The sequence below is a fragment of the Candoia aspera genome, chromosome 2 (genome assembly GCF_035149785.1).
Source record: "Candoia aspera isolate rCanAsp1 chromosome 2, rCanAsp1.hap2, whole genome shotgun sequence".
Lineage (NCBI taxonomy): Eukaryota > Metazoa > Chordata > Lepidosauria > Squamata > Boidae > Candoia > Candoia aspera.
The window spans coordinates 77322804-77466982 of NC_086154.1; the positions used below are offsets into that span (position 1 = coordinate 77322804).

Below are 144179 nucleotides of genomic sequence, written 5' to 3' on the forward strand. Positions count from 1 at the left end.
CAGGGGAAGGAGGCAAGCTGTGGGTTGACTTTCAGTTCCACGGTCACACCAGGGTTTTGTTTCCCAACATCAGCATGTTTGTTTCATCAGGGCATCTCTGTTGCTTATTTGTCTGTGAAATAGTCGGTGATGAATATGTTGGGTGCCCAAAGTGAATTTGTTATTTCCCAGGTTCCATAAAGAAATGCTTCAACACACCTAAAACCAAAAACCTCTTAAAACTCACTGTCAAATACTTCTTGAGTCTTTTTAACACTATTGCAATCTTGCCTTCCATCTTTCCCCTTTTTCAATCTACCCTGAATAATTTAGGAACTCTCCTAAGAGAGCACTGGTGGGTTTAGAACAGTCCCAGAATACCAGGAATTGAAGTCCACACTTCTTAAAGTTGCCACGGTTGAGAAACTCTGGTTTAGTAGCTGAAAAAGTGCCCTGATGATTCCACATATGACATCTAGTGGTGACAATGGAAACCTACAAGCTGTTGGTTAAGAAAGGAATAGAGGACAAGATAAAAGAAAATATTTCCTTAATGAGGTATAGTAAACTTTCAGTCCGGCTCATATATCCCCTATGAAACGGAATCCATTGAAGGCATCCTGTTTAATCATATCTTCTGTTTGGAATTACTGTATAAAACAGTCTTTCCCTATGATATAATGGCAACATTATGGCAGCATTTCGAAAAGTGTAATGCTTGCCATACAATTTGCTTTTTTTTTCTACAGCAACAACTCTACTTGATAGAAAGGAACCTGAATATATTTTCAAACACAATTTCAATAAAATTCTGATAGATGAGATGCCAAATTCTGATGGATGAGATGTTAGATTCACATTTAACAGTTTCCAAATAAACAGGTTACTAATTCTCCCACCTGGTTTCTACCCCTCCCTGACTTCCCCTGATTAAACAGAATTACAGTGGAATGCGTGATGAGGCAATTCCTCCATTAGGACTTTTTCACACCAGGAAACAACGGTAGCCAGAGAGACTGTAGAAGGAGAGTTAAATGTAGACAATAATACAAGAACATTAAAATAAATTCAAAACACCAAAAGAAATTCCCAAGACATTAAAATACCTCCTGAAAATAAAATAGAAATATTTTATTTTAACCCTAAGAAATTGGAAGATAGATGACAGATTTTGGCCTAATCTTAAACCAGCTACAAAAATGAATGAATGAATGAATGAATGTAAAATTTCAAGGCCGCCTGACTCCTGGATGACTATCAATTGTTTATAATTAAAAACAAACCTATCAAAGAATACACTGACCAGAAAAGCGAAACAACGGTCAAAAATCTACCAGAACCAAATGAAACCAAACCAGGGGCTACACAATCACTCTGTCCCCCAGGCCTGGGGGAAACACTAGGTCTTAATGAGAGAGGAGTGGCAGCCACAGAAATTTCTGTGGGGAGATCATTCCAGAGGGCAGGAACTACAACAGAGTAGGTGACTTCCTGGGTCCTGCAACATGACATTGACAGGTCCTGTTTACATTTAATTAATTAATTAATTTAAAAATGGGGCATATTACACTTAATGTTACCTCTGTATCAATTAGTCCAAATGTAAAGGTGTGTGTTTTGGTAGGCACAGTGAAATATGCATGTGGTTGAAGGATAGCCATCAAATAAGGTCTCCATTTCTGTAACTTCACTGATTTACAGTCTGTTTCCTCTAAATTAAATTGTCTTTTCTAAAGCGCTAATAGGTCATATTCAATGTCTTCTAGGGCAAAATTGCAAGAAACATCGATATGAAGTAGAAGACTTGTACGACTTGTAACAGAATTTTGATGCCATATTATTTTGCTAATATTACCCTAGAATAATTCAGGACAAAAGCTTTATTAGGGAGTGTGTGATCCTTCAAGATTACCATTTCTAAACATTTCAGCCACAAGTTTACATGTTTGTCAACTGTTTTTCTGAAATTCATTCAACAGGTCATCTGCTATGATTAACCACTTTTTAAATCCCTCAGTTTCACAGTTTATCATGTGACAAAGGCTTTTACTATTAAAGAAGAAAAAGATCAAATATTCCATGAGTTTCAAAAACAGAACAAAATAGCTCTTTAAAACAATGGCTATGATAATTTTCTGCACAGAAAAACTGTTAACTGTTAATAAAAATGCATTAATCTCATAGACTTTTTTATTTTTGTACATGTACATCAACATTCTGAAATTATTTTATACACAACATTATGATTTGGTTATTACAAAACCTCTCGTGGAAAAAATGAGTTGAAATGTTACTTGGATTTTGTTTTAAACACTAAGAATCGCTAGATCTTTCTATAATGCAAAATGTTACATATTGATACCTTTAGTAGAAGTTTAGAGAATTGTTCAAGCATGGTTTCTCATTTAACAGCAACTTTGCAGTGATTCAGTAAGGGAAATTACCAAGATGTTAATTTTAAGAAGCTCATCAGGGGACACAGACTCTCCCCCTTTATTCTGAACTCTTAATTCTCAGATCTATACTTGACTATATATGTTGACTATGGTGAAAAAAGACTCTTTCTGTGAAATACTATTGGATAAGTTAATGCTTACTTTTACAAACTTCCAATTTAAACTGCTGTGCCTTTCACGGTTACTGATGGAAAACAAACCAAGTTGGATGACCTTTTAAGAAAGGTTTTTGCTCAACATAAAAACTTCTTCCTAATTATGCCAGCAGATCACTATTGAAAATATTACACTAAGGGCAAACACTTAATTTTTCCTATATAGAGGGAAAAATTATTTAACCTATAAACCAGGATACCAGAATTATAGCTTCAAGTCTGTTCTGAATCAAGTACATTTTCAACCAAGTGAAGAAAATGCACCTCTCTCTGGTCTAGAATGTGATTTCTGTTCAAATCAACAGGACAGACTTGTCAAATAAAATACTGCTCACTGAATACATGTACAGATCGACTCCGTTGGCAATATACGGCTTCCTTCCTATTAGAAAGTTACTGGCAAAAAATGGCTGAAAAGGGGCAGAGTTTTTGACATCATCCCTAACTGAACACACCTATGCATGTCAGGGGTAGATACAGCATAATGTAGCAGTATTTCATCCTATATTGTCTTTGTGTTATATTAAAGAAAATCAGGGATAAAACATTTCCTGGTCTGTGAAACTTGAACTACAGAAGCTAATTTATCTGCTGTTCCATGAATATGCCAAGCACATAGAAAAATGATATGACTGAAGAAGAGAACATATCTTTTTTTTCCTGCCAGGAATGCTACTTATCAGTTTAAAGATTTTTTTTCCAAGACAAAAACACAACAGCAAACTTCCACCTGCCAACTTCAAGCAGTACAACCCTGGAAACACTTCCTTACTTTATTGTGTCAATCCTAACTGATCCTGACATCTACAGCAGATGCTTGCTAACAAAAACTGGAAGTAGAGGTATACATATAAACAGATTAGCCATCCATCAAGCTTTTCCAGTGATTTTTTAAAATCCACTTTTAGTACTTCTTTGAAGCCTACATTAACATTAGCCCTGCTCCTGCAGAATACTGATCTATGAGATGAAAGAGAACTGAGTTATGAAAGAAACATGTATCTCTATTCTTAAAAATAATGTAATGTAATGTGGATACTACCTACTTTCTAGCAAGGGTAGAAAGATATAAATTCTTCCATTCTTAGAATTTAACAAATCCAGTACTGTTATTCTGGACAGTTGTAAAGTTTTGTAATACTGTAAGATCACTCTCCTAATATGTTTACCAAACAGGTATTTGGTATATTGCAGGTAAGATGGGAAAAATAAAATTGCTGTTGTACTATTTAGGTGGATGTTGTTATCCACAGTGTTGCATATCCACAGTTAGTAAATATGTATAAGACTTTGATATCCATAGTAAACAGTTGCATGTATCCATGGGTTCTGGGGCACTTTTGTGTATTTTATGCATGTGCAAAATAGCAGATTGGCTTTTGCCCATCTGTAAAATACATTGTTTTTATTATCTGAAATCTTGTTTTCTGCAGCTGTTTGGCTGGAATGGTACCGCCATGAACAAGGAGAGCTATGGTTCATGAACTACAACCATTTTCAGTTGCCTTGGTGGTAACCACTATGGTTGTTACTTGCATTGTTCATTCCTAATTAGAATTTATATGAATTCTAAATCATTCAATACTTTTTTTTTACATTAATCACTAGGAACAATTTTTCAACTTGCTAAAAAGAAATGATGGTCATTTTTATATCACTAGCCTGTTGTAGCACATATTCGTACATTTGCTCAGTTCTAACAGTGTTACTGCTGCTTTTTACAAGTTTGTACATTACCATCAGCTTTCATTAAAGGAAGAGGAAAAACAAACTTGAATTTAAAATTCTGGACACCCAAGAAGGCCAACTGTATCAGAAATGTTAGCACTCTGGTACTTTGCGCTAGATGAAGTGCTTGACAATTAAAGACATAATTTTAAATTATTATAATTAATTGGAGAATCATCTATACCCTTATTAGTTAAGACACATACTTTCAATCCATATACTTCAGTACATTCTATATTCCATTTCTGAAGTGGCATGGTATCGTCACTACATACATATGTACAGAAGAAAATAATTCAGTATTACATCTCGTATTCAGAATTCCTTATCTGCATAGAAGTCAACATCCTGTACAGCCAGGTCTGACCATTACAGACCTATGGCTTGGACAGGTTACCACGTTGGCATCATATCAGGGAACCACATTCTTCCAAGATGTTTGGAGACTTCAGAATGAATTTGATCCAGGTTATAGTCACTATCTGGAATAAGCACTTCCTCCATAATGGACAGTTGTGTGAGTCTGCCCCCACACATCTTTACAAACTCAATGAAGCCTCGACAGGTAACTTCGCATTCACCAAGTCCCATGGCAGTCAAATTCTTACAACGTTCAGCAATGCGAATGAGCTCGTCATCCAAAGGTTGAAGACCATTAGCACAGACAACCAATTCAATAAGCCTTGGGCAGTTCAATCCAATACGGCCAAGCATTGCTTTACTTACGGCACGGCCAAAGTAAAGGTGAGTCACAGGAGTTTCCTCCCTGAAGAATGCATCAAACTCTTCCTCATATAGGAAGAAGTACATCACAATATTGACTTTAGGGGAGTGCTTGATGAGTGCATCCCAACTTTGCTTTTTGATGGTGTGAAACTCAGTCTGTCCAGGGTTCTCACTTACAACATCTATACGGAGATGTTCCAGATTAACATGCTTCTCACTCGAAAGAGCCAGCAACAATTCATCACTCAGTAGGTAGTAATTAAGAGCTAACTCCCTAAGGCCGTGACACTGGTCAGCAACACAGAGAATTCCTAAAAAAGGCAGAAAATTCAATATAAGTATATAAAATATATTTAAATTGATCTTTTTATGCTAAAGGGCTCATATGCCCAAAGTTGCAAATATTTTAATGTACTCTGAATGGGAAAAATCATGAAAGTGACGGGGGAAAGTTCTACATTACTTTCTCTGTTTGTTCAGAAAACACACATCTGCAAATTTCTTTGAAGAAACAGTATCAATATCTCAATAGGTTTATCATTTAACGCTTTGGTTCTCTGCAGTGACAAGTGCTAAACAAAAAAACTGATATAAATCATTCAGAAAAATGTCTTTAAAATTAATGACATTTCTTTCCAGTTTTCAGTCCAAAACCATGCATAACAGATACAACTGCAAAGATTTAATCATTCACAGAAAGAATCAAGAAGACAAAACTGCAACATAAGGAGGGTTTTTGGTTCCATTGCTTATGCAGTTTTAATTCTACATAGTTAAATCCACCGAGAAATATTATTTTGTAATGCACTGAGATATTTTTGTAAAATCTTTTGACAATCATTATTTTATAATTTGGCCTACCTAATTTGGTCTTAAAATGAATTAAATGCCTCTTTAACTAGGAATTTGTGCAAAATCGGCTCACCTAGTGAGCAAAACTCTTCCCTCAACCATCTTCTCATCTGAAGAACATGCAAGTGGAAAGAGTAACTCGCGAGATATACCATGTTTGTTTTCTTCTTTTAAAAAGAGAATGACATGCGTTGCAAGTACAGACTGGTGACCGCCTGGAAGAAAAGGTGATGGGGTAGAGATAAATCCTGCTCAGGGAAGACGAGGAATTCCTGGAGATCCTGGAAGTACTCATAGAGGAAGAAGAACAAGAAGACAGAAAGCCAGGAGGGGACAGAGATGAAAGAACTAGGCTTGCCTAGAAGAGCTCTCTTATTGGGGAGCAGAGCGGGTGGGGAAGAAGCTTCAGAATAGATTCCAGAGCCTCTCCACTTATGGTGCTTCTGGATCCCTCAGCAAAGAACAGCTGGGCATAGCGCTGAGGAAGAGAACTATACAGCTTCTGAAAAGGACAAGATTCCTGTCTTGGCTCTGAAGAGGATGAAGTGACGGTTGGTGAAGATTGGAGATTGGAGGCTTCCTACTGAAACACACTGAAGTAGTGACCTGTCAGCTTATCAAGAGAAGTGTCCTGCTTTCCTGGGTTTCACATTTGGAATATGATTGAAAAGTTCCCAAGACTATCCCTATCTACTGATCCACATGGGAACAAATGACACAACTTGACACAGTTCTAAAGGTACTGTGAATTACTGTGCAATAAAACAAAGAAGCTGCAGGCACCATCAGTATTTTTTTCACTGTTTCCCGTTGAATGACATGGCCTTAGAAGAAAAAAAGTCTACAAGCAGCAAATAATTGGTTAAACAGGTTGTGTCAACAGAAACAGTTTGGACTCTTTGAGATATATGGAGAACAAACTAAAAGAACTAGAGCTCTTAACGTAGAAAAGCAAATACAATTTAGTAAGCATCATGTAAACCTGGTAGAAAGAAACTACCAGAGGAATGCATAGGGGAATGCACAGACTGAGGAGTGTAACTTATTAAAAAATTATAGGCCAGATCAAAGGAAAGGAGGGATGGTAATACATATGAAAGAAGTTCATATTCATACTGAATCCAGGAACGTGAACACAAGGATCCAGTCAAAAGCAATTAGATAAGAATAAAAGGAAGGTGCAATTACAATCATATTCTTGTGATGTGCTACACATGGCCATATCAGGCAGAAGATCCTGGATCAAATTACAAAGACATATGGAGGAGAGACCTAGTAATAATAGAAGACTTCAATTACTTGGACATCAGTTGGAAAACCAAATCAGCCAAGTCTGCCACTGTTGACTGTTTTTCCAAAAGGTTGAAGAAAAAAAAAGAGTGGCTGTTGCTCCTAGATATGATTTTAACCAACAGGGAAGAATGGCTGAAGAGGTATATAGAACGGGAACTCTGGGAGGATGTGACATGACATCTTGGGTTTCAAGATACTAGTCATATGCACATACTATATTTCAGGAGATGTCAACAAACTTAGAGAAGTACTAGGTGGGACCCCATGGACAGACATCCTCAGATTTAGGAGTGCAGAAGAGTCAGTAATGTCTCCAGAATAAGACCAACTACATACCATTCCAATTATAAGAAAGATGGGAGAATTTAAGAAACCATTATGGTACAGGGGTTTGGACGAGATGACTTCCAAAGTCCTTCAAACCTTACAATTTATGGTTCTATGAAACTCAGAGCACTCAATACAGGTTAGCATTGCCCTGCCTATGAGATACCAAACTATAATCTAATAAAGCTGCTTCTTCAGTTAAAAGATGTAGCTTCTGTTGCTATATTCAAAAGGCTATTCAAGGATAACTAGCACAAAGTTTACATTGCGGTTAAAGATGAACCCAAGAGCTGCAGTGACAAGGATAAAAAATGGCATGAAAAAAATTCTATATAGCTAGGTAATTTTGAAACCAAATGTAAGAAAAGACAATAAAAATAGTTCAATGCTTTGCTTCAGTGTTGCATTTTTGTTTACTTGGGTCTATTACTTACCAGCAGGTGACACATGAGGGCAACTGTTCATTTTAAGCAATTTTAGAGTATCACTATTGTTAGCAACAAGGACCTTCAAGGATGGATCATCTACTGGTGTGTCTTCAATCTTAATGGAAGATAATGACTTGGAATTGATGAACACTACTGTCAGTGCTGATACAAAATGAGCCTATCCAAACAAATTAGAAAGGAAACATTTCATATACATTTCCCATACAGTTAAAAATTCATTGCACATTTTTTTCTTAAAACAAGGTGTAACACTGTCGGTTCATATTTCTAAGAAGCTGTTTAAGAGTAACTTAACTGTAGAAGGGCTAATCATTTAGAAATCAAGTATTTAATGAGTCATTACCATGAAATGTATATTAAATTGAAGGTTTAGAGCCATTAATACTGAAAAGTAGACCTATAACAATCAATGAATCTTCCTTATTTATGAGTACACCAGGATCGAACCCAATAAAGAAGCTTTTTAAGTTTATAATTAGATACTGAGTTCATACTGAAGTACTCAGCAAGTGTTCAACTTCAAAAACTGTAGTGGTAATATAATTTTGCCAATATGACAAAGTCATAATACATAGGTTATAACCAATTATGTCATTTAGATGAAAGAAAAACATTCAGCAATAGATTTCTCCTCACTCCTTCTGGTGAGCTGAATACCTACCACAGTAGATTTGAGAGGCACACAGAAAATAAATTATGGGGAGAGAATTACTGTGAAGTAATTACAATTACTTTATGAAATAAGAGATTTGAAATAATTGTAGTGAAGTACTGTTTGAGTGGAAGTTCACTTGAATTATGTTGAATTATGTAGTCCATTGACATGAGAATGTTTAAAATCCACTCTTCATATAGATCTTGTTTATTATCAGAAATATTGACATATGTTCTTCATCCAGTCTTCCCTAACCAATTCCTTCCAACAAACCATCTTGAATGCTTATTTATGTAATTTAGTAGAAATATGCAGTACGTTGTAAACATCCTTGCAGATAAATGGATCAGCAAATGGCTAAGATTTTCAGAAATAGCTGGACTAGTAATACATCACCTGAATATTCCAACCCTTACAAAATTGTTTTATGATCTAGGATAAATACCACGACAGATATTTAAAAGAACATGGATCTGGAGGATTCTATTTCAGCAACCTCATCTGGTCCTTAACGTATTTTCAGACTTAATATTTTCTATTTTTGCCTGTATACTGTACATCAAGTGACCATCAAAGTACTAATGTACTATTCGCTATCAATTAAATATTTAAGAAAATTCCTGCAGTCTTTCTGGTCACTACGGTTGTTTTCTCATGTTAGCACTTGTCATGATCTAATGTTTTCATAGCAGGATCTGCTTATTTAAATTATAGGGTGGTACCCAACGGTGCTGCTTCACTTGTACAGCAACATTTGATTCAGTGGATGGAAAAGGATGGGAAACAAATTCATCAATTACTTCTTCATGCTACAGCTACTTCTTCACTTTGTTCCAGAGGATTGATAGATCTTCTAGAAATGACAAGGAACTGCAGCAGAAAGGGGACTGGAAAAAAAAAGTCATTTTTCTCTCCATTTGTAAAGGTTCTTGCTGTACCAAGACTTTGTTCTGAAAGCAAAACTGATCAATGAATTATTTCAAAAGATAGTATACTGGGGAAAAAATCTATAGAACGTATTCCCCAATGCAGGGTTTCTCAAGCAGGGTTCTATGGAACCCTAGGGTTCTGCGAGAGATCACCACAGGTCCCCTGGGAGATCACGATTTATTTAAAAAAATATTTCAAATTCAGGCAACTTCACATTAAAGAGGTAAGTTTCACTCTTTATTTTCAGTTTAAGAACACTGTTAATGCATATATACAGGCCTCCACATGAAACAAATGTAATAATTTTGTAACTTCTGACCTATATTCGAGCCTAAATGTACAGGGGTTCCCTGAGGCCTGAAAAATATTTCAAGGGTTCCTCCAGGGTCAAAAGATTGAGAAAGGCTGCCCTAATGTATAATGACAGCTATATAAAAGTTGTATTTATCAGTTTTCCAAGTTTATAACTTTGCAAGCAATACCTTAGAAACGTCCATGAAACTTGGCTTTGCTGTTGAAATTAAGCCAAGTGTCTTGATAGAACAATTCACCAGTTGAGAAAGAATGTCACATGCTGCTTCTGCAGACTCAGTACTACTGTCAACCTAAAGAACAGTATTTCACTAAGTTATATACATACACACATACATATATATATATATATATACATACACACACACACACACACACACACACATATATAATGTAAGTCAGAATAAGGTATCTTGTGCTGCCATTCCTTTTATACTTCTTTGCTAGTTTTAAAGCATATTGGAACCCTTTGATTCTCAGCACTACTAAGCACTGCTGATGCATTTCATCAACCACTCATCCTATCACCTACAGTTCTTGAACAGAAAGGTGCACAAATATATGTAGAAGCTGATACAGAACTTCAGACAACCACACATACATTGAATACAGGTAGTTCTTGCTTAGACCACAATTGGGACCGGCAACTGTGTTGCTAAGCGAAACATCATGTGACCATGGTGGACTTACAACATCACTTCCCATAAGGTCATTAAGTGAGTCACTGCAGGTCGTTAAGTGAGACACATGACTGCAACTTGCAATTTTATTGCTGGCTTCTACATTGACTCTGCTTGTCAGAAGCCGGGTGTAAAGCATGCAAATAGTGATCATGTGACTGTGGGATGCTGCGACAGTTGTAAATGAGCGAAGCGCCTGAATCTCGATCATGTGACCACAGGGATGCTGCAATGATTGTAAATGCAAGGACTGGTTGTAAATATACTTTTTCAGTACTGTCATAACTTCGGTCACTAAATAGGGCAGTCATTAAGCAAGGTCTACCTGTACATTTAAAAATATAAATAACCACAAAGAGCCACTGTGCACTTGCTGGGATGTACCTGACATACTCTTCAAGCTATGAAGATTGATTCAGTTTTAATAGAAAGTACACTAAGACTTCAATTAAGAGGCTTGCTATGACATTATCAAAGACAGTCCTTTACTTGTTTATTCCCACAAATTTCTAAAGTTAGTTATGATGAAAAATGATGACTGGTCCATATTTCAATCTGCCTCTCCTTGGTCTGTATATAAACACGTCTGTTCCCTTGTGCTGAATGATTACTGTCTACTGACAGCAGCTCCTCCGACATCATCTGCTCTGAAGGACTGGGGGACATTCTCAATCATATCAGGGCTGCAAGGGAGAAGAGTATAATGACTGAGCTGGAGTCCCCGATTCTAGTTTAACACTTCTAATTTTCATTTCTTCAATACTTCAAGCAGGCAGCATATAAAAGAAGCTTTCCCACACAGGAAACACAGAAAATGCAACCCAAAGTGCATAAAATATAACAAAATTCAGAGTTATTAAAACATCCTTTACCTTGAAGCTTACATACTGCAAATGATCAGCATGTCTCTTGATAATCTGCTGGATCAGATCAGGGTGAGTAGACTTCAGATAAGAAGTAGCAGGCTGATTAAGCTCAAATTCAAACTTTCTCCAAAGATCAGGGATATGAAATACTTCATTCCATCTCCGACAAACTGAAGATGCCCGAGCACGATCGACAAGAGGCAGACACTGAAAGATTTGCAAAACTATATGGATTGGCAGGTTTCCCCAGTCAATCAAGTTGTAAGAATGAGATTCATCAAACACTGAGTCACAAAAACCAGTTTTCTGCTTTTTTCTTCTTTCTAGTGTTTGAAGAATGGGATTTTCGTATTTAACTGTCTCCTTGATCCTCTTCATGCCGATAACCAAATAAAATCACGTAAAATACTGTTGAGATGTATGGAAGTGACAAAGCTTTCTGTAAGTTTTCAAGTACAGTCGATCTCTAGAAAAATAGGGACAGAATGAAAGGACTTTCAGAATGCCAAATCAGACAAGAGAAAATATATCTTCGTTTAATGAAAAAATATTAATGAAATCCTTATCTATAGAAAGATTAGGCAGTACCTGAGGGGTAGATGGCTGCCATACAGCCCCCCCCCCAGCTTTACACTGGTCAGTAGGAAGTCATCTTGGGACATCTCAGAAAGGTGTGGCTGAACTTCAAGATCAAACCCCCAATCCCAGGTTTTAACAGTGAAGTGGTAACTACAGGCCTTTGGAAAGCTAATTATTTATCTATTAAATTTATATAGCTGCCTATCTCATATATGTGACTCTTTGTTCCAAGTCCCACCATTATGTTCAATGCAAGCCTTGAAAAATGCCAATTTCAGGATTTTTTTCAGGGCTTTGAAGGTAGAGATGATGGTAGTTTGTCTAGCAGTGATCTCCTGATTTGTTCTTCCTCAAAATTCCCCTATATTTCTTTTTTTTTTAAGTATTAATGTTGGACTAAAAATGGTAGTGAGGCTTCCTGCTCTCATTCCTGTTTTGGAGGGGGGGGGAGAAAAAAATCAACACCGATAACATTCAGTTATTTTGTCATTGAATTTTGGCAGTGCAATATCAGAAATCTCAGAGATCTAGGGAGCCACAAACAGGGTACTGGGTAGCTGCAAGTTAAGCTGCTGGATCTATAACATAACAAATTCTTAAGTTATTTTCCACTTGGGGCTTCTTCATAGGAAATTAATTTGCCACTGGCTGTTATGGATAAACTCTACAATTTCCCCCCCCCCCCCCAAAAGGAGTATGTATAATGCTCTATATGCTGTTCTCCTCCTTCCTGAAGGGACACTGGAGGGCGTGAGAGAGAAGTCAAACCTTAGACCCCTTTGAGGGGTGCCCTGGGCCCTACACTCTCCCCATTCCTATTCAGGTACATGAAATCACTTGGTGAGATCTCCAGTGGCACAGGGTCAGGTTTCATCAGTATGCTGATAATACCCAACTGTACATCATGATCTTTGACCAGATATGTGACGCTGCTGAAGTGCTTTCAGGTGCCTGGAAGGGGAGGAATAAGTTGAGACCCAATCCCAGCAAGATGGGAGTCACTGTGGGTTTGAAAGCTGTCTGCTTCCTGGGAGATTCCATCATTCATTTTGAATGGAGTTGTACTTCCCTCAGCAGATTTGGTTCACAGTTTGGAAGTCCTTTTAGACTCACAGCTCCTGCTTGTTAAGCAGGTGGCAGCCATGACTAAGAGGGCCTTTGCTCAGCTTCATCTAGTGAGCTTTTTCTGGAATGGTAGCCAGTATTCATTGTCACTCATGCCTTAGCCAGTTCTTAATTGGACCACTGTAGTGCACTGTATCTGGAGCTACCACTGAAGAACATTTGGAGGCTGCAATTGCTCTAGAATGCAGTGGCTTGGGTAGTGATGGGTGTTCCTTGAGGAACCCATGTTGCCAGTTGGCCTTCAAGTACACTTTAAGGTGCTAGTTGTCATCTTTAAAGGCATTCATAGTTCAGGGCTAGGTATCTTCAGGATCACTTTCTCCCTGCAATATCTACCTGCCTGATAAGATCTATCAGGGCAGGCTCCTTACATGTCCCCCAGTTAGGGACTGTCATCTTTTAGGGCCATGTAAGTCACTGCTCCCCTTCTCCAAAACAGCATTCTGCACATTGTGTGATTGGCCCCTTCCCTTTAAGAAGTTGGTTGTTCTATCAAGTCTGGGGGTCAGGAGCCTGGCAGTCAGGAGGTGAGCCCGTACATTAGTTATGTCAATTTGTAACTGATGAGTCTGTTTTTATCCAGGCTATTTTATGTACATTTATTTTTGTTTTCCTGTTTTTTTATGCTTCTATATTTTTCTTTTAACACTGTTAGTTGCCCGGAGTCATGAACTTGAGATGGGCTACCATATAAATTGAAATAATCAATCAATAAAGTCAAGGAGAGTGGATTGTTCCTTTGGCCTCTTGATTGGGAGATGAAGTCTTTCTTTACAATTGTTAAAATTTTTACTCATTACTCCTGATCCATAAGAATATTTCTAGTTGCTATTTTACATGATTGTATGTTTTTAATTGTTCCACACTGAGTAGTGTCAGAGTCAGCAGACTAGAGCAGCCTATAAACCGACATACATACATTCATACTGAAGCTCAGAGAAACTGCAGAAAATAAGTTTAAAAGACATACAGTACCACAGAAAACCCATAAATAAATCTAGAAGATTATTTCTTTTCACACTTTTTCTCTAATTGGCAACAATCTGAAAATGTGGCCATAAAGGTGCAGCTACTGATACTGGATGGATAAATAATGTGAAAAGGTTATTAGATCCCATCAAGTAAATATATAAATATATTTGAAGGATGCTTAATTTTATACAGCCATGGAATAGGGATAAAACACATGCCTTGCACATACAAGATCCTAGATTTAAATTCCAAAGAACATTTAGATGGCAACAGTGCAAAGATTCTACTAGAGACCTATGAACCTAGATATAGATACTAAAAGGAAGAGATGCCAATTGAAAAAGGTAGCACTGGGTTGGTTGAAAAGACTATTATGTAAATTTGTTTATTCAGGCATCTGTATCCTCTTCTCCCCTCCATAACTGAAGTATACAAAGCTGCTAATAATAAAGGCATCCACTTTTCATAGTATTTTAAGTTAATTATATTTCTTTAGTTTGATGAACATTCAAGCATTAGGCTTCAGTGATGATTAATTTGTTAGACTGACTAAGTAAGAATGTCTAACTAAAAACTGCCCAATTAATTGCATACTAAATTGCAGCTAGCAAGTATAATCTTCAAAAAGGCATTCTCACTTTCTTTGATGGGAAGTTTTTAATCAAATAAAAATTAGGATTAATGGTTTCAAATTTATTTAATAAAGTCACCATCTTATCAAATATACTAGACTTCACTATCAGTTTAGTCAGTTAATGATTAGTTAGCTTTGAAACTTAAACCCCCTGAATAAAACACCAAGAAAGAAGTGACTAAGACTGTATCTATTACATTACAACTCCGTATAATGTGTACCCATACTAAAACAGAGAATGGAAAAGTTGCACCTGAATAAATAACCATATCTGCATTTCTTTGCCTTTGAAATATACAGAGAACTTTTCTATACAGCACAGGTTTTAAAATTAATTCTATACACATTGTATTTCAGGTTACAAATTGGTGTTACACATAACACCACCAACAGTATAATTCCATGCACAAGTGAAGTACCCTTTCATAATAGTGCATTTAATTAACATCCAAATCCTAGATGATCACAGATGGGACCATTCTGTCTACATAATCCATAGACGCATTATTTTTACAAATAATTTGCATACATACTTAAAAGTCACATTTGGCAACATGTCACATATGTCAAAGTTAAAAATTAAGTTTTTGCCTTTTTATCACTGTAAATAAAAAAAGCTGAATGGATTACTTTTCTAGTCATCAGACCTAACCCAGCCAAGATTTAAACCTTTTTCTTTAGTTTACCAACATGTAACCCCTTCTTGCATCTAGGTACAGAAAATGCAAAATGCAATTGATGGTATTATAGGAATTATTGAAAAGAAGAATTTATCTCTGGGACACTGAGTTATCTTCAGGCTAAGCTTAAGTACGTTAAGATAGTTCTAATGCTATGACTGAAGTTCATTTTTTCTCAAAAACTGGACAAGGGCAGATGTAAACCTAATTGTTTGATGTCAGATCCATTAAATTTGTCTCATTGAGGTTACTAGTGAAAAATATTAAAAAATAAGAACTACAAAGGAACAGAACAAATGCTTAACCCGGGCAGTGAAACGGCATCCCCCCTACTCATAGCCCCGCCAAATGTAGACCAAAAATAATAGACTAGTCATCCTTGACAGCCTTATCTTCTACAAAGGATAAGGACCTCCACGAAGACAAGTTCAGGGACGTAAGGCACCTGACACTCAATCTAAGTAATATATTGCAGTAGATTACGCTCAAGTACTCCTAGGCACAAATGTATTAGCTCCTTAATAGAGCTGCAATTTCTACTTCTGAAATCAGTGTGCCAGTTAGAAGATTACTAGTTGTAGTTTTGTAAATCCCTGTTTTGGTGAAAAACCTTAAATAGATTAATCTTGCATATAGAATACAGCAAAGTATGCAAAGTAATTTGGATGGGTTATAGAAACAGTCTTTTCTCTCTTAAAGTCTTTTTTGGAGAAAAAAATGGCTTAAATTTCACCAGAAATAGAGCTCAACAGTGCTTTAATGTCAGATCAAGAGGGTCAGTAATCCTTTTGAAAACTTGGGGCATTGTAGCCATATCCTTCTGAAATATCCCCCCCCCCCATCATGGTATTTTCTAGAGGCAAGATGGACTGGAATCCCAAGGTTCAGACTATTCTGAGAAGCAGTTACCTTCAGTCAAGGGGATCCCAGAGAAGAAAAAAAGAGACAACATTGCTGAAGATATCTCTCTCTACTGCTATCATCACTGCTGTATATGTTCTGGAGTCAGAAGAATTCAGTCACCAGGGATGTTACTCCAGCAAGACTTGCATACACTAAGTTCACTTAAAAATATTTTGAAGAAAATATTAATTTGAGATGTGTGTGTATATATATATACACACACACACAGTATATATATATATACACATTAATATTAATACATGAATTAGAATTACTCGTAAATAAGTCACAGAATGTAATTAGATATACTGTAGTAAAGAATTAGTATGAAAGCTTATACTAGTTTATATGGACATACGAAAACTTACCAATAAGAGGACACACTGTTAAGTACAAGAAATTATAACACTCATGTTATTATTTATTTAAAATACATACAGGCAACCATCTGGCAGAGGATATACAAGGATCACAATAAGGAGACCTTTGAGGTGGGTTGAGGTTCAAGCTTCTCATTCTTCTCAGACATCCTTACCAGTATGCACGTCTGTACATGCATTTGTAAAAGAAAATGGGTCTGATGTGTGAATCAGTCCAGTATAGCTTTCAGCCCTGCCCTGAAAGGGCTCTGCTAAGAGTCAACATACTCCTGTCTTAAAACAAGCAATCAGGCAAAATACAAAAGACCACACCAACAATGTTTTATCTTCTCATCCTTTGATTAAAATCTGAATGTATTAATGAGCTATTTAGATATTGAACAGAAAATCAAGCCTGAATAAACCTTTCTGCTATTTCTCAAAGTTTTAAAACTGAACATAATAGATTAAATAAAGATTGAGTGGGAAGCTTACACAGACCCATTGAAAGAGAGGGGATTTAGTCATGGTTAATTTGAATCTCACTGATTTCAGGTGAACTGCTCTAAGCATGACTAAGTCTGGATCCAACTCTATATTGCTTACTATTAGAACTACTAAAGATTTCAATACCATACCCTTCTGAATCCAGGCTACAGAACCCCAAAGTCATGTTTGCTTTTTCTAGTCGGCAAATAATCTAATTGGAAGAAGAATTATGTGGCCTTAAGTTCCACTTTTTAGAAAGTGCTCAGCAGAAATTCTGTACTCATGGATGCTGTTTTTACCAATGGGTTGGCCATACAGTACTGCATTCCCAATAGTGGCATTTGCTCCCAAAGTCTCCACTATGATTCCTATCATAAAGCCCTCCGGAACATGATGTTACGTACATGGTCCACTCCAGCACTGAGGATATTAATAAGTCCACTATTACTTCTGTTAATGCACGCTACTGTTAATGTTAATGCTTTAAGATATTATACATATTGTACTTATATTTCAGAGATAATATGTATTATAATTTGACATAAAATACTGGTTAGGGCATGCAATATAGAAAACAGTTATATTTCCTTTCAGCCAATTTAAGCATAAAGCAGAATATTGTACGGACTACTGTACCTATCAGTCATAAAACTGTAGCTGGTATCTTATTCAGAATAAACAGAAACAAATATATCATATATAACAAAATATGTCCAAATAGACTTAAGTATGATAAATTAACTACAGCCTAATGGCTAGTTGCACAAGTCATCTGGTCTTGAATTAGAGGTGCACATGCACACATACCTCCAGAAAATGTGGAAATTCCTGTTTAACACAAGCACCTTTCTGGTGTCTGAACATCCATCCCATTGCTGAATCTTTCTGTCTGTATGAAAGGCTTTCTTAAATGGATTGCAGGGAGGGATCCCAGTAGAATGATTGACCTGTGAAGTCATCCACCAAAGAAAAACTGACCTGCCAAGTCTAGGAAATCCATGGAAGGGACTAAGTTAGGTTTTGGAACTAATGCTTGGTTAAGCAAATTATCCCATGGTTTGAATGCAAAAATATCCCAAACTGATTAATCCTGTGAAACATCAGCAGGTAGCTAATTAATGAGGAAATGCAAAGATATCATGGAGCTAAATTTCTGCCACGAAGTCTGTACTTTTAATTATTTAATTGTGGTTCAGCAGATTGCCTGCATCCACACAAATGTTACCTACCACACCCTTCAAGTGCATGTTTGTTATGTATATAATATTTACTGACAAAAAAAAAGTTCCGACACAAAACACAATATAAAAAAAATGTATTTTTTCTTGAAGCCTCTTTAAAGTTGTTGGCATCAGGAAAATTTACTCTAATGCCTTTTACATATAGTACAGTAAATTGTAATCTCCTTGGACAGAGTTGACATTTTATGTGCAAATCATTAATTGCTCTGATAGCAGCATATACTTCCACTGACAGCACTTATATGCAAATTATATTACATACAGTGCTCATCTGCAATGATCCAATGTAATTCCTCAAGCAAATGTACTTTGATTAATATTTGACTGGGGGATGTTAAATCAAACAATATAAAGAAAGTATTAACAATTTAACAATATCATCTGGCAATTCTAGGAAAGGTAACTAAAAGAAAAGCAATGTTTTACAACTGCTATTTTGAGCAAACTTAGGAAAATTGTAAAGGCAGAAGTAAAAAATACGTTCGTGTGACTTTTAGAATCCATCTTCCAATTAAGCATTCCAAAAGAACTCCACAAGATATACACTGTGTTTGAACAGTTAGTAAATGGCTTAACACACCCAAGCAATTTGCCACTCACCCTTTCTTGACTGTGTGAGTGCTGAATGGCAAATGCCTACCACCCACCCTTCAGCAATTTCTCAGGCAGCTACCTTCATACTGTGTTTCTCAAGCTGTGGAAATACAGTGGAGGGCTACAGTTATATTGTGTGCATCTCTTTCTCCCCTGAAGCAAGAGAGAGCAATTTCATTTGTGCATAAGAAATGGTCATTTAGCATTATAAGAACAAACTAGGCAAACCTGTTTCAATGTAATCCACTTTGGAAGATTCTGCTTTCACTTCTTGCTAAGTGCAATTTAGTGTTGCATCCAAATTTAGGGAAATTGTTAGTCTTAACTACAGCTATTGAAAGTAAGCCAACTTCAAATCTTAACCTGAGTTATACTGAAAACCAATAATTACAATTAACCACATCTTAGCTTTCATGCATAATATAAAGAAAGGAAGCAAAAACTTCCAATTTCTTTGTGGCTTCACTAGTGAAAAAGTGAATATACACATTTAAACTCACCAAGTTTTGGCTGGTAACACTAAACTATAGTCATTTACTGCATAAGTGTAATGGTTGCCTAATCCCAAATGCTCAGTCTCACAAGCCCGGGCTTAAAGATAACTGATTTATTAAAGGAATAGTATGCAAATACAGAGAAAGCTGAGAATGAGCAAAAGCGCACCAAATACAAACTTAAAAGCCTTGCTTCCAACCCAGTCCGGCCCTGAGCGCTCGTTAGCAACCACCCCCTCCCGGGTGCTAGCAACCGTTACATCTGCCTGGGAAAGTAACCTTGAACAGAGTTGCAAACCCAAACATACATTCCAAAGTAGCAAAATAAGGAGCACAGCAATAATGGAAAATACCAGCAAATGTTCAAGCATGTAAGACACGGAAGAAGGGTTTGACATGTGAAACGTTACGATGTTAACAACACATCGAAATGGTGAACATGACATATCGCCCCCCTAAAAAAAAATTCTAAGGAGCCGGCTTGTCCAGATAAGCAGAGTGGAAACGAGCAACCAGGTCGGGTGAGCGAACATCGTGAGCAGAAACCCACTCAGGATGAGGGAAATGTTTCCAATGGATGAGATACTGCAAAGTGGATCGCTGGCGGCGTGAGTCAAGGATTTCCTTGACTTCAAAGTGTTGTTGGTTATCGATCATAATGGGAGGTGGCGGGGTCGGTTGGGGATGCCAGCGGTCCGACGGCAGGTACGGCTTGAGTAGGCTGCAATGAAAAACAGGATGCAAACGTTTAAGATTGTGGGGCAGATCAAGTTTGAAAGTTACAGGGTTAATTTGTGCAATAATAGGGAAAGGACCAACAAATTTAGGACCAAGTTTCTTGGAAGGTTGTGATGACTTGATGAATTTCGTGGAGAGGTAGACTTTATCCCCCAGAGTAAACGCCGGTTGGGGGGAACGTTTAGCATCTGCATGCTTTTTGTAGGTGGTTTGGGCATGGGAAAGGGCTCGTTGAATGTTGTGCCATGAGTCTTGTAGGGTTTGAGCCCAGTCAGTGAGAGAGGCTGGCAGTGATTGTGGGTGCGGGAGTTCGGGTATTGGGATGAACTCCCGGCCAAAGACAGTTTTAAAAAGAACTTGTCCAGTGCTTTGATGTACAGCGTTGTTGTAGGCAACTTCAGCAAAAGGAAGCAGGTCCACCCAGTTGTCTTGTTGATAATTGACGAATGCCCGTAAATATTGTTCCAGTGTTGAATTAACAGCTTCAGTAGATCCATCCGTCTCTGGATGCCACGCAGTGGAAAGGGCTTGTGTGGTGCCAATCAGTTTTAAAAAACCCGCCAAAACTGTGACGTAAATTGTGAGCCCCCGTCACTCACCAAGCGGGCGGGTATTCCGTGGAGACGGTACACGTGTACGAGGAAGAGGCGTGCCAGCTGTTGCGCAGTGGGGATGGAAGCGCATGGGATAAAATGCGCTTGTTTGGAGAAAAAGTCCTTTACTACCCAAATGACTGTTTTTCGTTGACTGGGTGGGAGGTCGACAATAAAATCCATGGATATGTCCTGCCATGGGTAGGCAGGGGTTGCCACAGGTTGCAGAAAGCCTTGAGGCTTGCCAGGTTTGCGCTTGGTTGTTGCGCACACAGGGCAAGCGGCCACATAAGTTTTAAGGTCCCTTAGAAGAGTTGGCCACCAGAATTGACGCCTGATGAGGTGAAGGGTTTTAAGGTACCCAAAATGTCCAGCCAACTTATCGTCATGGCAGCACTGGAGGATCGTCTTTCGTAAAGCCTCAGGGACATACAGACGATCGTTTCGCCAGGCAAAGTCCTCAGTAAAAGTTACAGTGTTTAAATTTGCTTGCAACCAAGTGTCAGATTTCAGGTGGAAAAGCAACTGTTGTTTCAAGTCTGATGGAATTGGCAGACGCGCCGGATGGGAGGGAGGCGGAGCGGTCTGGCGTTGAGCCTGTTGCGCTCGTGTCTGACTGCGCGTCACAGCTGCCAAACTCAGTTGCTTTTCAGTCCATACAGTACCCTGTACCGTTGGCCCAGGGCCAGCATCTTGGGGTCTGCATGATAAGGCATCTGCTAAAACGTTTTTTCTGCCTGGTATAAACTTGAGTGTGAAATCAAAGCGAGTGAAAAATTCAGCCCATCGAAGTTGTTTGGGGCTGAGTTTTCGACTGGTGCTTAATGCCTCTAAGTTCTTATTATCAGTCTACACTTCGAAAGGGTGGGAAGCCCCTTCCAATAAGTGACGCCAAGTTTCCAAGGCTGTTTTGACAGCAAACGCCTCTTTTTCCCAAACATGCCACCTTCTCTCTGTTTCTGTGAACTTGCGAGAGAGGTAAGCACAGGGTTTTAGAGTGCCAGATTGGTCTGCTTGAAGCAGAATTGCTCCGATGGAGAAGTCAGAGGCATCAACCTGCACTACGAAAGGCTTAGTTGGGTTAGGATGCTGCAAAATAGGTTCAGTGGTGAAAATCTGTTTGAGCGCATCGAATGCTTGTTGGCAGGCTGGGGTCCATTTAAGGAGCACGCCTGGGTTCTTGGAGCGCCGCGTATCCCCTTGAGCTTTAGTTTTTAGTAGTTCAGTAAGGGGAAGGGCGGTTTCAGCGAAATTTTGGGCAAATGCCCTATAAAAATTGGCGAATCCAAGGAAACTCTGTAATTGCCGCCTGGTACGGGGAGGCTCCCATGCCACAATGGCTTCAATCTTGGCAGGGTCCATCTCAATGCCCTCTGCTGAAATTCTATACCCCAAGTAATCAATCTGTGATTGATGGAAGGCACACTTGGACAGTTTCGCATACAACTCTGCTTTTCTCAGTTTAGCAAGCACTTGACGCACCAAGTGAATATGTTCTGCCATGGTTTCAGTATAAATTAATACATCATCCAAATACACTAAAACCCCTTTAAATAGGTGGTCATGCAAGACCTCATTGATAAGTTGCATAAAAACCCCAGGTGCCCCAGACAGACCAAAAGGCAAGACTTTGTATTGGAAAGCCCCCAGAGGACAGTTAAACGCGGTTTTCCACTCATCCCCCTCCCTTATGTGAATGCGAAAGTAGGCTTCCCTTAAATCTAACTTTGAGAAGATTTTGCCCTTGGCCAGATGTGATAACATATCTTCGATGAGGGGCAAAGGATATTTATTTAATATTGATACTGCATTGAGCCCGCGGAAATCGGTACACAGCCTCAAGGAACCATCCTTTTTAGGTCTAAAGAGGACAGGTGCCCCGACCGGGGAATTTGCCGGCTCGATGAAACCCCTAGCTAGATTTTTATCAATGAATTCCCTCAGCGTGGCCAGCTCCTTAGGAGACATGGGATAGATTTTTGGGTGAGGTAATTTCACATTGGGCAGAAATTCAATGGCACAGTCTGTCTTTCGGTGTGGTGGTAAGCGATCTGCTTCCTTCTCTCCAAACACATCTGCCAGGTCTTGGTATTGCTTAGGCAGTCCTTCTAGGGGTTGAAGTGTCTGTACAGTAGTGGTAGCCACCCGTCCACCCTCAATGTCCTCCAACAAGTCCTTTTCTGGTACTTTATAAAACCCATCAGCAAACGTTACAGTTCTATGCAGCCAGCTGATAAAAGGATTTTGTTGTACGAACCAAGGCATTCCCAAAATAACCAAAGGACCCCCCACTGGAGCTATGACAAAAGGCAATTTCTCCCAATGGGTACCCATTTGCAAAGCTACAAGTCCCGTAGAGTGGGTAACCGCTTTTCCCCCAGCCATAGTTCCATCCAATTGCGTGAAGATCATTGGTCGTTGCAAAGGGAACGTGGGCTGTTCTAGGGCGGCTACAGCATCGGGGTGCATTAGTGAACGTGAACAGCCCGAATCTAGCATAGCCCAGACTTCAACAGTTTTGGTTCTAGATCCCAATTTCACTTTGACAGTCAGTGTAGGAAAATTCCCACTCACCGAATCGTGGTCGCGCCCGGTTTCTTCCACCTGCCCAACGGCGCCCTTCAGAGCAGGTGGTAGCCTTTTCCCACCGGCTGGTCGAAGTGCAATTCCTCCTCCTCTTCTCCAAATAGGAGGTCTGAAGGGTCAACTTCTGCGCAGGCAGCCCTCATCTTACGCGGTAATGCTGGCGATTTTCCCGGCGCTTTTGCCGGCCGTTCCTCCGGTCTGCGTCTCAGGCACGAAGTGGCACAATGCCCTTCTTTCCCGCATCTTAGGCACTGACCTTTCGCAAATCGTCATTCCCTTTCTTCTTCCCAACTTTTCATTTTTGGGCGGCTTGAAAATCCAGGGGCACAAGCCCCCCTACTAACTCTGGTTTGCCTCACTTCCTTGCTATGGGCGAACGTTTGTAGAGCGTTTTCCGCGTTGCCCGCCAACTGAATCCACCCATACAACGTTTTGGGGTCATCCCGACACAAAGCCCACCGGAGGACCTCCGTCTCCAGTCCCTGTTTAAACATTTCCACTAAAGTCGACTGGGACCAATCCTCCACCTTTCCCGCCAGGGCTTTAAATTCCAAAGCATAGTCTGCGACGGAGAGGGTTCCTTGATAAAGTTTTTTCAGGGCGCTTTTCGCTCTCTCTTGGGCCAAGGGGTCTTCGAAGTGCTGTTTTAGTGCCCACAGAAACTCATCAAAGTCCTCTAACTCCGTGGCTTCTGCTTGGCATAACTGCACATACCAATCCGCTGCCCTCCCCTTCAACTTGTTGGCAATAAAATTAATTTTGCCCTGCTCTGAACGAAAGCATCGCCCCCAATCATCCACGTAATGTCTAACATTGGTAATGAAAAAAGAGAGCGTGGTAGGGTCGCCATCGAACTTTACCCCAAACGGTGGAAAGGTTCTTATCGGCTCCGCCGGCTGCGATGGCTCCGCAAACGTCAACGCACGTTGAGCCCCCAGTGGTGGCCGCTCCCTGGTTGTTCTCGACTCCCTTCCCGATTGTTGGGAAGCCCGAGTCCTACTTCTTCCCCTGAGTGACGGGGACCTCTCTCTCGGGTAAGCCAGCTGGGAGGGGTCTTCTTCCCAATCTTCCTGTAGGGACCCCGACCCTCTGGGAATATCCTTCAGGAGGGTCACTATCATGTCCATTTTATCCTCTATTGCCTTCATGCAGGCAGAGGTGACAGGCTCTTCTAAGGGTCTAGTTGTCACCACCACCCTCGGTGATAAGGGGATTTCATGTTCCCAGGATGGCTGTGGTGATTCCCTCCCCGTTCTTGCTTCCACCTCGGGTTGAAGTTCACCCCTTGTGGCACCCTGCACCGCCAACAATAGGTCATCCAATTGGGCATCCCGCTTCTCTCGACGTGCTGCCCTTTGGGCTCGCGAAGTCGGAGCTACCAGGGTCTTTGTCGAGTCCGGCTCCTCTTCGCTCCCCTCATTCTCGCGTAGTTGAGGTTCTGTCATCGCTAGCGCTCCCCGTTACCCAAACTTTGGATGGGGCTAGCGGAAGATGATATAAATGATTCTCAGCTTTATGTAATGGTTGCCTAATCCCAAATACTCAGTCTCACAAGCCTGGGCTTAAAGATAACTGATTTATTAAAGGAATAGTATGCAAATACAGAGAAAGCTGAGAATGAGCAAAAGCGCGCCAAATACAAACTTAAAAGCCTTGCTTCCAACCCAGTCCCACCCCGAGTGCTCGTTAGCAACCACCCCCTCCCAGGTGCTAGCAACCGTTACATCTGCCTGGGAAAGTAACCTTGAACAGAGTTGCAAACCCAAACATACATTCCAAAGTAGCAAAATAAGGAGCACAGCAATAATGGAAAATACCAGCAAACGTTCAAGCATGTAAGACACGGAAGAAGGGTTTGACATGTGAAACGTTACGATGTTAACAACACATCGAAATGGTGAACATGACAATAAGCAACAGGCAAAGAGGAAGAGAATAGCAAGTGAATGACTGTACAATCTGTTGCCGAGTGGCACATCTTCTAACAAAGTTCATTCAAACTTTCAAACTAATTTTGATATCACGTTTGCAAGAAGAGAAAATTTAACCTTAAAAAATATCACCCTTATGGCTTTTGTTACAGAATGTCAGCTTTGTAACACATGATGATATGGATATGGCAACCAGATTTGGGCTGCAAAAATCCAGACATCCACTACATGACAGCAAAGAGAGTGTCCAAATTTTATTGTTGTTATCTAACAGTCATGTGGATTCTTGCAGCCCAGATCTGATAGCCCTAATTTTGACCTATTATCTTCACATGGTTGCATTTTAAAGGCATGAAGAAGGCTCCAATGCCCATGTTTCTATGCAGACTGCTATAGCATAAACAAATGAGGAATAAGAAACTAAAACTGCAACTTTGCAAGCATTTCTGAATTTCAGCAATGTAAAAAATGGGATTCCTCAAATATATGTCTTTTTTACTTTACCCTGGCACTACAAAAAGATTATTCAGCCTAATGATAAGTTTATAAAATTAGACACTGAGAATAGAAAACAGATGAGAAAATTTTCTCTACCTTATAACATTAGAACTTAAAAGCATTCAAATTAATTAAGCTGATTGGCAGGAAATTCAGCACAGGCAAAAAATAAAAAAAGAAACATATTGCATATTTCATTGCTATAAAATTTAAGACAATTAGATAAATTCATTAAGTATGTCAATAGCAATTAATCATTATGGCCATGTTAACCTCTATATCAATAGGCAATAGGCCAGTGAATATCTGTTGGTAGAGAACAGCAAAGGAAAAGGCTTGTTCTATTTATGCCATCCATGTGGGCTTTCCAAAGCATTCTAGGATTCAGGATGTTGATCTTTTTTAATAATATAAGAACAGACTTCATGGATGACCAAACAGTAAGCGGCAATGAATTAAATGTAGATTTATTCCATATAAGCCGTCATAAAATTATGGCAGCCAGTGTTGGGAAGTGGCTAAGGTACCAATCGCAGCGAATATTTGTAGCTCAGGGTTGAACTGTGGAGTCCTTGGTGCTCTCTGAGCCTTGTTGTTTTCTTGCAGACATTTCATTGCCAGACTAGGCAACATCTTCAGGGCAAAGAGGGAAGGCCTTGCTCTCAGTTTATATACAGTGGGTTGCCCTACTTGTGTTGGTAGGGGTGTTGTTCTCTCCTTGGGAGTTCCTTGATTGGGCTGTTGTTTGCTGCTTGGTTGATTGTCTGAGTTAATAGTTCCTTGATTAGGGTGTATTGTGCTGTTTGATTGTTTATCTGGTGTTAATCCTAGTGTTGATTTTTGCATATCTGGGTGTTGATTGCTGGCAAGGGAGTGTACTGGTCTTTTGGCTTTTCTATTGTCTCTTTTGAATGGTATGTAAATGATGTTTACCTCTATGTGTCTGTTGATGCCTGCTTTGTCTGAGTGCCAGGCTTCCAGGAATTCTCTGGCGGTTTTGGATTTGGCTTGGTTTAGGATACTCAGTTTCCAGTTGAAACTATGGTTGAGTCTGTCCACATATTGTGAGATTAAGGAGTTCTCATCATGTCTTCTGACTGCTAGTTGGTGTTCGTGGATGCACTCTGCTAGTCTTCTGTCTGTCTGTCCTACATAGTGGCTGTTACAGTCTTTGCACTATATGTTATAAATAACTCGTTTTTTTCTTCTTGGGCTATTGAGTCTTTTGGGTTGCTTAATATGTTTTGAAGAGTTTTAGTTGGTTTATGTGCTATGGTGATACCATGCGGTTGTAACAGTTTGTTGGTGGTTTCTGAGATGTTTCTGATATATGGCAGTGTTATCCTTTTCAGAGCTTCTACTGGTTGGGTTGTAGTCAGTTGGGTGGTGAGGCACTTTTTGATAAAGTTGAGCCGGTATCCATTTTGCTGGAAGATGCTGTACAGATGATCTTTTTCCTTTTTCTGGTGTTCTGAACATTATTCAGATGAGCACTTACACACTGCAGCAACCCAGATAATTCCTGGAAGCCTGGCTCTCAGACAAAGCAGCCATCAACAGACACATAGAGGTAAACAACATTTACATACCACTCAAAAGAGACAATAGAAAAGCCAAAAGACCAGGACACTCCCTTGCCAGCAATCAACACCCAGATATGCAAAAATCAACACTAGGATCAACACCAGATGAACCATCAAACAGCACAATACACCCTAATCAAGGAACTACTAACTCAGACAATCAACCAAGCAGCAAACAACAGCCCAATCAAGGAACTCCCAAGGAGAGAACAACACCCCTACCAACACAAGTAGGGCAACCCACTGTACATAAATCGAGAGCAAGGCCCTCTCCCTCTTCGCGCTGAAGATGTTGCCTACTCTGGCAATGAAACGTCTGCAAGAAAACAACAAGGCTCAGAGAGCACCAAGGACTCCACAGTGGCTAAGGTGTTAGACTAGCACTGGGGAGACCCAGTTCTAGTCTGCCCTTAGCCACAGAAGCTCACTAGGTGACTTTGGACTGGTAACTCTCTCTCAGTCTAATCTCTCTCACCATGTTGTTGTGGGAAAAAAAATCAAGGAGGCAGAGCTATGTACTCTGCTTTCATATTCTGAAGAAAAAGGCAGAATATAAATCTAATTATTAATCAAATACAATTACATTATAAGGTGCAAGATTCTTCCCTGCAACATTATTTACCTAATTATTCCCTGCAATATTATTCACCTAATTCTGAATAATATGGGATTGATCAAGACTTACCAATAGTTTGGCATAAAGAGAAGCTACCTGCACAGAAAAACTACACAGCAACAAAAATTTTATTATTTAGTAAATGCCTCTGCAGATCAGCTTTATTTTAATAAGTGGGGAAAACAAAAATAAATATCACTGTCTGACCAAAAGTCAGATACTTTTCTATTAAACATATACCTAACTTTAGAAGCTGGCCATAGGGCAGTCATGACATTTTGGAACTAATATTTCTTAAAATATTAAATGCTAAATTAACAAGAGAAAATCACAAAAAGTTAAATATAATCTCATTGTAGGAATTACAGGACTCTTCCATTGCCAATATTTTCCAAAACATGTTATACAAGAGTCTTACAGAAGATAGCTTTTTGGTTTACATGGTAATAAAACATAACTGAGATGATTGTTAAGTACAGCATACATATTTCTGAAAATACATATACAAAACATAAGAAGAAAACCTTTGTGAATAATATTTTGGTATTAATCAGAATGATAAAGTTAAATCCAAGAGAGGCTTTGTAACGTCTTCCTGTAGTAGCATTCCCTTACCTAAAGAGCTGGTCCACATTACACAATGCTGGATGAGTGATGTTCATCCCAATGGTTAGCTGTGGCCATGAGGCAATCTCCTGCATCTGCCTGCTTGCACTTCTATGCTATGTAAAACAGTAAAGACATTCTATTGTAATCTTCCAAAACATTATCTTGGACTGAAATTTTCAGAAAATGCAAGAATGTAATCACTATTGCAACTGACTGTGGGATTTAACCTCCCAGCTAGTCTCATATGCATACAGAATTTATTTTCTTCATCTTGAGAAAAGAAATTCCATAGGATCTTCCTTTTTTTAAAATCTGTTCAATCGTGTCTGATTCTCAGAGACTGCCTGGACTAGTCCCTGCAGTTTTTTTGGCAAGGGATTTTCGGAAGTGGTTTGCTATTGCCTCCTTCCTAGGGCTGAGGAGGAGTGACCAGCCCAAGGTCACCCAGCTGGCTTCATACCCAAGATGGGACCAGAAGTCACCAGTTTCTAGCCTGGTGCCTTAATCACTACACCAAACTGGCTCCCATGCTCTTCTTTAGAGCTATGTTAATATGCTACCCTGTTATATCCGAGCCAGGAGGCAAGTACATTGATATAAACTGTGCTACCCCACAGCTTACCTTATGTGCCCCAGCCCTGAGGCTGGGCAGTGTTACTGCACTCACTCAGTTTAATTTTATATATAGTTTCAGGGCAATAATTGGTGGATTCCCTGCTGTCCTTTCCCCTCCCATCCAGCATCATCTACTGATGGAAAAATGACCCACAAATCCTGAATGCATTGTGAGGCAGGGCTGGGGATTCAACCCTTAATTTTTATTTATTCAATCTTTGTATTTATTATTCATTTAACCTTATCATTTACTTAGTGATTCTTCTGTCAGTACTATTAGGGTGGTCCTCATGAGAAGGGTGTTTGTTTTTTGTCAAAAGAAGGAAAATGCCACTTCCAAACTGGAACAGTCAAGATGGCTTTAGGCTGCCTGAGCAGCAGGCTGAAGATGAGATGGAGGCAATAAGTCCTGCACAAAATGTTAGTAAATTAAAAACCAAGGGAGTCTTCATACCATAGTACAAAGGGCATGAAGACAAGCCTAATATACAGGCATGAAAAGACTGTTTCCATGCCCATTTAATTATTTCTGCTGTTAAGAATTCAGCAATGCAAGTTGAAAACTAAATTCATAATTATGCAATGTAGCCAATTTCAATCCTTTATTCAGTATAAAATAATACATGAACCTCAGCCACATGGAAATGAAATTATGACATTTCTATCTGTAAGTCCCGTACTTATATAAACACCAAGTAAATTTAAAATTAAATTTAAAACGCTTAGGAAATACATGTGTCGACTACAATTCCTTTACACATGCTTCTTCTTATACAGTAACACTCACTGAACATAATAACTTACTTTAGAGTAAATGTGCATATACTGATCTAGGGCCTTTGGGCAGGGTATGAGGAATCCGGCACGTCATCTCTTTCTGCACCCTCCCTGGGGAATTACTGCAGTAACTGTTTATTATTAACAACCATAAATTGTCTTAAAAAGGCAATTTCAGTAAAAATACATTAGAAAACGCATTTCAAAACAAATATGCCAATTATATACTAACACTTTATTTGCAGCAGCTGTCTGATATGTCGAGCACAATTATCTCTTGAAGTCTGTTTGGTTTAGTAGGACACACTCCAATTTGCACTGAGGACTCCTAGGTTCGCACCTTTTCAAAACCTGCCAGGGCAAACAGTAACCACTGTATTACAGAAACAGAAGTATTCTTTCATGAGCTATACATCAAAATAATACAATATCACTCTGCTAAAGAGATAGTTCCATTAACCTTTGTAAAATTCTAGCAATAAAGGCACAGAAAATGAAAGCACCCAAGTGTCTTCTTTACCCATCTCCACTGACCAGACTTATATGGATGCAGAAAAAAAAGGCAGGTATGTCTAGCAGCTGTACAACTGCTGATAAGCAGCTGCACGAAGTATACCCAGACACATGCAGTTTTACATCAAACAGATTTTCAGTTCATAATGAATTACAGACTATGGACAAATTGCTGACAACTACATATTGTCATTTAGGCTACTGCTTGACTTTTCTTTTTTCTCCATGAGATCGGGGGGGGGGGGTGTTCAGTCCTCCCTGTCACTTCCAGGAGAGCTATTAGGTTTCTGACAATATACTGGCTTTACTTTGTGCATTTGTCATCCCCCACAACCTCCTGCACACCAAATTCAGGGGTTTGGCCTTATTCATTTCAGTTTGGCTTTTTCTGCTCAGTGACCTGTTGACTGAACAAAACAAAGCAACAAGTGTCCAGGAAGAGCTTCTAGGTGAGACATCCCCACTTCATCCCTCTGTTTTGGATCCCTGCATCAGTCTCTCCCCTGCAGGGGGAAATAACATTAAAGGGGAGAAGGTGCTTCAGACAAACCGCACAGCCGTCCAGCCCTCTGCTTGCAATCCACGACTTTGAAATTACTTGCCCCTGAAGCTGACCTGAGGAAAGTTTACCTCCTGGCCATCCACCGACGGCCGCCAAGGCAGAGTGCAACGAAACTACTTGGGCCGTGGAGTTTCTGCCTGGCAAGGAGGTTTACCAGCAGTAGCAGCAGCTCCCCACCCCAGCTACTCTCTTCTTTTCAGCCCCCTCTCCATTTCCCCGCCGCTGTCCCACATCTCCTAGTCGAACTGGCGCTGCCAAAACGCGCCCCGGGCTCCTTCTCCGTCTTCCAGCTCTCTTGACCTCACCGGCCTCCGCGGACCCAGAGCCAGGCCCGCGCCTCTGTCACAGAAGCAATACCTTCTCGCCCAAGCTGCGGCCCCCCAACTTACGCCTATCGCCGCATCTCCGTCCGCCGGGATGCAGGCAGAGCACCGGCTGCGAAGAGCCGGGCAAGGCAGCCGCACGCAAAACCACCAAGACCCGCTTCCGCCACCACGGACTGGAGTGGGCGGGCCCGCTTGACAGCAGTCCCCGCCCACCGACGTGTTCTTTCCGCGCAGGCGCCTGGATGATACGCACCTGGTTGACCCATATTCGGGAGCTTGAGCTTCTCGTCGCTCGCTTCCGCTCTCTTGCGGTCTTCCAAGGTACTGCCTTTTTCCCCCCCCCGAGGGAAAGGAGGGAAAGGCAGTAACGCATGCGCGGAGCCTGGGATGGGGGGAGGGTAGTCATGTGGCTGTTGCTACCATTTTAGGCTGGAAAGGGTTTGTGGGCGTTTAAAATGGTAGAAAACGTTATTTTATAACGTCGGGAAGCTTAGCTGGTGGTTTTCCTATTTTTTGGAGTTGGGGTAGACTCTTATTCTGTAAGCAAAGATGCGAAGAAGGGGGAATATGGTAAGGAGTTAATGCATAATTAACTCCTTAATTATTGTGATAATAGGGGGAACAGGATTCAAAATGTTAAGACTCCTGTCAAGTTTGAAAGGCAAGGCTTTTTTTTTACTAAGAAATAAATCCTGTTGAGTTCCATGGACTTACTCATGGATAATTGGCAAGCGTTGCACTCTTAGTTGTAAATTTACCGTTAGTAACTGAGGTTGTAAGAGGGCCAGTTTGGTGTCCTGGTTAAGGCACCAGGCTAGAAACCAGGAGACCGAGTTCTCGTCTTGCCTTAGGCACCTTCTCGCAGCCCTAGGAAGAAGGCAGTGGCAAACCACTTACGAAATGGTTGCCAAGAAAACTGCAGGGGCCTGTCCAGGCAGTTGCCAGGGGTCAAGACTGATTCAAAGGCACCCCCTTCCCCCCAAAAACTGATTCAAAGGCACCCCCTTCCCCCCAAAAAAATTGAGGCTGTAAACGTTTTCCCTAGGGAATGAGATCCACTGATAATTAAACTTGTACTGTAGGCCTCTTAGACGTGAAGTATTCACTAATTAAAATAGGTTGACTGTTGAAAGAATGATTGTGAGCATTGGGAAAGTCAGGAATACATACAGTTGAATTGGCTTGTCAGATCTGGGCTGCAAAAATCCAGCCTGTGACAGGGTGGCAGCAAAGTGTTAAAGAGCTTTCTTTATCTCTTAGCTGTTCCTTTGTGCCATTTTAGATTTTGGTAGCCCAAAGCTGGCAGGCCTAGGCAAGGCAGCTGCATGGGGGCACAAGGAATCAAAAATCATATTATTTTAGAACATTACTGGGGCAAATGGATGTAGCCATCCTGCAGGAGGAAAGGAAGCAAGATAGGAGATCCCTTTGACAGTCCCTAAATGTAATAAAAAGAGATTGGAAGAAGAAACAGTTTTATAAAACATTAGTAAATAGAAAACACAGAAATCCTTCATGTCTCTTAGGAAGAAGTGTTTTTGGTTTGGAAAGGTGGTTTCAGAGTCTCACTGGCAATAGTTGTAAATCCTAAATTCCTTCAAAGTTACTTGATATAAATGTTGGGGACCAAGGCCTGACCCTTCTATCAGACACAATGCTTATAATGACAGCACTGGGCTCATTTTATAGTTACCTTTCTAGCAGGGCATTTTAAAATGTCATATCCATCTATATCAACTTTATTATAAAGAACAGTATATCTAATATTTTTTCATAATAAAAAAAGCTTTACTTGAAATAAATTTGCCTCTTTATATGAAGAAAAATGCATTTACATAAAACTCAATTCTTTTGTAAAAATGTTTATCCTCTTTATGTGAAAAACATACATTGCATAAAACTCAGAATTTCTACTGCACAAAAAACATTGAAGATATTTCTTATTCTAACTTGGATTCTTCATTGCTGAAGCAAGAGTTGCAGACGAGTGACATGTATTAGACAAAAGGTACCTTTACATTTTTTTGCATTCAAACCCTGAAAGCCTTTGGTGACTGATTTATTTGGTACAAGTGGTACATCTTTTTGCAGATAGACCTGGAATATTTTCATCTTCCTTTTCTTATTCTGTGTCAAGGTGAAATCTTTTTAATCTTTCTTGCAGATCTAATGGCATTCCAATCTCTGTTATGCTGCTTCTGGCTATTTCTCCCACAAGTTCATGGGATAGCTGTTTCATAAATATTCTTCTCATTGATTCTAAACAGTTTCCAAGGTAAATGACTTGTAAGTTGATGCCACTTATATTTAGCATGGCAAAAAATAATACCATAGGCCATCATTTAATGTTTCTAGCAACATTGAATGTGGCTCACATTTTATCTGCAATGTCCACTCCTTTTGTTTCATTGTAAAATGTAATTATGGATGGCTTCTTTTTTCCTTCTGAATCAGGATCAGTTGATTTATTGGCAGGTAAACTAGACACAAGAATAACAGTTTTTTGTTTCTTTGGGATATATGACACTAAACTAGCCAAAATGCTTGAGTGTTCTCCTCTGCCTTTGGTTATAACGAATGCAGGTGGTATTTGTCTTTTGGTTTTTTTAGGGTACCCACATAGGACCTGAAGGATCATGGAGAAAATCTATCTAGTCAGAAGCGACTAAACAACAACAAAAACAGGAGTTGAAAACAACTTGCACATAATCAGTCAATCACATAGGACAATTTCTTCTTCTTTAGTTCCTCAACTAAGTTGGTGTCACTGAACCAGTTACATTACGGCCTGACCCATATATGGGCTCTGTCATTCTTTTTACTACATCTGTAGGTTTGCTACTTATATTGTATGGCCCATTTGGCTGCTTCCCACATAAATCTCCAAATTATATGAATAAAACATTCAGCATCCACAACTGTATAACGTTTTATTCCATACTTAACTAGGCTTTGATGATACGTACTGGTGAAATGAACATCTTCCCCAAAAGCCGGGTATTTCATCTAATGTTGGGTTTTCTCCTAGAGAATAGTTCTTTTGGCAGTTGAGTACAAATTTAGTGAATATTTCATGTACAGGGGAGAGTTGATCTTCCTTTTTTCTTTCTGTTCATGTATCATGATAAACTACAAACAACACATTAGAAATTTAAATTTCTTAATACTCATCAGGAGACTGAATTTCTGTATCTCCATTTGTTCCCTAAAGTTCTTCAAGATTCTGTTTCCTCTGTAGGCTCCTGCTAAATATAAAAGTCTTATAAAAGCTTTTATTTCAATCAAATCTGTAGGCTTAGCCTCTTTTCTCAGGAATATTTGTCTGATAAAATTTAAGTACTGATTGGTATATTTAACAACAATCTCAAGAATATCATCACTAAATAAACATCTCCAGAAATCCGCAGCTGTTTTTGCCAACTGTATATCACTTATAACCCCTTATACATCACTTATAACCCCTGGCAAATGTCTTAACAGGTTGTGAGCTTTTATTATTTTACCTTTTTTTAATAAGAATTTTATTAAATTTCAAGCAAAGATAAAAGCTACAGAAAAAAAACTACAAAGGAAAAAAAAACTAAAATTGTGTAGAAACACAAAAGATTTTTTTTTCAAAGTTACAAAAACAGGTGACTTCCAACTTTTAACAGCAAGCATATATAAGAATTTCCGTAATCAATCCCTTAATCTACATTAAACCAAAATCACATTATAAATCATTCCACTGGCACATTGTAAAAAATTACTAAATACAGTTACTCCCTCCCCTTATATTAAAATTTTATATATATATATATATATATATATATATATATATATATATATCCTAATCAGCTACCCCCACAAAGATAACATTTATTTAATTATTTCCTTCCTACTACTATTCTATACATTTCTGTCTACTATAATGATCAAACTAAAAAACATATAAATTGTCTGCCATTGCACTTAATAATACAATAGTTTTAATAATCTTAATCATATTAAACCCAAAACCATCCAAAGACATTTTTATTATACCTTAATAATCTTAATCCACATCATTAATGATAAATGAAATCAGTCAAACCCTAAAAGCAATCCACATAAATATTCTTAAACCCTCATCCCACTTCAAAATAAACCAGAGCATTTACATATCCCCACAGAGCGCACAGAGCTTTTTTCTTAAAAAAATAGAACAGCCCAACTGCCCCCCTCAAAAACTCCAACTTCTCTTCAGGAGACCTCCCATACATAATAACGCCTTCTTTTCCAAGGCGTTCCAGCAGAATATCAATTTCACTTGTGGCTTGTAACTGGCTCTCTCCCTTAAATTTTTCCAACTCAACTATCCAATCTTCATCCAGCATTTCAACAGAAATCCCAATCTCTTAGAGGAGAGATCTCTGCCACTGTTAAATTCCTCAGTTTCATCCACGACATCCCCAACCAGATGACACATTTTAGACCTCATATTTTCCACAATGTCCTGAATGCCTTGCATAAAAACTTGGCAGGAATCAGAAAGAATCTGTTTAAAATCTTGGTGGAAGTCAGAGAAAGTCTGTTGAAAATCCTCCATGTCTCATGCAGTAGATTATGGCGGAATGTGTTTACACAAGTGAAAGTGAGATATGCAGATGATTCCCCAGGGAAAGTAGAAGCAGAAAACTGAAGGTTCAAAACAGTTCACAACTTAATAAATCAGGTTTTATAAAGTCATACCCAATTCAACATGTAGGAAAATACTAATATTGGTACAAAAATAATAACATGGAGACAATTATCCTACTTAATCCTCAATATTTGGAGGGAAAACAATGTCCAAAACTTTAAAAAAATTAAAAAATTAATCCCAAAAGTAATGATAAGCACTAAGAGAACCCTCTTCTCCTTGTTGTAGAAAACCTCTCTTAGGGTATGCATACTTAAATATAAATTGGGTGATTTAGAAATGGGGTGGCCGGTCTTAGTGTCCCTTTAAGGCTACAGTGTGGCTTGCAAAATGGTGACGTCCCAGCATCCTGGCTAGCTCTTACCAGTCAAATGTGAACCCTGTCTGTGATCTGGCTGCAAGCAGCCGTCTGGAGGACAGGCGGGGTGATTCCAGGTGTTTTCCTTTTTCCAGAAAAACACTCCTGGGCTTCAGGAAAAACCTGCCCGAGCCTGGAAAAACTGCTGCATTGTCAGTTCTGCCTGCTGAGCCCGCGAGCACAGCTGTTTAGTCTGCAATGTCCCCACCGGAAGTCTGTTCTTTTACATTTGGAAGATAGATTACTATACCATTTGGTAATTTGTCCTTTCCTAGAAAATAATTAGCATCTGTTATTGTTTCCCCTTCATCAGTTTCATGATCCCCTTGTTCCAATTCAGAGTCCATGTCATGTTCTTCTAAATGATCTTCAGAATCAATATCTCTTTAATCTTTGAAATCATCAAATAGTTTTCATCAACTTTTTCTTTTAACAATCTTTGTATTTCCACAATATGAACAGGTTTTATAAAGTCAGATCTTTTCTTTGAACTTGCCATATTCAAGGATAAAAATCTGTGTTGATAAAAAAAGAAAGAATAGTAGCACAATCAGGTGCAATGTGTCTAGTAAAAACAAAAGCTAAACGTGTGTGTGTGTGTGTAAATAATATGACATTATTGCATTATTTTGTTATAAAATAATATACTGTTTTCTACTATTTTATACATATTTTCTAATGTATATTTATTTTATAGAGTATTTATATTGTAATTTATGTGTTTTATCTTTGATTGTAAACCGCCCAGAGTCCCCTTTTTGGGGGAGATGGGCGGTGATGGAAATTTGAAATATAAATAAATAAATAAATAAAATGTCTCAAGTGATTGCAAAGAAAATATGCAAAAATATTTGCTTTGTTAAATGTGACACAACCAGGCACAATGTATCCCACAGATTAATACTATTTCTGCCTCTGAGGATACTCAATCCTGAACTATTTATTATTGCTGTCAAGGTCACATGACAGAAGAAGATACTCCATAGGGCTGATGAAATACGTGTGAATATGTAAAAGCTGTGCCTGACAGGTCGTTTGCGCCTGATGGAAGGTATGGAGAGGGAGTGTGAATGACAAGAAATGTGACCATAAGCTTTTTAGTGAAGGGATGAGTGGTATTCCAAATAAAAAGAATATTTAGAGAGTGAATAGTATCAAACTGAAAGATAAGGTGTTAACTGTATGATTTCATAATTGGAGGTTGATGAATATATTAGCAAAACTAGGGATAATATGCAGATAGCTATAGAAGTGGATTAAACAAGCACTCCTACAGAGACAAATACGAAATTTCTTCTTTGCTGCTTTTCCTCTGTAATAGGGGGCTGGGGTTCTGCAGACAAAACATAGCAATAATTCTGGAAGTTTTGAATGACTGGCTGTTGCAGTGTTTACACTCCTTAGGTTTATGGAACATGGGATTCTCAAGGGTGTTCTTGTTGTCAAAGTACCTCCAGTCTTGGGCAGAATCACTTTTGTTATATTCCTCACTTGTATTAAGTATGAAGTGGTTGGCATTTTGGAGGAGGGAGGTTTACTTTATATGTATTACTCATTTAAAAGGGGAGTGGATATTTATTTATTTATATAGCTTTCTGTGCTACTCCAGTCAGAATCGCTAAATGCGTACACTCATCTCTGAACTGTGAGGCGCTTCAGAGGTGCTAGCACTTTCCTGGGTTTCCTTGGAAGGAGGTCACTGAAGACTGCTGGTGTTTCTGAGATACAACATTTATTTACACAGATATACATGCTGAGTATAAAATGAGGGTTTATTAAGTCACAGATTTCTAGGACAATCCACAGTGTCCTAGGATTTCTTGCAGAATAGCCTCATTTTACTCTTTTCTAGCACAAACTGCTTTAAAAAAAATGGCCCGGCAACTCACTCTTGAATTTTGAGGTTTGGAGAAGCTATACCTCCTACTGCAAGTACATTTCCAGAAAAGTGTTTCCTTAACATCCTCACTGATGTGTCTTTTGATATAAGTCCCCCTTTTGGGGGGAGATGGGTGGTAATAGAAATTTGAAAAATAAATAAATAAATAAGTTGCAGAATGGGTGTTTTTCAGAGATTTCTGAAGCAGTGTATTGGTATATTTAGAGTTTATTTTGCAAGCTACATGTAGACTGATCTCAGTAATACAAATGCACACTGTTGGGCTGGAGTAGGAAAGCAGTGCACATTTGTGCAAAATTATATCATTTTATTCTACTTAGTAGAATTAGAGCTTTGGCTGTCATTCCAGTTCTTCATAACTGAATCCTACCATGATTAGATACTGTAGTTCTACTGGATTAGAATTGCCAAAGAGATAGAAATGGGAACAACATTAATACCCTTGAAGTAGGTTAGTATGTCAGATTCAAGAAGGCTGCCTAGTAGTTTTATTAGTCACCAAGCTGTTTTCAGGGCTGTGTGACTAGCTGTATTCTTTCAAGCGTAAGTGGTTTAGGCAATTTGTTTTGTTCTTTATTTTTAGAAGAAAAAATTGTTTCTCTTTTTAAAAAAATCACATCATCACAGTCTCAGAGTACTTGGATGTAATTTCAGATTTCAAGATGTAAAATGCCCAGTTTTGTGGCAGTTCTGTATTGCTTTTTAGAAAAAAAAAGTCAGGTTTTATTTGTAGAATTCATGTTATTTCATCTTGACCTGTTTTTGAAAATAATTGCTATCCTTTCCCATATTTTAAAATAGATTAGGTTGGCAAGCAGATAATAATGTAGCTCTGGTATATATTGGTGCATGAGATGCAGCATTTGAACCTAAAAAGCTTAGGAATATGTGACTCACAGAAGTCAGAGTAAATTTTGTTATTTATTTTTAAGATTTATAAGGCTACCCGACTCAGACAGCATGACTCTGGGAAGCGTACAGCATAAAAAGAAACAAATCAAAAAAGAAGAAAAAAACCATATAATAATAAACAATATATAAATATAAAATGGTGACGAAGCACACAACAGAACTACAGGAGGACTCCCAATTCAAATGTTAGGTAGTTGTTCTACATAAGACATTAGGTGGGTGGCCATATTTATAGAGATCCAGCAGGAAAGGCATGCTCTGGGTCCCATCCAAAAGAGAGTGCCATCTGGCAGGGCCCAGGAAGAGAGCCTTTTCTGCCATGGTGCCTGCCCTCTGGAACATCATTCCCCCAGAGACTAGACTTCCCTGACTCTGCCGGTCTTTTACAAGGCATTGAAACCCTGGCTTTGCCATCAAGCCTGGGGCCCTGATAGTATGTGTGAGCCTATTTTGTATTAAATGAGTGTTCTCAGCTAAGTTATTATATGTTATCTCTCTTGTTTTAAACTTGGATGTTTTTTTATTTTTTTAATTCTGTTTTTAACTGTTAGCTGCCCAGAGTCATGCATATGAGTTGGCCATATAAATTTATTATATATATTTTAAATAAACAAACAAACAAACAAAGTCCCTTTATTTTACAATATCTATGTTTCAGTATACTTAGTCCTTTTATCTCTATTCCTACCTACTTTTTCCAGGCCTCTTTGACTGTAGACAATGGCAGTAAGACGAATTTTTCTTCTTCAAGTGATATGTCTGTAAAATGTAGCATTTCCAAAAGCCTGACAGCTTATGCCTTGCTTTCATGGGCTTTATGAGACTGGGCATTTGAATAATGAGTCTGCTATGGGTATTACCAGTGGTAATAGTTATTACTAAGTATTTAAAAGAGGATAGAAATTATGCAGCAAAATATAGGCCTATAAGCTAATTAAGTATAATTAATAAACATGAGGCACTTATGTTGGAAGCTATTTGATTTTATCTCTAGAACCCTTTTATTGGATGACCTCAAGAATTTCACTATTGATCTACACTTTTATTAATATACAGTTGTGCATAATATTAATATACATTTTATTAATATGTTGTTGCTAATTTCAGCAAGTTCTAGATTTTTGTATGACTACCTTTCAATCATTTTTATGCAAATGCTCACTCTTGTTTGGTACTATCATAGTTTAAAATAGCAAGATTGCCATTTTTGGAGTAATGGTCAAAAAGAATCTCGGCAGACTCACTTAGATCACAAGCTGGCATTTAAGGGAATCTTGCATAGGGAATTCTGGGAGTTGAAATCCACAAGTTCCCAAGGTTGAGAAACACTGATCTAGATGGTTAACAGTGGTGCCTATATATGTATCAAAAATTGCAGTTTTGAGTGTTACAGTATGAGCCTATAAATAAACAATATGGAGGTTTGACTGTTCATCTGATGAAGGTTTTGAAAATGCCTTCTAGGAGTATTTTTCAATTCCATGATGAACAATTTTGTAGCTTTTGTCCTGTCCCAGGCCAAACACACACAAACACTGAAGAGAGGTAGTTGTACACACAAGCAGGAAAGAAGTCCCCAAAGTCAAGCAAGCATGCCTTACTAAAGTCCCAAAGTCTCCAAGTCCAAAACAGCAGGCAAAAGAGTAGTCAGAGTGAGGCCCAAGGGTCAGAGTATCATTGAAGATTCATCATTCTAGATGGTGATGCAGGTTTCAAGGCAACTTTGATTGCCAGGAGTTCCTTATCCCAAATGGTATAATTAGACTCTGCAGACCTTAGTTTTCTTGAGTAATATGCACACAGGAAAAGAATGGAAGAACCAGGATCAGCTTGGAGAAGTACAGGACCTATAGTGACACTGGAAGCATATATTTCACTATGAAGGGGTTCAGGGATCAGAATGGTTTGGAGGCAAAAGCAAACTTGATGTGATGGAATGTGTCTATGAAGGTGGAGGTGATGTGATGGACTACAGTAACGCAGCTGGCCCTTGGGAAGGAGGGAGCACATTCCAAGGATGGGGGAGAGACAACTCCAAGCCTGGAGTTGGACCGTGGGAAGAAGAAAAGATTCAGATTAGCCACGTCCTAGAGCTTCCCAAGGTATATCCATTAGGTTAGAGTAGTACAGGTTTAGTCTGGCAAGATTCTCTCTATACGGTGTAAGCAAATAACTGAACTTGACTGGATTGATTCTATGTCATTCTTCGGCTAGGCCTGACACTTTAAGACCTTAAATGCCTCTTATGCCTTCTGGTCCAAGTAAATGGAACTTTTTTTCCATAGGCAAGTGAAAGGTGCGGAGATGGTGGCAAATTTGGGAATGAAGGTCTGGTAATAATTAATGAAGATGAGGAGGTGTGAAACATCTTTGGTCCTTCATGAATCCTGCCAGGATGATAGCAGTGCCTCTACCTTATTTTGGTCCATGGAAATGTCAGCTGGAGAAATGCGATGACTCAAAAAGTCAATTGAGGTTTTGTCAGATTCACATTTTTCCAGTCATTCGTGCACCCCAAGTGCAATTCACAACTTCCTTGAGCAACTTTCTGGAGAGAAAGTCCAAGCAAACAAAGCCAGAGCAGGGGGCAGAAGACAGTCCAAAGGTTCAAGGTACAAACATAGGTCACAGTTCAGTCCGAAGTCAAAGAGCAAGATTCCAAGATGCACAGGTTTTCATGAGCTCAGAACAAACACAGTCTTAAGCAGTCCCAAATCCTTACAGGTAAGTTCTCAGTAAGCAAAGTCCAAGCAGCAGCAGAAGTGTTGTCAGGGCACCGTCTAGGGGTCGTAGCATTGTTGGTAAGTCATTAGCTCGTCTAGGTCCGAAAGTACAGCGTTTTTATCAACAAGAGTTCAGGGCACAACAGACAGGGGTTCCAGTGAGTGGACTGGTTGTTCCCAACGAAGGGAGTGAGGTTAGCAGTTGCTCCAAAATTGAACCCATGCTGGTGAAGCCCATCAATGCTAGGAACACCCCGGCATGTAAGAAGGCAGCCTGAGCACTGTTGCTCTGCACTCCGTTGCACACGGAACACACTGGGCTGGGTGGTCTTTACAGCTCCAATTCCTCATCCTCTGAGAGTGGAGGCAGCTGCTCCTGATGATTGCTGGGTGGACCAGCCTCAGGTGATTGAGTGCGCGGAGTTTCCTCAGGCTGAGACCCAACTGGCTCTCCCAGAAGGCTCCTCTGCTTCAGATTCCTCTGAGTCAGAGCTAGCCATGACATGCTGTGGCCAAACTATTTCAGCTTACAATGAGATAATTCAAAATACTGCAGATAAGATTTTAAAGAAAAATTACATTTTCATAAACCAAAAAGTAGTATTTTTTTTGCAGCTATTATAAAGCAAACTGCAGAGTAATTAATTGACATGGGATATGCATGAAGACTGATATCCAACACTAAATTCCATAACTTGTACAGAGAAAGAAAAAAGATGAAACTTAACACCACACACAGAAAACAAAATAAAACAAACAAACAAAATCTAGCACAAATTTCTGATTATAGAAGGCTCCCTGAAGCAAACTCCTCTGCTTCAATTTCTTGGGCTTCTCTAACTTCTTGGAGAATTCCAGTTCTTCATCCAAGGCTGCTGGGAAGATGGAGGCCCCATTCCTTATCCCACCTTTTTCTAGAAATCTCTTTGCTTTAAGCAGGCCAAAACTTTTCTATATCCAGCAGAGGAAGTTGCCAGGGTAGCTGCCTCTCAGTCATAGGCATATGGATTCAGTAGTGAATCTGGCAGGGTAAGTTGCGGGTCCCTTCAGTTAGGGAAGTACATCTAGTGGGGCCGAGGAAAAGGGCCTTCTCTGTGGTGGCTCCCTCCCTTTGGAACATCATTCCCCTGGAGATAAGGTTGGCCCCCTCCTTGCTCCTTTTCCAGAAGGCCCTAAGGATGTGGTTTTGTCAGCGGGCCTGGGGACTCCAGGTTGTTGCGGAGCCAATCAAGTGGTTGATACGAATATGTTTGCTGCTGCCATGGGGTGAGTATTGTGTTTTTATGGTTTTTAATTCTGAAAACCGCCCAGAGTCACTGTTTGTGAGTTGGGTGGCCTTATAAATTTGTTTAATAAATAATAAATAAATAAATTTCAAATATCAAGAATGAAGAATGGAAATAATTTCCCTGGCCCAAACTGCTGCAGGTTCAGGAGTAACCAAAAGCCTTGCACCTCTATTCCAATTAAAAAAGAGAGAGGAGGAGAAGGGAAAAAAATATTCAATAGCCTGGGACTACTTAGTTAAAACATGAGCCTGAAAAGAGATGTAGCTGATTTAATGATGTTTCAGGTTCATATGGAAGCCTGCAAAAAAAGATACAACTGCTTTAATAAAATCTGTTGAGGTCAGAAGCATTTTTGAGTGATTGTTGACATGTTCACTACCCTATTTTCAAATCATCTTTCCAGTTCTGCTGACACAGTGGGGACACAGAGATCCAGAACTGCTTTAATCTGGCATAGGATACTCATGTAAAAGTTTCCTAACTTTTCTTCTACCCAATAATTCATTTAAACTTCTGTTACCTTTCTGTTCTTTTTTTTCTACAAACAGTAATGCTGTGTTAGGCCACAGGAGGGTACTGCCATGTTGTTATTGTAATTAAGCAACTTTTCAATGCTGCTACAGTAAAAACATGCCTAATTCTTAACAAAAAGCTCCTGATGCCAGACAACAAAGTCTTTATATGAAACAGCTTTGCATAAGCAGCCAAAACTTGTTTATAGTATCTTCCTTTTGTTTCACCATCTGTGTTAAAGGGAATTCTCATTTATCACCTAATTTTCCATTGTTACTGGCATTCATTCATTGTTTTTATTGTCCTAAAACAAAGTATCCTGATGAAATTGCCACATTCTAACAAAGGGTGCTGTAATAGGTGCAAACCAGTAGATCACAGTGTTATGGTTTTAGCACACTTGTTGTTGTTCAGTCGTTAAGTCATAGCTAGCAATTATTCTGCAGTTCGCTTTATAATCACTGAGAAAAAGTTACTACTTTTTTGGTCATAGGAGCTGGAGTTGATCTGTGATTCTTTGTGACAACTAGACCAATCATTAAATCACAAAAAGAAATTCAGAATATTGTAAACAACTATATTCAAGCGATAATACATCTGATAAAGTCAGAAAGTGGATTGGGTAAAGCTTGATGTAGTATGATGGGAGTTACATTATATGAGGTGAGCATGCAATATAAAACATACAAGAAAATGATAACAAGAAAACCCGGGTTGAGGCCCTCTCCTTAAAAACATAAAACACCGCTAACAATTATCCATGCCAGAGCTTCCAGACTAACAGCATGGCCCCAATGCCTGGGGGAAGAGCCAGGATGAGTGAATGATGCACTGAGAAACCAGCTGATCAGCCAGTAGCTGATCAGCAGTGCTGCACCATCTGCTGCACTGCCACTGGTACACTGGGAAGCCTCCTGAATGCCATTCCGAGTCTGGCACCACATCCACCCTCTGCAAGGCTCTCAAGCTGCCACCATGGCCATTTCCCACATCTCACCTGGCTTAATTTGTTCAATGATCCCTTTGTTTTCTTGGCTATCTGTGGTATCCTCAGGACTCTTCTCTGGGGACTTTAGTGCCACCCCAGCAACGTAATTGGGCAGCTCAGGCAGGGATGCTGCTGGGCAACTGTTCCCTTAAGCCCAACTTCAACCAGAATGACTCGCATCTGGTTATCTGTGGAGCAGAGACCCTGAAAGCATGTAACATAAAGAGCCAGCTTGGTGTAGGGGTTAAGGTGCTGGCCAAAATGACTGACTGTCATGATAGATACAGCCAGTCACAAAAGATCCATTTAACAGAAGGCAAACTTTTGAGGTAGCTCCCCATCACCCTCTCTAAGTTTCCAGGATGTTTTCTACCATTAATATTACCCTTCTCTCTCCTTCTCCTTCTCCTTCTCCTTCTCCTTCACCTTCTCTCTCTCTCTCTCTCTGGCAATGGGCGCACTTTCAAACCCAACACTGGGCAGCAGACGCCCACTTTTTTCTTTTCCTAAGAATTTCTCTGAGTGTTATAAGGAGCTCAGCAACTACTGTTTGTATAGTTTTGAAGTAAAAATTATGCTTGAGGTTTGTACTTTGTTTTGCATTATGGTAACTGTTACCTGGAATTTTAGGCTTCATTATTAGCTTTTTAATAAAGGGGATATTACCATTTTAGCATGGCATCCATGCCTTCTTTTGAAGTTCAGGAAATCATATTTTCCTTTTACCCAAAACCATTTCTTTCTTTTATGTGCAAAAACTAGCCTTTAAAGCAACTAAGCAATAGAGAGCATGTTTTGAAAGTCCTTGAATATACTTGCAAGTTTTAAGATGGATACAAATCTGGCTGGGAAAGGGAGTGATGTAACCTGTAAATTTGCCACTTGTGGAATGTTACCTGTACTCAGTGTTTTCTATTGCCCATACCTTATTACATCTGTGGATAGCTGTCCACTGGCCTGGTTTTAGGTGACCTGTACCCCCAGGGAGGGAGGAATTTGGAATTTTACCTATAGGATCACTGTGATGAATATGTTAGGCACCTGATGAATAAAGTTGTTTGGATTCACACTAAGGTGGATTCTAGTCTTGGAGCAGGTCCTGTGAAGGTAACTGGGGCTTGGTCTGGCTTGGTTATCTGGGAGGAGTTTGATCCTGTTTGATGGACAGCATTCTTGCAGCTACATGAGGGTGGTCTCATCTCTTAAGGAGGCAATGGTTCATCCCCTCCTCAAGAGGCCATTGTTAAACCCAACTGTTCTGGACAACTTTCATCCAGTCTCTAAACTTCCTTTTGTGGAAAGGTGGTTGTGCAGCAACTCCACAGGACTCAAGAAGAAACGAATTATCTGGACCCTGTTCAGTCAGAATTCATACATGGTTATGGGACCAAGACAGCATTGATTGCATTTCTAGATGACCTCTAGTGGGAACGGGATGGGGGTGGTTCATCCATCTTTGCTCTAGGGGTTTCCCTTGACATTAAGTCCAGTCGTGTCCAACTCTAGGGGGCGGTGCTCATCTCCGTTTCAAAGCCGAAGAGCCAGTGTTTGTCCGTAGACACTTCCATGATCATGTGGCCAGCATGACTACACGGAATGCCATTACCTGCCCGCTGAAGTGGTACCTATTAATCTACTCACATTTGCATGTTTTTGAACTGCTAGGTTGGCAGGAGCTGGGACTAGCAACGGGAGCTCACCCCGTCATGCGGATTCGAACCGCCAACCTTCCGATCGGCAAGCTCAGCAGCTCAGCGGTTTAACCCGCAGCGCTTGCTCTACTTGACCTGTTAACAGCTTTCAATATCTTCTGAACAGGTTTTAGGGGTTGGGAGTGGGTGGCGCTGTGTTGTGCTGGTTCTCTTCCTTCTTCTGGGGCTGATTCCAGTTGGTGTTGTTTGGGAGGCAGAGGTTCAGCCCATGTCCCCTGCTCTGTGCAGTGCTGCAGGGTTCACTCCTCTTCTTTTTAACATGAAGCCTCTGAGTGAGGTCATCCAAAGGTTCAGTGTAAAGTATCATTAGAATGCTGATGATACTGAGCTTTCTGTCTCCACCCTGGGTTGTCCAAGTGATGCCACAGAGGTTCTATCTCAGTATCTGGAGGCTGTGGAGGTCTGGATGGGGAACAACAGACTTCAACTCAACCCTAGCAAGGCCAAGTGGCTCAGGGTTTTAGGGCCCCTTAGTTCTGGGCACTTTCCATCTTTAGTTCTGGATGGGGTTGGGGTTGCAATACTCCAGATGGAACCTATGCGCAATTTGGGGCTCCTCCTGGGCTCAGGGCTGCTGCTGAAAGCAGGAGAACTCTTGCACAGCTCTCTGCTCATGGTCACTCATGCCTTGGTCACAAGCTTGCCAACAGTCACATTAATGTCAGATTAATAAGTGATCTCTTCAAAAGACAGATGAGAGCAAAGTTTTATTTTTATAGTAAGTTATTTGAAAGCTTATGAAAAAAAAAGAAAATGTTTTGTAAAGATTATTTATACTGGGGTTGCAAGAAATTTGAAGGGAATTTAACTCATGTTATGGTCATGCTCTTTCTTATACCTCTTTTAGAGTAAGGTTATACAATACATTGACAGAATTATTGAGAAAAGTCTGGTTTTTAAAGACATGTATATTGTATTGAATTATATACTGACTACTTGGAATTTAACACGTTCAGAAGAAAGATGGGGGTTTTGTGCTCTAGTAATAACAAAATAATTCTTAGGAGATGGGGAAATACTATAATTCCAGATATAAAGGATTGGATTTCAGAGCTGTATGACTTAGCAGTTTTTGAGAAAATTATATATTCGGTTAATCAAAAAATGCCACATTCTCTTTCCCTTTGGAAAAAAAATCTTGACAGGCTTGGTCAACATTGAAAGTTCAGAGTTTTTCTTTCCTTTTGTTTTTGTTTATGGTAAATTGTTCATTTTTATATTATGTTTGTTTTTATTAATCCATTTTCAAACAATCTGGTAAAAAAAAAGGAGAAATTGTCCTTATCACTTTCAAAAGAAAGGCTGTTCTTCTATTTAGGGTACAATGGAACCATCAAGCCCCACACAGCTGGGCAAGATCAAAGAAGGAAGAATTACACAGGCTTCTGGAAGGTAATCTTTAATGCTAGTCTTGGGGTACGTACAGAATCTTAGAAAATGCAAGAGGAATGTCCAACCCTCGTGTATAGTGTGGAAGTGATTTGTGAATGAATCAGAGCAGTGCACTTTTGTGTTCATTTGAGGCAAACTTGCCCCCTAGAAGGAATTTATATATGGACAAGGACCTTTGACCCTCTCTCTTATTTATAGGATGCCTCCAAGAAAGAAAGTCATTGTGTGCGTATGTGATAAATAGGCCAGCAGTGGGATCATTTGGAGGTGGTGAAAACAATTTGAGACTGTGGGAACTGTTCTATGTATGGATAAAGGGGAAAGCACGTTAATGAAGACATGTTTTTCTGAAGAAATCTGACTTTCTACAGTATAAGTAGTGTACTGAACATTTGAACTCTGAGGACTTTTCAAATTGGGGAACAAGTGTATTCCCATCCCCTGCTAACAGTTTGCTCTTTAATAAAACCCTCTCTTTGCTAAGCTACATAAACAAAAGTTTATGGGAAAGAGCAAGGTATGCCCTGATTTGTTAACAACAATATGTGCTTATATTGGCTATTCTTTCCTTTTTCACAGCTAATTGTTCATTCAGGTGTGATTTTATGGCCTTCTACTCCTGTGCCACATTTCCTGATTGTCAAAATTCTGATCCCTCCGCTAAGATTTAAACCTAACCACAATCCTTCCCCATTTCTTTCCTTACAAGCAAACTGATGAAATTGGTACTGACTTACCACCTTTGTCCTTAGATTTCTATGACTACATTGTAATGAGAAAGCTGATTTGGGCTATGCTTCCATTACATTTGTGCTTCCCACAAGTGCAAACTAGGCATAGCCCTAAGAAAAAAGTAGCCAAACACGATTCTCACATTTGGTTCATCTGTGGCTCACTTGCAGACAGGAGCCAAACAAGAGACTGCAAGTAGAGATATCCTCATCAGCCACATATGTTGCTGCTGTGTAGTGATTCTATCTTGCATAGCTAAAAGCACTCCCTTCTCACATCTGGTATGCCATACAATATAGTAAATTATGCGTCATGAAATAGAGAAATCAGAGAGGGCAACACCATCGAAAAAAGGAAGAAACTAGTTGAAACTATAGGTGTGATGAAGAACAATCGAAAGCATAAATGGCTTGAAATTGAAAGTTATTCCATTCCTCCTCCTAGTGGAAAACAGGTTCATTTGCTGATACAAAGACACAAAACAGGAAGACAGCGTTGAATCACTTGCTTTTTCCCCTCTTTGATTCTTTTCAGCATGGGTTCAACTGATCACTTACAGAAAACACTAGACATTAATGTTACAGGCAGCTGCTACAGTTGGCACTTTTGAGAAAGTTTGATTATTGGAAAGTTTGGGTCATTGCCAGACAACCAGGTCCTTTGCTTCTGGCTTTATAACTATTGATGTTAGATGAAGAGGATTCGGATCACTAAATTTCATCAGTGCAAATGCCACCTGAGTGCCACTGATTTGGCTTAGAAAGTGAAAGCAGAAGTGAGGTATGCAGGGACCCTGGGAAGAAGCAAAGAAACAAGCATCCATAAAACACCACAGTTCTAAAACCAAAACAGAGGCAACAGAATTCCACAGACTTCAGTAAAGTGAAACTGTAGTCTATGGCATATATGAGGATTGAATGAAAACAATGCCTCAAATGTTGTAAGTTGCCACTTTTTGGGACAGCTAAAATATTTATGCTTTTACTGTTCTTAAATGGCATAGCTTATTTCAACTCTCTTAAATTAGATCTAGTTTTTATAGGTTTTAGATTAACTTTATATGTTATATGCTATCTATGATGGTTCTACTGTTTTATAATATTTTTGGATATTTATGTATTGTGCTGGTTAGTGACAGAAATAATAATAATAATTATTATTATTATTATTATTATAATTATTATTATTATTATTATTTTCCAACAGATGGTAATACTGACATATTAGAAGCTGTGGTGGGTTTTTTAGCAGCTGTCTTTCTCTTCAGTTGGTAGGAAGTTGCTGTAAGAAAAGGCTGCGTTGCAACAGTTCATGAAATGGAAACCTGCAGAGAGTACTCCTCAGTGTGCTTTTAGCAACAACCACGGTTGAATTTTTGACTGCTGAAGGAGTCCTGCCACTTGAAATTCACTGCTGAACACAAATTGTTTATGGTGATGACTCTGTTCACATGAGTACTGTGCATTGCTGGGCCAAAAAATGTAAAGATGGTGAACCACGAAGACTTGATTTGTGTGATTAAGAATGGAATGGATAGCCTGTGATAGCGACAAATAAGTTTTATATGACAAAGTTTGACATACTGCTTAAGGATACTTGGTGGGAAAGGGAAATTGCTATCAAGCTTGGAATTTCACAGGAATAATGTGTGGGTCCCGTTATAGATGTTCTTCAATATTGAAAGGTTTATGCAAGATGGGTTCCTTGCATGTTGATGGCAGAGATGAAAGCTTCAAGAGTTGAAATTTGCTAGCAATGTTTATACTACGAGAATGAATCTAAGAAATTTCTTCACAGCATCAGGACAGCCAACAAAACATGGGCTCATCATTATGACCCAGTAAAGAAGCATCAGACTATGGAATATCATCACAAAGCTTCACCTGCAAAACAATAAAATAAAATAAAATCCCAAACCCAGGCTTCAGCAGAAAAACTCAGGGTTACAGTTTTGTGGACACAGATAGTGTTAATGACATGGAATTTCTTGAATTTAGCACTGTCAGATTAGAGTGCTACATTGCAGCATTCAGCGCTTTGAAACAATGATTAAGCAGAGTTGGGAAGTGCAAGAAAGAGCTTTTTGTTGCACTCTGACAATGCTAGGCCTTATACCTCATGAGCCATCAAGGGGGCAATTGCAAAGTTGGATCTCACCATCTTACCCCCTCCACCATACAGTCCAGATTTAGCACCATGTAACTTCCACCCTTTTCCCCAAATTAAAGGAATGGTGGGCATCTGTTTGCCTCAAGAGATGGAAAGTACTGTCAGGATCTGGTTGAAGAGACAAAGTGTGGAGGGTTTTGTTTTCTTTTTTTGTGACAGCTTTAAGACGCTTGTCCATTGGTGGCAGAAGTGTATAGCAAATGGTGGTAATTACATGGAGAAATAAATACTGGTAGGAAAAGGGCTCATTTCAGAGATTATTTTCCTGTTTCATTAATTACAATATCACAATTTAAACTAAAGTTATGAAAGTAGAGGCATTGCTTTTCATTTAACCTTCATACATTCCTCCTTTTTTAATTTTTAATTTTCTTTTTTTGAGTAGGGGCACCTAGAAGTAACTCTAGTTAAATTACTTTTGTATAGTTTTTTCCCCTAAAAAATTACAGCATTTCAAACAATTTTCTAGAAAAGTTTTTAAAAAGTGCCAAAAGCATGGCTTGGGCAATGCAAAACAACTGGATACTCTCCATGATATCTACCCCATCGTTCATCTTTTTCAGATGATTTTACTGATGGAGCAGATTTGGAAGTGCTCACCATTTTGTGAAACTGACCTGGAATTCAAGGATTTGTCTATGCTTTTTTTCTTAGGGCTTTGAGTGACAGTTCATATCCAAGGAATGTGGCAGCACACACAGGGAATCCTCTCACTGTATTCACTGTAAGACCCCTGAAGAAGACCTGATTATAAGAAGAAAGAAAAGGTTACTCCCACCAGAGCCTGTCACATATTTTGTGAAGAAAAAATCTGAACAGGAAAGTAAAATCAGATATTGAGAAATGCCTGTTTTGTCATCATTGTTTTATAAGAAACACAAAGACTGGGCCCAGCTAATGATTTCTCACAAGTTTCTCCATTATATGTATTAACATTAAATCCCTGTCTTTTTAACATCCAATATTACAATTACGAGGGGAAAATATGCAACCTATAACTGTACACACAGGATACAAGGAAAACCAGTTGGTAAATTCTGTGCCTTAGAACTATATCAGGATCAAAGGTTCCCACAACAGGGCTTCCAACTGCTCAAACATTCCAAGGATCTGAAGATACTGTAGGTACATGACTGTTTGTCCGGTACTGCAAATGGAATTACAGGCTTGATGGTACCTTTCCTCCTATACTCACCTATACCCTGCCATTTATAAACTGCAGTTGCAGACTATCCTGTTGTTCCAGCCTTCCAGGTTTTCTCAATATATGACAGCCCATGCCAGTTGTCTTCAGGCTTAGAAGTTGTTGTCTGAGCACTATTCAGATTTCTTAAAATTCAGTCTCCTTAAAACACTTCCCTATCAGTGTTTTGTGCCATTTCAGGATCGGCTTCAGACCCCAAGCCAGATGCAGAATCAATTTATTTCTGCTTCAGTTCCAGTTTACTGCAGCAAATCTGTAATTTCCTTTCAAATCACTGTGACTCTGCAGACCTTGTAATTTGGTTTTCCATTGGTGTGAATTCTTGCCATAACTTGTTTCCCAGGTACTGAGCCTTACTTTTTTTTTTCTTCCTTTCCTCTTACGCTCACCATGGTTCAACATCCTGTTCTTCTTTTTCTTCCCAGAAATATAGTAATTCCAGTAGTAACATATGCCATGTAGTAACATATGCCATGGTCAGAATTATTGGGGAAAAGAGTTGGCTTCAAAATTACTGTTACACTAATATTCCCTTTTCTCAACTCACAGAGCTTTAAATGTAAAAGAGGAAAGGTGTCAAAATTTCTGGGAAGCTTTGGAAAATTCCAGTGTTTGTAAAAATGTAAATAATTTTCATTCACGTCAGATCTATCATAGTAACTTCTCCATTTGTTTACAAGCCAACAAGCAAATGTAGATATATATATGTATTGAGAAATGGAGATTTTAGAGATATATATGTATTGAGAAATGGGGATTTGGGGGAGGGATACAAACTATTTTATTTGCTGTTAGTTTGGAGTGGAGGTTTGGGGATTTCTGTTATACCACAACTGGATTAATTGTGATCAGAGTGACTGATACGCTTTGTACATTCCTATCAATCAACTGGAGGAAAAGAGAGTGAGCACTGATCCATGAAGCTGTTTCCTGAATATTTTCTTTGCTTCCAGGATGGAAGAAGATGAGTGTGGATCAGATGAAAATACTTTGTGGGAAACCCTGGTGAGGAAGTGATGTTGAAGACAGAGAAGAAGGAGCTGATGTTACTCGTCTGCCTGTTCCTTAGAGCACTACAGCTGCAATTTTAAAGGTGATGGAAAGAAGACTACTGTGTGTACTCCATACAGAGTAGCCTTCATCAATTTATATGGGCTTCATCCCACGCCATCTTTGAGGGAAGCAATCATAAGCATTCTGGGCTTAGAAGGGGAGGCACATCAGTCTTCCAGATGGCACTCCAGTGCACAAAGCCTGAAATCTTCTAAAATTTATAATCATACCTATAAGATAAAAGTTGAGTTTAGAACTCACAAGCAGACTCCTTTCTCTGAAGAAAAGTTAGTTATGGAGACTAGGAGTAGGTGAGGAAAAAAGACTAATTCTAGTTCATCAGAAAAAATAAGGAAATATTCTGCAGAGAAAAGATATTCAGTACTTCATCTGCCTGCCACCATTTTTATTCAGTTTATATGTCTCTGCACCAGATTGTGCATACAAAAATATGTTTTTCCCTTCATTTTCCCAGCTTATACTGAATTTCTATAGGAGAATACAACAGTCAGCAGTTTCAAATGCTATATTAGAAGCAATTACATTGTGAGGCTTTTAGCAAGAGAATTATGGAAGTCCAATAACTCATTTCAAACTACTTAAAGATAGCCAGGCTGTGGTTATCTGTTCTTTGATAACCTCCACGTTGGACTTCTGTTACTCTGGATATGGGCTGCTTTTGAAGATTGTTTAAAAAGACTAGTTAAACTGAAATAGTAACTTTCTAAAGGGTTGGCTAGGATCAATCAAATGATTCACTAGTTGATAATCTCTTAAGCAACTAAGGAAAACTGGATGTTCTGTTTTAGAACAGAATTCAAAGGGCTTGTTTTAAATCTATAAAGCCCTGTATAGCTTTAACTAGATATCTCAATACTGACATCATGGTGGAAAGTCCTTCTTCAAGATACTCTCCTTTGAGGTGGTGGAGGTCATGGTGAGGACCTTTTCAGTTACTGCATTCTGATTATGGAACTCTCTCTCTAGAAGGAACCAATGCACATCCAATCATGCTATTCCAGCATCAAGGAAACACACTCAGAAACTTGAATACATTGTCTCATGTTATTTTTAGTCTGTAGTGCCGCTTTATACATTATTTTATGAGTATAGTATTTTTTACTGTTTATATAACTAACTTGATTTTAAATTGAAGGTTATATTCATGTCATATTTCCTTACAGATCAGAATAGCTAAATTAGTCTCCAGCAGAAAGTAATCAACTGCTTTTCCTCTTATGCATCAATGTGGATTTCACACCCTGACTTTTGAGAGTAATATATGGAGCAGAGTTCTAACAGTAAAGGAATTGGAGAAATATATTATTGCGCAACAATTTGTAAATTCAAGACCAGGTTGATTCTAAGAATATTCTATTTTACTATTGTGAAAATGCAAAAGAGATGACTTATTTTTGTTCTACAAGCTATCACTACAGTCATTTGATTGATCCTGCACCCATAATATCCTATCCTCTCAATAGACAGAAGGAAACTGCCTCTTTCCCATTTCCCTACCCTGGTTATGTTCCTATGAGGATCTCATGTATATGATGCAGACAGGTAGTTGAGCCCAAAACGGCTTAGATTTTCTTTCTTGGCATTAGTGTTGGGAAGAAAAATTGTTTGCTGATCTAATCTCAAAAGTAATGGGAGGGAAATCCCCCATCACTAATTACTGATTAAAAAATGAAAGGGAAAGCAGAACACATCAGCAAATTACTTCCTCTGGTTTTAGTCTAAAACTTCCTTTAGATTAGGGGTGGGGATTTTTTTTGGTGAGGGCCACACTCAACACACTAGTTGAGCAAAGAGCAGGACCACAGATGTGAGAGAGGCCAGAATCTTTACAGGTATGTCAGGAGAGTTGTTGTTTTAAGTGATTTTCTTTTAAAAATATGCTTAGGGCCTACTTTTGAGTGTTTCTTCTGTGTATTGGGGGGGGGGGTAATTTTCTGCCTCAAAATTGTAAGAAGTGTCTCCATGTCTCTGATTTTCAGTAGCAACTGTAATTGTCCAAAGGCAGTGAGCTCCTGAAGGGCATGGTTGGGAGAAGGAGGATAAAAACGAGAAGCAGTCTGCCCTAAGCCATAGGATGGAGCAAGGTATAAATCAGATGTAGAGATAACGTTGGAAGTAACTCTAAACCACATCATAAATACCATTGTTGTGGCTTGTATGATGAATGACTGAAAACAAAATATGAGACAGAAAGCAATATTTTGCCCTCACTAAGGTTCAGATTGAAACCATGATGCCTCAAAGTGATCAGTCAGAGTGAGATTAATACCCTTGTCTTCCATATCCAAGTCCAGTCACCTGTACTAACTCTCCCCCCACTTTTTTTTTTGCGCTATGGGAGTTCAAGAAGGACGCAGGTATATTTTAACACGCATACCAACTTTACCCAGCATAGTGATTTCCACCTCCGTCGTAGAATTCCAAGGTAAGCGTGCAGGAAAGGATTTCTGGAATGCTTAGTCCAAAATATCTGGAAGGCCCTTGATTAGTGAAGATATTCCATTCATCCATCCAAAGTTAAACTTAACTAAATCCACTGACTGCCAAACAGGTACAATCATATTATTTTAGACAAACAGCCTGTCATATTCCATATTAGCAGGGAAATGGCATTCTTCCATTGACAATAAGATGAAACCCTGTGAATGCCTGCAGGGAGTGAGAAGCTGGCTTTAGAAATGCCCATGAAGATATAATAGCAAGACTGATATACTTAGATTAATATAAGGTGATGACTGAGACAAGCACTGAGACATTCTATGTAAATTTATATTGATACTCAGTATGTCTGTTGAACCAGATACTATGCTTGCAGAAAAACAAGTGTGGAGGTGTGACAGTATAAATGTCTGAGCTGTATTTTGAATTATAAATGGGTTCATAGCAAGATTGAACAGATGGAACAGGACTGAACAGAACAAGAATAGCTTTTTGAAAAATAAGTCAATTTATTTGCTTTTGGGACTTAAGACTGGAACGTCATTGATGGATTGTACAATGTTAGGTCTTGCCAGTTATTTTAAATGAAGTAGAAGCATGGAGAGTGATCCAGATGACATCAGCAGAATAGAAGCCATGGATTATAGATGATTATTTAAAATATCATGAGTTGAATGTGTATAAAATGAGGCACTACCTTTAAAAAATGGGCAAAGAAAATCTAACTTATGAATACCATAAAAAAAAGGAAACTGGGATATTTAGGTCTCTTGATTTGTTGTTTATTTGTTCAGTCACTTCCGACTCTTTGTAACTTCATGGACCAGCCCATGCCGGAGCTTCCTGTTGGTCGTTGCCACCCCCAGCTCCCCCAAGGTCAAGTCCGTCACCTCTAGGATATCATCCATCCATCTTGTCCTTGGTCAGCCCCTCTTCCTTTTGCCTTCCACTTTCCCCAGCATCAGCATCCTTTCCAGGGTATCCTGTCTTCTCATTATGTGGCCAAAGTACTTCAGTTTTGCCTTTAATATCATTCCCTCAAGTGAGCAGTCTGGCTTTATTTCCTGGAGTATGAACTGGTTTGATCTTCTTGCAGTCCAGGGCACTCTCAGGATTTTCCTCCAACACCACAGTTCAAAAGCATCTATCTTCCTTCTCTCAGCCTTCCTTATGGTCCAGATCTCACAGTCATATGTTACTATGGGGAATACCATTGCTTTAACTATGTGGACCTTTGTTGTCAGTGTGATGTCTCTGCTCTTAACTATATTATCGAGATTTGTCATTGCTCTCCTCCCAATAATTAAACGTCTTCTGATTTCTTGGCTACAGTCAGCATCTGCAGTAATCTTTGCGCCTAGAAATACAAAGTCTGTCACTGCCTCTACGTTTTCTCCCTCTATTTGCCAGTTATCAATCAAGCTGGTTGCCATAATCTTGGTTTTTTTGAGGTTTAACTGTAACCCAGCTTTTGCACTTTCTTCTTTCACCTTCGTCATAAGGGTCCTCAGTTCCTCTTCACTTTCAGCCATCAAAGTGGTATCATCTGCATATCTGAGATTGTTAATGTTTCTTCCAGCAATTTTAACCCCAGCCTTGGATTCCTCAAGCCCAGCATGTTGCATGATGTCTTCTGCATACAAGTTGAATAGATAGGGTGAGAGTATACAACTCTGCCATACTCCTTTCCCAATCTTAAACCAGTCCGTTGTTCCGTGGTCTGTTCTTACTGTTGCTACTTGGTCATTATACAGATTCCTCAGGAGGCAGACAAGATGACTTGGTATCCCCATACCACCAAGAACTTGCCACAATTTGTTATGGTCCACACAGTCAAAGGCTTTAGAATAGTCAATAAAACAGAAATAGATGTTTTGGAGGACACATGATATGCAGTGAGAAATATCAACAACTTCAATTAATTATACAAGGAAAGAGTCAAGGGAGCACTGGAAAATGATATATATCCTGACAGAAAAGTCAATGTTCATATTTCGGCAAAAAAGATTCTTATTTCTGACAGTAACATTAAAAGACCAAATAGCATTAATGGTCACCAAACTCGAGCAGAAGACACCAGAAGAAGTCGGTGTGCATTGTACTCTACAAATTTAGGCTAAATTAAACAAGCCTATGAATTTAGCACTGTGATAAGAGTAGTATTAAAATGGTCTTTCATCAGTTATCAACATATAAAACCATGATGAAGAATAATAAGCTACTCTCAGGACACAAATAAAGGCCTCTGAAGAGGCTCCACATTGGATATTTTGGATTTCCTCCTCTGAGCTTAGAGTATCGAACAAGAGGGACCATTGCAAAATAGTATTGATCATTATTCCCATTTCATTGATAGCTAGTTTACAAGTAGAGAGCAAACCTATATCAATCCAAGTTTGTAACTTGGGGTAGTGCAGTCTTTCCAGAATAACAGAGTAGATTTTTTTTTTTGCTATGTCCCATAAGCAATTTCAGTGTTTTGACAAACAGCAAATTTTTGGTATGGTGTTCAAAATCACATTCACATCTTTAAATCATATATAGTTAAAATTACATCAACAAATTTGTGAATATTAACCAAGATGGGATGGAAAGGCCATGTTATATGTGTAAGTATTCCCTCTATCAGTTTACACTGGCAATTTGAAGAGACTGACCATGAAAAAATATTTTTCTGAATCAATCTAATCTTAAAATTGTAAGAAACATACCTAAAATTGTTTAAGGCACTTAACCATTGATTTGTCTATATGGGATATTCCAATTCTTTATTTCAAAATTCTTGTAAATGCTGTAACTGCTATCCTCTTTAAAAATATTTTTTGATTCTACGTGTTATACACACACGCACACATGCACACAAAACAAAACAAAACTAGCAGGGTTAGTGCTAATGTGTCTGGACTAAGTTATGAAGTTAAATTGTATTTAATTGTATTTAATTTAAATACAATTAAAATGTCATACTGCATTTTTAGACAATTCAAATCTCATTTGCAATAACTCAGAGGTTTTAAAAAATTGATTAGCAATTCACTAATAAAAGTATTCATACTCTTATTTACCCATTAATTAAAAAAAAGGCAGAACAATTCTATACATAGTAACAATAGTAAGCCCCACTGAGATCAGGGATGCTTTATTTAAGTCAGTAGTACTTAATTTTGCTCCTGGAGGAAAACTTTCTTACATAGAAAACTTACAAAAACTTTCTCTGTAAGAAAGTTTTTCTCCAGGAGCAAAATTAAGTACTATTGATTTAAATAAAGCATCCCTGATCTAAGTGGGGCTTACTATTGTTACTATGTATAGAATTGTTCTGCTTTTTTTAAATTAACGACACATAAATCTTCACTCAATTTTGAACAACCACCACATTTTGTTATTCTATGTCAATTCAGAACAAAAATTTCTGATAGATAGATGGACATCACCTCCTTCATAAGGCTTTCAAGTGACAAATGAAAGTAAATTTTTACTGCTAGTAGAGCTACCAGCTCAAGGCTAAAAAAAAATGCAGATTACTAAGGAGTTTTCTATCCCTTTGCTGCCATCTAGTGGTCATCCTGTCCAGATGAGGTAGCCTTAACAGCTGCAAACCACGGTATGGGAAAGTCCATAGTAGGCTGCAACCATCCTTCTGCAGTGCAAATAACAGCAGCAGCAGCAGCAGCAGCAGCAGCAGCAACAACATCTGGCTTCAGGTATATTCTTTGCCAAATGAAATGCAACTCTCTCTCTTTCCCTGTGTGTGTATACACACACACACTAACACAGAATGCATATATTTTTCTGCTGAGGCACCCACCATGTGAAACATCATCCCCTCAGACCTTAGATTGGCCCCAGCCCTCCTAGCCTTTAGGAAGGCCCTGAAGACATAGCCCTGCCACCGTGCCTGGGGGTCTGGCAATGGTGGGGAGCCGATTTAGGATGAATTTTGCAGTTGATCATGATTTTCTGTTTTAAGTTGATTATGGATGGGTTTTATATGTTTGTATACTGGTTTTTTAACTTGTTTTTATTGGATTGTTTTTACCTGTTGTGAGCTGCCAAGAGTCCCTTAAAAGAGATGGGTGGCCATACAAATCGAAATAATAGTAATAATAATAATAATTTCTCTTTCTCCTAAAGAATACTCAGGTCAATTCAAGCTTTATCTCAAAGTTTAACAATTGTCCCAATACTGCTGTAATACACACACACACACACACACACACACACACACACACACACACACAGAGTATATGATTCAGTGCAAAGCTGTTTTGTGTAAACTACATGTGAGATTAAATAATTCTATTTTTAAGCTATTTTGACAATTCTATTGTTATAGTTCCTAATGCAGCAATAATTATGGGAAATACTTTTGCCAGTTTATTCCACAATCTCTGTATTTCAGTTAAGTCCCAATAGTTTATAATCTTTTCCAGTTCCTTTGGAGCTATTCTGCTGTCATTTGGTGTTGCCACATCTATAAGTAAAAAATTGCTTTTCTTTAATACTGTGGTGTTCAGCACTTTGCGTTCTATATATTGGTCTTTCTGAATTCAGAAGTCCCATGAAATGTTTACATGGTCATTTTGGAGTAGATTTTCAACATTATGGTTGTACCAATATTTTGGGGCAATAGATTCATTCTTTGTAAATGAATTCCAAAGTACCTTCATATCTTGTTTTATAATCTGGGCAATTTTTGCTATAGACACTTATTAGTCTGATGGATGGATGGATGGATGGATGGATGATCTATATTTGCTGTAGTTTTCTTTAAAAAAAATATTTTAAAAAAAATTATATGTTTGTTGCTAGTGGTTTTTCTTCTGCTGCAAATATTAATTATTCTGTTTCCTTGGTAGATCCAATCTGAAACTCTTGCTGAGTTTTATTACTTTTCATCTTGCCTTAATTTTTTTCAGATATTGACCATGCAGGGGGTTTGGTTTTGAAGTTTTCATTTGCTGTTCTAACTGTTTAGTATGTCACCTTTGAACCTGTCACATGCAGAATGTTTTCCTTGCAGGCTATTATTAACATTCTCTCTTCATTTTTATCTGACCATTTAGATCTCTGATGTTACCCTCCACTGACTATTTCTCTTTCAACAAACCACGACCACCTGTTTTCCTTAGTAAATACACATGAATAATGTTATTTGTTAATAGAATTCATGCTGTAGTGCAATCTAAAGCATCTACTTCTGCTTGTATCCAGTCAACAATGCCAGCTCTATAGCATATTGCAGGACAGTCCAAGTATTAATGGCATTGTGTGATTACCATTCAACTTCGATTTTAAAACTTTTCTAAGCCATTTAACATATTTAAGCTGGTTTTCTTTTTCATTTAGACATACAAGATATTGTTTGCTTCTAAAGCACCCAAATGCTTGTAATTTTCCTCCATTGTCAGTTATTATATCCCTAGTCAATGCCATTTGAATATTCATTTTTTCCTTTTTTTATTGCTAGTGTTGTTCACTTGTCCAATTCAAATTCCATTTTGTTGTCATCACCAAATATGCAAACTGTATTTAAAAGTGATTGTATCTCTCTAGATGATTTTGCATATAGGTTCAAATCATTTGATGGAGCAAATGAGAAACTTTTCTTGGATAATACATAGCCCAATGATATGTTTTCAAAATTATCAGTGGAATAAAAACCATATTAAAAAGCAATAGAGAGAAAGAAAAATTCCTCTTCTGATTTTGACTCCTCCAAGTTCTTCTGTTTGCCATCAGTGTTGTTTCCATTTTTTTTACTGCATTATTTAAAAACTTTGTAATTTTCTTATTAATTCCAAATATTAATTAATTCCAAAGTTTTTTATATATTTTAACTATGGAGTAGTAAATCAATGCCCTTTTGTTGTCAATCCAAGCCATATAAAGCTTTGTTTTATGCCTTTTAGAGACTTTTTAAAAATATTCTTTTGTTGATCAAAAATTGGTCCCTTGTACCTCTAGAATTTTTGTTATTCCCTTTTTGCTCTATGGGGTATAATGAATTTGAAATCAGGTGTTTCTAGATGTTACTAGCAATGATTCCTATTAACAGCTTGAATGTTGTAGGCAAATAAGTGATACAGCAAAAATTGTTGGGGCATTTATATAAGGCAGGAAAAGGAAATAGCATAATTGTATATCATATTATTTCAGCACATACACTACAGTTCTTTGCCTTATTAGCTTGGTCTTTTACAATTTCTGCTGTAAGTACAATATTTTCCATTTGTTCAGGTTTTGGTGTATACAGTTTGTGTGTGTGTGTGTGTGTATGTCTGTGTGTATTATGCATGTGGCCATTTCATTGTGTTTTATTTTGTTATCCCAAATCTTTTTCCAAAATCCAATTTTCCTCCTGGTTTTTAGGGGAGTCAGTTGATTTTGTGATTTTGGTTAAGATGATGTTGATTTATTTGAAATTGTCTATTTTACTGGGATCGCTTGATTCTACTTACATATCATTTAATTTTCTTTCAAGTTGCCACACTCTGTTTTAATTCTTCTGTGAGTTCTGCAATTATTTTGCAGTCCTGGTTGTATTACTTTTTTCAAACTTGTTTTTATTTTCTCATTTTTCAATTTCTATTGTTTTAAAAAGGGACGCGGTGGCGCTGCGGGTTAAACCGCTGAGCTGTCGATCGGAAGGTCGGTGGTTCGAAACCGCGCGGCGGGGTGAGCTCCCGTTGTTAATCCCAGCTCCTGCTCACCTAGCAGTTCGAAAACATGCAAATGTGAGTAGATCAATAGGTACCGCTTCGGCGGGAAGGTAACGGCGTTCCGAGTCGTCATGCTGGCCACATGACCCGGAAGTGTCTATGACAACGCCGGCTCCAAGGCTTAGAAACGGAGATGAGCACCGCCCCCTAGAGTCGGATTCGACTGGACTTTACGTCAAGGGAAACTATTGTTTTAAAGTTTATAGATGGCTAATATCTTTTCAAAATTGATTTATTTTATTTTCCAATTTAATTTTCCACTTTGGCATCTGATTTTTAGTTTGGCAGCTTGCTTTCAATTTGTAACCCAGTTCTATTGTTATTACTTTTGCATGACTATACATGAGCTGATTAGTCACTTTGATTGTTTTTGCATAATTGATGTTTGCATCATGCAGAATTTCATTTAAATGTTTTCTTTGAGTAGATTTCGAAGGAGATAATCTTTGTCTTACAGTTTTTCACATGCATTCCAAAATGTTTTCTCTAAGACATTGTTGATACTCAGACAATTATAGCTCTGTTTCATTATTTTGAATTAACTGCTCACATTTTTCATTGACTGCATCCTAATGGAGTTTATGTTGATCTGTTCTTCTGCTTTTCCAGTTCATTAAGCTCAATGATTGTAAAGTTCTTTTTTCTGAGTCTGAAGTACCTTAGATCATAAGTCACTGCTATTTGATTCCAGAAATTTTGTTTCCAAATTTCATACATTTGTTTCTGGAAAGCACAAGTCAGTGGATTGACTCATAATAGCATTTCATGATTTCTGAAATGATTTTCATTGATTGTCCTTCCAGCTGCTTTGGAATTCCTAGACCCCGGTGCCTGCCTCTAAGAGGAAACCAAGTCCTGTAGCCCTCTTGTCACCTGATCCAATATTGAAATTGGTTTTCTGTTTTTCACCATTTGAAATGGGTTGTGGTGGTGGTGGTGATGATGGTGATTGGTAATGACTGATAATGATTCCTATTTTGCTTTGCTTCAGATGTGTAAGCATTAGGCTTTTGCATATGGCTGGTACAGCTGTATGAAGCTTTGAAAGGGTGTTTTGCTTTGATAAAGGTTGTGAAAATCATGCTTCAGAAGCAGCTTCCCAAAGCAATACCCTGCCCTACCTCCAGTACTGCTTGGAGTTGCTGGGCAAGGATTCAGAGTGATGCACAATACATTCTTGAGAAGAATCATGTTATTTTCAAACTACCAACTATCTCAATGAGCCATAATGCCCATAATACTAATGTACCATTCCCCACCCCTAATTGCTGTAGCTGATTTTATGAGCTAATATATGAAGTTATATTACGTCTTCAGGTAACTGGATTGGGATGACCTTCTTAAGAATTCCAGGAATTGTTCCAACATACAAGGAGGATTGAATCGGAACCATTGATCTACTAATATGCTGTAGGAAAAAGGGGGAATCCAGAAGGGCCAAACCACCTGTGAAGTTCCTGTTGTTTTACTTTTAGTTTCCTATATTTTTGTTGCCAGCTTCCAAATTCATATATTTTTTCTTGAGCTGCAGCAAGAGTATAAAATTTAAACAAATCAGTTGAGTAATATGATATGGCAGTACCGCTCCAACTAAGATAATTAATTAGACGACTTAGCAGTGCTGATTCCATTTAGCTATTTTGTCTCATAGCTGCTGATAGACCTATCCCACAGGTTCTGCTTTATTTATATATCTATTTTTTAAAATTACTGAATTTATGCCCTACCTTTCTATGTATTTGATCATCAAGGAAGCTTACAAGATGTTTAAATATAAACTAAAACAACATTAATAAAATTAAAATCCACATAAAAGTAAAGTACACTTAAATTCCCTTTTGAAAACACCTGAGTAAATAGCCATAATTATATTTTGATCTGAGATATTAACTGGGCATGGTTTTACTGAATTTTTCCCTGTATATCTATATTCATCAGCATCAATTGGTGGGTGGAAGGCAAGCAGATCAGACTTATGAAAGCAGCATTTTTGTATCACTACATGTGCCATGATGTTGCATGCATGCCCAAAGCTTATGGTGTGATGCTGCTTTCGTCATTCTGACCCTACTTGCCCCCCGTCCCCATGTATGCAGCTCTTTAATTGGGACAATTCATTCATATTAAGTTTGTTACCAATAATGAGCTGGTATTCTCAAAGGTTAGTGCTTACTTTTAGACCTTCACAGTGGTAACTTTGACAGATACAGTCGATGACTCCTTTGTATTTGTTTAAAGAAACCCCATCTGCTTGGAGACGACTTTTCACAACATCCATAGGAGTTGCTGTTCCCCAAGATATGATTCCTAGGGAGAAATTGGTAGGCATTAGATAGACAGTACATTTTGAATTCATTTATTAAAAAGAATAGCAGATATCTTTTGGGGTGAAGGAGTTTGAGAAATTCTTATAAATGGGGGATAGGGGACTTCCATTTGTAAAAGCAAAACATTTTGTTTTTGAAGTATTTTTGCTAAGGTGGAGAAGAGTGGCAAAATATTATTACAGGCAGTCCTCACTTAATGATTGCCCTGTTTAGCAATCATTCGAAGTTATGATGACACTGAAAAAGTAACTTTACAACCGGTCCTCACACTTACAACCATTGCAGAGTCCCTGCAGCCACTTGATCACCATTCAGGCACTTCGCAACTGGTGGGCATTTACGACCATTGCAGCATCCCTCAATCATGTGATCGCCATTTGCACGCTTAACAGCTGGCTTCCAACAAGCAGAATCAATGAAGAAGCTGACAGTAAAATCACAAGTCGCAGTCACGTGATGTCTCTCTTCATGACCACAGGTGACTCACTTCATGATTGTGGCAGAAGTGAGGTCTTAAGTCCATTGCGGTCATGTGATACCTTGCTTAACAACTGTGTCGCTTAGCAATAGAGTAGCCAGTCCCAATGGTGATCATTAAGTGAGAGCTACCTGTATAATTAATAGAGGAAGACTTAATTCATACTGAAAATATAGTAAAAAGCTCTCTAGAATCTCATAACAATGCCTCTTTATCAGTAAGACCATCCTTCTTAACTGTGTTTGTTCCAAGTTGTCTATCAGACTATTTTGTATTGGTTGTGTTCTGATGGGACACAACCTGAAATGTTTAAGCATACATTTAGAAGGGCACTTGAAATGTTTAGAGTATTCCAGCCATAGAAAACAATGGGAACTCAGAAGAATCTCTTAATTTCCTTGTTTTTCACAAAAATAGATGCATTGGTAGTCCACATTTACTGGTATCTGGAGCCCACCCTATTAAAAAAAATGGCCAAAGTGATGATTTTGAAAATATTTTTGAAACTATTTTTTAAAACATTCCCATAGGAAATAATGGGGCATTGCTGAAAAAAAAAGCAGAAAAAAATTACTTAATTTAGGTTCTGTTATCAGAAAACTCCTGGAATTCTTACTTCAACAAATACGTCTTTTCAATTTTTCTTTTTAAACCCAGGAGCAGTGGCATCCACAGCAAACTGAAATGGTGCCAGAATGATGACACACATGCGACAATGTCATCATGAAAATGCTCCAACTTACATACTTGCATCAGCGATCAAGACACAAGTATACAAGGGCAGTAGTTGCATACAGTAATGGCGATATGTTATTATTTTGGTGTCCTCACAGTTTGCTGCAGATGCCACATGATAAATATTTTGCCGTTTGCCATCCCTGCTTCCCTGTTCATGTCCATGCCCTAACAAGACAGTCTCAGTCAGCCTGCTTTTCAGTTAGAACCTCCTAGTCTAAAGAGACAGATAGACAAAAATGTGAAACAACAGATGAATTTAATTATCCCCATGACCAATTTTTGTGTAAACTGGGTGGCAAGTAACAGCAAGGATTATTATGCCACCTGTTTGGCAACTAGATATTTTTCACAGCCGGCCTATGGAGAAGAATATAAAAGCAACTGTTGCTTTTTGCTGTGCCTGTTTTTGTTGGCTGAAAAAAAAAAGGCTACTATTGCTTAAGTACATGAATAAAATTAACATTTCTATGGCGGGAAAAGTAATATTTTGCCAGGCTCTGCCAGCACTCCAAAAATTTAACAAAAACCAATGCAAAGCATCTCAACATAGTCATGGTAGTAGTCTTCGAACAATCCCCAATTTTAACCCTAATGAGGCGTAATACTCAGAACTGCCAAAACATTGCTCAAAACAGCTGTTTTGTTCCACTCTTGGAACAAATACAAATGGGTTTTTTTTTTTTAGTTCAAAATGTCCACACAATCATATTTGAGGTCCAAATATTTGAGGTTCAAAAGTTTTGTCCACTCCTAATTATGGCCACTTCTGCTGTCTACTAAATAGAGCCATGTTTCTTCTTAAAAATTTTATTAGAAGGATTAACTACATTATTATGTAGGGTCTCTGCAGAAACTTTGTGATGGAACAGTTTGAACAGAATGATGGGATGGGGGTGATTGAAATGGTCCAAATGGGAATGCTACCATCTTTTTCCCATGGGAATAGATAAAAACTAATGGGAAATGAAGGGAAAGTTAATACTACTGGCTCGTATGAGCCTAAGTCTCCATGCTTCATATGACATAGTTAGTGGAGCAGTTTAGAAAGAGTCATCCCACCTTTACAACCAGAAGAGCTTCAAGTTAACCAAATGCATCTGGATATATACAGTAAAACTATGCCTGGATGTTGAGTGCTAGGTGTAATGTAGGATAAACCCTAAAGAACATTAATTAACAGTAATTTTAAAAGAAGCAAGTATTTTATATAAAATGTTTTACATTCAAAATAAATGAGACATGCCATTCAAAATGGTGTAATCTTAGAATTAAGCCTAGCTCAAATATAACTGCACCAGAGTTTCAGATAAATGGATTATATGTGATAAGTTAACCTACGTTTGCACATCACTCTGTATCCATGAATGTTTTTACAGAGCGCTGGCATGGAGGAATGTACTTAGGTCATGCTACTCTTGTCAACTGTTGGAAAATCTATTCATGTTAACCAATAACTGGCTTTGCTTTTATGTGAGCCTGTGCCAATGAGTGAAAAAAATTGGACAGACTGAACCCTGACTTCAGTGGAACTCCTACCCCTTATTCACAGTAAATTAGCAGACACAGTAAAAGAGAGAAAATAATAGTCAAATGGCTTCATCTTCTTTCATAAATCAGTAAACCAACCTACAACGGAACTTAACAGAAATTACCATCCTTCAGCTTGTCTGTGTTTTGGGTGACAATATTGTAGAGGTAATGTGCAGGAGCAACACTTTTTCATGGGTTCACTGACTCAATATATGGTGGAGCCTCTGAATCCCTATACAGAGGCATGTATCATCTTTATCTAATTTTGCATTTAATAAATTATTAAATTTATTATATAATAATGAATTATTATATTTTTATAAAAAAATAGACTTAAGCGATAGATCTAGTATTTCTTGTATATATTTAGTTAATTTCCATTTATTTTTTTAATTCATATATTTTTATGCTGCCAAATTCCAAATAGACTCTCAGCAGCTTACATAAAACAGATACTGACTACATATCCAAGTTAGGAATAAAACAATACTAAACCTGATAAAAATAAAAAATGTACAATATAAACCACAAATAAAATAAATAAAAATAAAGATGGCAACATTCACATGAGGGGAAAGCTGTCCCAAACAAGTCGTTTTTTAAAAGCTTCCAAAAGATCAACAGATTATTTGATAACTAATGCCAAAATAACCATGATAATGAAGTTAACTGCATTTTTCTTTTCTCTCTTGTACTGAAATATGAGACTTAGTTTATAAAGCTTTCTTAGTCAGAAATATTCTACTAATTTTGATTTATTAATACAATAAATTTTGACCTCCTTTTGTACCAAAAATTTAAAATTGATTAAAAATTGGAATAATCAGTGAGGTAAAAGAAGATGCAGGTAGTCCTTGGATTATGACAGCAATTGGGACCGGAATTTCCATTGCTAAGCCACACAGTTATAAAGCACAACATCACATGACCACATCACTTACAACGGCAATCCCAGCAGTCCTGGTTGCATTGTAACCCCAGGACCAAGCGGGTTGTTCAGCAAGGACCTCATGTAACTGTGATGTGGGAAGAGGTGGGAGTCCCAGGCAAGCAGGCTGGTGGGTGAGAGTTGTGGGTGAGAGCTATAGGCAGGCAGGTGGGTGATGTGGGCAGGTGCTATGGAGCGCATGGGTGCCACAGGCGGGTGGGTGGCTGGGTGCTGCAGGCAGGCGAAAAAGCAGCGGGAGCAGGAGCAACCTGCCGGCTTCCCCATTGACTTTGCTTGTGGGAAAGAAACTAGCAAAGAAGGTCTCAAATGGTAATCATGTGACCACAGAACACTGCAACTGTTGTAATTGTGAGCCAGTTGCCAAGTGCCCGAATCACAATCACATGACCATGTGTCACAGACTGGTAAGCACAGCATCTGCATTCATATATACATAATGCTACACCAGGAGCTTTAAACAGTACTTTAAAATTGCCTAGTTTACGCAAGTTGCTAGCCTATAGCTGGTGCATTCACCTATCATTCCAACCCAGAAGCAAACCAACCATATTATGGCCCAGTACCATGATGTGAACCCAACAAAATAATGTCTGGAGAGACAAGTTCATACCTGCAATGCCACCAGCCATCCACGCTGAAAAGGGAGTGGGAGAAAGACATTCCTCTGGAGTGATCCACACAGAAACAAATGTGTAAGGGATAAAGTAGAGGCAATATCCTGGAACATCCCTTAGAAACATGGCGGTTGAACCTCGATAGAGTCCTGCCAAACCTTCCTGCTGAAGAATTGTGGCAACACAATGAACTGGACCTCGGTAGGCAGTCTGTACTGAAACACCAGTTGCCCTGTACTTCGTTTCCAGGTTGGCTATAGAGACAAGTAAAAGGAGTTTTCAGTGTCAGGTACAAATAATTCCTCAGAGATTTGCTGTGTATATTGGCTTTGTTTGGGTGCGGGGGTTTGTTTTGGTTTCTTCTTTCCTATTGCTTTTTTCTGTCTAAGAACTGTGGAGGCAAAGGCACTCTCATACCACCACCATTTCCACTCCCTGATACCTGGAAAGCTTGCTTGCTTATTTACTTGCTTGCTTGCTTGTTTGCTTGCTTACTTACTTACAGGACTTATATAGCCACCTATCTCATATAATGATTCTAGGTGGCTCACAACAATCCATAAAAACAAAGATAAAAACATAAGAACCCTTCCCCCATGCTTGCAGTGGTGTGTTTGGTTTTTCCACATGTTTCTCTCATGCCCTGTTTGACTGCTTTCCAGAGAAATCTGGTTGGTTCCTGTGGAATAAGGATGCTAGACTACTCAGACCCTGGGCATGGACCAGCAGAATTTGTGTTGCACAACACTATTGGTGGCTCAAACTATATCTTTAAAGAAAGGTGGACATTTTCTTTAAAAAAAAGAAAGCCTTGTCTAAAATGATATGTGATTTAAATCCAACATGGAAATATTCATACTGAATGAACAGCTGTAATTGTATTCCAGCTGTGTTTTATGAGGTAAAGGTTTGTTTAATAAGATAGTTCTGACTGTTGCTAAAGTCAGCTCTTTCAGAGATAGCTGTGTTACTGCCTTATAGAAATAATTCTATGGAATCATCGATATCCAGAGCAAAGTAAGGTTGCATCAAAATGATGACACATGTGGTGACATCAGGATGCAAGCTCCACCCTTATATACTTGTGTCCTGCCATCGGACAGAAATTTATAAGTTGTGGGTTTTGTGTCATAATATCATGACACATGTTACATCGCTTCCTTCTTCCCTGCAGACTCCTTAGTATGGAATGCAGTAAGAAAAGATGAAGAGAACCCCTAATATGAAAGGAGCCTCTAATTACTGCTCAGGGGTATAACCAAGAGAACAGGAAGATCCCAGAATATAAATGTGAGATTACTTATATTGGTTCTTTCTATTTAAAATAAGTGCACTGATCAAGCATAGTAGATCAACAAAACTCATGTAAATGTAATGTAATTTTATTCAGTTCAATACTTTAATTTAGGGTAAATTCACACTGAGGGTTCTGAAGATGCACTCCTTGAAGAGCCATCATCCTCTTAAGAGAGGGGAACTAATGATGCCTAAGGCTTTTCTTATGATTGTGTGGTTTTCTTTTTTCATTAAAAGTCCAATCTTTGGAAACAGGTGCAAAACTTACGAAGATATTTTTAAAAATCAGAGAATGGCTGCAATATTCATATAAAATGATTATAGGTTTGGAAATCATTAATATAATATAATATATAATATATAATATAATATAATATAATATAATATAATATAATATAATATAATATATAATAATATATATAATAAAAAGCATAGGTACGTTCTAGACTTACCTGTAAGAAAAGTTTGTGTCTGCATCTGTAGCCTTATTTTTACTAGGTCAACTGGGCAACCAATTCCTACTGAGAAAGCCCCAGTTGCCATGCTTGCTAAAGTTAAATCTATGAGTGCAGGAGGATGATTAGGTTTCCCATAGCGATGTTGGCAAATGAACCTTTGGGTACAGCTGAAGACACCAAATACCACCGAATTATAGACAGCAATACTGATTAGTGGAAAAGACATTCCCTTAAAAAACCCAGCAACCTGCAAGAAAAATAAAATAGGATGTGAATAAAAGTCCACTGGAGTTGGAGGCCAATAAATTTAAATAAATAAATAACATTTGTTTCATTGCCCCTTTAAGAATGTGTCCAAATGACAGCTTTTTAATAGTCTTTTATTCTTACTGGGAAACTTGTATTCATTCAGGACATTGCTTTATATTTTTAGCTTTCAAAAAGCTTATCTGTATCTCCATTAAGATTTTAAATTAGCAAATTAGAGGAGGCTGTGAAATGATTATATCATTATATATATATAATATATAAAATCGTATATATATATATACACACACACACACACACACATATATAAAATCTAAGAATTGAACATTGCTAATGACAGATGTTAGATGACTCTTACAGTTAACGCACTTTAAAAATGAAAAGAATGGATTAATTTCAGTTCTTCCCACATCTGAAACAGAGTTGGTATATGTTAAAATAAAATTAAAAACTTTAAGAAATATACATAATTAGACATGAAATTTCTTTCTGAACGTAAATGTCTAAAGATTTTGAAAGGATTAATTGAGAACTGATAGAACCATAACATTGAGTCTGTTTCTATTGTAGCAGAAATGTTGAAATAGGTAGCATATGAGTGTTGCAGAAGAAATTCTGGTCTGGTCTGCTCTATTGTCAACAGGCTGGACTTAATGGGAGCAAAGAGTATGTGGAAAGCTGGCAAAGTATGGAAAATTACAATGAGAGAATTTAACGTGAACTGCATATGGGAACAACATAGAGGATATAAGAAACAGATTTCCTGGATTCTAGTAAAAAGACAGATTCAGTAGTTACTGGGAAACTTCTGTTTTCACCCAGGCATCCCCTAATTATATTTCTTAATTATTAATCAATGTAGCTCTTACCTAAGAACTTCCCTGACATCATTTACCAATTTTTATGACAAAGCAGTTGTTGATATGAATATAAGTTTATGTGTAGGATCTCTGATCTGTGGTCCATAAAAACATTGATGAACTCAGGAGGAGGAGCTCAGGGCTAGAAACTACACTGTTATTTTCCACAACAGAGGTGGGAAAAATGTACAGTATATGTTCCTAATGACCTTCTAGACAGCCACTACCCCTTTGTACCATATGGCATCATAACAGGATGGTTCATCATATGTTCTTGTGCAGAAGCACTTCTCTCACTTTCCTTTTTCTCTGCTTTCTTCTGAAGAGACCTACCAGTAAAGAAGTTGGTGGGAAAGAGAAAGGAAAAAAAATACCTATGCTGATCTCTATAAACATTCCAGCATTACAAATACTGTTTATTAGAAATATATAAGTATAACCTGAAAGCACCAAAACAAACTTCTATTAACTTTTTTAAGAATCAGGAATTCTTACTTGAAATGTTAGCAGATCTTTCTGAATTCTTTTTGTAGTTCTTTTTTGTAGTACTCATCATACATATGAGAATACAAGTCAGTGCTCAGTTTTTGCAAGCTCAAGCCTGTCCAGAAATCATATTCTTTGACTTCCTTGTTGAAGGCCATTGTCAAGCTCTTGGCAATCCACCTTAGGAGAGAGCAAGATTCTCCCAGAGTTTCTTTTAACAAGATTTATTGTTATTGAAAGAGAACAGGATAAGGTTACAGAGATCCCAGCTACTGGATTGCTTTACCTTAAAACCTAATTTATAGTCTGCTAGTTAAAGTAGAAAGTTTTTCAATCTTTTACTAACAGCAGAAAATCTGTGTAAATTGTCAAGGAGGCTGTGATCTTAATTGATAAGAATATCCAGTTGGTGAGAGAGTCACTTTCTCTCAGGTTCTGAACATACCATTATCGCCATATTCTAAGACAATAGAACAGTAGGAATGGGGGACTACACAGATGATATTGTTTGAAAAGGTTTTGTTTCTTGGATATGTTTGTGTTTTTGTAATGAAGAACTCCGCAAAGGATTGTTACCTTGTCGTGGTGCTGGAGCTTGAGCACCTCAATGATGCCATGAGCTAAACCGTGAAGGGCCACCCAAGACGGGAAGGTCATGACAGAGAGGTCAGACTAAATGCGATCCCTGGGGAAGGTAATGGCAACCCACCCCAGTATTCTTGCCGTGAAAACTAAATGGATCAGTACAACCAGAGATATGTCGGTATACCATCGGAAGATGAGACCCCCAGGTCGGAAGATGGTCAAAATGCTACTGGGGAGGAACAGAGGATGAGCTCAACTAGCCCCAGTCGTGATGACGCAGCTAGCTCAAAGCCGAAAGGACGGTTAGCGGCCGACGGTGCTGGTGGTGAACGGCGAATCCGATGTTCTAAGGATCAACACACCATTGGAACCTGGAATGTAAGATCTATGAGCCAGGGCAAATTGGATGTAGTTATTGGTGAGATGTCAAGATTAAAGATAGACATTCTGGGCGTCAGTGAACTGAAATGGACTGGAATGGGCCACTTCACATCAAATGACCACCAGATCTACTACTGTGGACAAGAGGACCACAGAAGAAATGGAGTAGCCTTCATAATTAATAGTAAAGTGGCTAAAGCAGTGCTTGGATACAACCCCAAAAACGACAGAATGATCTCAATTCGAATTCAGGGCAAGCCATCTAACATCACAGTGATCCAAATATACGCCCCAACCACAAATGCTGAAGAAGCTGAAGTAGAGCAGTTCTATGAGGATCTGCAGCACCTACTGGACAACACGCCTAAAAGAGATGTTATTTTCATCACAGGAGACTGGAATGCTAAGGTGGGCAGTCAAATGACACCTCGAATTACAGGTAAGTATGGCCTGGGAGAACAAAACGAAGCAGGACATAGGCTGATAGAATTTTGCCAAGACAATTCACTCTGCATAACAAACACTCTCTTCCAACAACCTAAGAGACGGCTTTACACATGGACTTCACCAGATGGACAACACCGAAATCAGATTGATTACATCCTTTGCAGCCAAAGGTGGCGGACATCTGTACAGTCGGTAAAAACTAGGCCTGGAGCTGACTGTAGTTCAGACCATGAACTTCTTCTTGCACAATTTAGGATCAGACTAAAGAGATTAGGGAAGACCCACAGATCAGCTAGATATGAGCTCACGAATATTCCTCAGGAATATGCAGTGGAGGTGAAGAATAGATTTAAGGGACTGGACTTAGTAGATAGGGTCCCGGAAGAACTCTGGACAGAAGTTGGCAGCATTGTTCAGGAGGCGGCAACAAAATACATCCCAAAGAAAGAGAAAACCAAGAAGGCAAAATGGCTGTCTGCTGAGACACTAGAAGTAGCCCAAGAAAGAAGGAAAGCAAAAGGCAACAGCGATAGGGGGAGATATGCCCAATTAAATGCAAAATTCCAGAGGTTAGCCAGAAGAGATAAGGAATTATTTTTAAACAAGCAATGCGCGGAAGTGGAAGAAGACAATAGAATAGGAAGGACAAGAGACCTCTTCCAGAAAATTAGAAACATTGGAGGTAAATTCCAGGCCAAAATGGGTATGATCAAAAACAAAGATGGCAAGGACCTAACAGAAGAAGAAGAGATCAAGAAAAGGTGGCAAGAATATACAGAAGACCTGTATAGGAAGGATAACAATATCGGGGATAGCTTTGACGGTGTGGTCAGTGAGCTAGAGCCAGACATCCTGAAGAGTGAGGTTGAGTGGGCCTTAAGAAGCATTGCTAATAACAAGGCAGCAGGAGAAGACGGCATCCCAGCTGAACTGTTCAAAATCTTGCAAGATGATGCTGTCAAGGTAATGCATGCTATATGCCAGCAAATTTGGAAAACACAAGAATGGCCATCAGATTGGAAAAAATCAACTTATATCCCCATACCAAAAAAGGGAAACACTAAAGAATGTTCAAACTATCGAACAGTGGCACTCGTTTCACATGCCAGTAAGGTAATGCTCAAGATCCTGCAAGGTAGACTTCAGCAGTTCATGGAGCGAGAATTGCCAGATGTACAGGCTGGGTTTAGAAAAGGCAGAGGAACTAGAGACCAAATTGCCAATATCCGCTGGATAATGGAAAAAGCCAGGGAGTTTCAGAAAAACATCTATTTCTGTTTTATTGACTATTCTAAAGCCTTTGACTGTGTGGACCATAACAAATTGTGGCAAGTTCTTAGTGGTATGGGGATACCAAGTCATCTTGTATGCCTCCTGAAGAATCTGTATAACGACCAAGTAGCAACAGTAAGAACAGACCACGGAACAACGGACTGGTTTAAGATTGGGAAAGGAGTACGGCAGGGCTGTATACTCTCACCCTACCTATTCAACTTGTATGCAGAACACATCATGCGACAAGCTGGTCTTGAGGAATCCAAGGCTGGAGTTAAAATCTCTGGAAGAAACATTAACAATCTCAGATATGCAGATGATACCACTTTGATGGCTGAAAGTGAAGAGGAACTGAGGAGCCTTATGATGAAGGTGAAAGAAGAAAGTGCAAAAGCTGGCTTGCAGCTAAACCTCAAAAAAACCAAGATTATGGCAACCAGCTTGATTGATAACTGGCAAATAGAGGGAGAAAATGTAGAAGCAGTGAAAGACTTTGTATTCCTAGGTGCAAAGATTACTGCAGATGCTGACTGCAGTCAGGAAATCAGAAGACGCTTAATCCTTGGGAGAAGAGCAATGACAAATCTCGATAAAATAGTTAAGAGCAGAGACATCACACTGACAACAAAGGCCCGCATAGTTAAAGCAATGGTGTTCCCTGTAGTAACATATGGCTGCGAGAGCTGGACCATAAGGAAGGCTGAGCGAAGGAAGATCGATGCTTTTGAACTGTGGTGTTGGAGGAAAATTCTGAGAGTGCCTTGGACTGCAAGAAGATCAAACCAGTCCATCCTCCAGGAAATCAAGCCAGACTGCTCACTTGAGGGAATGATATTAAAGGCAAAACTGAAATACTTTGGCCACATAATGAGAAGACAGGACACCCTGGAGAAGATGCTGATGCTATGCAGAGTGGAAGGCAAAAGGAAGAGGGGCCGACCAAGGGCAAGATGGATGGATGATATTCTAGAGGTGACGGACTCGTCCCTGGGGGAGCTGGGGATGTTGACGACCGACAGGAAGCTCTGGCGTGGGCTGGTCCATGAAGTCACGAAGAGTCGGAAGCGACTAAACGAATAAACAACAACAACAATGAAGAACATTTAGCACAAGAATTGTCCCTTACAAGGACCAAGAAAAATGCATTTGGCAGGAATTTTACAAGCCAATCAAGACGGTAATTCCCCAAAACCCTAGCATGATTCCAAGTATTGGGAAGTGAAATGCGTGAAACCAGAGTGACAGTGGAGGAACCCCCAAAATGAAAGAAAAATCAATATAATATGTATGAAACAAGATGGATGGTTTATAAACATGACAATAATAATTACAGGAACTTCGTAGGATGAAATTTATAATTTGAATGTAGAAATTGAATGGTATAATAGTGTATGACATATTGAAAATGAATAGGCCAGTTGGAAAAGGCTAATGTTATAATCACATGATGGTGTATATGTTAATATGTTTTCTACTACAGATTAAGGTTACTATGGTAACTAATCATTTTGGCCGGGTGAAGAGGTTGAATTTAATTGTCCCCTTTTCACGTGTTAATGGTTGCATTGCCTAAGGGAGGAACTTGCCTGAACTTGTTTTAGTTTCAGTTTCCCTTCTGTGTAGGCTTGCAGAGGATATGCAGCTGAGAGAAATCTCTCCTCTCAGCAAACAGCCTTTAAATATGTTTGTTTTCTGTAAATAAAATTATTTTTCTAGAAATGCCAGGTGTGTGACTTTTCTGATCTCCCCTGGGCCAAAGGCTTTCTAACACTCTGCCAACAGGTTATGGGCCCAGTAAGCAGCCCAGTAAACCCAGTAAAACCCAGAGAGAATAGAGAGATCAGCTCCACACCTCATGCACAATTTAAAGGCAGGTAGCAAAGACCTGTGAAGATTTTCTTTGGAGCCACCTGGAGATTTCCCAGCAACTGCCGGTCTACAGGACAAAGAAGCCAGCTGAGGTGACTTGCAAAAGAAGGAAGAAGCCATGGCTACCTCCCAGCCCTCAGCGATGCCTCTGGAGCGCCTATCAGAGACCAACTATTTGAATTGGGCCCTGAAGATGGAGATGTATCTTCACAGAGAGAATCTTTGGCTGCCAGTTGGTGAGCAATCCCTGCAAAGTCCCAGTGCTGAATGGCTGAGACAAGATGAACAGGCTAGAGCCACCATTATCCTAGGAGTTGAGACAATCAGCTAGTCCACGTGCGAGGTATGCAGTCTGCAAAGCAACTTTGGGACGCTTTGAGAGACTTGTATGTAAAGGCAACAGCAGGGAGTAAAGTTACCCTGACAAAAAAGCTGTACAAAGCCTACCTTGCAGAAGGAGATAGCCTTCCTGAGTACCTGCATTATATTCAGCAGCTGTTTGTTGAGTTGCAGGAAAGAGGAATGGAATTTACACCTCTCACAAAATCCTATATCCTCCTGTCCTCACTGAATGAAACGTAGGACACGCTGATTTGTACCCTGGAGGCTATGCCTGAAGCAGACCTCACCCCATCGTATGTTACACAGCGCTTACTCACTGAATGGGAGAAGAGAGAGGAAAGACCCGCCCCCCCATCTCTTCTGGAAAGCTGCAGTACCAGAAAACAAGGGAAAAGAAGGGAAAGGAAGCTGAGGCCACAGCGCTAGCCAGCCAGCGATGCTTCAGTTGTGGTTCAGCTGGACATTTGCAGAAAGACTGCCTTGAGACCCAAGAGTAGAAAGATAAAGAAGAACACAAGGGCAACACAGAAGAAGGCTCTTCAGACAACCCAAATTGCACAGGTTGCTGAGAAGGGTAATTCTGATGTATGGGTGTTAGATTCTGGGGCCAATTGTCATTTATGTAATTGTAAAAGCTCTTTTGTGTCACTGTCTAAAACTGAAAGACAAAGTGTATCTTTGGCTGATGGGTCTGTGATCAAAATTATGGGACAAGGTGACTTGTATTTATCCTGGTTGGGAGAAACTGTAAAAGGTGTGTTGTATGTGCCAAATTTACAATCAAATCTTTTATCTGTGGCACAGTTGGCTGCAACAGTGTATGTCATAACATTTAAGAAAAATGGTTGTGAGATACATAAAAATGTAAAATTGTGTGCTACTGGTATATTAAAAGACTCCTTGTACATTGTGCAAAATGCAAGGAAGCCAAGCTGCAAGGCTGCAGTTGGCAACACGCCATATCATGACCAATGTGTACACCTGATGCACAGGAGATTTGGTCATGCTAATTTCAAGTATATAGCACAAATGCCACAGCTGTGTGCTGACCTAAAGATAAAACGCTGTGACAAACACTTAGATTGTGTAGTTTGCAAAGAATGCAAAACACTAAAAGCTCCTGTGAGTAAGCACAGTGACAGAGTTACAACTAGACCTTTGGAAATTGTACACTCTGACATTATTGGTCCTTTTGCTCCAAGTCTTGGACAAGCAAGGTATGCAATGACCATCATTGATGATTTCTCAAGATACACATTTATCTACATCTTAAAACACAAAGATGAGGCATTTGAGAAATTTAAAGGTTTTGTGACATGAGCAAATAGAAAATTCCCTAGGCCTGTATCTGCACTCCAATGTGATAGAGGAGGAGAATACCTTTCTCACAAATTCAAAAGGTTCCTAGTGGAAAAGGGGATAGAACAAATTCTTTCTAACCCTTACACCCCTCAGCAAAATGGTGTTGCTGAAGGAAAAGGCAGAACCTTGCAAAATGCGATGGAATGCATGCTTAAAGATTCACATTTATCTTTTAAGTATTGGGGAGAGGCAATATCTACTGCCTGTTATGTACAAAACAGATTGTATAACTCTGATTCAGGACACTCCATTCCGTTTGTTTTATGGTGTGAAACCAAAGGTAAACCATCTTAGAGTGTTTGGTAGCACTGCTTGGGTTCATATTCCAAAACAACAGAGAAGGAAAGGAGGCCCCACAACAAAGAAAGCCATCTTTGTTGGCTATGATCAAAGCCAGAGGAGCTACAGGTTCATAATGGGAGAGAAATTAATAATTAGCAAAAGCACTTCTTTTGCTGAACAAAACTGGGTGAGATTAAATTCTAGCTCTCCAGTTGATCTGACCACCACAAGAGAACAGCAAGGACTTGCTGATGGTGATCTTTTGCCTGATGAGGACATTAAACCAGAAAAGCAAACTGAAGATCTGCCTGATGAGACAGATTCTTCTCAGGAAAGCGATAGGAGTCAAAATTTAAGCCCTGTATTACCTCGCAGATCTCAGAGAAGTAATAAAGGCGTTCCTCCATCACGTTTTCAGGCTGAAACAGTAAAGGCATTTCACATATTCACAGAACCTGAGTCTTTAGAACAAGTGAATGCTTTACCACCTGAGCTTGTACAAAATTGGCATTCTGCCATGCAACAGGAGTTAGCATCCTTGAAAGAAAATGTGGAAACTGGTAAATCTACCTCCCAATGAACGCTGTCTAGGTTGCAGGTGGGTTTTCAAACTGAAAAGGGATGCTGATGGCAAAATCCAAAAATATGAAGCAAGGTTAGTTGCAAAAGGGTTCACTCAAAGGAAAGATTTAGACTTTGACAAGACTTTTGCACCAATTACTAAAGGTGAATCAATTAGATTACTGTTAAAAATTGCTGCACTCAAAGGAATGTCAGTTCACCACTATGACATTCAAACTGCATTTCTCTATGGTGATTTAGACCACAAATTATATATGCAGCAACCCCCTGGCTATGAAAAAGGGGAGAATCTAGTCTGTGAACTGCAGAAGTCAATCTATGGGTTAAAACAAGCTGCTAGATCCTGGAACCAAAAATTAGATGAAAAACTGCAGAATTTTGGTTTTGAAAAAGGAAAAGCAGATCCATGTGTATATGTGAAGAAAGACAAACAAGGCTGTATGTATCTGTGCATTTATGTTGAAGATTTGCTCCTGTTCACACCAACAGAAAAACAAAGGCTTGATTTTGAAGCCTGCATGAAAAGCCATTTTACATTAAAAAGCCTTGGAACTGTAACAAATTACCTAGGTTTGGAAATACACAGGAAGAAGGATGATAGCTTTCTGTTAAACCAAAGGATAAATAATGTTGAAATATTGTGAATGGAAAGACATACAGAGTTGTCAAAGAAAATTGGTTTGTGTCTTATTCTGTAGTATAAAAAGGGGAGTGTTAATATGTTTTCTACTACAGGTTAAGGTTACTATGGTAACTAATCATTTTGGCTGGGTGATGAGGTTGAATTTAATTGTCCCCTTTTCATGTGTTAGTGGTTGCATTGCCTAAGTGTCATGTGCGCCGTTTCAATGTATTTGATGCATCGTAACGTTTCGCATGTCATTAATTGGATGCGTGTTTCATTTGTCTAGGGAGGATGGGAACGATTATATTTTGGCTTTGCTTTGGAATGTGTTTCTGTTATCTACTGCGCTCAAGGTTACTTTCCCAGGCTAGCATCTCTGACGATTGCTAGCACCTGTGCCGGGCGGGGCTGTTACGAGGGAGGCGGGATACGTTTGAAGCAAGGGTTTAAGTTTGTATTTGGCGCGCTTTTGCTCATTCTCAGCTTTCTTTGTATTTGTCTGTGGTCCCTTAATAAATCAGATTTCATTTAGCAGCCTCTTGTGAGTCTGAGTATTTGGGGCTAGGGCAATCATTACATAAAGCTGAGAATCTCAGTTCCTAACTCCGCTGGCCCCTGTCCAGGGAAGACACGCGTCTAACCTGTGAGGGAGAGAGCCCGCGATGACCGAACCCGACATTGTGATAATGGAGGAAGGGGAACCGGACTCGACCGTGAGGCAGTCCGGCCGCCCGTACCCAGGTGGAGAGCTGTCCGCCATCAGAGAGGAGGCGAGCTCCGAGTCGGAGAGCGAAGCCGGGGGGCTGGAAACGGCCCCGGAGACCACCCTCAACTATCCGGGTGAGCTGATCACCTGGGATGAGACCCGAGGAGATGCCACAGCAGAGGGGGGCCCATCCTGGAAGCAGAGATACCCATTATCCCCCAACGTGGTGCAGGTGCAGCCAACGGAGGGCTCACCCACTCCGGATCGGATCCGAGTGCTGGAGTCCAAAATGGATTCGTTGGAGGCTATACTGAAACAGCTGAGCTTGGATGTGACCTCGTTGCGAGAGGTCCGGGAAGAATCCAGCCAGAGGCATTCAACCCCTTCTTCCCAGGGGCTGACCCCGGAACGGCGACGGGTGGTGCGAAGGCGTGAAGGGGACCAGTCGGTCCAGATGGAAATCGCAGCATCGCCCGGGCGATCGCCCCGGGGCCCCGTGCCGCCCCGCGTCAGGGAAGCACCAGCCGCAGCAGCACCAGTGGTGGGGCGCAGCGCGGCGGGAGGCGGCATGCGAGACTTCCCTGTCAAGTTTGATGGGGACCCGACCAAACTCTCGTTCTTCCTAACGAATGCGAAAGCCTATATGGAAGAATGGGGGGGGGTTTTCCAATCGGAGAAGGCAAGGATCATCACCATTGCCACCAAACTGAAGGGGAGGGCGGCAGACTGGTATGTCCAGATGTGCCAGTCGGAAGCGCCTGAACTGGAAAGTCTCGAGGAGTTCCTCTGGGCGTTGAAGCAACACTTCGAGGACCCCTTAGCCAAGGAGAGAGCAAAGCGAGCCCTGAAGGAACTCAAGCAGGGGTTCAGATCAGTGGCCGATTATGCGTTGGAGTTTAAAGCGCTCGCTGGGAAGGTCGATGACTGGTCCCAAGCAACTATAATCGAGCTCTTCAAGGATGGCTTGAATACAGAGGTGCTGCGCTGGTCCCTGGGGAGGGACGACCCATACACGTTGTATGAGTGGATCCTGCTCGCAGGGAGGGCTGAACATGCCCAGGAGATCTTTGCCCAGCGAAAGAACGCCAAAGCGGGACGGGAGGTGAAGCCCAGCCGCCCATCGACCACCGGGGGGAAACCGGGACAACGACCCTGGGACGAGGAGCGAGAGAAGCGGTACGCCAAAGGCTTGTGTCTGAGATGCGGTAAGGAGGGGCATAGAGTGGCAGCATGCCCGAAGGCAAAGGTAGAGGAACGGCCCGGAAAACCGCCAGCAAAGTCCCCTGCATTGCCGAGGAAACAGAAAGCTGCGGTGGCTGAAACCGAGGGAGACGATGTGATGTTCTTCGAAGTTGAGGGGGAGACCGAAATCCCGCAGCCGGCGGGAAACGCCAGCCACCTGCTCTAAAGGGCGCCGCTGGGCAGGTGGTAGAGGACGGGCGCGAGCCTCCATCGGTGAGTGGCACTTACCGCATACTCATGGTGAAATTGAAATTGGGCTCCCAATCCAAGACTGTGGAAGTATGGGCCATGATTGATTCGGGGTGTTCCCGGTGTCTTATGCACCCCGACGTGGTGGCAGCTTTGGAGCTCCCCACGTTCCCTTTACAGCGACCCATCGCTTTTACTCAATTGGATGGGTCCGTGGCAGGGGGCAAGCCGGTCACCCATTTTACAGGGCGTGTAGCCTTGCAACTGGGCAGTCACCAGGAAGGGTTATCTTTTGTAGTGGCTCCTGTTGGGGGACCATTGGTGGTGTTGGGGGTACCCTGGTTGGTGCAGCAAAATCCCCAAATAAACTGGGTCTACCGAACTATCACGTTTAGGGATGGATTTTATCAAGCGGCAGAGGGGAAGGGTGCCCCAGAGGAGATGGTGGGGGTTGCGGCAGCTGCGACTCCGCCTTACCCGGCCTCTCCTCTGGAAGGCTTGCCGGCTGAGTACAGGATGTTTGCTGATGTATTTGGTGAAAAGGAAGCTGACCAGTTGCCTCCCCATCGAAAAACGGACTGTGCCATAGAACTGTTGCCCAACACTCAATTGCCTAAACCAAAAATTTATTCCATGACGCAAAAGGAACTGACTCTGTTGAGGGAATTTGTGGACAAAAATTTGGAGCGCGGATTTATTGAGCCGGCGAATTCACCCGTGGGGGCGCCGGTTCTTTTTCGCCCAAAAAAGGACGGCACATTGAGACTTTGTACGGATTTCCGCGGATTAAATGCCGTCTCAATTTCCAACAAATATCCCTTGCCATTGATAAAGGACATGTTGTCACATCTGGCCAAGGGCAAGATCTTCTCTAAACTGGATTTAAGAGAAGCCTACTATCGTGTACGAATCAAGGAGGGTGATGAGTGGAAAACTGCATTCAATTGCCCGTTGGGAGCCTTCCAGTATAAGGTGTTGCCGTTTGGGTTGGCTGGGGCCCCTGGGGTATTTATGCAATTAATCAATGAAGTGTTGCATGAACATCTGTTTAAAGGTGTATTGGTGTATTTGGATGATGTATTGATTTATACGGAAACCATGAAAGAGCATGTAGCTCTGGTAAAGAAAGTATTGTGTAAACTCAGATCTGCTGAATTGTATGCAAAGCTATCAAAATGTGCCTTTCATCAGACCCAAATTGACTACTTGGGGTATAGGATTTCTGATAAAGGTATAGAAATGGACCCTGCCAAGGTGCAGGCTATCATGGACTGGGAGAGTCCCCGCACCCGCAGGCAACTTCAAAGTTTCTTGGGGTTCAGCAACTACTACAGATTGTTCATCAGGGGGTTCGCTGAGATTGCCTTGCCCCTAACGGAGCTACTTCGAACAAAAGGGGTGGGAGATACTAGGAGAGTCAAAAATCCCGGAGCGCTGTTGAGATGGACGCCTGCTTGTCAAACGGCGTTTGAGCGGCTGAAAGCAGCGTTCGTCAAAGAGCCCATTTTACAACATCCTGATCCCTCCAAGCCTTTCGTGGTACAGGCAGATGCCTCCGATTATTCTATTGGGGCATTATTGATGCAAAAAGATGAGGCAGGATGCCTCAAACCCTGTGCCTATCTATCCCGCAAATTCTCCGAGACTGAGAGACGTTGGCATGTTTGGGAAAAGGAGGCATTTGCAGTGAAAGCTGCATTAGAAGCTTGGCGGCATCTATTGGAAGGGGCAAATCATCCCTTTGAGGTATGGACTGATCATAAAAACTTGGAGGCTCTTAGTACCCCTCGAAAACTGAGCCCTAAACAGGTTCGTTGGGCTCAATTTTTCAATCGCTTCAACTTTCAGTTCAAATTTATTCCAGGGAAAAAGAACTTCTTGGCTGATGCCTTGTCCAGGCAACCTCAGGACTCTGGGGCGGCGCCAGATGTGGTCAGCACCCTCTGGACGGCGCCCCAATTGGGCATGCAGGCTGTGACGCGAAGCCAAACGCGCGCACAGCAACCGCCTACCACAAGCGCTGCTCAGCCAAGCACTTTGTCAATTCCCTCCCAATTGCAACAAAAGTTTCTAAAAGAGCTGAAAACTGATACTTGGTTGCTTGCGAATAAAGATACTGTTACTTTTGACAGAGGCTTCGCTTGGAAATCCGACCGCCTCTACGTTCCTGAAACCCTCAGGAAAGATGTGTTAACACGTTCCCACGATGACAAACTCGCAGGTCACTTTGGGTTTGTGAAAACCCTGCACCTCGTTCGGAGGCAATTCTGGTGGCCCACATTACGCAAAGATGTCAAAGACTACATTGCTTCCTGCACTGTCTGTGCAATGTCCAAGCGCAAGGTGGGCAAGCCCCAGGGACTGCTGCAGCCGGTAGCAACCCCCTCTTCCCCTTGGGAAGAAATTTCCATGGACTTTATTGTAGAGCTCCCACCCAGCCAACGCAAAACGGTCATTTGGGTGGTCAAAGACTATTTTTCCAAACAGGCTCACTTTATTCCTTGCGTGTCCATTCCGTCAGCACGTCAATTGGCCCGCCTGTTCCTTGTACACGTGTACAGGCTACACGGATGTCCCTCCCGCTTGATTTCTGACAGGGGTACACAATTTACCTCACAGTTTTGGCGGGCTTTTCTCAAGCTGTTAGGCACGAAGCAAGCCCTGTCCACGGCTTGGCATCCTCAGACGGACGGGGCCACTGAGGCTCTTAACTCTACTCTGGAGCAGTACCTTCGCGCTTTTGTGAATTATCAGCAAGACAATTGGGTAGACCTCCTACCATTTGCTGAAGTGGCTTACAACAATGCAGTGCATCAAAGCACTGGACAAACCCCGTTTCGGGTGGCTCTGGGTAAAGACTTTGTACCTATCACTGATCTCCCACAACCTCCTGCCGGTGCAGTCACTACAGATGATTGGTCAACACAACTGGCTGACTCTTGGCCAATGATTCAACAGGCATTGGCTGATGCACAAGCAGATTATAAACTGTATGCTGATCGGAAGCGTGCCCCACACCCTGCATTCCAAGTTGGGGACTCGGTCTACCTTTCTACCAAGTTTATCAAATCTGCACAACCTTCAAAGAAACTGGCACCTAAATTTGTGGGTCCTTTCCCAATCGTTGCTCAGATTAACCCTGTGACTTTTAAACTTGACTTGCCTCATAACCTTAAACGCTTACACCCTGTTTTTCATTGCAGCTTACTCAAACCGACTACTCCTTCTGATCGCTGGCATCGCCAACCTCCACCCCCCACCCCCATCATGATTGATGGTCAGCAACACTTCGAAGTTAAAGAAATCCTCGACTCTAGACGCCTTCGCAATACTTTGCAATATTTAGTTCGTTGGAAACATTTCCCTCATCCTGAATGGGTCGCTGCACCAGATGTAGCTTCCCCGGTTCTGGTGGCCCGTTTCCATTCCGCTTATCCCTCCAAACCAGGTCCCTAAGGGTATTTTCGGAGGGCGGTATGTCATGTGCGCCGTTTCAATGTATTTGATGCATCGTAACGTTTCGCATGTCATTAATTGGATGCGTGTTTCATTTGTCTAGGGAGGATGGGAACGATTATATTTTGGCTTTGCTTTGGAATGTGTTTCTGTTATCTACTGCGCTCAAGGTTACTTTCCCAGGCTAGCATCTCTGACGATTGCTAGCACCTGTGCCGGGCGGGGCTGTTACGAGGGAGGCGGGATACGTTTGAAGCAAGGGTTTAAGTTTGTATTTGGCGCGCTTTTGCTCATTCTCAGCTTTCTTTGTATTTGTCTGTGGTCCCTTAATAAATCAGATTTCATTTAGCAGCCTCTTGTGAGTCTGAGTATTTGGGGCTAGGGCAATCATTACACTAAGGGAGGAACTTGCCTGAACTTGTTTTAGTTTCAGTTTCCCTTCTGTGTAGGCTTGCAAAGAATATGCAGCTGAGAGAAATCTCTCCTCTCAGCAAACAACCTTTAAATATGTTTGTTTTCTGTAAATAAAATTATTTTTCTAGAAATGCCTGGTGTGTGACTTTACTGATCTCTCCTGGGCCAAATGCTTTCTAGCACTCTGCCAACAGTATATACTTAAAAGGAAAAGCATTAATCTAAATACAGAACATGGTTTGAGAATATTTCAATAAATTATGCCAATGTCACAGTTTTTTTTTTTTTTAATCATATGGTATAGCAGTTCGGTGTTCATGCTGCTTTTTCTTGCTGGGAAATCCTTGTGAGGTCCAGCAGCCAGATGTGTAGACTATTTAGCCGTGACAAGTCATGTTGCCTGGGGTGCACCACAAGGAGGTTAGTGTACATTGCACTGAGTTGGGCTGAGAGAAAGTGACTGGTCCAAGGTCACCCAACCGGCTTTCATGCCTAAGGTGCGACTAGAACTCCCAGTCTCCTGGTTTCTAGCCCAGCACCTTAACCACTAGACCAAACTGGCTCTCATAATGTCACAGTGGGAGAGTACTATAGATCACTAAGCAATGCAAAATGATGCCTTATTATACCAGATTACCAAACTTTCAGAAAAAATGGTAGTAAGAGTCATGAAACACGTAAACATGAAAGTAAACAAACAAAAAACAACTTTTCCTTAGGAAGTTGCCTGGGAAAATATTCCATGAAAAGCAATGGAAGGAATGTTTAGTCTTGAGAAGCCAAACTCAGTGAGGCGTGGATCATGGACCTTGAAGGGGTACTTTAAGCCATCAAGTCCAGTTCCCTGCTGAAAGCAGGAGTCCAGATTAAAATAACACCATCAGTAACACCATCAGATGGCTGTCTAGCCTGTACCTGAACTCACCCAGCGAAGGGGAGCCCACTTCCTCTGTGCGGAATTGGTTTTACTGCTAGGAATTTGTTTTCTAACATTCAATCAGATAATCTGTCATTCCAGATTATTATTGTTTCTCTGAAACAATAGAGAAAGGTCTTCACCTTCCAAGTGACATTCTTTCAGGTATTCAGAGTATGCTATTATGTCCTTCACAATCTTCTCAAGACTAAACATTCCTAATGTCTTCCATTGCTTTTCATGGAATATTTTCCCAGGCCACTTCCTAAGGAAAAGTTGTTTTTTGTTTGTTTACTTTCATGTTTACACTTCTTTTATTTTCCTATGTTTTAATTTTGTTTTGATGAGCTTTTTCTTGTTATTGTTCAAGCAGCGAATATATATCTGCCTGTCAATCAGTCAATCAATCAATCAGTCACATAGTAAGTGCTGAAGGTACAGTTCCATTCCAGCGAGGAAGAAAAAATCGAGTTCATGTTTAAAAGGGACATGCAAAGGAAACGAAAGGAACAAACTGCGTAACGTAAAGACAATCTGATAGCAGAAACTTGTGTAGAGAGACTGCCAGGAGAGTTTCACATCACAGTGAGCTTAGTCATATGAAATACTCTAGAAGTGAAGGAAAAAAGAATGAAAAAGATGCTCCATGCATTTTAATATCAGGAAAGAAAAACAGACATGGATAGGATATATGGGTAAGTAATCGTTATTCTTCTGTTTAAGGTAAAATAGATTTAAATGCCCCAGTTTTATAAGCAAATCTGTCTTTTGCATAAAATGAAGACATTAACATAATTTCCAAGCTGGAAAGGAAAGTATTTGATGAATGTTCATGATTTGATAAGCAGAGGACAAATCTGTACATTTAACTATTAAACTAAAGGGTGTGTGGAGTATACCCTATGTGGAAAGCTTCAAGAGATTGTTAAGGGTTGCTAATACAGCTATCTTCAAATATCTGAAGCAAAAACTCATGGATGATGGAATAAATTTATTTGCTTCTCCAAAAGGAAGGATTTAAGACACGACTTTCAAATGACAAGAAAGGGAATTCAGCTAAAGGTTAAAAAGATATTTCCAACAGTCTCAATTGTTTATGGTAGGACAGACTGCCTCAGAAAATGGTGAGGTTCTTTGGGATGCTCTTCATCTGTACGATAGATTATGATTCTTTGATTCTGAAAGTCTTGCTCTAAAATACTAGTTACCCAATAGTGAGGAAATTTTAGGAGCCTTCCAGATGTGACATTATTACGCACGTACACACTGCTATCACTAATATCTTTGTGTTGATTCTAGCTTCCTTCTGCTTCAGTTGCATGATTTGGCTAAAACTATATAACTAAAGCAGGAGAAAGCTGAAACCTTCAAGACTGCTTGCATCCAGTAGAGTGGCGCGTGAAGGATATACATCATGTTCCCTTGATTAGATCTACACTCCTGTCTGGGAGAGCCCACAGTCTGCACTGCAGAGTGCCAGCCAGTGTACTGCAGTGGGTAACAATGTCAGAAGATTGCTGAGAAAACACTTCGTTTAAAATTCCACTCATCCATTAACCAGTCATAATCTCCCACACAGTTCTAATGAAAGAATTGGTTGATTGACTTACTGTATTACTATGCCTCCATAGAATACTCATGGAGTTAGAATACATAGTGAAACTACATGAGTTTCCTATAGAACAGGGAGCAAGCAAATGTTAGAAATATTAATGAATAAAGAGGCACACTGTACTTTGCTCCTTCATGTGTGCTTGCCCTACTTCACATGAAATCCTAATGGATGCAAACAAAATGTGGTGTAAATGCCCTATATCAATATACCTTCAAGTCCACATTAAGTATGACAGCTTTTTTTTTTTTGGAAGAATGCTGTCAATATAATACAAAAAACTGGAGGTTTTTCTTCCATTAATGTAGAGAGTACCAATCAAAGTGAATATTTGTAGCTCAGGGTTGAGCTACAAATAATGTCACATCTGGAAGGCTCCTAAAATATTGCAGATGTTTCATTGCCAGACTAGGCAACATCTTCAGTATTCAGTTGGCACTGAAGATGTTGCCTAGTCTGGCAATGAAATGTCTGGAAGAAAACAGTAAGGCTCAGAGAGCACCAAGGACTCCATATAGAGAGTAGTACAGACGGTATTAACTCATGACATAGAATTTTAGTTGAAGCTTTCTCTGAATCTTTTAAATGATTGTATTCCACGATAGATTAAAACAGTTTTGAAATCCCAGCATTGAGCAGTTAATCTTTGCCATCTGTCTTAGTACAAGCGATACTGGTTTAAAAGAATCTCATTCCCAGTTGATTTTTTGTCTAGAGACTGGGCTTATAAATCAATGCCCATCAAAATCTTCACTTGTTCTCTGTACAGGTATGTTTCAAACACAAGAACATACTTACAGCTTCATTTTTGTATACAGTGCGGACACAGTTAAATGTGCTTCCGTAGCCATGCCCAGCTTGTAAGCGAGTCTGCAGAAGAATACAATTATGAAATGCAATAAATGAGAGCTCATATTTAACAAACGAGGCACACTTGTATTTTACTCCAATTTGTGCTTTTTCAGAATGGGGAGAAAACTAGGAAATAAAAATGTACATTCTATCAAGTGTCTAACAAAGAGAAAAACTGTACTATAATACCTTAATCTTCACTGTCAGCATACTCTGCAAATGAAAAATTTACCTGATTGAGCTTCCTAAATTCTTTATGCACACTTCTGATTCAGAATAATCTGTCCAGCTCTCCTAAATATTGTGCTTAAACAGGACTTACGATTGATAAGGTATTTCTGCTATTGTTTAGAACAAGAATGTCACTTCTGCAATGTAGAATTTTGTAGAGTCTATAGGATTTGGGAAATCTATGAATGTCATTCTGCATAGAATGTCTGGGATAATTAGATTTTACAGAAACAACTTCCCTGCAAACACCTGATAGTCTGAAACTGTATCTAGGCACTTTGTTGTTTTGTTGTTTATTCATTCAGTCGCTTCCGACTCTTCGTGACTTCATGGACCAGCCCACGCCAGAGCTTCCTGTCGGTCGTCAACACCCCCAGCTCCCCCAGCGATGAGTCCGTCACCTCTAGAATATCATCCATCCACCTTGCCCTTGGTCGGCCCCTCTTCCTTTTGCCCTCCACTCTCCCTAGCATCAGCATCTTCTCCAGGGTGTCCTGTCTTCTCATTATGTGGCCAAAGTACTTCAGTTTTGCCTTTAATACCATTCCCTCCAGTGAGCAGTCTGGCTTAATTTCCTGGAGGATGGACTGGTTTGATCTTCTTGCAGTCCAAGGCACTCTCAGAATTTTCCTCCAACACCACAGTTCAAAAGCATCGATCTTCCTTCTCTCAGCCTTCCTTATGGTCCAGATCTAGGCAGTTACCCTAGAGAATTATTTGTCTTCTATGCACATTGCCATCACCAGATAGATACTATCTATCCTAATCCACTCTTCTTTAACTTCAGTTGAGAAAAAAAATCAATGTATTATTTATTATAAAAATCAATTTGTTTAATAAGGTCAAGACATGATGTAGGATTCTGGAATTTATAAAATCCCAACTAAAAACCCTTCTGTGATGTCTGCTTCAGGCAACATATATATTCTCGGCTACATAATGTAAACTATGATTGCTACTATAGGAGATGGCTTATATTGAACTAGATCACTGATTTCTTCATCCCAGTAGTTTTTATCGTGACTAGCAGGGGTTCTCTAGTCACGATTCTTTCCCAGCCATAATCTGAGATTGAACCTGCAACTTTTTTTAGGCAAATCTTGTGCTCCACTATTGAGTTATGCTCATAGCCAAGAGTTCTAACAAAGGAGGCACTCTGCCAAAATTAGTGCTATTTAATGTATTGATTCATGGTTTGAAGGGAAGAATAGAACACACTTCTAAACAGCACATTCCAAAACTGAACAGGAATAATTGCCTTACTTGGGCAGAAAATAAAAAGTGCCCACACACAAAAGGAAAAGATAAGAATCAAATGGTGCTGAGTGGGGTACACTATCAGAAGTTATGAGAAATTCATCTCCCATTCTTTCATCATTGCTTTAGTATGCCACACATCATAGCTTGAATTGATAATTTGCTTGATTACCATGTTTGGCTTTATTTGTAACACTAAGAAATATTTAATATTAGTACAATCCTAATTTAAAAATGATGAAAATGAAAGGAACATAGTCAGTGAGGGGCAGGAAAATAAAGATGGTGTCAAGTGGAAGCTTATAAAGCCAGCATAAATGGTGGGGAAAAAATCTGTTGTGCCTAGCTGACCATAAGGTATAAAGTTATAGCACAGCTATAAGTAACAGAAGGCTTCTTAACTGCAAGAATGACATAAAAATCTTGAGGCACTTCCAGACAGGTATTTTAACCCAATAATAGAATGCATTGAGTCCTACCAATTGGATTACCTCACAGCTGGCACTTCTGCAAATGCCCATTGCCCCTATTTATTTTGTCATATGCAGGATGATGATGATGAGTGGTTCTGTGCTCTCATTGGTGGAGAATCCAGTTTCCCAAGTCCCAGCTTCCCATAGTGCAGTGATCTGAAAGTGCTTAAAGGAAGTACTTCTGACATGTCAGCATTGGCTACTGCACAGAGGATGAAGGAACACCACTCAGCAAGCAGAATGTCACCAAAATATTTTGTTTCCTTTTTCTTAATGCAGAGAAGACTGGCTGGCATCAAAGCGTCTGTTTCATAGCGTCCTGGTTTCTGCAGTATTAGGGACAGCTCACAATAATATTGCTTGAAATTGAAACTGGAAGGGTTTGTGGACAGAAGTTCATTATCAGAATGTTTCCCTGGTCTCTGAAGTCAGAAATCATTTACCCTCGGATATTCTGAAAACAAGTTCCTTATTTGAGTGGCAAATAATTGAAAGTTAAGGCTGATCCTTTGAGTACAAAATTGGCTATTTTAGAAAAGTTTGATTAAGAATAGGATACCCAGTTCAAGTTCCTATTCAGCCGTAAAGCTCTTTTGGTGAGTTTGGGCTCATCACCAACTCTCAGCCTAATTTATCTTAGAGAATTATTGTGAGGATAAAAAGGAGGCCTATGTATCTTAGACTCCTCGGATAAATTGTGGGAAAGGAAGAAAGAAAGAATCGTTTTCTCAGCAAAATCACTCCACCAGCAGCAGTTGCAAAGCCTGTAAACTTCTCCCTCTCCCTCTACAGATAGACCATTGTATCAATGTGACTTGTAGAAAAGTGCCATGTAGCCTTGACAGTTGGGAGGGCTAACCTAGTGGATGTGCATTTCACTGGATTTAGAGTAAATGCCTATACTGAGGTGAATCACAACACTGATCAAAATGCACATTTTGGACATAGATGGGGACTCTTCTGATAAGCAAATGTGATATAAACTTACTGAATTCCCTGGAAGATAGACAGACAGACAGACAGACAGACAGACTACAGCATAAGTAGTACAAATGGCTGTTTTATATCTTCTTAGACCTTATCAAGAAACACCACAATGTTATCTATGGAGAGAAAATCCACTAATAAGAGGATAGCAGGAGGCCAGTAGTGATAAGGAAAACCAGCCGATCAGCTCCAGATATTGGGGAGCTGCAAAGCAGGGTGATCTTGTCTCCTTTTGTCTCCACTCTGTTTGATGCCCTATCCCTGAACCCCCAACTTGCATTATAAAGGAGAATGTATGTGGACTGTGCCTTCTAGCTTTTCTTGCTGCTCAGATATCTGAAAGAGACAAGCAAAGAGGAAACTTCAGCAACAAAGGAGGAGAAAGAGAGCCAAGGGGCTTTGTAGCTCAGAGTGGGTGGTCTGGGTCTAGGCCTAGGCAGATGCTGGCACTAACTCAACTAATTAGTGATCAATGTTATTTGTACACTGCTGCTTTCGTAATGACACACTATTGGAATAAGTAGACTCATCATCACCCCCCCTTTGTTTTTTTTTTGTGGGAGAGGAATATTTCACAGAATGTCTGTATAGGATATTCGCAGATGACCTACAAGAAATTTAAACATTAACTACTGCATTGAGGTCTATGCCAAAAAAAAAAAGCAGTCCATGTGAAACTTCTTTTTTAGGAAGCAGATTTGCTATTCATAAAATCAACAGCTCAGTAACTGTGAAAGCAGAACACCTCACTCACTCATCTACTTTCAAAATCAATCTAATGTAGCAACATTAAAATCCAGATTATACTGAAACTGCTTCCCAAATTCCTCTTACTCACTGGCCATCGTATTATTTTCTTGTTTATTGAAATCTGGCACATTTCTAACTGGGCTCAAAGTTTTGCAAAGAGTCAAAGTACTCACTTGGAGCATGGTCTATATGCCTTATTTGTTGATTTGAAGAGACTTGCTGTACTAGAACATAATCCACATTCAAATACACTGAGCTATTCAGCACGGCTCTCCACTCTCATTCCCTTATTCCTCAGGATGCACCTTTGCTACTTCATCAGTAAATACTGAATTACTCGATGACTCCACTTCTTAATTCACTATTTAAGATCTTTTCCTTTCCCTCACTGATTTGGAAGTGTAACAAAGCTGCCTAGTTGCCATTCCCAAGCTGCATCAAGATCCAATAGTAAAGAAGGAGCCAGCTTGACAGTTGTATTGAATGATGTGTTGCTTGTTTCTTGGCTGTGCCCAAGCAAAAGTAGGAAACGTAGCAAAAATGTTCCCACAAGGTCTATTGTTGACTCCTAGCACGCACTACCAGCAATGACAGTAAAGCCATCCATTTGGCAGAACTGGGAAGCACATATTCCTCCAATACTTACTTCCAGACAAATTCACGGACAGCACAGCAAATTGTAAACACGCAAATGTGATTAGTTCTTTGGCACAGTTATTACAGGAAGGGGGAGCATTCAACCAAACACTGTACTTTGGCACTTTTGTGTTTAAAATCCTCCAAGCATACAGAACCACAATCCTATTCATGGGAACCTAGTAATTGTTACATATTGCATCAGTGTGCACCACAAAGTGTGTGAGGCCATGAATGAAGAAAATAAACTTGTTACAATCTCAGGGTTTATTCCCACATTAATAAAAGTTTCCTTCTAATCTGCTGTGCCATCAAAATGCACCAAGGTGATTCTTCAGTTGTACCATAACAGATCCAAAAAACTGATGGTGACAGCATGCTAAATCAAGAATTTGAACTCTGATGGAACATACTTATTCAAAAGCCAACTTCTTCATGGATATTTTGAAGCTATAGTTAGTGTAAAAAAAAAATGACCTCCCCAAAGAATCAAGTTTCCAAATAAAAATCCGAGTTTCAATATAATATGAACTTAATCCCCTTGGCAGAAATGGGGCAAAAAAGGTTTATTAATTTTCTTGTATGCATGTAGTATAGAGGTCACTCTGGTTTATCTCTGCCCTGCATTGCCAGTATTTTTTTAAGTAGTCCTAGTTATTTGTCTTAGTAGCAGATTCCCCTCACCGCCCCCCCAAAAAGTGTTACTGAGCACAATCACATACTGGATGTGAGCTTTATGAATGTACCCTGTAATTAAACCAGGATTGTATTTTTCTAGGTTCTGTTAATCATGCAAAATATATATAACAATGTATCTCCATTCTCCCTAGTACTGAATGATTTCTTTACATGAGTAAGTATTGCATTATATGCACATACATACACATACCCACACCCACACACTTACCTTTACTGTGTCCAAAGGATGTCCCACAATTACACCTGCAGCTCCTGGAATTTAAAATAATAATTAAAGGGTTTCATTAAAAAAGAAAGCAACAACAAAACAACATTTTTTTATTGACTCCCAGCATTTGTGTCACCATAACTAATCACAATTCTCCCTTGTTCAGCTCCCACTGGCAGAATTATGCGAACCGTGGAAACAATGGGAACCATAGATGGCCACTAGAAAAGCACATAGGAGCCACTGCAGGTCAGCACAAAAGGGAGTAGGAAGGAAGCAGAAGTTGCTGTTGGGGAACACATGGTTTTTAAGGCCCATTCTTAGGAAACATGTGAGTTTGTTTCTTCCTCCTATGTTGTATCTATGATTCTGTTTACCAGAAATGTATGGAGTTTTTTTTAAGTTCCATAACACAGTATCTGTATTCCAGATTCAGATACTGTGCCACAAAGCATTACTTTAAGATGGAAATGCAACCTTGCTATTCAAAATGATTTGAACATTAAACAAAATGGTCTAATTAGATGCTGACTTCAACTACCCAAGTGTAGAACAAGGGGGAATATTATTTTAATTGATTCTTTCTTCCCCCCTACAACATTCTTTGCCACATCCAGTGCTCATTTGGAGAGCCACTCCAATTATCAGGGGCAAATGGCAAATTTTAACTTTAATTCACTTGCAGGAAGGTTCCATAAGTGAAACTCCATTAAAGGGATTGCTTGATTTAACTCATTCTTCCTTAAATTTTCTTTTCTTGGATTCATGGTTCAGGTAATTTGCTGGATAGTGTTTAACCTTTTAGTAAACCTTTTAAATGATTATCTATAGTTCAGTTACAGAATTTGAACTGGTTCCTTTAGTTTCTCTTAATATGATCCGTAACAGCCACTTAATATATTATCTTTTTAGTATGGGTGCATAGTATGCTTATGATATAAAGGATAACCTGCAAGGCAGACACATTTCTATCATAGGATACATGTGCTGCAAAAGGAGAGGTTTATTTCTGGTTATATGAGTAAATGACACTTGCTGCTAATAACTCATCAGTATAACTGTTGTCTGTACTGGAAAGGCACTGTAAATGTACTGTAAATGTACTATACTGAAAATGCTGTCATTTGCATTTTCCATAGCATTAATTCGATAGCATTTTACAGCTTGACGGTGTATAATGTCTGAGGAGTCACCAGACATCTCAGAGATGTGACCTGTCTAGATTGACAGCCAGGAAATGTGCTTTCTTTAACAGCAACACTGAGAAAGTGTTGAGCCTTGGGATTTTTCAAATGAGTACCTGGCAGTTCAGAAACTACAGGAACCAAACAGAAAAAGGAACAGAATGTTTACAAGCACTTATGCAAAGTGTAACAATGGAAGTTAATGTGGAGTTTTCGTAAAATATATTTTCTTTATAGTCTGACACAGGTTTTCTTTACCATCAAAGCAAATATGTAGCTCAGGGTCGAACTGTGGAGTCCTTGGTGCTCTCTGAGCCTGGTTGTGTGCTTGCAGACATTTCATTACCCAGCTAGGTAACATCATCAGTGCTGGTGAGTGTGGGGTTTGCTCCCCGCTTATATACAGTGGCTTGCCCTGCCAGTGGGGGTGGGGGTGGGGTTTTCTCCTTGGTAGTTCCCTGATTAGGGTATTGTTCTCTGTTTGATCGTTTGTCTGGTGTTAATCCCTGCTTATCTGAGTGTTGGTTGCTGGAGAAGATGTGTTCTAGTCTTTTTGTTTCCTTCATAGCTTTTTGTTGTCTCTTTTGGATGGCGTGTAAATATGGTTTATTTCTATGTGTCTATTGATGGTTGAAAGGTTTTTTTAATTTCTTAGGTTTGTTTGTTTGATTGGCTTTTGGGTATGTTATAACATTTTATACTTTCATCTTTTAGATGACAGTGTCAAGTGGTAGATTTGGTCATGATCTTAAATCAGAATCAGTTTGACACTGATTTGATATTAATGGCTTATCTACACTGCCAGGTTGCCCCATAGCCAGAAGAGGCCAGTAAAAAATTTTAGAGAGCAGGAACAGATGATACCATTCTGTACTCATCCCCCTCCCACTGCAGATGTGACCTTTGGTCACATTTTCCTGCTGTGGTTTTAGACTATTCTTTTCCCCTTATATCTCCTGAAGCAAACCTCTCAATTTTGACTAGGGTGCTTTACTTCATTACAGGCTAACCCCACCAGTTCACTGGCTACTTTGCAGAGGCAGGAATGCCCTCTTAGTTAACTCAATGGTTACCAAAGTCTCTAATGTCTTCTAGAGCTATCTTTACCAATTATGCAATAATAACACTTGCCTTGTAAATTGAATTTGAAACATTCAAGTGTTTTGAATGAAATTATTTTTTACTTTATTATTTTTTCCCTTGATGTATTTGCTTTTGTCTAGTTTATTTTAAAGTCCAGCAGTACGTTGTTTCATCATTTGTATAGTCACTTGCGTCTCCAGACCTTTGAGGTAAAGGGATCATTCCCTTATATCTCAAGTGACTGGAAAAAGAATGAAATGGTACACCATGTAATTATTTTTAAAAATCCCAGGGAACTGTAGGTAGCTCAGGGAAAGAAAAACAGTACACAAACTTTTTTCTGTTGGGTTTCAAATCAGCATCCCACAGTATTATTCGCAAGACAAGTGTCAGAACCACTGCAGTCCTGTGGTATTACTGGTAAACAAGCTCTAGAAGATACTAGAAACCAGTACAACAGTAAGAAAAATCTTTTATTTTAAAGCTGGTTGTTATGCCTGCCTTTATATGTATTTAACATTGTGTATATGTGCATGTATATATAGATACACACACCCAAAAGTATATATGTCCATTAAGTCCCGCCCACTGCTGATCCATGAAGTCACGAAGAGTCGGAAGCGACTAAATGAATAAACAACAACAAACAAGTCCCACCCACAGGAAGGAAAGCAATTGGTCATTTCTTTCCTGGAACAGAAAGGTAGGAGGACATAGCAGCAAGAAAATTGTCCAATGGGAGGGCATGGTAACCTGCTGTCTGGACTGATGAACTTGCAAGGTGTTGCCAAATTACCTCAGTCTAGACAGGATTTTCTTAAAGCAGCTTAGAATTAAACCAGCATGAATACAGGTCAGGAGCAGTTTGTGACTGCTATGTATAATATGGCTGGAGTTAGACAATACAAACATCATTTTCTTCCCCCTCCCAGGAGTTAATAAAACACTACTTTGCTAATTGTAACTCCATTATTTTGGTCATGTTGGGATCCAGCAACCTTTATAGTACCTAAAGGCATGTGTATAATAAACTGTTGAGTACATGAAATTAGGCTGCTTAACAAATGCAATGCAATCCTAAATCCATTGGAGTTGGCCATAACACATTTAAATAAATACATAAGTATGTATGTATGTTTGTATGCATGTTGGGATGGACCAGTTATAATACGTGAATATAGGTAAAGGAAAAAAGAAAGTTTAAACTCATATCTGTTTACCATGATCTTCCATGTTTCCCTTGACCTTTGGGTCATGGAAATAAGCAGAGAGTTTGCAAAATACATGATAACCTTTACCACTCAAATTAAAGCAAAAGAGCCTCTGAGTCCCTATTACTTTTACTTGTATATGGAACATGTGCTTAATGAATAGAAGAAACAGAAAAATAGTAATTGTTCATTTGCTAAGAGTATCGCCACTCCAGATTCCTCTCCCAATTATCTTCTACACACACTGCAGTCAAACCTCAGTATGTTCTGACAATTTCTTCTAGAAATCCTACAGAAATTACAACAAAAGGCAAGCTGCAAAAAACTGCAACCAAGGGCAGCTGGCATTTTACAAGAAGTTGTCTTACAGTGACTGTTAAAGAAGGAGTTACAATGCTTGCTATCATGAGGCCACAAGCCACTTGATTGTGAAGAAAGGCCCTGAGATCTAATGCTTTTTCAGCAATCCAGGACAGGACAAAATACTGAATATCCAATCAAGGACAGAGACCTTACAAGTCTGTAAGAGTATATTTCCTATTCTTCTTTGGAACCCTACTTTCCTGTCTTGGGTTCTTATGATACAAAAGAAAAGGAAACTTGAACTAGTTGTACTTTCTCTTTTCTATTTCTTTCTTCGTCCCAAAAATGAACCCATGAGCAAAAGATACACCATCAACTTTCATAATCTGGGAAAGGAAATGTGTCACAATCTTTCACTTTTAGTAGACACAATCATGGGCATTGTCAGCCTTTGAGGTGGGTAAGGTCAACAGGCACAGCAGGGATTCCAGGAATGCTCTTTATTGTAGTAGGATAGAATAACAGACTCTTGAAAGCCTCTCCAAGTTTCTCTCTGACCCATTTTATACTAACCATGATCAAGGTGCAGTTATTTCTGTCTTTCTCTTGCTTTCCTCTTTCTGAGAAATCTTTTCTGAAAGTTCCCTCTTAATGGCTCATTCAGTCCTTCCCTCTTCCCAAGGTCAGATCTACATCCCTTCACAGGCATCCACCAGAAAGGCAAGAGGGAAGGTAAATGATGACTCCTGTGTTGTGGTATCATGAGGCAAACTCTGCCCCAAGCGTATAAGGGGTGGGGCTTGTGTCATGACATCATGACACGCTTTGCCATTTCAATGAAATCTTGGCTTGCTTGCAGATGCTATTGGACATAATCACAGAAAGCTATTAAATGAAAAGAAAGAGAGCTTTCCCAATCGAAGTGAGAAATGCCTTCCACAATGGAGTTGGCCTGCTACCTCTGGTACCCTCTTTGCAATTGAATTTAGAAAAAGAAAACAGATGTAAACTTAGACTTTTCAACATTTAAACTTGTTTGAGATATTTAAAGTAGTTTTCAGTCACATGCTGTTTTAAAAGTCCGAAATTGACCACCGGGGAGTTGCTCTTTTAGCAGACCCCACATGATTCTGCAGTATATGGGAAGAATGTCTGACATCTCCGGATCAATTTGCATTTACCTGGGAAACTTTCCAGGTGTTGCCACAAGGGTATTTGAATAGCCCAACTCTTGCCAGGAGGTTCTGTCTAGGGGTTTGGAACAGGTCACTGTGAGTCTTGCACTGATTATTATAATTGCATTGACAAGATCTTAATGTCAGACTTTACAAAGAAAGGACATAAATTATTACTTTCCAATATTAGTTTAAACAGCAAAGGATAACCAGTGACACCAAGTATATTACTACAGGATGGAATAATTCCCAGGTGAAAAGATTAAGAGGGAATCAAATGGACATGACTATATATTTGTCTATATTAACTGGATTCAAGCCCATGTGTTAATAATTTTCCCTCCTTCTAGAGTTATTTTTTTAAGGGAGCAATTTCATCAAGTAATGGAAGCCATGCAAAGACATATTTATCATGTCACCATACACATCTCTGCTTTTAACATATACATCATTGAAACTCAATATACTCAATAGGTGATGACAATGTATAATTCCAGGTTAAGCAGATGAAATGTGCAGTCCTGGAAAAATCATAGTAGATGGAGTCGGGAATGAAATTAAGATAATTAACTACCTAGAAAATAGAAGCCCTGGAAAAGAAATGAGTCACTAGGACATCATATAAAAACCAAGGCCAAATAATAGAAAAGCAGTTATTATAGGAGGCTGCTATATCTCATCAAGATGTACAGATAGTAATAGATAATTTTAACTTAACATTACAGGTAATCCTCATTTAGTGAGCACAGTTGTGTCTGGCAACTCAGTCATTAAGTGAAGCGGTCACTAGGTGAAACTGTGACTGTTCTTATGATCTTACTTCAGCTTTCCATTGCTTTACAGACCTGCAAAGACTGTAAGTGTCAGGATTGGTCACAAAGTTACCTTTTCATCACCATCGTAACTGTGAACAGTTGCTAAATGAGGCAGTTACTAAACAAAGAATATTTGTATATCTGTTTACTATTATTTGACAAGAATTAAATAATGTCACCATAATGGCTAGATGAACTATAATGCAGATGGGAAATTTAATAAAACTAGAATAGGACATTTATTTATTTTTCAAATTTTGCCACTGCCCATCTCCCCCCAAAAGAGGGACTCTGGGCAGTTTACAATATGTGGGGGGAAGGTCTGCTAGTGGAAAGACATATAGATACTAGAACTAACTGGAATTGGATAACAGTTACTAGAGTCATAAGACAAAATTCTTGTTAAAAGCTATTAGCAACTGGTCTCATCAGTGGTATAGCTACCACCACTAACCCATGCCTCCTACTTCCAAATGTAGTAAATGGGCATTTTAACTCACATTTAACCACCAGCAGCACTTGTATCATGACCATCCAATGGAGACAATGGGATTTCCCCAAATGTCTCTATCCCGTGCACACTACTCCATTTGAGCATTCTGCAAATAACTTTGTTATCCCTTGAATAACTGATAACTGAATAGGATGTGTATACCTGGAAAATGGAAGCATATTCCAAATTACAATTCAGGAGTGTCAGGGTCATATTTCTCAACCCACACCACCATGGAATATTAAATATTTATTGAATATGAAATAAAGACATCAGGATGAGAGTAGAGGGGTGGAACTTCACATTCCCCATGGGATTTAACGTAGCAAATAGTCCAACTTCTTTGGAAAAGTGCATATATTGAAACTAAAATAAAATTATAAAGGAAAGATGTTAAAAATTCAGTATGAACAAGTTAAACTTGTCAGAATCACCCGGGATATACCTTTCAATGCATCATAGGTGAAACATCTTTACGGGATGGATTTCCACACTGAAATGGCTTAAACATGGCATGGCATCCTGTAGTATTACTTTCTGTACTAACTGTCCTATTAATAATCTGACTATTGTATGTTAAGATCAAATGCTTATATACCCAGGATGCAGAGTCTATTCTAGCAAGCATAGGCAGTAAAAGAGAGCAAAATTTTAAAAGGGGTAAGGTGGATTGCAGTGGACATGCCAGAATACTTACCATTTTGAAAAGAACATGAATGATGTGGAACCATTGCAACTGCCATGCTTAGATCTTTGGGCAGGTAGGATCTTCTACTTTAAAGCCTTTTGTGAGCTTCAGTACAATCTCTAAGTACACAACAAACTTATCTTTCTCTGTTATATACTAACCATGGAATAGTTTGGGAATTTAGGGATAATCACCTATATTTGCCACTTGCTACTCAGGCTTATAACCTTAACCTTGATGGAGTCTGCTTCATAACAGGTGTGTGTATGGCTGGGAGATCATGTAGTGAGTATGTAAGTGCCTTGTAATTCTTCCTTTGACATAGATCTGAACTACAGAAGATGAATTATGCTTGCCATTGGCAGATGGTACCTCCATAGTCATTCTCCAGGGGTTCCCAACAAGAGAAAGGGGAGCCACATATCCTTATTTCTGTGGGTGATCTTTGATGAAGCTTTGCCTTATAAAATTCATAACCTTTACAAATAGGTGTGTTTATTGTCTCTAAGTCCTTTCACTGAAGCATTGCAGTTTAGCAATTCACATCTACACTATGTTTACACAACCAGATTGTCTGTTCCCTACTTTCTGGGTTTCCAATCTTGTCAACTTCAGTCGTTGCACATACCAGATCCGTTGGACCATTTGCTGAAAATTTGTGTACTACTGAGCTAACATTAAACTAAACTGAGAATGTACATCCAGTGCTTTTGTCAGTAAAGCACCAAGAGGAATTTTATTTAGCTGTGCTCAAGAATGGATTTGAGAAACCAGTAGAAGTTCTTCAGTAAGTAGAAGCAAGATCTTCCATTTACAAAAATGAGTTCTTTCTTCTGTTCTTCTATAAACGGTTTATATTTGCAAACAGTACTTTGATCCTATGGAAAAGGATGACAATTTTCACCCATTTCCTTCCTATCCTTTAAAATGTTTTATATCACCTTCCATAATCTTTCAAGGAGTTCTTCAGGAACATTTATCACCCTTTATTTGTAGGGTTTGAAGCATTTTATTTTTTGAATAGAATTCTGTTTAGAGTATTTGAGTCCAACCCACTGAGATGAACGCTTCAGATTGTCAATAAGGTGGGAACTGGTAATAAAAGAGATCGAAAATGTTGGCATTTGTCCATATTTTCTTATCCTGATCTCTACAGCTCGTGAAGGGAGTGGCTGAACAGAGAATTCTGACTGGCCGATATTAGACAGCACTCTCCCAGCGGTCTAAACATCAGGATCTGACTTCACAGCTCAATTAATTTAGGAAATCTCTATTGAATCTTTATTAGAGTCATGAGTAAAATGGGGAAGGAACCTGAGTAATTTTCACTTACCCTTAGTCCTGTTTGTTTTTGTTTTCCTCTCCTGAACCAATTGTCATTTATGGATCTAGTACCTTTGAAAAATCACAGGGCTGAATGTTCATAATGAGCAATTACGGCTTAATTCAGAAGATACTTTCTTCAAAAATGGGGTGTATTATACACATGGAACCATACAAGTGGCTGAGAAATACACTGAACTATGTGTGCAATCTGTTAAATTCAGAATTGATTAACATCCAGCTAAATCTGTGCCCCTTTTTAATACTCCTTTGCTGTCTTTTCACAGTATCCCACATGGATCACTTACCTCCTACCCATCCAGCTACAAAATCATCCAACTGAAGGCTGCCCATATTACTAGGTTTTAAGCAGTCTGTTCAGTTTTAGTCTTGGGTGATGCAGTTCACATTCATCTTCTTCAGCACCAGGCAAGCAACAGAAGAGAATCTCAATATGCCTCTTCCAAATCTGTTTTTTTATCCACATCCCACAGAGTCCTATTATGACTGCAGAGCAGTAGTTTCTTTGACAACTTTCAACAGCCTCAGAACTCAAACAACTCGATTCCAGTCTCTGTCTCCCTTCCCCGCAAAAGTGCCTTCAAAGTACAAAGTGACCTCATACTCACAGAGCTTAAAGGGACAGTACAATAAGAACCACAGGTTCCAGAATTCACTCTAGTATGTTACTAATTAAAGGCAAATAACTAATCTGTGGTCAACAGAGAAAATAATGAACTCTCTCTGTCTCCTTATTTGTATATTTGGTTTGAAGCCAAAAAAGAAAATTCTATATGTGGAAACTAAGGTGATCAAAGTGAAAGCATCCAACTGACCGCAATATTTCAGAAGAAAGGTGATGAAAATCTATTACAACCTCAAAGCTTTCGGACATTCCTCCCTAGGATGCATTTACAGTGGATGAAGTAGAACTGTGTTCCATCCATTGATGGATCAGCATCTGCTGTTGGAAAGGAGTGCCCCTACACGCCTTTAAAACCATTCTGTTGAATTGGGGATCCTTTAAAGCAGATTTTGAGAATCACCAGGAAGCTGCAAGGGTAGAAGGAAAAATGTGAAAAGATTACTTGTGTAATGGTAGATGTAGCCTAAGCATTGACAAAATGTGACATTTTAATAGCATTTTCATAGGAATTGAAGAAAAAAAGCTATATCAAGACAAATTGGGTTAAATAATAATGGATTCACTTGTTTTCTTAGCTCTCCATGGTATTCTCAGGAGTTTTCTCTAATACCAAAGTTCAAAAGCAGTAATATTTCTATCCTGCTTCTTGAAAGTCCAACTTCCACAGACTGTCACAGAGAGAATGATGCCTGTGTAATTCTGGCCTTCGTAGGTATAGGCACATCCTGGCAACTATCACTTGTTGAGATGGGTGGCTATAGAAATCAAACAAATAAATAAAATAAACTGAATATCTTTTCCCAGACTTTCATTGCTACTGAACCAAGTGCTTGTTTGTGGTATATTTCTTGACTCTTGGTTCCTTTACGGTTGGCCGTTGATTGTAAAAGGCAGAAGATATCCACCATTTCAGTATCCTCATTGTCCAAGAGTTTTATCTAGATTGCCATTATATATAACATGCTTCATTGTAATAATTGGGGTCTGAACTTTCTACTTTGCTCTACCCTCCCCTTTCTCCTAGTTTACAGTCTTACATGTTGTAAACTTGTAAACTCAAGGTTTGTATTTCCGTGCTGTTGTTGCTGCTGAGTTTTATATATAAGCTGCTTTCAGGGTTATTTGGGCCGAAGAATTGAATTAAATCCTTTAATGAAAATCAGTGTGAAAATTTCATCATGCTTTTAGTCCCATTACTTTTTGTGCAACTGAGTTTAATGAAGTCTGTATCCAGCTCATTAACTTTAACACAACATAATCTTCCATGGTTCTGAGTTGGAATTGCTGTTGTAAAGGAGGTTTGTATATTAATACCAGTGAGCTTTTTGGTCTTAAAATTTGATCATTATTATCCCCACATTTTAATTTTACAAGTGTATAGAATCTGCAATACCTGTAAAAGTGTAGATACTTGAGTCGGATGTGAGATCTAGCATGAAAACCCACTATTAGTTTCTTTCTCTTTTTCCATAATAACATACCATACAATTTCTGGATGTTTTAGTTATTGTGATTATATGTTTAATAAATTTTCCAGCTCCTCAATATTTGCATTAGAGCCAGACTGAGATCAACCAACACTAAGATTGTTTTGTGGCATATAAAAGTTTGCACCTCACTACAGATGTCTGGGCTCTGGACTTCAGCTGTTCCTTTTCCCATGTTTTGCACTAATCCATTTCTTTAAATATTAACACTTTTAGAACTGCTCAGATAGGCATCCACATTATATAGCTCTATGAAGAAGAGGAATTTCCTTTTTATTCCTGTCTCCAGCTCCTGTGATCAGGAGTTATAGTTGTAAAATGTGTAGGTATATGTCATGTATGCATATTCTAGACCCCTCTGTTTTTCAATCAGCAATAACTTTGAATACTTGTGTAGATTGAAATGCAAAGCCATTGTTCACCTCTATATGGTTATCCTGCATGATTAATTTGATTTGGAATTATGATGCTAACAGTGCTGCAGTTATTGCCTGATTTGGTCCTGTGTGTCTTCCACTATTGCTCACTATTTCTGCTAATTTTCCTTTCACACAAGAATTGATCCTTAAAACAGGATGAGATATCTGTAGTATCTACATTAATTATCTATATATACTATACTATATGGTATATATAGTATATCGTATACTATATAGTATATATCTATAGTATAGTATCTATAGTAATTATCTATAGTAATTCCAGATAGCTTCAGCAAAGGATTGTTACCTTGTCGTGGTGCTGGGGCTTGAGCACCTCAATGATGCCATGAGCTAAACCATGAAGGGCCACCCAACATGGGAAGGTCATGACAGAGAGGTCAGACTAAATGTGATCCCTGGGGAAGGTAATGGCAACCCACCCCAGTATTCTTGCCGTGAAAACTCAATGGATCAGTACAACCAGAGATATGTCAGTATACCATCGGAAGATGAGACCCCCAGGTCGGACGATGGTCAAAATGCTACTGGGGAGGAACAGAGGATGAGTTCAACTAGCCCCAGACGTGATGACGCAGCTAGCTCAAAGCCGAAAGGACGGCTAGCGGCCGATGGTGCTGGTGGTGAATGGCGAATCCGATGCTCTAAGGATCAACACACCATTGGAACCTGGAATGTAAGATCTATGAGCCAGGGCAAATTGGATGTGGTTATTGGTGAGATGTCAAGATTAAAGATAGACATTCTGGGCGTCAGTGAACTGAAATGGACTGGACTGGGCCACTTCACATCAAATGACCACCAGATCTACTACTGTGGACAAGAGGACCACAGAAGAAATGGAGTAGCCTTCATAACTAATAGTAAAGTGGCTAAAGCAGTGCTTGGAGACAATCCAAAAAATGATAGAATGATTTCAATTCGAATTCAGGGCAAGCCATCTAGCATCACAGTGATCCAAATATACGCCCCAACCACAGATGCTGAAGAAGCTGAAGTAGAGCAGTTCTATGAGAATCTGCAGCACCTACTGGACGACACGCCTAAAAGAGATGTTATTTTCATCACGGGAGACTGGAATGCTAAGGTGGGCAGTCAGATGACACCTGGAATTACAGGTAAGCATAGCCTGGGAGAACAAAACGAAGCAGGACATAGGCTGATAGAATTTTGCCAAGACAACTCAATGTGCATAACAAACACTCTCTTCCAACAACCTAAGAGTCAGCTTTATATGTGGACTTCACCAGATGGACAACACCGAAATCAGATTGACTACATCCTTTGCAGCCAAAGGTGGCGGACATCTATACAGTCGGTAAAAACAAGACCTGGAGCTGACTGTAGTTCCGATCACGAACTTCTTCTTGCACAATTTAGGATCAGACTAAAGAGATTAGGGAAGACCCACAGATCAGCTAGATATGAGCTCACTAATATTCCTAAGGAATATGCAGTGGAGGTGAAGAATAGATTTAAGGGATTGGATTTAGTAGATAGGGTCCCAGAAGAACTATGGACAGAAGTTCGCAACGTTGTTCAGGAGGCGGCAACAAAATACATCCCAAAGAAAGAGAAAACCAAGAAGGCAAAATGGCTGTCTGCTGAGACACTAGAAGTAGCCCAAGAAAGAAGGAAAGCAAAAGGCATCAGTGATAGGGGGAGATATGCCCAATTAAATGCAAAATTCCAGAGGTTAGCCAGAAGAGATAAGGAATTATTTTTAAACAAGCAATGTGTGGAAGTGGAAGAAGACAATAGAATAGGAAGGACAAGAGACCTCTTCCAGAAAATTAGAAACATCGGAGGTAAATTCCAGGCCAAAATGGGTATGATCAAAAACAAAGATGGCAAGGACCTAACAGAAGAAGAAGAGATCAAGAAAAGGTGGCAAGAATATACAGAAGACCTGTATAGCAAGGATAACAATATCGGGGATAGCTTTGACGGTGTGGTCAGTGAGCTAGAGCCAGACATCCTGAAGAGTGAGGTTGAATGGGCCTTAAGAAGCATTGCTAATAACAAGGCAGCAGGAGACGACGGCATCCCAGCTGAACTGTTCAAAATCTTGTGAGATGATGCGGTCAAGGTAATGCATGCTATATGCCAGCAAATTTGGAAAACACAAGAATGGCCATCAGATTGGAAAAAATCAACTTATATCCCCATACCAAAAAAGGGAAACACTAAAGAATGTTCAAACTATCGAACAGTGGCACTCATTTCACATGCCAGTAAGGTAATGCTCAAGATCCTGCAAGGTAGACTTCAGCAATTCATGGAGCGAGAATTGCCAGATGTACAAGCTGGGTTTAGAAAAGGCAGAGGAACTAGGGACCAAATTGCCAATATCCGATGGATAATGGAAAAGGCCAGGGAGTTTCAGAAAAACATCTATTTCTGTTTTATTGACTATTCTAAAGCCTTTGACTGTGTGGACCATAACAAATTGTGGCAAGTTCTTAGCAGTATGGGGATACCAAGTCATCTTGTCTGCCTCCTGAAGAATCTGTATAATGACCAAGCAGCAACAGTAAGAACAGACCACGGAACAACGGACTGGTTTAAGATTGGGAAAGGAGTACGGCAGGGCTATATACTCTCACCCTACCTATTCAACTTGTATGCAGAAGACATCATGCGACATGCTGGGTTTGAGGAATCCAAGGCTGGAGTTAAAATCGCTGGAAGAAACATTAACAATCTCAGATATGCAGATGATACCACTTTGATGGCTGAAAGCGAAGAGGAACTGAGGAGCCTTATGATGAAGGTGAAAGAAGAAAGTGCAAAAGCTGGCTTGCAGCTAAACCTCAAAAAAACCAAGATTATGGCAACCAGCTTGATTGATAACTGGCAAATAGAGGGAGAAAATGTAGAAGCAGTGAAAGACTTTGTATTTCTAGGTGTGAAGATTACTGCAGATGCTGACTGCAGTCAGGAAATCAGAAGACGCTTAATCCTTGGGAGAAGAGCAATGACAAATCTCGATAAAATAGTTAAGAGCAGAGACATCACACTGACAACAAAGGCCCGCATAGTTAAAGCAATGGTGTTCCCCATAGTAACATATGGCTGCGAGAGCTGGACCATAGGGAAGGCTGAGAGAAGGAAGATCGATGCTTTTGAACTGTGGTGTTGGAGGAAAATTCTGAGAGTGCCTTGGACTGCAAGAAGATCAAACCAGTCCATCCTCCAGGAAATTAAGCCAGACTGCTTACTTGAGGGAATGATATTAAAGGCCAAACTGAAATACTTTGGCCACATAATGAGAAGACAGGACACCCTGGAGAAGATGCTGATGCTAGGGAGAGTGGAGGGCAAAAGGAAGAGGGGCCGACCAAGGGCAAGGTGGATGGATGATATTCTAGAGGTGACGGACTCGTCCCTGGGGAAGCTGGGGATGTTGACGACCGACAGGAAGCTCTGGCGTGGGCTGGTCCATGAAGTCACGAAGAGTCGGAAGCGACTAAACGAATAAACAACAAAATTCCAGATAGATAGTCTCTCCATATTTGGTTGTACTAAACAAATATAAAGAAATGAGGTATAGCAAGCTACATACTTGTCACAAAAGACAAAAATATCCATCTTCTTGGGGAGAATTTACATCTCTCTTTTCCAGTCTAAACATTTGATAGCCCACTCTGGCTTAAGTATGTAAAAATAGCTGCAGCGGGAACAGGGCTTGGGGGTTTATTCTAAGCATATAGAATCCGTACATATTGTTGTACTAAAATAATGCTGTACCTTGAACAGGAGATGGGCTTGACTGCTGTGCTTGCAGTAGGCAACCAAGCTTTCATTCTTCATGGTTATTCTTTACCATACAGATTCAGTGACACATTAACAAAGATAATGAATTTTATAGCATGATCATCTCCGTCATATATTTTTGCCCAAAGGTAACCTATTTCACTCTGAAAGAATTTTGAAACTAGAGATAATTCTTCTTTCCATATGAAAGCCTTGCCTGTGAGTAACTTAAACAAATAATCATGATTTTAACAATGTTGTTGAAGCATGTAAAGAAACAGTCTTTTTCCAACCAAGATAAAAAAGCAGACTATACAGTCTAGCTTATGTTTTAGATATTTTGGATAAAAGCAAGTGGCTAAAACAAAAACAAGTGTAGAAGTTTAAAAAAAGAAAGAAATTGCAACCCCCCCCCCTTTGTTATTGCCATTGCTTTCAAACTGTTTTCACTGTTCCCAGAAATTTTTAGTTCCCATGCCCTGATTTCTTTGTGATATAACTCCAAGTAGAGTATCATAAATAATCTTGTTCATGAGGACTAACATGACTTGGTAGCCACCTAGATCAGGACTTATGGCACACTTTTTTAAAAGCAAGTGCTAGTATTTCCCTATTGTTCTTCAGCTGTATTTTGAGAGTGGTTTTATCTGTAGCTAGGGCTTACTGACCTAGAAGTAAAAAGACATTCTATAATAGGGCTGTGCAGTCTTTAAACTTGATTCTAAGAAGATTCTTCAGTACAGGTAGGAATGCAAGCATAACACCTGTCTTCACTCTTTAAAGCAGGTGCATCTGATTGCTCTTTGCAGCTGCCATTGGATACAAGAACAGAAACAGCTGCTTTAAAGCCTTGGATACGGGTACTATAACTGAACTCCATGTGCTTTCAAGTACCTACCTCATCAAATGTGAAGCACTACACAACCATATGTTATGTCAAATAGTAGTCACTATTCTGGGATTGGGATTGCCATCATTAAGTGATGCGGTCTTAAAGCATGATGCATCGCTTGGCAACAACAATCCCGGCAGTCCCAGTTGCCACCATAACCCCAAGACATGCGGGTCATTAAGCGGGAAGCAGAGAGAGTCACAGGTAAGGAGCACGGGGGTGCCACAGGAGGCTCAGGGTGCCATGGGGAGGCTGGGGGAGACCCTAGGAGGGCTGGTGCAGGCTGCGTGTGAGGCTGGGGGAGGGCTTGGGAGGCCTGGTTCAGGCAACACATGAGTGCAGGAAGGCTGGGGGCTGGATGGTGCAGAAGGGCACGAGTGCAGGGAGGCCGGGGAGGGTGGGTAATAACTGGAGATAATATCAACATTGCACCCATTCTTCATTCTATGCTTGACTAAATGTGGTGGCAATTTGCCTTTTGTAGTGCTAAGCTAAGTTATATACTATAGGAACAAAACAGACCTGGGAAGTGCACAGCAGATCGAAAATTAAATTCAAGGGCTTACTTCTGTTGGGCTGTGGCAGCTGAGGGCAAGGATAACCCCACAGGAATATCTGACAGGATGAAAAGTGCCAAGAGATAATACTTTGCAATATGCTTATTTTATTATATCATTGAGTTAAAGGCTTCTCCAGTGTCTCCCAGGCTGGCTGAGAAGACTGTTGGCAGAACAAGAGCAAGCTGAAAGAAAAATATGGCTAGTCTTAAATATTCCACAGCTGTAATTCTAAACACACTTTCTGCGCATACAGATTATTGAACTCTGTGCTGTCTTACCACTAATTATTACTACCGAGTAATGATTATTGAACTCATTGCTGGGTAGAAATAGGTTGCTGGGTAGAAATAGGTAGACATTTTTAATTAATTAAAATCAACCCTGTTAATTAGTTAATTAACATATGTATACATTCTGAAACAGATGTATGTTTTTTAGAATTTTGTTTAAAATTCTGATTATATTTTCTGCACATGGGTCCTTAAAATTCAAGATATCCTTAAAAATATTTGTTGAACTAGCACAGCCAACCAATCGCCACCTTCCCCCACAAAATCTGATTCCCTGAGACAAGGGGTTAGGTGTTAGTTTCCCTCTGAATATTGACGTGAATCACAAATTTAAAATTTTTAAAGGAAAATGTTATCATACTGCCATCTGCTGTTAGCAATATCAATTTATCTTGAGTTTACCCATCCCTTTTCTTAATAAACAAGTGAACAGTTGAAAACAGGAAAATGTGAAAGGGAATCTGTGAGTAGATCTTAGGAATTTAAAGAAACAATATTTAAATGCAAGCCTGGGAGAGTCAAACCTTCCAACTGCTATTAATCAGGGCAAACGGCATAGGGAGAGTTAAACCGTCTCAATTAGTGCTGCTATTCCAATATTTCTCATAATTGCTAGAACATATTTATTTTTTCCTTAAAAGTTCCAATTAAATATAAATGGTTTAATTGAGATAAATATGTAACACCTTTTTTACATTTTCTAAGATGACGTGAGATACACAGTAGGGTTATCGGATCTGGGATGCAAAAATCTAGACAGTCACTAGATGGAAACAAAGAGATAGAGAAAAGTCTAACTCTTTGCTGCTATCTAGTGATAATCTTGATTTCTGCAGCCCTGGTAGTTGGTATTTTTAGCATATAGGAATAGTGCAAGAATTAGTTACTGCAAAATATTTCCATCCCAATATAATATCAGGAACAAAATAATATGGTCCTCACAAAAAACCAGAATTCTTTAGGCAGCGTTTCCTACCCACATTCTTCCTATCTCCAGCATCACCCTTGTTGGAGCTCCAAATCCAATGGCACTGATTTTTCCGTACCTTAAGACCTACCAACCACAGGGGGACAGTAGGATGCAGAAAGTAAATTAAGGATTTTCTGTGACTCCTCTTTGTATAACATTCTGCCTATTCTTTGTCTAAGAGATTGCTAATTAAATTAAATTAAATTAAATTTTAATTTAATTTAATTTTAATCAATTTAATTAAATAATTTAATTTAATTTCTGTTGTTTCTAATCAATGAATTTAATTAATGAATTAATTATTAATTAAAATAAATTGATTTAATCATTTTAGTTAAGTAATTAATTAAATTGAACTGATTTCTGTTGTTTTTTTTCCAGCCCCACATGTGCAGAGCAGATGCTTTTGGTGTCTCCTCTTCATAGGTCATAGCTAGCAAGGTGCTAGGCTTTGCCTATCTCTATCTCCTTTCAGTTATAATAATAAAAACTGCTTCATTATTTCTTGGTCAGATTAGATTCCTGCTCTTAGAAATGCTCACATACACAGAAAACGTTTCAACCTTTAACAATCCCCTGGCTAGCAGCTCCTAGGTATTAAGGCCACTCAGAACCTCTGACCGAGGGAAGTAGGACTTAACAGCTGAAATTCACGCAGCTGTCAACGGAGGGAAGTCTCCCCATGCCAAGAAATGGCAGTTGCTGTGCAAGTGCTCCAACTGAGATTGCTTGAGACTCTGACAGACCTTATTCTACTTCTTTGACCCTCTCAGCCTATGGCAATTGTAGCTTTTCAGTCAGCATGTTTTGTTCTTCCAGCATCTATTATCTTATGCTGAGATTATTGTGCCCATGGAAAACTGAAACAATAAAACCTATCTGCTGGGGGTGCTTTGTTACAAAACTTGATCTGTGATCAATCCAGTCAGCCTAAGAGAGAATGGAGATGGTGAGGGAAACAACTTGTGTTGCTTGCAAGATAAGATGGAGAGAAATATGCACACAGAGCAGAGAATTAGCCATTGGGTTCTCTTTCAGTACTAGTATCTATTACTGGCATAACAGAACAGTTAAGTGTAATTCAAATGAAAGTGTAATTCAAATGTGAACAATCTGAAGAGTTATGGGTATATGGGTTTTTGAATGTAAATATAGAAACTACGCAGTCTGGTTTAGGGATCTGATCTGAAGCTTTAGAAGATGCTTATATAATATAGGTCAAGCAATCCAGTTTGATGTCACTGGATCTAGAATGATATTCAGAAAAAAAAACCCTCCATTCTTCTATAGTCTATCAAAAGAAAATCACAAATAGATGATTTCTTTTCAGACTACAGCAAAATGTGCAGTCAGGTCAGAGATATTAGGGGGCAAATTTGACAAATATAGAAATCAGTACAGGATTTTGAGCTATCCTGCTTTAAAACCTTATTTTAAAGATTGTGATGCAATGGGACAGTGCTGGCAGCCTCTTCTGTGAAGAACAGACATTAAATTTCAAATAAATAAGTTGGGAGACCATTGTGCAAAGTGGTGGGATAGCCTTAAGAGGAGGAAGATACTTGTGTGGGAATGTGGTAGAGCTAAGGCAAAAGAGTAAAGGTTTGGCTTCATGAACTTTTGTATCTGTTTATGCTGAATGCATCAATTCACTGGGCAAATGGTAAAACTAAGGGTCTTCCAACCCTCAAGATTCCTCTTTTGTTCAAAAGGGTAATCAGTCTGATCTGTTGGTTATCGAAATCTAACATTTCCCCTCTCTTCTCTGCCTGCTGTTACATTTTATGAAAATGAAATTATTTGTTTTGCCACAGTACGGTCTTTTGCTCTAGCCCTGCAACACCAAAGAAGAAAAAGAAAAAAATTGGAACTGGAGTTTCTTTGACAACCAAAATTAGAACACAGTGGTTAAGCCTGTTTGCCATTCCCAAAAGGAATGAAAATACAGTCCAAGTTACCCTGATCTTCCTTGGGATCTTGAATCAAGTTAAATCTAATGCACACTGTTAATTTGGTCTATAATCAGTATAAGATTTTTTAATTCTAGCTGCTGTAGAACCTCCATTCTAATAATGCATTTTTCTAATACATTTTGCTATAATGTACCAGTTTTCCAGAAGCTCTCAAGTCAGTTGGCAGTTGGGGGGTTTGGCAGGAATGGAGGAAGAAAACCACCTGGATATCAGTAAGAGCTCCAGTTCATTTGTCAGAAATATTCATGTCTACATGTGGATTAATGCAACAAGGTTATTCACATCCCAAGGACATATTCACTAGCTTCACGGCATTCATCAGTTAAAGCACTGAGTTTCTTTTTTGTTTCTAAGGAGAAAGACAAAGATTACAAAGAGATAAAGAATGAACATACTGCTATAACAGGCAAAGAAGTACATCTTACTGCAATATGACCAAACATCAAAGAAATATATGCTTTCCAAACAGTTGAAAAATTCCATTAATTGTGTGTCACCTTAATAGAGTTGCAACACAATAAAGAGTATTTGGTCCACTCCATATAAGGGCTAGCTGTAATACTTCTGGTCAAGACATACTGTCAGTGTTCATTTCTAACATGTCAATGTTAATTAGCATTTATTCTGACTGGAACTCATAAATAGTAAAGTTTGCCTCCCATCATACTAAAAAAAAAGTCTAATGCACTAACCTAGATTTCTCTAAGTACAGAAATGACTGGGCTTTTACGAGCCATCCCACCTTCAGCCCTCTTCTAAACAATACTGCCTTTCCATTTACTTTGCTTTTCCCTTTTTTCTAAATACAGCTTCAACAATTGGAGAATTAATTTTTATTTTCTCATATTACTGTTCTGAGGATTATTGCCCCTCATTATATTTCAAGCAGAGGAAAGTGTAACTGTTTACTTGGCTATACAGATGGTTCCAGATCTCAGGGGCATCTGGAGGGGTAAGGAAAATAATGGATGACCCATGTAAAAATGGTTGGGGCTTCAGCCATGTAGTTGTGGCTGCCATCTTAATATTATTACTCTTTCTGCAAATGCCTCTGACAGGACTGCTACTCTACTTGCAGCTTAAAACAATGAGTGTGTGTAACTAAAGTATCCAGGACTTTAACTACTCAAAACGTAAACATTGCCCACAGTGTCTTGCACTTTGTAAAATGTAATAAAAGCCAACGCAATCCAGCGAGCCCTGGAGGTTTGGTGGCAAGGTTTGGCAGTGCAGCAGATTGGCGGAGCACTGACCCTGAGGACTTGAGCAGCATGGGGACCGTTGGCAGAGCGACCCCCAGGGACGCTGGATGGTGGGCCTGTGGTGGCCTGGCGGCACAGTGGAGCAGCCTGGTGGCGCAGTGGACCGGCAGTGTTGCGGACTGGCTGACCGGCCTCGGCGGATCGGCCTGGCAAGGCGGTTTGGCAGTGCAGCAGACCAGCAGAAGATAGACCTGTGGACCCACCTTGGAGGACCAGCTGGGCAGAGCGGGGGTGCGGCTGCTCAGTGGACCAGCAGCACAGCAAGCTGGCAGAACGGACCTGGAGGGCCGGCCTGGTGGAGTGGGTCAATGACAAGCGAGATGGTGAACCAATAGACCAACCAGAGAGACCCCAGGATAGACCCAGGGGCACAGGCCTTGACGTAACAGACCTTGGGGACCTTGGCCATCCCCTTCCTACCTGCCCAGAAGAGGTGGAGAGCTGTGGGGGCCCCTGCAGTGTGAATGAAGACCCCCTCCTAGGGTGAGAGATGGGGGGAGTTTGACAGTGTGGGAGAGCACTCACCTCCTGAGTGAGAGGCAGGAGGTGAGGGGGAGAGAATGAGATGTCCCTGGCCGACCAGTGAGAGAGGCTGAACAGGGAGCATTGTGACTGAAGAGTGAATGGGTGGGTGATGGCTGGGCCCAGGCGGCGCCGAGAGTGTAAGCTGGTGTGCTGGAGGGCCTGCCATTGCCCTGTGGATAATTGTGTTTGTGTGAGAGTGTGTGAGTGGATGGAGGGACCTCTATTCCAAGCTGGGGACTCCGGAAGTGCAGGAGTGGAGCTGAGGGGAGTCTCGGGGGGGTGCAGGGTGGGTCATATTATTGAGGTGGTGACGGGTAGGGGACATTATGGTGGGAGCCAGAGGGCAGGCCATCTACAGGGAAGTCGCCCCTGGTGTTTGTTACCAGTGGCGTGTTCCGGCCCTCTGTGCTCAGACCCAGGCCCTGGTCAGCAGATCCATAGGGGCCCTGGTCTCCGGCTGCTGCTACTCAATGCCAGGTCTGTTAACAACAAAGCCTCCCTCATATGTGACTTGATCACTGAGGAGGGGGCAGACCTGGCATGTATTACCAAAACCTGGCTGGGCCCTGAAGGGGGGGTGCCCCTTTTGGAAATGTGCCTGGCCAGGTTTACAGCATGGCACCAGGCGAGATAACCAAGGCAGGGGAGGAGGGGTGACAGTTGTCATCTGGGAGTCTCTGGTGGCCTTCAGGGGTCCCGCTCCACAAGTGGCCAGTTGTGAAACCCTGTTTTTCAAGTTGGGTGCCCGAGAGCAGTTGGGAGTTTTGCTGCTGTACCAGCCCCCCTGCTGCATGGCAACCTCCCTGCCTGAGGCCGTCTTGGGGTTGGCAGTGGGGTTCCCCAGACTTATGGTTCTGGGGGACTTCAAACTGCCATCCCTGAAGCACCTCAGAGGCAGCTCGGGAGTTCATGGCTATCATGGCAGCCATGGGCCTGACTCAGATTATTCAGGACCCAACTCAAGACAGTGGCCTCACCCCGGACTTAGTTTTCTTGTCGGAGCAGTGGCAATGTGACCTGAGGGGAGAGTTACAGCTATCCCTATTGTCATGGTCAGATCACACCCTGGTGGCCCTGAGATTCTCTTATGCCACCCCCCTCCACAGGGAGGCGGGACCCATTTGATTGGTCCATCCCCAGCGACTGATGGACCCGGTAGGGTTTCAGAGGGAGCTGGGGGTTATACCCGGTGATCTGCTGTACGGTCCAGCAGAGGACCTGGCTGCCACCTGGAATAGGGAGGCAGCTGGGGCCTTGGACAGGAATGTTCCTGTGTGACCTCTCTTGCCTCATCATACCCGATGCTCCCCATGGTTTACGGAGGAGCTGAGGGTTTTGAAGAGGACTGAGAGACATCTAGAGTGCCGCTGGAGGAAGACAAAGACCCAATCCGACCAAACACTGGTTAGAGCCACTATTAAGGCCTACCTGGTGGTGATAAGAGCAGCAAAGCACCAATACTTCTCCTCCCTTATTGTGTCTGCAGAATGCCGCCCAACGGCCCTGTTTAAAATTACTCAATCCCTTTTGGGAAAGGTGGGCACAGTGACCCACCTACAGGGCCATGCAGAGGAGTTTTCGGAGCATCTGCAAGACAAAATCGCTCGGATCCGCTCTACATTAGACTCCAAGCGTGACACATGGTCTGTGGAGATACCAAGGGAGCGTACTTACCATGTTATCTGGGAACAGTTTGACCCTGTTGGACCTGAGGAAGTGGACAGGATCCTCAGGACAGTAAATGGCACCACTTGTCATCTAGACCCATGTCCCTCCTGGATGGTGAAGGCAGCTCGGGAGGTGACATGTGGCTGGGTCCATGTCATGTTCACCGTTGCGGTGTTTCTGCATCGTAACGGTTCACTTGCCAAAGTGCTGATACGTGTGCTGGCTGGGAGGGTGCTGCTGAGAGACCATGTACAGGAGACATGCTGGACTGTGCCAGGGAGGAATGTGTTTCGGCTATCTCTTAAATGTCAAGGTCTTTTTACCCGTTGATCAGCAGAGCTCGTTAGGAGCACCTGGGAATGTGGGGTTGTACTGGATGCGAAGGAGGGGGTGGGCTGATGTTTGAAACAATGCTATTTAGTTTGAGTTTAGGCGCGCTTTTCTCATTCTCAGCTTTTTACCTGTTTGCACCCTATTCTAAATAAACCCAGAACCTGAATTGTGATTTTGAGTCTGAGAGTTTTATTTGGATTAAGGCAATCATTACATAAAGCTGAGAATCTTTGTTCAAACCAACCTCGCTACTCTTTACTGGAAAATTTTTCTTGCGAAAGGGGAACTAGCGATGGCAGAAGGGGGGAAGGATCCTACGGAGTTTGAGGAGGAGACGGGACAACTTCCAGAGTCGACCTTCCCGAGCAGGGACCCGAGCCCCATCCCAACCCACCCCACACCCCAGTTGGGGGACTCCAGCTCTAGCCTGGGATCAAAGAAACCACCGACGGATGACGTGACGGGGCAGGAACAATTTCTGTGGGATGCCCTGACGGACCCCCGGCCCAGCACGTCCCGCTCCACGTGGAAGTTGTGCTGGCCCGACACTCCGAAGGAGGTGCCTGCTACCTGAGGGACCGGGGCTGGAGGACTCTGCCACACCGGACAGGATCGGGGTCCTGGAATCCAAGATTGAGTCTATGGAACACATGCTGCGCTCTATGTCGGCTGCTTTTGGGGACCTCGTAAAAATCGTCCGAGGTCCCGGAGCAATGGGGCCGCCCAGCCTCTCGCCTTCCCCGTCACAGGCTGCAGAAAGAAGAAGCCAACCACGGGACTTTCCATCAGGTCCGCGGGGATCCACCCCCATAGTGGGGGCCCCAAGTCATCAATCAGGGGGAGTCCCACATGTTGGAGGAACTCCCCGGGACTTCCCAGTAAAGTTTGATGGTGACCCCACTAACTTATCTTTCTTTCTCACCAATGCCGCCAGTTACATGAGACAGCATGGCCACCTCTTTTCTTCAGAAGAAGAGAAGATCTCGGCGGTGGCCACGAAATTGAAGGGCAGGGCTGCGGACTGGTATGTCCAGCTGTCGGAGATTGGAGCGCCAGCCCTGGCAACTTTCGATACCTTCTTGGCTGCGCTGAAGTGCTATTTTGAGGATCCCTTGGCTAAAGAGAGGGCTAAGGACGCTCTTAAAGAACTGGTGCAAGGCCAGAAGGCTGTTGCTGATTATGCTCTTGAATTCAAGGTTTTGGCGGGTAAAGTTCCTGAATGGTCCGAGGCCACCTTGATTGATAAATTTAAGGATGGCCTCAATCGCGAGGTCTTGCGCTGGGCGCTTGGGCGAGACAATCCGAACTCATTACATGACTGGATTTGCCTCGCTGGTAAGGCTGAACATGCCCAGTGCACCTTTATGATGGCCACCAAAGAGGACAAGCCTGCCACCACTACCAGGGCACCGTTCCTACCATCAAGCTCTAGATGGGATACAGAGAGGCAACGCCGCTTTGTCCAGGAACAGTGCATCACCTGTGGAAAACCGGGTCACCGTGCCGTGGACTGCCCCAAGGCTAAGACAACGGATCGTCTGTCCAAATTGCCACTGAAGACAACAAAGAAACCACTCAACCCTCCTCGCCGATTGGCGGGGGCACTGGGAACTGCAGACGATGATGTCTACACACCGGGAGATGCTTTGGCTGCTCTGGAACAGCTGGCAGAAAACGCTTTCCACCTGCCTTAACTGGCGCCGCGGGGCAGGTGGTGGAAACCGGGCGCAATTCCAAAATGGTGAGTGCTGATTGCCCTATCCTCGCTGTCAAAATTGAATTAGGATTTCAATCCAAGTCCGTAGAGATCTGGGCTTTACTAGACTCGGGCTGTTCCAGATGTTTAATCCATCATGACTTAGTCAAGGATTGGATTTGCCCAGCTTCCCTCTTCCAAAGCCGCTGCTTTTTCAGCAGCTTGATGGCTCCACGGCGGGGGGGGGGGGGGGGGACGGCCACCCAGTTTACTGGGGAAGTCGCTTTACGTATGGGGTCGCACTTCAAACTCATTCACTTCATCGTAACCCCAGTGGGAAATCCTTTAGTTGTGTTAGGGATTCCATGGTTCACCTCTCATAATCCCTACATCAATTGTAGATCCCGCTCTATTACCTTTGAGGATGGCTTCTATCAAGCTCCTCTTCTGGGATGTTCCCTGGCTATGACGGCGGGGAGAGCAGAGCTTGTTGATTCTCTAGCTCCCCCGTCCCCCTTAGAGGGTCTACCGGCTACGTACTCAGACTTTGCTGATGTTTTTGGGGAGGAGGAAGCCAACCAATTACCCCCCCCATCACAAGATGGACTGCTCCATTGAACTTCTTCCTGACGTCCCCTTGCCGAAGCCGAAGATTTACCCCATGACTAAGAAAGAACTTACCGCATTGCAGGAGTTCATTGATAAAAACCTGGCTCACGGCTTCATTGAACCGGCAAACTCGCCGGTTGGGGCTCCCGTGTTGTTCCGGGAGAAGAAGGATGGCAGCCTCAGACTTTGCACGGACTATCGCGGGTTAAATTCCACCTCACTCTCCAACAAGTACCCTCTGCCTCTCGTCAAGGACATGCTCGCACATCTGTCCACTGGCAGAGTTTTCTCAAAGTTGGACCTCCGCGAAGCCTACTACCGGATTCGCATTCGGGAGGGGGATGAATGGAAAATGGCTTTTAATTGCCCATTGGGTTCTTTCCAGTATAAGGTTCTCCCTTTTGGTCTGGCGGGGGCTCCGGGAGTTTTCATGCAGCTGATCAATGAAGTTTTGCATGACCACTTGTTTAAAGGGGTTTTGGTGTATTTGGATGATGTCCTCATTTATACTAAGTCTTTGGAACAGCACGAACGACTTCTTAAACAGGTTCTCACCAAGCTTAGGAATGCCAAACTTTATGCTAAGCTTTCTAAATGTGAGTTCCATAAGTCTCGCTTGGATTACCTTGGTTACAGGATTTTGGATAAGGGCATTGAAATGGATCCTGTTAAGGTTCAGGCAGCGCTTAATTGGGAGCGACCCCGAACCTGACGCCAACTTCAAAGTTTCCTGGGGTTCGCCAATTTTTACAGGTCCTTTGTCAGGGGGTTCGCTGAAATTGCCCTACCCCTAACTGATTTGTTGCGCACTAAGGGGGTGGGGGAAACCCGCAAAGTTAAGAACCCGGGGGCCGTGCTCAATTGGACTCCTGCATGTCAGGCTGCTTTTGATTAGCTGAAGGCTCTTTTTACTGAAGAGCCCATCCTCTCCCACCCTGACCTGGACCTTCCATTCATCGTTCTGGTTGATGCCTCTGATTTTTCTATTGGAGCTATTTTATTACAAAAGGATTCTGGTGGGCTTTTAAAGCCTTGTGCCTATCTTTCCCGAAAGTTTTCTGAAACGGAGAGGTGCTGGCATGTTTGGGAGAAGGAGGCTTTTGCTGTTAAAGCTGCCTTAGAGGCTTGGAGGCACCTGTTGGAAGGGGCTTCTTGCCCTTTTGAGGTTTGGACGGATCACCGCAACCTCGAAGTGCTCCGTACATTCAGACGCCTCAGCCCAAAGCAGATTTGATGGGCTCAATTTTTCAGCTGTTTTAATTTCCAGTTTAAATTTATCCCAGGGAAAAAGAATTTTTTGGCTGATGCCCTTTCCAGATTGCTGCAAGACGAGGGCCCAGTTTCCGATGTCATTGGCACTGTCCTGTCGGGACCACAATTGGGTCTGGTGGCTGTTGCGCGTAGCACCACTCGGGGCCAGCCTTCGTCTCCTTCATCTGCGATTCCAGCGCTCCGCCCTCCGGTTCGCAAGCCGCCTCCATTGTCAGGAGGATTGCGCTCTGCTTTTGTTTCTGCGCTGCAGTCTGACCCCTGGCTTCTTGCTAATCCTGACAAGGTGTCCCTAGAGCATGACCTCGCCTGGGTGGGGGGGTGTTTGTATGTGCCTGACTCTCAACGTTCTGCTATACTGGTCCGTTCTCATGACAGTAAGCAGGCTGGTCACTTTGGTTTTCTAAAGTCCCTCCATTTGGTCCGGAGACAATTCTGGTGGCCCACCCTGCGGAAGGATGTCAAGGCCTATGTGGTTTCCTGCCCTGTCTGCGCTATGTCCAAGCATGCTGCTGGTAAACCACAGGGGCTCCTACAACCTGTGGCTGACCCTTCTCACCCTTGGGATGTGATCTCCATGGATTTTATTGTGGACCTACCCCCCAGTCAAAAGAAGACTGTCATTTGGGTAGTCAAAGACTATTTTTCTAAGCAAGCTCATTTTATTCCCTGCACTTCCATTCCCTCGGCGCAGCAGCTGGCTAAGCTTTTCTTGGTACACGTGTACTGCCCGCATGGCTGCCCCTCTTGGTTGGTGACCGATAGGGGCACACAATTTACCTTGAAGTTTTGGTGGGCTTTTTTGAAGTTGATTGGCACTGAGCAGGCATTGTCGACCTCTTGGCATCCCCAGACGGACGGATCTACTGAGGTCCTTAATGCCACACTAGAGCAATTTCTTTGCGCTTACATAAACTACCATCAGGATGATTGGGTTGACTTGCTCCCTTTCGCTGAGATCGCTTACAATAATGCCGTTCACCAAAGCACTGGGCAAACACCTTTTTGCATTGTTTCTGGTAGGGATTTTGTTCCCATCCCGGAATTTCCCCAACTTCCAGCTCCGGCTGTGGCCGCCTGTGATTGGGGCTCTAAGCTGGCTGATTCCTGGCCCGTTATTCAGACCTCTCTTCGAGAGGCTCAAGCAGCCTATAAACTGCATGCTGATAAGCACCGCCGCCAGCAGCCCGCTTTTCAGGTGGGGGATTTGGTCTATCTTTCTACGAAATTTTTAAAGTCTCCTCAGCCCTCTAAGAAACTGACTCCTAAGTTTATTGGACCCTTCCCTATTACTGCAGTGCTAAATCCTGTCACTGTTCGTTTGGATTTGCCTCATAATTTGAAGCGCTTGCATCCTGTTTTTCGCTGCAGTTTGCTCAAGCCTGCTCAGGAGTCATCTCGCTGGCATCCACCCCCGCCTCCCCCTCCACCAGTCATGATTGATGGGCAGCAACACTTCAAAGTCAAGGAGGTGCTCGACTCTCACAGGCTTCGGGGATCTCTTCAGTACCTGGTCCGCTGGAAGCATTTTCCCCATCCTGAATGGGTTGCTGCACGTGATGTTCTGCCCCCTAATTTGATACGTGCTTTTCATGTTGCTTATCCTTCAAAGCCCTCTGCTTAAAGATTTGGGGGGGGGCGGTATGTCATGTTCACCATTGCAGTGTTTCTGCATCGTAACGGTTCACTTGCCAAAGTGCTGATACGTGTGCTGGCTGGGAGGGTGCTGCTGAGAGACCTTGTACAGGAGACATGCTGGACTGTGCCAGGGAGGAATGTGTTTCGGCTATCTCTTAAATGTCAAGGTCTTTTTACCCGTTGATCAGCAGAGCTCTTTAGGAGCACCTGGGAATGTGGGGTTGTACTGGATGCGAAGGAGGGGGTGGGCTGATGTTTGAATCAATGCTATTTAGTTTGAGTTTAGGCGCGCTTTTCTCATTCTCAGCTTTTTACCTGTTTGCACCCTATTCTAAATAAACCCAGAACCTGAATTGTGATTTTGAGTCTGAGAGTTTTATTTGGATTAAGGCAATCATTACAGTCCAGGCGATAGTCAATACATCCTCGAGGGAGGGGGGTGTTCCCAACTGCCTTTAAGGAGGCACTGGTACAACCCCCCCTCAAGAAACCATCGCTGGATCCTACTGTACTGGATAATTTTTGTCGAGTCTCCCACCTCACCTTTTTCGGGGAAGGTGGTTGAGAAAGTGGTGGCATTACATCTCAGAGGGTTCTGGAGGAAATGGATTATCTAGACCACCTTCAGTCAGGTTTCAGGCCCGGATATGGGACGGAAATGGCATTGGTCGCACTTATGGATGATCTTTGGCAGGAGCGGGATGGGGGTAGTCCATCCATCCTTGCTCTTCTTGACCTCTCAGCGGCTTTTGATACCATCAACCATGGTATCCTTTTGGGACGGCTCAGGGAGTTGGGGGCGGGTGGCATAGTTCTGTGCTGGTTCACCCCCTTCCTCCAGGCCAGTCCCAATCGGTGGTGATAGGGAGTGAGAGATCTGACCCTCGAACCCTCCTTTGTGGGGTGCTGCAGGGTTTGGTTCTCCTCTCCTATTTAACATCTACATGAAACCACTGGGTGAGATCATCCATCACCGTGGGATGAGGTATCATCAGTATGCTAACAATGCTCAATTGTATATCTCCATCCCGGGTGAAGTAAGTGATGCTGTGACCACCCTCTCTGAGTGTCTGGGGGCTGTGGGAGTCTGGATGGGAAACAACAGGCTTCTGCTGAACCCTGGTAAGATGGAGTGTCTGTGGGTTAAGGGCTCTGCCGTATCCGGGAGTTTGTCATCTTTGGTTCTGAATGGGGTTGCACTGCCCCAGACAGTCCCGGTGCGTAACTTGGGGGTCCTTGTGGACTCACGGCTCCTGCTCAAAGAGCAGGTGGCAGCTGTGGCCAGAAGGGCCTTTGCACAGCTGCATGTTGTACACCAGTTACACCCTTTCCTGGATCAGGAGGCCCTTCGGACAGTCACTCATGCCCTTGTTATCTCCCATATAGACTATTGCAATGCGCTCTACATGGGGCTACCCTTGAATTGTATCCGGAAGCTTCAGCTGGTCCAGAACGCAGCCACGTGGGCTATTTTTGGTGCCCCTAGAAGGGCGCATGTAACACCTTTGCTTCGTGAGCTGCACTGGATACCAGTTTGCTTCCGGATACAATTCAAGGTGTTGGTTATCACCTTTAAAGCCCTACATGGCATGGGACCAGGTTATCTAAGGGACTGCCTCTTCCCCGCTTCATCAGCCCATCCCACCTGGTCATGCTGTGGACCCCGTCTGCAAGAGAATTCCATCTGGTGGGGTCCAGGAGGTGGGCCTTGTCTGCAGTGGTGCCCACCCTTTGGAACTTCTTGCTCCCAGAGGTGAGATTAGCCCCATCACTCCTAGCCTTCCAGAGGGAATTGAAGAAATGGCTCTGCCATCGGGCTTGGAGCAGGGAGGAGAATAATCATACTTGGGGTTAGCTAGTGCCCTGAAGTGCCCCTCCTATGCAAGGATGGAATGAGACCATAGCCATCAGGATTTTATTATATGTGGTAGTTTTTAAAATTGTTTTAGTCTATATTTTATATTGGAATTTTATTGTATAGTTATTGATTTATGCTGTAAACCACCCAGAGTCCCTCCATTCAGAGGAGATGGGTGGTGACAAATTTGATAAATAAATCCATTGTGCTGTGATTTTTGATGGAGGAAAAAGCTCTTATTGCCCATGGGGGAGGGGGGCAATTTTTCAGTTGTGAATTGCTGTGTCCAGGACCAGTCCTTGTCAGGATCATGGTGTTTCTTACATGTGGTGGTCCTGATTAAAAATAGCCACCTATTTGATATTTTCAAAACCCAAATGCAAATGTCACATGCAGCTAGGTTCTCAGTACCTCTTGGTAAAAAGAAAAATGGAAGTGAATTAGAGTTTTCCTGGCAAAGTAGTTTAACATTCACAGGTTTAGAGTAATGGATTTCCAAAACTCAACACAAATCCTGTTTCTAAATTGTTGATGTATTTCACCCAACTTTTGTGGGAGGTTTTGGAGAACTAATTAGAGTTTCATCCATGTTTATCTCTCAGGCATTCTTCCATCCTTCTTATTCTGTGGTTTGCTTTCTTTGGATGGGATTGTTTTAGTGCCAACATTTGGCACCATTGCACTCTGAGGTAATGGTTGCGGAAAGAGAAGCTGGCTTATTTTAAAGGCAAATGTTTCTGTTTACTCACAGACATTGGCAAACAGTAATAAGGAAAAAGAACATCTTACAGAAAAATCACAAACAATTAGAAAGGGGATTTAATTGCTGAGCAATTTTGAGAAAGTAAATGCTAGAATAAACAATGATGCCCATTCTGTTGAGAAACACCCCATCCCACCATGCATATAAGCACACTTGAATAATGTACATTAATGGTAAAATTAAAAGATGGTTGAAAAAACCCATGAGCTTCTGAAAAAGAATGAATGTGGTAAAAATTAGTATCACCTCAAAATTGGTATACTGTATTTAATACTGTGGGTAAGTATGGGATGAGATCCTTTATCCTTATGGTGCTTTTAAAATGTTTGCAGGGTTACAAAAAGAATATAATTTGCCAAAAGCAGCTAAGTCCCATCAGGTGAAAACATGTAAGGGAGGGGACCTGGAGTGCCCTTGCCCTATAACCTGGTAGCATGGGCAGGTGGTCTCAAGGAGAGGGGGTCCCACAAACAACCTGGCCCTGTGCCATGGAGGGCTTTAAAGGTAATAACCAGCACCTTGAACTGTGCCTGGAAAGCACCTGGGAGCCAGTGCAGCTCATGCAGCAGTGATGTTGCTTGGTATTACTCTGGTGAACCACAGGGCACCCAAAACTGCACACACCGCTGCATTCTGGACCAGCTGCAGTTTCTGGATGGTCTTCAAGGGCAGCCCCATGTAGAACACATTGCAGTAATCTAAACGGGAGGTGACTAAGGCATGAGTGACTGTGAGCAAGGCCTCCCAGTCCAGGAATGGGCACAATTGGGGTACAGGATGAATTTGTGCAACCCCCCCTCCCCCCGCCATGGCTGCCGCTTGCTTTTCAGTTAGCCCTTTGAGATAGTCCAAACAAGAAGTACAACCAGGAGTGTCAGCACTGTTTTCATTGTAAGGCTATGTTAAACAGACTCTTGCAAGACTGAACATATTTCTCCCCTCCTCTCTTTTTAGTCTCCAGAAAACTAGGCAGGGTCCCTTCTGAAACGCTTCCCAGACTTTTCCCCCCATCTGCGGACTGAGCTGCCTCTTATCGGACTGTTTCCTAGGCCATGGGTCTTCTTCCTGTCTCCCAAAGTCATTCCCACATACCATCACATCTTCCAGGAGGAGCCATGAGTCCAGGAGGATCCCCAAATTGTGCACCAGCTCCGTCTGGGAGAATGTTACCCCATCCAGAGTCTGAAATACCAAGTATTCTGACCCTGGGGGGCCAAAGACCCACAACCACTCCATCTTGCTAGGGTTGAGTCATGGTTTCTCCCCATCCAGGCCCCAACAGCCTCCAGCCTCTGAGCCAGCACCTGAACAGCATCACTCGCCCAGTATGGGGTTGTGATGTATGTACTGATGATACCAAAACCCATGCCGCCAAAGGACCTCTCCCAGTGGCTTCGTACAGGTGTTAAAAAAGAGGGGAAGCAGACCTGAGCCCTGAAGCAGTGCCTCCCACTCCCACTCCCTGGAGCAGTCCAGACAAGGTACCATGACCAATATTGAAAGCCTCCGAGATACCAGAAGGGCCAGGATGGACACACCACCCCCATCCCGAGCCCTCCAAAGGTCATCCACAAGTGTGACCATTGCTGTTTCGTTACTATAGCCAGGCCTGAATACTGACTGAAAAGGGTCCAGATAATCTGTTTCATTCAGGCCCCCCATCCTCCCATCCTTCTGCCTTGGGATCTCTGGTTCACTTGGGGCAGAACTCAGCAGTGAATGAAGGCTGGGCAGTGGGGCAAGAGAGGAAGATGGCGGAGGAAAGAACCAGGAGTGGAGACTTCTAGGGATAAATGCTCCGGGGAAGAGGGCATAAACTGCAATCTCCAGCCTCCTGTTTTGTAGTTTGTACAGTTCAGTTTTATCGACAATTTAAAAACTTTGCTAAAATAAATATGAATGATATACAAGAAATTTGGAAGAGAAAATTAGGTTACAAAATCAGTGGTCTCAGGTTTTCTAAAATGTTAAATACATTTTTTATTGTCTTAAAACAAGATTACTTCATCCAAAAATTTTCTGGGGATCCACTGTACTCTTCAACTGATGTTTTTAAAAGGTTGGTAATGTTAAAGAAGCAATAAAATTGAATGTGTGTTAATATACATATTGTGGTCAGGCCCTTTTCTTTAATCTGCATATTATGGTGAACCGTGTTCATGGAAGGAAGTTTAAGATTTAAAAATCTTAATGTGTCGCTAATTTATATTCCAAAAATTTGGAATGTGTCCGTCTATGAAGAGCTTTGGACTGTCACCAGATCGTTACCTGTACTTGCAGGTCAGATGACAGAAGCTGATCTGATGAAATATGTCAACTCTCAGACTTTGAACAAACTCTTTATCAGCATGAAGGAAAGACTGGAAATATGATTCTGTGTGATAAAGGTTTTGAATTCTTTAACCCCAGTTCATACCTGAAACCACTATTGTTGCATTTAGTTCAGCTTTTAAACTTTTTGTTTGAGGGCTACTGTGGTGCCTAGGGGTTGAGGTAATCTGCCGATTGGTTTCGCAGATACTTTTGGTATACGGAAGAATTATTCTTCCCACGGCTTGTGGTGGTTCTGTTCTAACTGGCTGCATGGAAAGGCACCTTTTAATGAAGTTGTGTGGGTCCTCAGTGTGTTGAAGTGTGCTATGGAACTACTGTATTTCTTCTCATTGCAGTTCTGGGCTTCTGCAGTGTGATTTGGCTTACCTAAATAGCATTTGTATACTACTTTTCTTGTAGGGAGAAAGGCGATTGCTATTCCAGTACATTGTCTTGCAAATCTCCTTCTCCATATTTGCCCCAAACTTCCCCCCAAATTTTAACTGCAAATCTGTTTCACTCAGATGCCTTTTCTTCAACTGATCTTTTCACATGTTTCCTTTAGGGAGAGTTATACTATCACAAATTACACATCTCCTGTCCTAAAAAAATAAAAGCAGCACAGATTGCTATCATATATAATCAACAACTTCCTTGTCTCAAATCATGCAGGCCTATTATTTTATTATTGTTTCGTATTATACATCATCAAAGGAACCAGTACTTCTTCTTTGGAAGCCATTGCAAAACCAGAAGTATGTACATGTGTGAAATTTTAACAAGAAATGCTCCTGGCAGATGCTGTGTGTATCAAAAACAAAAGCTAATTTCCACTGCAAAGCATAATATCTGCTTTGCAGGCTAAAGTGCTCAGGGTTTGTGAATAACTACAAAACATTTGGAGATAGTTTACTGCAAATTCAGTGAAACGAAAAGGTAGAACTTTTTAGAGTATAAATGCACTGACATTTTAAAAGTATTATTTTAATTATAGTCCGTGGGAAAAAACATTCCATACAAATGCAAACCAGCACTGCACTAGGGATCATTTTGATCACAGGCGTGATATAAATGATCACAGCTCTTGCTGTTAGACTAATGTGATCCAGCCACTCACTATCAAACTGTAAAAATTGCTATTATATAGAACTAAAATAATTAGGGTCATACAGTACTTCCCCATGAATAATGCCTCAGAGGATTGCCTTTCTTTCTTTCTTTCTTTCTTTCTTTCTTTCTTTCTTTCTTTCTTTCTTTCTTTCTTTCTTTCTTTCTTTCTTTCTCTTTCTTTCTTTCTTTCTTTCTTTCTTCAAGCTATCTTCATGCCTGTGTATACCAGAGTATCATGGCAAACAGAAGAACTCTATGTGATTCAGAAGCTGAGCAAGAAAAATGTGCAGAGAAAAAGACAAGCAAAATCATCATGAGATTGGAGGAATTCTCCTATGAGGAAAGGTTACAATATTTGAAGCATGAGAAAGGGTTAAAAAGTTATGCAGGGAAGGAACAAGTGTGATAAAGATAACAGCATGGGAAGAGAGGCTTACAGCAGTCTGCACAAACTCATTGTTTCCCTCCAGGACTTTCAGGCTGCAGCTGAATTAGCTGGACCACGCCTGCCTTCAGGCTACAAAAGGAAAAGGGTGGGATGTGGGTGTGTCAGCAGGAGGTGTGACTTTGTTTTGCACTGGACTGAGGGAAAGAGAGGATCACAGCTCAGAGCAAAGCAAAGGATGCCTGTGATAAAGCTGGCCTGGTGAATGTGTGGGGTCAGTGCCCGCAGGCAGCAGGCAACTGAAGGCCTGGAAGAAGTGGGAGCTGGTTCAGAAGTAAGAGCAGCTGTACGCTGTGGACAGAGAGGCATTGCGCAGCAGCCACACCAGCTTCTGCAGCAGTGCCAACAGCATGAGCGGCTTTCCCCTTCCAGCTAGAAATGGGAAAATGCAGCAGCTGAGGCAACAGATACCTGGCTGAAAAACCACCTAGCAACCAAGTCAGTGAGACCACGCAGGCTGAAGAGTGGCCAGGCTTCAGGCTAAGGAGAAAAAGTACTTTTGTGTCTTCACATTCCTCAGCTGGGAAAGTGACTAAGATGGGCCTAGCTAAGCCCTGATAATGTGGACAGACTTGGGCAATGCAAGCCTGTAACAAAAAAAAAAAAGGGGGCGGGAAATTATAGAGATAGATAGGCCCTAGGAACCTATAACCACCTGGAGCAATAAGATACATAGTAAATACAATTTAGAAATAGGTATATGAAGAGAGAGATTTGGGGGAAAATGGATATATCCTCAATTTTGTTTGAAAAGAAATCACTATTTTTGTAAAACAAATCCTCATCTGCAACATAAGGAGACAGAACTTCACTTCCTGGCTGTGGTCTGTACATTCCCTCCCCCCCCCTCCCAACCCCCCCCCCCCATCACTTAAAGATTTTGCCTTCTCAAAAGATTACCATCCAGAGATACCCAATGGAGCAGAGTGGTGAGAGTCCAGGACAGAGAGAAAAAACTCACCTCTTCGCAAGACACTCAAAACGCAGAATGGGGTATGATGCAGCTGGATGGCTTTGAAAAGGAATTAGATGAATCTGTGGATAAAGGTGACTGTACTATATTATCCTAGTGAGTAAGTGCTGGCCTGAAGTTTTCAAAATATTAGGGAGTGGTGGTGTTTCCTGAAATTTTGGGCTAGGGATGGTGGTGTGGGTTACCTGAATTTTAAGTTAGTTCTCCTACACATGTATTCACAGAGTCAAGATTTATCATTGTCTCTTCCTGAAGCAGTTATTTATCTCCTCTCTCCCTCGCCCCATCCCCATGCATACTTTCTTACACAAAATTTAAGGCTTATGCTGAGTACTATTTACTGAGGAGTGAAAAATCCCAGAAAATCTAGGTAGCTACTGTGGGGAAAAACTTGCTGACCTAGGTAGGTTTTTGATCTGTTCCAAAAAGCTCTACTCAGATTCTGTTCCATGGATGGTACTTCATTTTTAGCGAGGAATCTTGCTTAAGTAAAATGATTAATTTAGAAGAACACTGTCATTCAAGATCATACTGTAATATAAAGCGTAATATACTTCTGGAAATATTATCAGCCAAAGCTTCATGGAAAATACACTGTGTGCAGATCTAATATTGCCTCCATAAACTTTGAGGCTTAACATAATTAAAATATCAATTGAACATACATATAGATTAATTAAAGGCAATGTAATTATCATAATGAAATATATCTTCAAGTCTGATTTCAGAAATAACCTGCAGATGTTTTAACCCTCTCAAGTTTAATGTTTAGTTTTCCAGAGCACCTGTACTTCTTTCTGCCTAGTTCTGAGTCATTCCTCATGTTTCCTTTAGGCAGCAGTATGTGCTTAAATTTCATCTTAAAAAAAAAAAGCCTATTGATCTGATTTCTTGGATTGAAGGAGTAGTTATGTATTATAGGGAAAAGCACTGGTTGACTGGTTATTCATTTGGTTTACAGCATGGGTGTCTAACCTTTTGACTTTCCTGGGCCACACTGAGTGAAGAGGAATTGTCTTGGGCCACACATAAAATATATAATATAGTTAATGTATATAAATAATAAAACTTCATTTATTTTTTATATTTTTTATTATAAGAGGGCAACATAAAACTAGTAGGATATTTGACTTTGTTTTTGTGAAACTAATGCATCAATGTCTGGTTCGATGAAAGTGGTTGCAATTCTCAGTGAGTTCTCAAGGTGCTTGTCAGAAATTTTAATTCTAACTTTACGCTTTGTGTGCTTCACCCTTGGGGCCGCATTACTAGCTGTTCAGGGCTGCATGCGCAGGTTGGACACACCTGGTTTACAGCATTACAATAATGCATGTATCCCTTTAGGAGTAAGAACGTTGCAGTAGGAAAACAGAACTGCAATGGAAAAGAAAGCTATGCCAGTCACATAAACTACTGTCACATTTCCCATTGAGCCTCAGCTTTCTGCTGAGTCATTTCCCCTTCATTCTGGAGCTACCATTCTCTTTGGAATTTGCTCTGCCTCAGATGGGTGGGAGGGGAATCCTCCTAATGGGTCTTTCAGCCCTACAAAGGTCTCAGGTAGCAGTCAGTCTCAGTTGGACCAGGAAGTTATCTGACCATGGCAATGGACTAGATACAACATCCTTTTCCAGATCACAGCATAACTGCTCTGAGGCAAAAATGAGGTCTATCTACATGTGATGGGCCAGAGATTATCTGAACAAACCCATGACTGCCATGAAAGTCCTGAATTCCAGGGTTGTTCCCAACCCTGCCCTCAGGACATGGAGATTGAAGTCACTCAATGTCAAAAGATAAGTGAACTAAATACCAACCCAGAGACAAGGTCAAGATGCCCCAAGAGGGTTCCCACTGGGCAACAGGGCAGCCAGAATAGCAGAGGAATACCCAGCTAGTCTTGACAGCTCAGTGTAGGTGTTTATTTATCTGACATCACAGGGGCAGGCCCCTAGGCACAAATAAGATGCCAGATAACGTCACTGCAACCCTTCTCTCATCTGGTAAACAGTTCAAGACTATGGCAGGATCCAAAACCCAAAAGGGTAGCTTTTGCCCTGACCGAACCAGGTTTTGGTAATACACCCCATGTGTGTCTCCTTATCGACAACCAAGTTCTGAATAAACATGAACTGAAGTCTGAGGACCAAGGGCTGCTGGATAATAGGATTTCTCATCACAAAGAATAGTTGAGGGTCTTGCAGTACATATAATCTGTGGGTAGACAGGAGGCCTTGATACCAAGGTTATGGGGATGTGATCTTTGGATATGGAATAGTGCAGTGAGATAAAGGTCAGCTTTCCCTCAGTTGTCTCTTTTCAAGTATGCAATAGCATTATGATGTCATAAAGACTGAGCAGCATAAGAATGCAATTTTGTTCCCAATAACTCAGATAGTCTATAAAATATTCATGCCCTCCTTCATCCAAATGAAATTGTAAGCTCCCCTCAAATCCAGTTTAGTGAAAAGCATGCCCTTTGAAGGCATTCCAGAAGATCTGAAACAAGAGGCAACAGGTAGCAATCCTTGATGATTACAGAGTTTAAAATCCTAAAATCAGGAACCATTCAAAGAGAATTATCTTTCCTTTTCACAAAACCTTACATGCAGATGTTAGAGACGCAGATCTAATAAATTATTTATTCAGGATATCATTGTTTGGGTCAGGAGGTTAGGTGAGCTCTGCTGCTGTTGATGTGTTTCTTTGTGAATGGGGTTATTGTTTTATCCTGGGGCACTGGGTTTGTATGCGATGGTTTTGTGAAATGCCTTATTGGTAGAAGCAGTGCAAAAACCTGTGATGTGCTCCCTGGTGACAGAAGCAGCAATGCACAGCTTACAGAACCCAGACCTCTTTCCTGGTTTAAATTGACCTTCAGTACAGCACAGAACTAGCACTCTCTTACCAAAAGCACCAAACCATGATTACAAAACAGGTCTAGTCCTCTTTCAAAAAAGCACTCAATCCATGTGTAAAAGGAGTCTACCTAAGACCTAACAAGTGCTTCAGAGAACAGTGGTCAGGCATTACATGGGCAGCTGCCTCTGCAGAAGCTAGGGGTCAAAGTAACAATAGCCATAGGGGGCAGGCCAGTAACAACCTAAAATTTCCAGTCCCAATGAAACCATCAACCATATTGTTGATAAAGTGTCCTAGATGATGTCCACAGCAAAATCTGCACTGGAAGAAGTGGGAAAATACCATCTCAAACTGGAACATGAAATATAAATTTAAGGAGTCTCTACTGTGCACTGGGGATGGAAAGAATGCAATATCATGTGATTATGACATATAAAAATGGTTACCTGGGCATATTGATACCATGATTAGGGGATGTAATGATAAGCTCTCTGAATTAACAACCCAAGAAAAAGAGAAAATGGAGATGGAGACTCAAATGTGTGGTCCTACATCTGATGCCCTCATTCCTATCTGTCCCTAAAAGTAAGTATTTAATCCAAATAATGTACTGCTTATCTACATTTTATGGATAACTATGCCTTTCTTAATATTATGCATACGATGCATTTGTGGGAATAATCATCATGTTTTATTTTAATCACTTTATCCCCTAATGAGAGTTATAGGGAATTAGGCCAGATTTTCCATACAGATGTGTTTGGGGAATGGCTCAGATCTAAATACAAATTGCAGCAATTTGCATGACCATTCCCAGGAGAAGGCCTAAATCACTCATGTGAATGAGAATTGAAAGGAGAATTTTTTTATAAATTGAGGTTCTGCTGAATATGTAGATATGTACTTCACTTAAATATTCAAGCAGCTCTTAGTGAAGAAAGCCAGCAATGCTCTTAATATAGACATTCCAGTGGTGAGTGAATATATAAAACTATATATGTAAAAAATCAGCTTGGCAAGTTTTTAAAATCAGCTTGGCAAGGAAAATTGTGGGAGCAAAGCAACTTCCTAAGAATGAATCATTTCCATTTTTGCATGAAATGAAAAGGCAAAATCTCTATAAGCCTCTTTTGTTAAATGTCAAGTTCTGTTGCTTTGTGATAAATGCAAAATGCCAAAAGCTTAGATTCTAACCAGAGTTCAAAGCCAAGTTATTAAATGAGATTCAGCAGGTGAGGCACAAGCTTAAACTTACTGGCACAGTTGGTTTTGTAGAGTTCAGTCTCTTTACTCCCAAGTAAGTGGGCATAGGATAGCTGCCTAAATTGTTTTAAAACAGACATGGTTGGCCCTTAATAAAGTTTTCTGCAGTTGTCTTTATGCTTTTAATTTTGAAACTCAGGGGTTTGTTTAAGAGGGAAACACCAAAGCTATGGGGACTAACACCAATAGTTACTGGAATGTTAATATGCTCTTGTAGATATATGATTTAAGGATGTCAGTCAAAAAGAATTTCCCTTAACTTTAATGATTGGGAACACAGCAGACACACTGTGTTGTTTCCTGGAGACATTACAGAAAATAAAGTTGCTTTTGAGTAAACTCACATAGGCAACACACATGACCATCTCTCAGGGAAACAGGAGGGCAAAGGTGGAGATGATAGAAAAGACAGGTACTCTCTAAGTAGGGGTAATTACAGAGGAATAAGAGAAACGAGCATATCCCATTAATTCAGATAGTGGAATGTGCTTAGAATGGGAATCCAGAGTTTGATGAGAAGTCAAAAGAAAATGGAAAAAATCATTCTCTTAACTTATATTATTATAAGGGCATTTTAGATCAGTTTGTCCTGAGACACTTTTAATGCCTTTTAATTGTGTTTTGGGATTGTATTGTATTTTATTGTATTGTATTTTACTGTTTTATTGGACACAACCTTATATCTATTAATAAAGGGCAGTCTTTTGAAATAAGTTAATAAGGCCTGTGCAATACTTTGAAATTGAAAAAGATGCTTCAGAATGTGCTGGAATCCAAATGTACCATTGACCTCTAACTCCTTAAAGCAGCCATGTTTCTTCCTAAGATTGTATGACTGCCCTCCCAAGTTGCTGCACTATCCTGAGAAAAGATGCATTTAGCTTAAGGAGTGGGAGCAGGTGCTACATTCAAGCCCCAGTACACTGAACCATTGCACACATCCTGCTGTGCCTGTTATCCTCCGGATATGTTCAATTACAGATCCCAGCAATTATGCTGAGTTCAAGATGACTGGGTTACCCTCCAGCACATCTGGAAGGCAATAGTTTAGGAAAAGCTGATTGAGTTATTCAGAAGGGAAAGTAATAGAAGGAAATTATCTATTACAGTAAGAGAACAAGCTTTTGAAAATATTTGTTGTTATTATCCACTCAGCTTGCTTGACTTTGTACACAAGAGTTAAAGTTGTTTCTGCTATTCAGAGTGAGAGTGAAATTTTTATTTTTATTTTATTTTCTATCCCACCTTTATTATTTTTTTATAAATAACTCAAGGCGGCAAACATACCTAATACTCCCTCCTCCTATTTTCCCCACAACAACCACCCTGTCAGGTGAGTTGGGCTGAGAGAGAGTGACTGGCCCAAGGTCACCCAGCTGGCTTTCATGCCTCAGGCAGGACTAGAACTCTCAGTCGCCTGGTTTCTAGCCTGGTGCCTTAACCACTAGACCAAACTTCTTGCTTCCTGGAGAGCCACAACCAGTCTGAGCTAAGTGGATCAGTCATGTGTGATTCAAAGCAAGGCCTTTCCTATATTAGTCTCAGCAGTTGTGCCAAAGAATGAAAGCTACATTAAATTCTACTGGAGCCAATTATTGCTTTTTAAATGTCAATCTAACTCTAATGAATAACCCTCTCTCACTATGCAGTACAGTGATTAGCTTGACTGGGTAGAGTCAGTTTGAGCTGGACAGAACTTTATTCCCTTGGAAAATACTCCAAGCCACAGTTCTGCTGGCTTAGCACATCATCTTAAGCTCCAGTTTGTTCTATAAGCCATGGTTGGCTAGATTTATATGCAATGATAAACCAAATCCAGACAGACAACTGTATGGCTTACTATAGTATGTGAATCTCTTTTGTTCTTAAGACCTCATTGGCAAAGACTTATCCGGATGAACACCAATGGCATCTACTGTTTTCATAAGGAAGAAGCTATGCCTTGACTGCAATGGTTCCCAATTTCCTCTTTCTTATTTATATCAGTGATTGATTGATTATGCGTCATCAAGTTGTTTTCGACTCCTAGAAACTACATAGATAGATTTTCTCCATGATGATCTATCCCTAACCTGTTCTTTCAAGTCTCCCAATGGTGCACTCATCGCCACTGTAACTGAGTCCATCCGCCTTGCTGCTGTTTGTCCTCTTCTTTTCTTTCCTTCCACCTTTCCCAGCATTACAGCCTTCTTCAGAGAAGAACATGTCCAAAGTAGGATAATTTGAGCCTGGTCGTTTGTACCTCAAGTGAGAACTCTGGGTTCATTTGTTCAATGATACATCAGTTTGTTTTCTTGGCTGTCCACAGTGTTCTCAGGAGTCTTCCCCAACACCAAAGTTCAAAGGCATCAATACTCTTCCTATCCTGCTTCTTTAAAGTCCAACTTTCACTTCCATAGAGTGTCACAGGGAATACCATGGCTTGCACAATTCTGATCTGTGTAGGTATAGACATGTCATGGCATTTGAATATCTTTTCCAAGGCCTTCATAGCTGCTCTACTGAGTGCTAGTCTGCAGTGTATTTCTTGACAGCTTGTTCCTTTACTGTTGAAGGTTGAATCTAAAAGGCAGAAGCTATCCACCACTTCAGTACCTTCATTGTCAGTTCTAAGGCTGTTTGTTCTACCTGTTGCCATTAGTTTGGTCTTCTTTATTTAATTTTAGTCCAATTTTTTCACTGTGCTCTTTGACTTTTAGTACTTTTTTACAGATCCTTTGCACTTTCAGCTATCAGGGTAGTGTCATCAGCATAGCACATGTTATTGATGTTCCTTCCTCCAATTCTAAAACCATGCTCATCTTCTTCCAATCCAGCTTCCCTTAATATATATTCAGCATATAGGATGAATAAATAAGGAGAGAGCATACAGACTTGTCTCACTCCTTTGCCAACCTGGAGCCAGTCTGTTTTACCACGTTCTGTCTGTACTGTGGCTTCCTGACCTGTATATAAGTTTCTCATGAGGACAATGAGATGTTCTGGGATTCCCATTTTTCTGAGCACTTTCTACAGTTTGACATGATTGATGCAATCAAAGGCTTTTCTGTAACCGATTGAGTACATACTAACTTCTTTTTGGTATTTGGCTTTTTCAATTCTCCAGAGGGCATCAGCAATAATGTCTCCTATTCCTTGGCCTTTTCTAAAGCCAGCTTGAACCTGCAGGGCTCTAATCTGCATTGGATGATCCTGAGCATTGTTTTGCTGGTGTATGAAATTAAGGATATTATACAATAATTTGCACACTCTATTAAGTCTCCTTTTTTTGGTATTGCAATGTAGATTGACCTCTTCCAATCAGTTGGCCATTGTGTTGTTCTCCAGATTTGCTAGCATAGTTTGGTTAGAACCTTGACTGATTCTTCTTATATTGCTTGCCATATTTCAGTGGGTATTGCATCAGTTCCTGTAGCCTTCTGACTTTGTAATGACCAGAGAGCTGATCTAACTTCATCTGCTAGTAATAGAGGTTCTTGTAAGTAGAGAGTATCTTCTAAGGTATCTTGGATGTTGACATCTCTACTATATAGTGTTTCAGTATTCTCCTTCTATCATCCTTTGATCTCCTTTGAATTGGTTAATATCTATCCATTGGCATCCTTTAGCATACCAATTTGAGGTTGCAGCCTCCTGAGTTCAGAGATCTTTTGAAAGACTTTCCTTGTTTTTCCATGTCTGTTTCCATTTTCAATGTTTTTATAGATGTTGTTGTAATACTGCTTCATATCTCTTCTAACAGCTCTCTGAAACTCTTTGTTAAGTTCCTTTCTGAGATTTTTGTCTTTTTTGGCTTTGACTTCTCTTCTTGGCAATTTCCATGGTTTGTTCTGACATCCAGTTTGCTTTCTTCTCTTGATTCATTTGGGGTAGTCTCTTTTCACATTCATCCTTAAGGACTTCTTTAGTTTCATTCCATAATTCCTCTGGTTCTCTATCAATGCATTTCAGGACTTCAAAGTGATTCCTGATGTTCTCCTTGAAAATGGTGGGTATATGTTCAAGATCATATTGTGGAAACTGACTGGCTCTTCTTCTTCTTTAGTTTAACTTGGAGCTTGCTCATGAGCAGTTTGTGATCTGTTCCACAGTCAGCACCTGGCCATGCCTTGATGCTATAATTAAGCTCTTCCACCTCCTTTTAGCAGTAATATAGTCAATATGATTTCCATATACTCCATCTGGTGATGTCCATGTATAGAGACATCATTTTGGTTGTTTGACTACAGTGTTAGGTATGAAGAAATCATTGGAGTGGCAGAAATTGATAAGTGGGTCTCCTGCTTCATTTTGGTTTCCTAAGCCATACAATCCAACTACATTTTCCTTTCATGTTTTCAACTTTGTCATTCCAATCTCCAATCACAAGCAGCACATCTTGCTTGCATGTTCTGCCAATTTCAAATTGAACTTGATCATAGAAATCATCAACCTCCTCTTCTTCTGCATTGGTGATTGGAGAATAAACTTGAACGATTGTCATATTAAAGAGTTGTCCACAAAGTCTAATCGATATTATTCAGTCATTGATTGCATTGTAGCCAAGTACTGTTCTTGCTATACCCTTCCTAACTATAACAGCAATGTCATTCCTTATTTGTTTTTCATGTATTCAGTAATAAACAGTGTGATCTTCTGACTGAAAGTGTCCACTCCCAGTCCATCTCAGTTCACTGATGCCTAAGATGACAATTTGTAGTTGTTTCATTTCATCTTTCACTGCGTTGAGCTTTCCCATGTTCATGCTTCTTATGTTCCATGTTCCTAGTGTAATTCTGTCTTTGCAGCTTCAGATTTTCTTTTCCTGTATGGTAACATTAGCAACTAGATGTCCCAAAGGCATTGATCTAGCCATGTCATAAACACCATTAATGCTCCAAAAGCTCCTCAGATCTTCCTCAGTAGCATGTTGAGTGCCATCTGATCTGAGGGGCCCATCATCTGGCACTATATCATCAATCATTTTATATTTTCTATTCATGTGTTTTTCTTGGTAAAAATGCAGGAGTGGTTTAGCATTGCCTTCTCCCACACAGTATGCACTTATTCCTTTGCCACTGTCACTAAAGTGATTGTCTGCCTCTGGCATCTTCCTATGACACTGCTGCCCAGTATTGGTGCCTGCTTACTTTAGCTGGGCAGCTGGGATGACCTTCATACCTTGGGTGACCCGGCTGGGACATATACTCTTCACATACACTCCTGACATTCTTCATTCATCCCTCCCAGGAACACCCCCACCCCCCTCCACAATGAGGCTGCACAGCAGGACTTGGGAGGGATTTATATCAGTAATAATATGATATAAAATATGGAGAAATGCCACCTTGCATTACAAGTACTGTATCTCAACAGAAATTATAAGACAATTCTTGCAAATAGTCTATGGATGATATCAACATCCAAATACTCAGTACCCAAAGGTTATATAGTGGTGGTAAGGGTCATATTGACTGTATTTATTGGTAAGAAAGCAATAGTTTATTGGGATTTCTCTCTCCATCTGAAAGCCCTAGAGCATCTAAATCAGTGTTTTCCAACTTTGGCAACTTTAACATGTGTGAACTTTAGCTTCCAGAATTTTCCAGCCAGGATGCTGGTTGGGGAATTCTGGAAGTTGAAGTCCACCACATCTTAAAGTTGCAAAGGTTGGGCAACATTAATCTAAATTATATATAAATTATCCTCAGCATGCTTTGAGATAGGTTTGGTTAAAATGTTATCAAAATCCTAACAGAAACAAAAGACATGATGATGGATTTTTTTTAACATGGCTCAAAATGAGGTCTGATCTAACCTCTTATGAAAAATCTCTCAGGATTCACCAATACACACCCCCAATTTCATTATTAAAACACGAATACACCCTATGTCCCATTCATTATTAAAAGAGTATATTTTGTTGAGGCTTGTTTTGAAGAATGAACTTTATGGATTCCTGAGATTAAAGGATTATGTAAGATGAATGAAAACAACAAGAAGTGTTCCTAAGTAATTGTGGATTGTTTTGCAGACTTGAAAGGACCATATTGAAATATTGAGGTCTCAGAGTAATAATTGTAGATTTTTCAGAAAGATAAAAGTAAATATGTTTCATCTGGCAAGCCTTCACCAAAATATCTATCATTCCCTCAATGAGGCATTTTCTTTGCAAAAAGATACATCATATTCTTTTGGACTGAACATTAATAACTGGTGAAATTTTTGAGGAATTCGTTTTCTTTCATAAATTCTGTGGAAGGTCACAAACAACAGAGGGGAAAATATGAATAAAAATACATTTAGGTGATAAAGTATCTCTACGGAACTTTACTGTACCTCATCTTTTTCTGTTCTACCATTGTGCAACTACAGTATGTGAAATGAAATAGCTTCTTGTATATTGTAGAGGGCTCAATGGTTTTGCTTCTGCTTTTTTTTTTCCTAATTCAGAACACTGTAATAAATTTATCTTCAAGTGTAGAGGAGCTAATTTTAGATCTATCCCATAGCTAGATATTATGTTTTTATTTGATATTCTGTGTTGTTGGAGCAGCAAAAAATAAAACTGCATTATAAAGTTCGTATTTCTGCAAAACCTATAGACTGACAAATGATAACTAAACTGGGGTTTTGAGAAGGAAGAAGGAAATTTCAGCAAAAGGGCAAAAGTATAATGCACTGTAGCTTTTGTCCTTCTAAAACAGTTAATTAGCAAAAGCCTGCTCACCATGACTTGCAGGATCACCAAATTAGGAGAATCACACGTTACCCATTCTGTGTTAGGAATTGAAGATATACTGCAACATTTTATTGCTGTTCCCAGTTGTCCTGACTTCTTTATAAGAGTCTTCCCATGTTGTGTTCTGGCCAATCCAAACTGTTTTAGCTCTTAAAGTACAACTAACACAAGTTGCTAAGCATGAATTAGCTCTTCTGTCATAATCTCTACTGGAGTTGGCAAACAGCTGCTGCATGAACGCTAAGCACGTGTGACTCTGACTTCTCCTAGATAAGGAATGATTGTTGTGTTATATGTCATCCTCAGGGTATTTTGGCTAGCATGAGTTCAATTCAAGAACATAGGGTGGAACTGCCCCACTTGATCTGAAAATGGAACTACTGAGTAGTAACTATACTATGTGGAAGATAAAATAACCAATATATGGGATTAAGCTTGGAAGGTCTCAAGAATGGGGATGAAAGGTGAACTCTAAAAATCCTGAATTCTTCTCTTGGTTGGATTAAGATCTGATCCCAAAAAAGCTGGAGCAAGTGGGAGCCTAAGCCCCACAGGATATCTTCTTAAACCAAGAATTTCTTAGGGCAACACGCATTTGAGTCCTATTCCAATACTCTTAGAGCAGTTCCTTTCGTAAGAGATTATATCAAAGCTAAATTCCCTGAGATGAAGGCACAGACCAAAGCCCCTTGAGAAAGAGACAAAACCCCAGTTTCTAGGTTCTACTCAAATCTATGCAATACTAGTATTATTCTTAATGGAATTGGTGGACCTGATAAAGAAGAGTCCCTGGTTACATAAAGAATTCTTCTTTGGTGGCTAAGAAGTTTGGATACAATATTATGTTGGAGCAATAGGAGAACACATGGAATTGGATTGAATTTTACTTTGAATTATAACTTAAAAGATTTTTTATAAAATATTGTATCATTGGTATTTAACTCTGCAAACAGTAAGTTGTCAAAAATGTATAATAGAGTAACAAATGTTTGTTGGAAATGTTCTCTTGGTGAAGGAACTTTTTTATCATCTTTGTTGGACTTGTAAAAAGGCCAAAAAATTCTGGGACCAAATATGTGCTAATATTCAAAAGATCCTTAAAGTGGACTTACAAAAAACCCCAGAACTGTTTCTCTTGGGCATGATGGAGAAGCAGCTCGAGAAACAACATGGGACTTTGCTTTTATATATGATTACAGCAGCAAGAATTTTATATGCACAAAGATGGAAAGATCCACAAATACCTTCAGTGGAAGAATGGATTATTAAACTGATGGAGCTGGCCCAAATGGCCAAGTTAACAGTGTTGATAAGAGAAAATACTGTTTCTGGATTTGTTTCTACGTGGCAACCACTTTTAGACTACTTGCTTATGTCAGAAAAAATGAAGTTTTGATTTGGGTTTTTATGATTAAATGGCTTGATTTGATAGAAATAATGTTAGTAAGGTTTAACTAATGGTAAGAGATTATACTTGTAAATGTATTCATATCTGTATTGGAGAAGGTTGGAAGTTACTTTCTGTTTCTGCTCTCTCTCTGTTCTACACTTTTATAGTTTTTCCTTTTTCTTTAGATCTGTACTCTATGTGTTCTATATTCTGTATTGTGTATTTTAATTATATTTGGAAAAGTTAATAAAATTCTTATTAAGAAAAGAGCATTCTTTGGTTTCAGACCCTTCAGTCCTTGCATTCAACACATCAAGAGCTGGGCACTGAAAATGGTCCTCAACTATAACAAATCTGGAGAAGTGAGAAGCTGAATCCTCATCTGTTTTTACTGATATCATGCTTTCTACAACTGGGAGGATAGGTTGGTTGGTTTGTCTCTTTAGAATATTTGTATGCCCTCAATAGCTCAAGGGTGCTTCCAGAAATGCAATTAAAACAAAAGTGCACTTAAACCAAGTATTAAAACATTCAAATAAACCCATATATTGCACAACAGTAAATATTTTAAAAGTTAAAAGCATTTACCATTAGAATAGTTAAGACGCTTAGGTAAGCAAATACAGTTTAAACTCCCGTCTAAACTGTTTGATATCTGTCTTTGATCATAGAAAGCTGAAGAAGTTGCACAAAGAAATTCATTAGCTGAGCTCAGCCTTGGAACCCAGCCCCAAAGACCCAGGGCGCAGCCCCACCAGTCTCCCTCGGCCAATTCATCTGATGAGGATTGCCAGTTCTTTTAAGGGCTTTGTAAATACATACAGTAAGCACAGAGAGAGAAGTTGAGAACTTTGGCTCTACAAACTCAGGTTGCTGAGAGTGAAGAAGTTGAACTTTTGGATCTCACTCTCATTGCTAAATGACCTTGCTGATCAGTGTGTTAGAAAAAAAAAAGTTATCTAACCACAGACTTTTTCTGTGTGCCCATTTAACAGAGCCGCATATTAAAGTTACAATGCTATTCAAATGCCAGGGTAAACACGTTTAATATTGGGGGGAAAGGCTGTCTACCAACTTAGCAATAATAATGTTTTGTCAAGTCTTAGTACGTTCTTAAAGGGGTGGTGTATTTGGCAGGGGTTTAGGTATGCTCCAATTCTTCATTCTTTCCAGTAGCAGTGAAAATAGTTCCCTTTCTTCTTAAACTGTATGTCCCTATTGCATTGCCCATTCCGCCTAATCTCAGTGTCTAACTGCAGTATTTACAATGATAATTATTGTTGTTGCTGCTGTTGTTTCAAAGCAGGTCATGTATATACTATTGATTGATTGATTATATGCTATCAAGTCAGTGTCAGTATAAACTACTATTCGTAAGGATGGGCATTTCTTGATTAGTTTAAAAAACAGTTCTGTGACCCAGTAAAATTGGACAGAACTAAGTTGTTTACCTAAATAGTGGCTTTAATTTTTTTCAATGCAAATATACTAATTCATTAGAATGTACTGTATGGGCTTATAGATATCAATCTCACCATATAAGAATAATCTTAAGGAAAGGATGAATATGGTATTTTATCAGTCTGAAGTGAGGGATAA

General features: G+C 40.3%; 2 protein-coding genes and 1 long non-coding RNA gene across 5 annotated transcripts; all 3 read right to left on the reverse strand.

The window, feature by feature from the left end:
• Positions 1-2170: 2170 nt before the first annotated feature.
• On the reverse strand, positions 2171-31606 carry LOC134489538 (F-box/LRR-repeat protein 21-like). Of its 3 annotated transcripts, XM_063292284.1 has the most exons (8): positions 31489-31599; positions 30257-30375; positions 28639-28745; positions 16308-16462; positions 11415-11874; positions 10033-10155; positions 7951-8122; positions 2171-5355 (listed from the first exon to the last, which is right to left on the reverse strand). In XM_063292284.1, the coding sequence occupies exons 5-8, from the start codon at positions 11784-11786 to the stop codon at positions 4712-4714; spliced, it is 1311 nt and encodes a 436-aa protein (XP_063148354.1). In that variant the 5' UTR covers positions 11787-11874; positions 16308-16462; positions 28639-28745; positions 30257-30375; positions 31489-31599; the 3' UTR covers positions 2171-4711. The 3 variants fall into 3 exon arrangements, with proteins under 3 accessions (XP_063148354.1, XP_063148353.1, XP_063148355.1); XM_063292283.1 differs by lacking the exon at positions 30257-30375 and having other exon boundaries at positions 31457-31606; XM_063292285.1 differs by lacking the exons at positions 16308-16462; positions 30257-30375 and having other exon boundaries at positions 31457-31606.
• Positions 31607-50011: 18405 nt separating this feature from the next.
• Positions 50012-89458, reverse strand: SLC25A48 (solute carrier family 25 member 48). The gene is made up of 6 exons (XM_063296467.1): positions 89299-89458; positions 70597-70849; positions 68845-69102; positions 64386-64519; positions 51391-51517; positions 50012-50487 (listed from the first exon to the last, which is right to left on the reverse strand). The coding sequence occupies exons 2-5, from the start codon at positions 70826-70828 to the stop codon at positions 51410-51412; spliced, it is 732 nt and encodes a 243-aa protein (XP_063152537.1). The 5' UTR covers positions 70829-70849; positions 89299-89458; the 3' UTR covers positions 50012-50487; positions 51391-51409.
• Positions 89459-92393: 2935 nt separating this feature from the next.
• LOC134492291 (uncharacterized) lies at positions 92394-103439 on the reverse strand. Its single transcript, XR_010067420.1, has 3 exons — positions 103177-103439; positions 94594-94637; positions 92394-92636 (listed from the first exon to the last, which is right to left on the reverse strand). It is a non-coding gene; the product is annotated as an uncharacterized LOC134492291 (long non-coding RNA).
• Positions 103440-144179: the final 40740 nt, after the last annotated feature.

What these genes read in the sequence shown, in the direction of transcription:
- LOC134489538 (XM_063292285.1), bottom strand. Translation starts at nt 11,786, where the DNA reads ATGAAGAGGATCAAGGAGACAGTTAAATACGAAAATCCCATTCTTCAA. An exon ending in GTTTCATGGACGTTTCTAAG is followed by an intron (nt 8,123 to 10,032) that starts GTATTGCTTGCA and finishes TTGTTTGGATAG; the next exon opens with GCTCATTTTGTATCAGCACT. An exon ending in CCCTCATGTGTCACCTGCTG is followed by an intron (nt 5,356 to 7,950) that starts GTAAGTAATAGA and finishes TGCCTTTTTTAG; the next exon opens with GAATTCTCTGTGTTGCTGAC.
- SLC25A48 (XM_063296467.1), bottom strand. Translation starts at nt 70,828, where the DNA reads ATGTCTTTTCCACTAATCAGTATTGCTGTCTATAATTCGGTGGTATTT. An exon ending in GACACAAACTTTTCTTACAG is followed by an intron (nt 69,103 to 70,596) that starts GTAAGTCTAGAA and finishes TTGTCTCTATAG; the next exon opens with CCAACCTGGAAACGAAGTAC. An exon ending in ACCACTGTGAAGGTCTAAAA is followed by an intron (nt 51,518 to 64,385) that starts GTAAGCACTAAC and finishes TCTTATAATCAG; the next exon opens with GTCTTCTTCAGGGGTCTTAC.